Source organism: Balaenoptera ricei, chromosome 8, assembly GCF_028023285.1.
Source record: "Balaenoptera ricei isolate mBalRic1 chromosome 8, mBalRic1.hap2, whole genome shotgun sequence".
Lineage (NCBI taxonomy): Eukaryota > Metazoa > Chordata > Mammalia > Artiodactyla > Balaenopteridae > Balaenoptera > Balaenoptera ricei.
The window spans coordinates 113,908,035-114,034,397 of NC_082646.1; the positions used below are offsets into that span (position 1 = coordinate 113,908,035).

Consider the following 126,363-nt stretch of genomic DNA (forward strand, 5'->3'; position numbering starts at 1 on the left):
CATGGACGCCAACCAGGAGCACATGGGGCAGAGGCCGTGGGCCTGTGAGTGGTGGGGGCATCAGGGAAGGCCCCCCTGAGAAGCTGGCCTTTGAGCAGATGCCAGGGTCTGGGGGAGAGCCAGGCAGGGCGCTGAGGATGGGACACAGCCAGTGCAATGGCCCTAGGCCAGAGTCGCCACCTGTCGTAAGAACTGTACGAGGTTGAGGTCTGGAGGAGTGGGGGGATCCCAGCCCTCCCTGAAGACTCGTGTCAGGAGCCTGGAGGGCTGGGAGCAGAGGAGGGATAGGACTCAGGTTTTAAAGGATCCCTCTGGTGCTGTGTTGGGAACAGACTTAGGGGCAAGGGTGGAAGCTGGAAGCCGTGAGGGGCCACTGCTCTCCCTGGGGGCAGGGACAGGGACCAGAGGCTGGTCATGATGGGGTGGGTGCACGGTGGGGAGAGGATGTGTTCTAGGCAACCACTGACTGCCCGTGCGCCCTGGCCAGGCATGACAGTAACGACTTGCACAACTTATCTTGCAACAGGAAGTCCTGGTAAGGAACGCGGAACTAAAAAGCTACCACCAACCGGAAGACCTCGGGAAAGGTCAAAAGGAGAGAGGAGACTCCAGTCCCCATGTCCTACCACCCTCTCAGAATCCTGCACTCTGGAATCCGTCTTGGCTGAGCATTGGGCACGCCACCAGGAAAGACCCTGAGTCAGAGTGATTGGCCAGAGACAACCCGGAAACTAACCCCATCACCATAAAACCCGAGACTGCGAGCCACGTGGCAGAGCACTCCTCCTGGGCTCCCTCACCCCGTTCCCCCCGCTGCTCTCCACCTGGGCGCCCCTTCCCAATAAAGTCTCTTGCTTTGTTGGCACGTGTGTCTCCCCGGACAATCCATTTCCTAGTGTTAGACAAGAGCCCACTCTCAGGCCCTGGAAGGGGTCCCCCTCCCTGCAACACCAGGACAGCCAGCTGCTGAAGTCCCGCAGGCTGTCGGGGAGGGAGGGCATCAGGTGGGGGCAGGGGTCTCTGGTTTGGGGAGGTCTTGGTGCTGAATGCGAAGCAGCAGGGGGGTTAGTGGTCTGGAGCTCAGGGTGGGGGTTGGGCTGCAGAAACATGTTTGAGGGGCACTGGGTGGGGCATCCGAAGCCAGGAGGCTGGAGGGACCACCCAGGGGTGGGAGGGGGTAGATGGAGAAGGACAGGGTCCAGGGCAAGGTCAGGCCTGGACCTGGGAGGAGCTTCTGGAGAACTGGATGCCCTGGGGTGGGGGAGGGGCACTCCAGAGCCTGGGGTGTGGCCTCCAGTTGGGACCTTAGTGCTGACCTTGCCCAGGGCAGCTGCAGTGGAGGGTGGGAGGGAGAAGGAGGGATGGGGTGGACCCTCGAGGCTTTTGGGGGTCTGCTGTGAAGGGAGCAGGGCTAGTGAGGGCTGGAATCCAGGTCACGCATGCAAGCATGGCCTTTGTCACCAGACAGGACGTCAGGGGTGGTGGGAAGGGCAGCAACCTGGGCAGAGACGGGCAGTGGGCAGACGGCTGTGGCACAGGGGGTGGGGGGTGGCTCTGCAGACCACTCTGCATCCTCAGGGATGTTGCAGGAAGCAAGTCCACCAGCCAAGATGGTCGGGGCACTGGTGGAGGGGGGACGGGGTGTGGGCCGGCGAGATGGGGCAGACCTGGATGTGGCTGGTGGGTGCAGCCTCCCGTTCCTCCTCCGGCTCTGCCGGGCAGGTGTGGGCGGGCCGGAAGGTGGATTTAACCTCTGGGGTTCAGTGGGGGAAAGGGAGCTGCTCAGGGAGAGGAGGGCGGTGTGGACACAGCGGGTGAGGCGAGAAGGGCAGGTCCTGGGGGAGGGGTCGGGTGGGGGGTTGAGTCAGGTGAGCAAGGGCGGGTGTGGAAGGTGAGTCAGTCAGGCGAAGGCAGTAGTAATAACGAAGGAAAGGAACCAGAGCTCAGTTGTCTACGCTGCCTAAGAAATTGTCCTGGAGCAGAGTGGCTTAAAACAGCAAACATTTCTTTTTTCTCGGTTTCTACGGGCCAAGAATACAGGAGCACCGTGATTTCTTAAATATGACACCGAAAGCACAGGCAATTAAAAAAAAAAAAAAAAAAGGTAAGTGGAACTGATCTCAGGTGGCCTCGGCCTGCAGAGGCTTGAAGTGGGATCTCGGTGAGAGTGTGGAGTCCGAACCACTAGACCACGAGGGCCAATGGCCAGTGAAAAGGCCCTGGCTTGTCTGCTTGGTAGAAATGAATTTCCACAAAGAGACAGAAAGTACAGAAAAGTGTGTATTAGGAGGAAAAAGAGTGCGTGTGGATAGACACACGGGCGGGCTGAGAGTGAGAGTCGTGCCCGCGTGGTGGTTTGAATCACTTATATGGGGCATTTCTTCCGGGTTTCCTCTGGTCAGTCATCTCGCTTTGCCTGGCTCTGAGTCCGTATTTGGTTTATCTCAGGCTCCTCCCCGGTGTGCGCATCTCTTAGCCAAGATGGATTCTAGCTCAGAGGCATGTGGGTAGGTTGACACCACCTATTATGGGGTGGCGCCCCCTCCCTTTTTGGTCCCTGAGGAGCCTTTCTGCACGGGTGGAGTCAGGAAGGTCTCCTTGACCTCGAGAATGAGGAATATGTGGTCTTTATCTCTTATCTCTGCCCTGTGTGTTCCGCCTCAGCTCCTCTAAGACAGGACAGGACTCAGCTCCTCTCTGCTCCAGCCCTTCTCTTTATCTTGGAGTATCTGTCCACAGGGGACAGACTCCAGCTGCGCAGCCGGGGGCCCATCTATCTCCTGCCTCAGAACTACATCAAAATTTAACACTTCAGGACTTCCCTGGTGGCGCAGTGGTTAAGAATCTGCCTGCCAATGCAGGGGACACGGGTTCGAGCCCTGGTCCAGGAAGATCCCACATGCCGCAGAGCAACTAAGCCTGTGCGCCACAACTACTGAAGCCTTTGCGCCTAGAGCCCGTGCTCCGCGACAAGAGAAGCCACCGCAATGAGAAGCCCGTGCACAGCAACGTACAACGAAGAGTACGTACAACGAAGAGTACGTACAACGAAGCCCATACAATGAAGAGTAGCCCGCGCTCGCTGCAACTAGAGAAAGCCCGTGCACAGCAACGAAGACCCAACACAGCCAAAAATAAATAAATTAATTAATTAATTTAAAAAAATTTAACACTTCGCATCAAAGGACACAATCAACCAGGTGAAAAGGCAACCCATACGAAGTGAGAGAATGGCATGGACATATATACACTACCATATGTAAAATAGATAGCCAGTGGGAAGCAGCCACATAGCACAGGGAGATCAGCTGGGTGCTTTGTGTCCACCTAGAGGGGTGGGATAGGGAGGGTGGGAGGGAGACGCAAGAGGGAGGAGATATGGGGATGTATGTATATGTATAGCTGATTCACTTTGTTATACAGCAGAAACTAACACATCATTGTAAAGCAATTATACTCCAATAAAGATGTTAAAAAAAAAAAAAAGAAAAGGCAACCCATGAGTATAGGAGAAAAAAATGTCAAATCACTATATCTGATGAGGGATTGATATCCAGAATGTATTGAGAACTCCTAAAACTCAACAACAAAAACCAAATAACCCGATTCAAACATGGGCAAAGGACTTGACTAGACATTTCTCCAGAGACACACAGGTGGCCAATAAACACATGAAAAGATGTCTGATGTCACCAATCACCAGGGAAATGCAAACTACAACCACAGAGAGATATTACCTACACCCATGAGGACGGCTATTCTCAGAATAACAGAAAACAACAAGTGCTTGCGAGGATGTGGAGAAATTGGAACCCTCCTGCACTGTTGGTGGGAAGGTAAACTGGTTCAACCACTATGGAGAACAGTATGGAGGTTCCTTAAAAAACAAAAGATAGAGCTACCACGCGATCTGGCAATCCCACTTCTGGGAGTATCCTGTCGACCAAAAATCAGCGCAGGAAGCTGCAAATTAGAAAAGAGAGTTTATGTGGGTCTTAAGGGTTGCAGTTCAGGAGATACAGACTCGGGTAAAACTGAAAGGGTGTTCTGGGGAAGAGGGAGAGTCAGGGCCTTATAAAAACAAAAGCCACCAGGTTGTAAAGTTGTCTGCTGAGAATTGTGATTGACTCTGACGTGAGTCAGGAAATATTTGTCCTTAAGGAATCACGAGTTATCTTAGGGTGAGGGTCCAATACATATTGTGAGTTTCTGGCAGATGCTCTAGATGCCTGCATTAGGCCAGTGAGTGGTCAAACGGTCAGATTCCATCCAGGCTGAGATGTGCATAAGCCTCACTACCTCAATGGCTCCCCGGCTCAATTTTCAAGTGTGCTTTTAGCAAACCCCACCCCATTTTTATTTTCCTTCCACAATCCCCAAAAGACTTGAAAGCAGAGCCTCGAGCTATGTCTTCACCCATGTTCACCCATCATTCACAACAGCTAAAAATTGGAATCAACCCAAGTGTCTGATGACGGATGAATGGATAAAAGACACATGGTACAACCGTATATGATATTGTGATTTACAATCAATACATACTTTGTGCCCCTATTTCCTGGCAGACAGCTCCCAGACCCTCTGAATTTCCTAAGAGAAATGGGAGCATCTTTTGTTACAATATTTGGTCTTTTGGCCTCAATCCCTGAAATCCCTTCAGAGCCATGAAGTGAAATGGGTGTCTTATTATTTTTTTTATTTTTATTTTTTTTTGGGTGTCTTATTATTCATAACAAGTCTCTTTCCACCACTACTGGGTTTATGGTAATGAGGTGACTATTGGAAATCCCCTAAGGATGGGGATATGGTTGCCAGGGAAACCAACCACGATTAGAGGGTTGGAGCCTCCATGAAAACCCAAAAGATGGGGGTTCAGAGAGCTTCCAGGTTGGGGCCTTCCACATGCCAGGCCCCAAATTCCACAGGGACAGAAGCTCCTCTGTTGGGAGCCCTTCCAAACCTCGCCCTATATACATATCTCTTCACCTGGCTGTTCATTCATATCCTTTAATATCCCTTATAATAAACCCGCGATCTAGTAAGTAAACTGGTTTCCTGAATTCTGTGAGCCGCTCTAGCAAGTGAATCCAACCAGAGGAGGGGGTCGTGGGAACCTCCGATCTGTAGTCAGTTCGTGAGAAGCACAGGTGACCTTGGATTGGTGGCTGAAGTGGGGCCTCTCTTTCTCGTCTCTGAGCACCTCTCCTGTGGGTTCTGCGGCTTCTGTCTCTCCCGCCCCCCACGCCCCTGGGGGTGTTCTCTGGGGACATCCCAGCACGGCCTGGTGGTACCCTGGGCCTCAGCCCCCATCCACTCTGCCCATCTGAGAGGTGAAAGTGGTTTCTGTGCCTTTTCTGACGGCCGAGTTCAAGTCTCTGCTCAGGGGTGGTCGCAGAGGACACCCTCCCCAGCTTTGCCCAGCTCCTGGCTCTGTCCTTGGTTGTCAGTCTCCCAGTAGATTCCATATCAATGATTCTTATGCTTTTGGGCCTCAGGACACTTTTATTATTTATTTTAAAATTTATTTATTTATAAAATATTTATTCATTTATTTATTTATTTTAGTTGCACTGGGTCTTAGCTGTGGCACACGGGATCTTCTTTGCGACATGCATGTGGAATCTAGTTCCCCAACCAGGGATCGAACCAGGGCCCCCTGCATTGGGAGTGTGGAGTCTTATCCACTGGACCACCAAGGAAGTCCCCTCAGGACACTTTTAAACACTTAAAAATTACTAAGGCCCCCAAAGGAACTTTTACTTATGTGTGTTATCCATCCATATTTACTGTATTAGAAAATAAAACTATGAAAATTTAAAGACCTGCATTTATTCTTCCTTTTAAAATACTGATGACAGACTTGTAGAAACCATCTATACCATGCTTTACCTCAGCTGATCCTCTAAACTCACTTCCAACCCTTTAAGTGCTCACCAATCCTGAACGAATTAGGTCTTGAATTTGCCTAATTCTAAACCAGACCCCAAACCCCACACACACCTTACCCTTGCCCCCCAGATCCTGCTAAGACTCTCAAGGTAGCTAAGCCGCGTAGCTTTATCCATCTGTCCCTTGGTAGCATTTCGGGGAGCCAGCATTCAACACATAAAGCATAGATTTCTATGAGAAATAGTTTTTTAAAAATTCAGTAAGAAGAGTGGCATGAATACACGTTTCTGCGAATCTCCCTGACATCAGGCTTCTCAGCGGCAGCTGGACGTCGTCACCACGTCTGCCTTCAGTCAGTTAGGAAATGTCGTCTTGGTCGAAGCATCCGGAGAAAATCCGGCCTCGCCCAGACTTGCAGCTGGAAAGGCAGGAGCACGTGAACAGCCTTTTGGGATCCTCACGGACTTTCTCCTCTGCTCCGACACCAAACCCCGGCACGTGGCGTCTCTCGGGGCGGCTGCAGTCTGGACCGGGCCCACCCCGTGCACGGCTCACTGGGGCCCCGGGGACCCTCGGTCCATCTCGCCCCGTGGACGGGTCTCTGGCCGCCGTGATGCTGTAACATCGCGCATCGGTCGTTTGGAAAACACTGGTTCAGAGTCTCCCATTCCGTGTCCACGTGGAACTCACACCTACATCACAAGCTTGGAGAAAGGCCTTCAGGTCGGGAAGCTGTCTTGCTGATGCTGGCAGGTTCCAAAATTCTCATTCCCACTAGAGAGCTCGAGTTTACCGTGGCAACAAAGACTGTCCGCTGTTTTTCTCATTTTGGAGAAAACGTCTACCAAGAACCCCGGTGTGAACAACCACGGCCCGTCGGTCAGTGGTTCTCACCCCTCGCCCGTCACCCGAGCCCAGCGCAGCGGGACGGTCGCGCCACCCGACTCCTCATGCGCCAGGGCCCAGACTGAAGTCAGTTAAATTAGGAACGTTTGCTGAAAGCGCTTCTTTCCCTGGGAGAGTGTGTGGCGAAGACGGGGCGCCCTGCCCGGTGGCGACGCCGGGATCCTTGCTGAGGAGCCAACAGCTTTACACACTGGGGCTTTTGCACCGTCTGTGCCACGGGAGCCCAGTGAAAAAGGCAGCTCACCTTGCGTTAGTTTCCGAGTCTGCGGTAACAAAGTATCATAACCTGCACGGCTTAAACACCAGGAATTCACTGTCTCCCAGTCCTGGAGGCTGGAAGTCCAAAGTCAGGTGTCGGCAGGGTTAGCTCGTCTAAGGCTGTGAGGGAGCATCTGGTCCAGGCCCCTCCCCCAGCCTTGGTGGCTTGCTGCAATCTTAGATGCTCCTCATCTTGTAGAAGCAGAAGCCTGATCTCTGCTTCCATCTTCATTTTAGGGTTAGACATCTGTGTGTGTGTGTCTATGTCCAAATGTCCCTTATTTATAAGGATACTAGTCATGTTGGGTCAGGACCCACCCTAATCACCCTATCCTACATGAATTTGGGGGGATACAATTCAACCTGTAATGTACTGCTGTCTTGTTATGCAGCTTGTTTAGTGTTCAGGGCCCCCCAGGGACCTGTGGACCCCACCTGGAATGCCGCACCGTGCGGTTTAACTATTGAACAGGTCGAGAGCTCCTCAGATCTAATTCTGCCTCTCGCGTTAGCCTGATACTTCAGGATGTCAATCACTGTGGGGCCGGGTGGTTAGTAGGGACCCTTTTCGTGCTTTCGGTACCGTCCTCACCTGCAAGCCGACCCTGCCGAGCACCACCTTCCACAGGTGACAGGTGTACCCCTCACCTCTATTCTGTTCCCAGCAGCATGATGTAGGTGTGAAGACGTCTCACACCCTATGCTATTTTGTGCAGTAACCTTTTGGTGAATCAAATATTTTGAAAACGTTAAAAAGAAAGGAAAAAGAAGCAGCTCCACCCAAAATGTCACGGGAAGCCGCTCTTGCCTCCTGGCCGGGCCTGCGTACGGGAGGAGAGGAGGGGATTCAGAGCCATGCCACGCTGGTGGGAGGAGGGCCACAAAGACGAGCTTGTCCCCAAGACAGAGACGGCCTTGTTGGGGGGAACATTTGCTGGCGGCACAGCTGGGTGCGGAGCGGGTGCTGGGCGGGCAGCTCCCCGGTGTGACGTTCCCCGCTCCACCCATGGTCAGACCCCCCGCAGCCTCCACTGGGGCTGGTGCCATCCAACCCTCCCTCTTCCCTGCTTGACCAGGGCAGAGTGGGAGGTGGGGACGTGAGTGGTTAGGGACACGTATCAGGCCAAACTGCATGTGAACCCAGGCCCTGACCCACTCTGGGGCTCCAGGCGGGGGACCTGGCCCCTCTGTGCCTTGTTCTTTTTTTTTTTTTTTTGAAATTTCTTCTTTTTTGTAAATTTATTTTTTTTTTTTAATTTTTGGCTGCATTGGGTCCTCGGTGCCTTCACTTGTTGCGGAGCATGGGTTCAAGGCACGTGGGCTTCAGTAGTTGCAGCTTGCGGGCTCTAGAGCACAGGCTCAGTGGTTGTGGTGCACGGGCTTAGCTGCTCCGTGGCATGTGGGATCTTCCCAGACCAGGGCTCGAACCCGCGTCCCCTGCATTGGCAGGCGGATTCTTAACCACTGTGATACCAGGGAAGCCCTGTGCCTTGTTCTTGTCTGCGCCTACTTCCCAGGTACTGAGATCACTGGGTCACCAGGGAAGGTGGTGCTCGGTCACCCCCTGACCTGGGGGCCCTGGAGAGTGATGCCCTCAGGGTGGAAAGCAGAGTGACTCCTCATGCCTACCCAGACAGCTGTGTGACTTGGGCCCCTCACATCTGCCTGTTCTTGGGAGGGTGGGGAAGCCCCTCCTGGGAGCCCAGAGGCCTGAGCAGAGAGGCGGGGCCGGGGCATCTCAGAGCAGCTCCTGGGTAGTGAAGTCTGGCCTGGGGCCCCGGGGGAGAGGGTTCTGAGCGAGGGGCTCAGCCAAGCAGAGCGCGGGGCAGGGTGTGGGGAGGCTGTCCGGTCCGGGTTCCCCACTGCTGGCTGTTCTGGACCAGCAGGGTCTGTGGGTTTCTGGAGTTAGGCTGATGCCCTCAGCTCTCCCTTTTCATCTTGGGCTCCTTGTCTGTGGGGTCCTGCCCAGGCCTGGGAGGACAGAGCCTCCTCTCGTGGCCTGGGGTCGGGGGGAGAACCTTCCTTTCCCAGGGAGAGGGGCCCGTGGTGGTCAAGTCTCGGTGTGGCTCAGAAGTCACCAGACACCCCCAGTTGCCCTTGACTGGGCTCTGCTGGACAGACTCGGCCCAGCGTGGCCTGTCCCAGCTGGGAGTCGGGGCTTCCGAGGCCTGGCCCAGAGAGGGACAGTCGGCCCACCATCTCCCACCGTGAAAGGCACAACCTGCCTCTGGGTCCAAGCTTCCTGTGGTTGCCCATCAGGTAGAGACCCCCGGAACCAAGCCCTCTGGACACCGTGATCCAGGGTGGGTCCACCAGCTGCTTTGGGGATATGCAGGTCAGACGCCCCTGACCTGGCCAGGTGCTAGGGCACCCCAGCCGTCACACACCACAATAGGCAGCGCCGCCAGCAGCGAGCACCAGAGGCCTCCAAGGGTGGGGCCCAAGTTCGCTCGTGGCCAGGTGGCTGGGAGCCTGCGTGGCGCGGAGAGCTGCCCACTGTGCGCTCAGGGACCCCTCCGCTCCTGCACGGACCCCGTCCCAGCTGGCCATCTGCCCGGCCCTGCAGGCCCACGCCCTCTTCTGGGGCATCTCCCTCAGCTTGGGCTCAGCTCTCTAAATCTAGTTTCCGTCTCTCTCCTGTGACTCATGCCCCCTCCCTCCCTGGAGGTTTGGCAGCCCTGCTCCCCACCGCTCCCACTCGGGCCTTCCGGACGGACATCAGGCCTGGGAGAGCCCCAGGCACAGAGTGGGCAGGGCCCCCCTCTCAGGCCGCAGCTCCCAGGAGCGTCCTCTGGGCCCTCTCACAAGGGTGTGGAGGGGAGGGTGTCCTGGGCCCCCCACTTGGGTCAGGGCTGAGCAGCCTCACCGGGAACCCCCCCAGCCCGGCCTGGCCGCAGCCTGTCTGTGCTCAGGAGCTCTTCCAAAGGCACAATCCCGGGGGGCTCCAGGACCCACAGTGACCCCACCCCACCTCCAGGAGACAGACACAGGGCTGCTGGGAGACTTAAGTGGTTTAATGATATGGATTCTGAGCCTCGGTCACCTTTCCTCGCTGGGGTGCGACCCGCAGAGTCCAGGGCTCCAAGACTCACCCCCCAGCACACAGCACGCCAGGCAAGGCTGGCCTGAGACTTGCTCAGAGAAGGTTCCCTTCTGGCTCTGCGGTGGGGGAGTGGGCAGGGCTGGGGTGGGGGTGAGGGGTGCCCAAGGCCAGAACTCAGGTGAGTGGTGTTCAGTCCATCCTTGATCCTCCAGGTGGTGAAGGGAGAACGGCATGCGCCCCACCCCAGTGGGGCCCGGAGTCCCCCAGCCCACCCTGGGGGTGCCGTGTGCTGGGTGGGCGCTGAGGGCAATCTCTGGGGGCAAAGGGCAGCAGCCCAACCAGCTCAGAGCCAAGGGCAGCTGGGTGGCTGAGGTCTGCTGCCCTGGTGGCCCGCAGCCGGCCACCTGGAGGTATGGGGACGCAGTGGCTGCAGGGGGCCGTGGGGACAGGGGCAGGGCCTGAGTCACCTGCGCCGGGAGGAACCCCTGTGTGGACGGAGGCGGCCAGAGGAAAGGTCCCTGCCCCCTCCCAGGGTGTGTGCGTGGGTTCTGAGGCCTCAGGGAGAGCTGTGGGGAAGGGCAGGGCTGGGTCTGGGACCGGCACAGCTCTGGCCTCAGCGGGCGGGCGGACGAGGGGCTGGCACCACCTGGTGGCAAGTTTGGCTACGGTGGGCGTCGGGGAAGGTGGGGAGTGTGGGCCGGGGCACCGCTGAGCCGGAGGACAGGCCCCACGTGCCACGAGGCGGGCGAGCTGGTCTCCACCCGGCACGACTCTCCGTCCGAGTCCACGGTCCGAAATACGTACACGTACAAAAATAATACTCCAGCCGCGGGGGCGGGCCCTGCCGCGGGCCGTGGGCCCCGCCGCGGGCCTAGCTGTCTTCCTCCGCCCGCCTCTGGTTCTTGGAATGGAACTTGCTCATGAGCTCTTCCAGCTCCGACCCACCTTGCTGCTTCTGGGGGAGCCGGGGGACCCGCAGGTCAGTGTCCCGCCAGCCCCCCTTCCCGGGGCGCGCGGGGAGCGGAGGGCGGGGCGGCTCACCTCCAGGACGGCCTTCTGCACGGTGAGCTGGCTGTACACGCGGGCGCCCTCCTCCCCGCACACCTTCCGCAGCTCGTCCTTGTTGAGCGAGAAGAGCTGGGGCCCGGTCAGGATGCCCAGGTTCTCCACGATCCTGGGGGCGGGGGGCAGGGGGCGGGGCGGGGGCGTGAGGGCGGGGCCCCGGCCGTGGGCGTGGCGGCCGCCGCGCCCGCCCCCTGCCCGCCCTGTGCGCCCTTCGCTCACCGGGCGCTGAAGGCCTTGGCTTCCAGCCAGGCGCGGACCTCGCTGGGGCCGGACTCGTAGGTGAGCGGCAGGTGCACGGGCTGGCTGCGCTCCACGCGGAAGTTTCGCGTCGGCTGTGCCTTGATGTGGCTGATCTTCTTGATGAGCTCGTCGTTGACCTCGTCCATGTGCTGCATCAGCTCTGCGGGGCGCCAGGCGGCTCAGGCCTGCCCGCGCGTACCCGCGTACCCGGGGCTCCCCTCCCCACCGCCTCCCCCGCTGGCTCTGGGCCCCCCGCCCGTAGGGTCTGGCGGCCCCATCCCTCACCGCCTTTGTTCCCGGCAAAGCCTGGGGGCAGCTTGTGGGTTGGGCTGGCAGGACCCCAGTATTTCACCCCCTGCAAGGTGAACAAGAGGGGGGGGGTGGGGGCGCCATTAGGTCAACTTATCACCCCTCCCGGCACCCCTCCCCGCCCCTCCTCCCCCACCTCCCAGGACCTGCCCAGCCCCCCACCTTCCCAGACTCGGCCCGGAGCCAGGGAGCCCCCGCACCAGCCCCTATAGCCGAGGGGTCCAGGCTCTGGGCCCGGTCTTTCTCTGCCGCCCCCCCCACCAACCCCCGGCCACCCGGCCTGACCCTGCAGCAGGACGGAGCAGACCTCCGCCTCACCTGCTCCAGGAGGGCGTCCTCCGGCCGGGTCTCGGCCAGGATGTTGCCGGGCACGTAGCCTGCCTGGCCGCTGCGATTTCGAAGCTTCCACCACTGGTGGTCGTCTTCCAGCACCTGTGGGCGCCGCATCTCCGCCATCACCCCTGACTCACAGCGCCCGCCCCCCCCACCCCGCCATAGGCACCAGTGCTGGGTGCTGGGACCACCGGTGTGAGCCCCTCTTTACTGATGGGCCAGAGAGAGTTCCGGAGTCCCCCCCTGAGCCTGCTCCCCCCTCCCCATTCTACACACCTCCTCCAGGTGCCCCTGGCCCACCTGGCCTCCCACCCATCCATAGGGGCCACCGCCCCCCCCCCCCGTCCCTCCCAGCAGCACCCTAAGCCTCTAGCCTGGTTGCGGATATAGATCACCACCCCCCCCTCCAGCTGCTCCACTTTCTGTCCCCCAGTGGGTGGCCTGGATTCAGGACGGGCACAAAACTCAGAAAGTGCCTTGAGGGGGCTCCCGGGGTGGGCATGAATGACAAGCCCCTGCTGGACTGGGGGGTCCCCCACTCGGCACAGGGAGGGCCCACCCCACCCTTCAGCCTGAGCCCAGCCCAGCCCAGGGGCCCTTGGGCTCCCTCCGAGATCCCCAAGACAGGGAGGCCCCTCAGCCAGGCTGTGCTGGGGCGGGTGCCAGGCTGCGGACCCAGAGTGGAGCCCTGGGGTCAGGCGGACCCCTCCTCTGGACCGCCAGCCACTCCCCGGCCCCCACTCACCTCCAGGACCTCGTCCTTGAGCACTGACAGCTCGTTCGCGTTGCGGGCTGTGAAGTCGTAGAGGACCTTGACGTACTTGGCCATGGCCGGTGCGGGTTCGTAGCCCCTGTGTGGAATGGGAGGGGCTGAGGCTCAGGGCTGGGCTGGGGTCTCTTCCTGGGCCTGGGGGAGCGCTGGGGGCAGCAGCTTCCCAGGTGAACGGCTGCGTCCTGTTCTGCGGCACAGCGGCTGCGGCTGTCAGCTGGGATGGAAACTGTGACAGCCCCGTTGCGTCTGGGGCCCCCTGCGTGGGGGGGCAGCGGAGGCGGATGGGATGCAAGGGTCTGTGGGCACAGCAAGGCCTGCCCTGCCCTAGCCCCTAGCCCTGGAGGCCTAGGGGTCTCCAGGCCCAGCCCCCCAGGGGATCTAGAGCCAGGCGTGTACCCGAGAAACGACAGGCCATCCCTGGAAAGTGGCTGACCATGGGGGAGGGCCGGATGCTTTCAGAGCCGTAGTCCCTCCGGCACTGCAGACACGACGACGCAGGGCCGCCCGTGAGCTGCAGGGTCCCAGGGTGTCCCAGCCCTTGCACGGAGCAGGCCTGTGCCTGCCACCCGTGCTGGGCCATCCCTTCTGGTCAGTCTGGCCCCTGATCACGAGGGCACCCCTCCTACAGGTGCAGGGCTCGGGGCCCTGCGGAAGTGGGGGCTCTGGGGCTGGGGCAGCCCCTGGGGCCCCGGTGGGGGGCTGTTTCAGGATTGGCCAGGGTGGACCGGTCAGGGGCTGGAGGTAAAAGGATGAAAATGTTTCTTGAAGGTGGCCCTAGGCCAGGGACCAGGGCATCAGGCTGGTGGGGCAAAGGGAGGGGCACACTTATTCAAAACATGGATTCCAGCCCCCTCCCCTCCTGAGACTGAATCCTGGGGTCTGGTGGGTAATGAGCTCCCCAGGCAGGTCCTGGGCCAGGACTGAGAACAGAAAGTAGGAGGGGAGGGGAGGAAGGACGGGGACTCCCCCAGGCCCTGGGGCTGTAAGACATGGTCTGTGGAAATGTGTGCGGCCAGAGGGAGAGAGGCCGTTCCCACCCAGACCATCAGTCTCCTCCTCCGGCTCTGAGGCTGGGCCTAAATCAGCCCCAACAGGGCAACTGGGATCGTCGAGACCATTTAAGTTCAGTGGTTTAGTAAATTTCTCACCATGATTCTAAAGCATAAACGTGGAGAAACAAAAAGAGATGACGTATTAGGTACGTCATCTAAGCACTTCATGGGTGCTTTCGACATTTTCCCCTCAACTGTACACCACAAAGTTGAAAGGAAACCCGGCTCTAGTGTGGAAAGCGTTATTTTGGCCGTCGCTGAAAACGGCATTTGCTGCCACCTGGTGGCAGTGTACCCACAGCGGAGCCTCCGGGACTCGAGGGGTGGGCGTCACACTCGGTCACTTTGAACAGAGCTTACCTGGGAGCATGTGGGGAGCTGACGTCTCCCTGGGGTGTGGGCTCAGATGTGAGGCCATGCTTTGGGGAGTTTCTGAAGGACGTGCGGCTCACTGGAGTTGGCTGTGGGGAAGCGGACACCGGGGCTTGGTGTGAAGCAGGGGCTGGGCCAGGAGGGCAGGGCGGTGAGGGCAGTGGGCGGAGGTGGAGTGCAGGCGGGGCTGCGGGCGCTCTGACCTCATCACCGGGGGCTGGTGCCAGCCCCTCCACCTCCCAGGGGGCCTCCTGCAGCACGTCCAGGGGTGGCTCCCAGCCGCTCTGGAACTTGGGCACGTAGGGGGGCACCTGCGGCTCCCGAGGCCACTCGGAGCTGGGGTGGGAGGTCCTGGGGTGAGCTGTGTCCACCGACCAGAGCTGGCCCCACCCAGGACCCCCAGCCCGCCCGCCAAGGGACCCATCCTGGTGTGCGCCCCGTGCCACCGCCCTACCGGGGTCGTGTCCAGGTCTCCCCCAGGGACTCCCACAGCGCCATCTCCTTGGGGACCAGGTGGCCGCGCAGGAAGCCCACAGTGTCTCGGGAGAGCAGGGGGCTGGAGACGGAGCGAGCAATGTCTGGGCCACCACAGGTGCTGACGATCTGGGGCACAGCGGGGCGTCAGAGGCCCCCCTCCCACCCTGCGCCTGCCCGCAACACCACTGGCCTGCCCACTGCGCCCACCACTCAGAGTGCAGACGCCGGCCCCAGCCCGCTGCCCAAGGTGGGCACTTGCTTCCCACCAAGTCAGGGGCAAGCCCCCCAGGCCCCCGCTCCCCCACCCCAGCCCCTGCCTCCCCCCAGCCCCAGGCACCAGATCCAGAGGCCCGAAGAGGAAGTGCACCAGCTCGGCTGCGCTAGGGTTCTGGATGTGCTTCTGCAGCTTGGCCTGTGGGCAGGGAGCAGGCCGACCTGTGGGGTGGCACCAGGGACAAGGTACCCCCCCCCCCCCCCAATATCAGCTCGGAGGGATGGGGTGGGCCGCTGTACTCACGAGCAGGTTGATGGCCAGCTTGGTCTTCCGGAAACAGTCAACAAACTCGGCCTCGGAGGGGGGCCGTGCTCGCAGCGTGAGGACACCCTCTGGACAGGGGGTTGGCGAGTAAGCCTGGCCGGCCCGTCGCTGCCCTGGTGGGTCTGGCCTCAGTCTGATGTCGCCCACCCGCTGAGACCGGACCTGGCTCCGCTCAGTGGCCACTGCGCTCCCCACCTCCACTCCTGTGTCCGCCCCGATGCCCCTCCCCTGCCCGGTGCCCCCCACCCCTGTCCCCGCACCTGCCGGCCCCTTCTTCCCCTTCTTCTTTCCCTTCTTGCGCTGGTTCAGCTGCTTGAAAGCCTCAGCGGCCTTCTGCAGCCGAGCCACGAACCACTCGATGTCGTCCAGGGCGCAGTTGAGGATTTGCTGGGGTCAGAGCAGGGGCAGGGGTCAGCCTCCGGCGCCCCACCCGCTGCAGGGACACCCCCACCTGCTGCCTCTTGGCCCCTGGCCTGGGGGAGGGGGTGGGTGCTGGCTGGGGGTTGGCCCCCGGCACCTGGAGTGGGTGGGAGGTCCTGCCGGCCCGAGACCCACCGTCTCCTTCGAGACCCACCGTCTCCTTCGAGACCCACCGTCTCCTTCTCGATCTTCTGAGCCAGCACGGCCCTCGGCTCCTCGTCCTGCGACTCCCAACGGCGAAAGCCTGGACGGGCGCAGAGCTGCTGCTGACTGAGCCTCCCCCCCCCGCCGCAACCCTGCTGCCGCCCCCAGCCCATCCCCCTCGGCCCACCTGGGTCTCCGAGCGGCGTGGGCAGGCCCACTCGGTTCTTGGTGGAAGGCGAGTCCCTGCCGTAGCGCTGGAAGGGGATGGGGGCCGGGCCCTGGGACGGGGGCAGGACGGACTGCCGCTGCCGGATCTTCTCCTGGTGGCCCCTGAAGTGGGACGAAGGGCGGCTGAGCCTGGCCGCAGCCCCAGTCCCGGGCCCGGCCCCTCCCCCCGCCCCTCCTACCCCCCTACTTGAGGGTCTGTGGCCGCATCTTCTTCCCCAGGCGGCAGTCGGCCAGCGCGCTCTCGATGTCCTCATGCACCAGCTCCGCCTGGGGGGACGGGGCGTCAGGCTGGCTCTTCGGGGGATCTGCGCTCCCCGCCCCGCCCCTATCCCGCCCCCCACTGCCCGCCCCTCACCTCCACCTCGTCGCAGTGGAAGAAGTGGACGTCGGGCTTGCTCTGGTCTGAGTCCTGGCACACGAGCAGCAGCACCGACGGGTAGCGTAGCTGGTTCAGCACGGTCTGGCTGTGCCGCACGGTCGGCAGTGGGAAGTTCTCCAGCTCCTCCTGGGGGACAGGCGGCTGGGACCGGGCTTGCCACGGTGCATGGCGAGAGTCCCAGACACGGATGAGGGCTCACGGCCATGGGCACGGGGAAGACCCGAGGAGCGGATGCCGGGGACACGGGCTGACCGTGAGCGTGGCCTGTGGCATTCACGCCACGGATATGGCACGGAAAAGGAACGTGGCCTGGACACGGGCATGGACACGGACCCCACGGGGCAGCGTGCACACGACGGGCCCCGCCTCGGTACAGCCGGTGGAGCAGCTCTGGCGAGGGGGACGTGCCCCTGCGTGGCGTGGCTCTCCTGTACTCTCGGCCCTCGTCCTGCTCCCTCTCCCACAGAGGCCCAGCGTGGCTGGGTCACTGCCTGTGCCTGCCTTGCAGGATGGGCGAACGCCCTCCCTCCTGCTGCCCCCATACCTGGGATTCCACGTCCAGCAGCCGCAGCGACTGGTCGTTGACCTGCAGCAGCATCTCCTGTGTCCAGATCTTCTCCTTGGAGCTCAGCTGCACCAGCTTCCGGATGGCATCTTCCACGGACACAATGGCCTCACTCTTGTCCATGATGAACGTGGCCAAGTGCTGGGTGGGCAGGCAGGGGGTCATTCTGGGTGGAGCCCTCCTGGTGCTAAGAACCAGGGCCAAGGGGCTGCGCCCTGGGGCTCTGAGGGGCTAGGGCCAACCTTGGGGGTCTGAGGGGGTCACAGCCAGCCCCGGGGGTCTGAGGGGCCATGGCCAACCTTGGGGGTCCGAGGGGGCCACGGCCGACCCTGGGGGCCTGAGGGGGCCACGGCCAACCCTCAGGGGTACAAGGGGGCCACAGACAACCCTGGAGGTCTGAGGGGGCCACAGCCAACCCTGGGGGGGTCCGAGGGGGTCACAGTCAACCCTGGGGGTCTGAGGGGGCCACAGCCAACCCTGGGGGGTCCGAGGGGGCCACAGCCAACCTTGGGAGTCTGAGGGGCCACAGCCAACCTTGGGGGTCTGAGGGGGCCACGGCCAACCCTGGGGGGCTGAGGGGGGTCACAACTAATCCTGGGGGTCTGAGGGGAACATCCCTGCCCTGGGGGTCTGAAGAGACAAAGCCCCACCTTGGGGGGGTCCTCTGCTCTCCTCGGGGGATGTCTGTGGGGGCAATGGACATGCCCTGGCAAACCCCTTGGCAGCCCTACACACACAGCCCCCAGCCCACCCACATCTGCCACTGGGCTCCGGGACCAGGCTCCCTGCCCCACCAGCAGCCCTGGTGCAGGCTCACGACAGGGCCTTGGCATGTGCCACCTCTGCCCGAGTCCGGTCTCCCCCAGCTCGCTCTTCCTTCCGGACTGTGCTCAGGCACTACCTCCCCGCCTGCCTGGCCACAGCCTCACTGTGAGCACGTCCCTGACCCGCCCTGTGTTTATCATCGTCCGACTTTATGCTGGACATGACATGTGTCTTTGTTTGCTTTCTGGCTGCTGTCTCCCCGGTGCCTGTGACAGTGCTGGGCCCCCAGCAGGCGCCCAGTGACTGTGACGGGAATGAATGAGCAGCCCGTGGGGACTCTTGGCCCGCCCCGCTGCTCTCTCTCCAAGCGTGGCTCAGGCCCCTCCTCCTTCCAGGATCCCCCACGTGTCCTCGCTGACCTTTGCTGAATTCAGTAAACAATGCTGGGACAGCTGGGTGAACACTCACAGAAACTCCAAGCAGTTAAGGCTTAACCACAGAACATGGAAGCGTGAAAGTGCTAGAAGGAAATACTAGGTAATTTCTGATAATCTCAGGAAGGCCTGCTTCACCGGGGGACTTTGCTAAGCAAGGAGGAAAATCCAGATGCTCAGAAGACAAGACCGGGACTTCCCTGGTGGTCCAGTGGTTAAAACACCGAGCTTAAACTGCAGGGGGTGTGAGTTCGATCCCTGGTTAGGGAACTAGGATTCCGCATGCCACATGGTGGGGCCACGAAAAAAAAAAAAAAGGGAATAAAAAGACAAGACCAATAAATCTGACTTAATAAAAAAAAGTTTCTGCCTGAGAAAAAAATACCACATACAAAATATTTAAAAAACCACACAGATATAATAATAGATATAATGGAGGTGATGTAGGCTAATTTTCTTGATACAGGAAAAGGCCAACATGCATTACAATGATAGTTCTTACTTTGTTAAAAGCTCTATTTTGTTTAATAATTAAGGATACCAACGATAAATGAATAAAGAATGAAAGAATATATAAACAAGTAAAAGATTAACAGCTCAATAGAAAAATTGACAAAAGGTATGAACAGAGAGTCTATAGGAAAATAAATATAAGTAACCTTTTAATATAGAAAATTATATGCAGGGGAATTCCCTGGTGGTCCAGAGGTTAGGACTCTGCGCTTTCATTGCCGAGGGCCTGGGTTCAATCCCTGGTTGGGGAACTAAAATCCCACAACTAAGATCCCACAGGCTGCACAGTGTGGCCAAAAAGTGTGTATATATATATATATATATACACACACACACGTATATCTGCAGACTCATTCAATACAAGAATTGCAAATTGAAGCTGGAGACTATGACTTTAGGAATGAGTTTTCACCTATTCTGTTGTCCGGTACTAACAAGCCCTTGTGGGTTACACTGGCTGGTTAAAGACGTGGAGAAGGAGGAGCCCTTGCTCCGCACTCGCCTGGCTGCTCTGGGGAGGAGTTGATGACACTGGACCAGCCCACATGCTTCCCTCTTACAATCCCAAGGCAACCTGCACACGTGTAGAATGTGGCACGGGTACAAGGCTGCCCCCTGCACAACTCTTGGAGGCCAACCTACATGTCCGTGGGCAGGTTAGAAAGACACTGGGCAGGGGAATTCCCCGGTGGTCCAGTGGTTAAGAATCTGCCTTCCTATTCAGGGGACACAGGTTCGATCCCTGGTCAGGGAACTAAGATCCCACATGCTGAGAGCCCGAGCACCGCAACTAAGACCCGACGCAGCCAAATAAATAAATGAATAAAACGCTAAAAAATAAAAGAGAGCAGGCAGGGGACTTCCCTGGTGATTCAGTGGATAAGACTCGGCGCTCCCAATGCAGGGGACCCAGATTCGATCACTGTTTGGGGCACTAGATCCCACATGCATGCTGCAACTAAGAGTTAGCATGCTGCAACCATGAGCCTGCATGCTGCAATTAAAAAGATCCCGCATGCCGCAACGAAGACCTGGCGCAGCCAAAATAAGTAAGTAAATAAATAGATAAATATTAAAAAAAAAAAAAAAAGGGACTTCCCTGGTGGTCCAGTGGTTGAGAATCCGCCTTCCAATGCAGGGGACGTGGGTTCCATCCCTGGTGGGGGAACTAAGATCCCACATGCCGCAGGCAACTAAGCCCACGTGCTCTAGAGTCTGCACGCCACATCAAGAGAGAAGCCCGTATGCAGCAACTAAGATCCAACGCAGCCATAAATAAATAAATAAATAAATAAATAAATAAATAAATAAATAAATATTTTTAAAAAGAAAAGAAAGAGAGTGGGCAGAAACATGCAGTGACTATCAGGCAGCTGGTCTGTCTGCATGAGGCGCATTGTCAGCAAAATACTGCACAGCCAAACCATCCCAGCCATGCCGTCCATGCATTCCAAATGACTGAAAACATACAGAGTGTATTCTCTGACCAGAATGGGATTAAATTAGAAATCAATAACAGAATGATAACTACAAAATCCTATTAATTGGAAATTAAGCAACACACTTCTAAATAAATCATGGGTCCATATTTGTAGAAATTAAACAGCACACTTTTAAACAACAAATGAGTGAAAGAGGACATCACAAGGGAAATAAGAAAATACCTAGAGACAAATGAAAATAGAAACACAACATATCAAAACTTATGGGATGCAGCAAAAGCAGCACTAAGGGGAAATTTGTACCTATAAATGCTTACATGGTTAAATGCTTAAAAAGAAGAAAAATCTAAACAACCCATGGGTCAAAGAAGTCACAAGGAAATTTAGAAAATATTCTGAGTTGCAGCAACATGGGTGGACCTAGAGATGATCATACTAAGTGAAGTAAGTCAGACAGAGAAAGACAAATATCATATGATATCACTCATATGTGGAATCTAATTTTAAAAAATGATACAAATGAACTTACTTACAAAACAGAAACAGACTCACAGATTTCGAAAAAAAACTTAACGGTTACCAAAGGGGAAAGGTGGGGAAGGGATAAATTAGGAGCTTGGGATTAACGTACACACACTACTATATATAAAATAGATAACCAACAAGGACCCACTGTGTAGCATAGGGAATTACGTTCAATATCTTGTAATAACCTATAATGGAAAAGACTGAAAAAGAAGGAATACATGTATATGTATAATTGAATCACTTTGCTGTACATCTGAAACTAACACAACATTATAAATCAACTATACTCCAATAAAATAAAATTTTAAAAAAGAAAATATTCTGAGCTGAACAATAATAAAAGCAAGCACATCAAAACTTGTGGAAGATAGCTAAAGCAGTCCTTTGAGGAGCTTTATAGCTTTAAATGAATGTCAGAAAAGAAGAAAGACTTAATATCAATGGTCTGGGCATTCCTCTTAAGAAACTAGAAAATGACAATCAAATGAAACCCAGAGTAAGTGGAAAGAAGGAAAATAAGAGCAGAAACCAATGAACTAGTAAAATACACAAACAACAGAGAAAAATCAACAAAGCCCAAGGTTGGTTCTGAAAAGACCAATGAAATTGATAAACCCTTAGCAAGACTGATCAAGAAAAAAATAGAGAAAACACAAATGATCAATAACCAGAAGGAACGAGGGGACATCACTACAGATCATACAGGCATAAAAGTGAATTCATAATAAAAGAAAACTTCCCACAAAGGAAACCCTATATTCAGGGCCTCACAGGTGAATCCTAACAAATACTTAAGAGGGAAATCACAACAATCTTCCATAAACTCTTTCTGAAGACTAGAGGAGTAGGAACATTTCTCCACTCATTTTATAAGGCCAACATAACTCTGATACCCAAACCTGCCAAGGGCATTGCAGGAAAAGAAAATTATAGACCAATGTTCTAATAAATATTAATGCAAAAAAATCCTTAACAAAATAGTAGTAAATTAGTCTTGTCAATACATACAAAGGATAATAAACCATTAGTAAATGAAGTTTATCCTAGAAATGCAAGGTTGGTTCAACATTTAAAAAAATCAGCATGATTCATTACATTAACAATAGTAAATACATTTCAATTGAGAAAGCATTTGATAAAATTCGACAACTTTCATGATAAAAGCTCTCAGCAAATAAAGAATGGAAAGGAACTTCCCCATTCTAGTAAAGGGTATCTACAAAAACATACAGCTTATAAAATGGGGAATTCTGAATACTTTCTTCTAAGATTGGACACAGGCAAGGATGTTCACTATCCTTACTTTTATTGAGCACTGTCCTGGTAGTTCTAGCCAGGGCAATAAAGCAAGAAAAACAAAGTGGCTAAAATTAAGAAATTAAGTACTGTATTTTCAGACAAAATGATTGCGTACATAAAAAAATCCAATGAATCTATAAGCAATTCCTGAAACAAGTAAATGAATTCAGCAAGGTCTCAGAATACTCAATCACTATACAAAAATTCAACTGTATAAAACAAATGCTGGGACATCCCTGGCGGTGCAGTGGTTAAGAATCCACTTGCCAATGCAGGGGACACGAGTTCGAGCCCTGGTCTGGGAAGATCCCACATGCCACGGAGCAACTAAGCCCATGCGCCACAACTACTGAGCTAGTGCGCCACAACTATTGAAGCCCACACACCTAGAGCCCGTGCTCCACAACAAGAGAAGCCACCGCAATGAGAAGCCCGCGTACCTCAATGAAGACCCAACACAGCCAAATAAATAAATAAATAAACCCACAAGGCTTTGGTGCCCCCCCTCCCATTGCCACGACCTCTCACCCTCCCTCTTGGCCTCAGCTTCCTCATCTGGGAGGGGTCAGCAAACCTGCCCACATCCCCAGCCTTGCTGGCTGCTGGGCAGGCAGGAGACGTGGCCCCAGCCTGGGTCCTTCCACAGGCTAGCTTGGACCAAAGTCTAGGAGAAGAGCTGGGAGGCCCCGCTGGCACAGGTGGCTCCTCACCAAGGAGGGCAAAGTCCCTCCCACAGAGAGGTGGCAGAGCTGCCCTTGGATGCTGAGCCTGCAGCAGTCATGAGCTGACCACACAAGACGGCCCCTGCCTGCCCAGGTTGGCAGGGAGGGCTGATCACCAACACAGCCCAATGCAAGAGCCCTAGAGACTCCCATTGCACCCACTGTATAGATGAGAAAACTGAGGCTCAGAAAGCAGTGACTCACCTGGCTTCTGTGGGCATGGAGGGCTCTAAGGGGAGGGACGTTCTTACCTTCCTGGTCCAGGCCCCCCACCTTCCTCGTCTAGGGCTCCCCACTTCCTGGTCCAGGGCTCCTCACTTTCCTGGTCCAGGCCCCTCACCTTCCTGGTCCAGGGCCTTCACCTTCCTGGTCCAGGGCTCCCCACCTTCCTGGTCCAGGCCCCCCACCTTCCTGATCCTGGGTCCCCCTCCCTCCTCCCACTTCAGCCATTCCCAGCCCTGCTGTCCTGCAGGTTTGGACGATGACCAGGAACCAGGAACTTGGCCGGCTGCCAGGAGCAGGAAGGTCATTTTAAAAACATATTTCCTGAGTTCTAAGTGTGAATTAAAAGTGACCTAAAAGCAAAGGCCTCCGGAGCTGGCGGCTCGTCTAGAGTGCAGTTACCCATCTCGACTGTCCAGGCTTAGTGGGATTAGCCATCGAGGACGTCCCTGCAGGAGCTCAGAAAAGGGCGTCTGCTCCAGCTCCTCCCTCCTAATCTAGCTCCCTGTTGTGAGGCCAGGATGACAGCTTCCCTCCCACTGGGGCTTCCGGGGGCACCCAGAGCTGTCCTCGCCTTCCTGTGTTGCCCCTGGCATCCCTCTCCCCGACGTAGCTCCAGGGTTCCTGTGCCCCTCAGACCGGGAGCTCCCCAGGACCGGAGGGAGGCTCCCCACCGGCGGTGAGCCCAGAACAGGCCGCCTGCTGTGGGACCACTTCTCCCCGGGCCTCAGTTTCCCCACAGGCCCAGGGACCCCGGAGCACAGAGGACAGGAGTGCCCTGTGGGGTGAGGGGCTCACCTGGACGTGGTACTGGGAGGTCTCGTGCATGATGACATTGGAGTTGGAGTACTTCTTCCTCTGAGCTGAATAAGGAGACACAGTCACTCACCCCTGAGGGCGGGACCCCAGGCGGGGCCGCAGGGAGGGCAGAGTGCAGGCGAGGAGGGCTGCTCTGTGGACCCCTTGTGGCCGCCAGGAAGGACACAAGGGCACGGAATGGAGGGACGGCCCCTCCTGGCAGAACACGGAGCTCCCTCGGTCCCCAGGAGGGACGCCCAGCTCAGAGTGGTGATGGCACAACTGTGTCCGGGGTCTGTCCTGGAGCGGACGCAGGAGGCTCGGCCTCCTTTCATGGAGGCCCCCCTGCCCACCTTCCTGGGGAGGGGTCTGGACCAGGGCTTCCCCCAACTCTAAGAGCTGCCAGCTACCATCTCCCTGCCTCTTCTTGCCCCTCCCTGGGGTTCCTTGCATTCCAGAGGCGGCACTGCATGGCTGGGGGAGGGTCAGAGCTGGGGGAGGTGGGGGCCGGCCAGGGCCCGCCCTCCCAGAGCAGACACCTGGCACTCAGTCCAGCAGGAGCCCCCGCCCCTGGAGGATCGGGTGGCGGAGAAGAGCACAGAGAATCAATATTGATGCTCCCTGAATTATTAGTAAGGCCTCTCCCCTTACTGGCTCACTGTGGGGAGGGCTATTCAGTGGCCAGAGTTTGGGGGAGGGACCTGAGCACCTGCTGGTTGATTAGGGTCCAGGGGCCTTCTCTGGGTGCCCAGGGCTGACCCGCGTCTCCCTGGGTGGGGGCCTGGCACAGCCCTGGGGAAGGGAGTAGGCGAAACCCTCCCAGCCGAGCTGGTCCCCTAGGCCTCTTGTCCTCAAACCTCACTCACCAAACAGGTCCTTGGCACTCATCTTGGCCACACCGTCAGACTGGCCCAGGCTGCCACTGCAGGGGAGGGGCTGGTGAGGGTGGGGCCCATGCCACACCCCTCCCTGGGGACTACGGGTGGGTAGCGGGTGGTGGGGGCCTAGTGGGTGGGGGTGGGGGCTCACTTGGCAGCACCCGGGCAACAGCTCACAGACCCTGATTGGCTCATGGCGTCCTCGACGGTGGCTGGCGGTGAGAGGGCAGACCTCCGAGTGGCCTGGGTCCAGGGCTTAGTGCCTGGCCCACACCTAAGTGCACAGAGGAGCCAAGCTGACACCTTATCGTGACCTGGCCGGGGCCTTGCTACCCCAGCACAGGGCCTGGGTCTCCTCCCCATCCCTCCCTGGATGCAGGGCCTGGGGCCCCGATGGCCTGGCCAGATTCCCCAGGGTGCCTGGGCAGGCAGTCCTCAGGGAGCAGAGCCCTGCCTTCTGGACACACCAGGACCACCCCTGCTCCACATCCCACTTGGTGTTCACTGCAGCCCCATCTCCCCCTGGACCCTCGGTCCTCTACAGGGACCCCCAGGACGTGCCAGCAGAGGGGTCCCACCCCCAGAGGCTGTCTGGAGTGGGGCTGCGAGGAAGATGTCCTGGGGGCTCTGAAGGGGGGGTCGGGGGAAGAGGCACCTTCCAAGCAGAGGGAACAGCATGTTTAAAGGCCCTGAGGCAGGTGGGAGCCAGACAAGGGAGAAAGGCAGCAGAAGATGAGGCTGGAGCCCAGGGTGAAGGGTAGGGGGCCTGGGGACCCAGAGCCCACGGAGCCCACCATCTGAGGGGTGAGCAGAGCCTGGTACCCCTGGGCCAGGCTGACATGTCCTGTGGGATTCTGTGCTCCGTGGGGACCTCTGGGTCCACACTGTGCCGCATCAGATGTCACCAGTGATGCCATCCATCTGTGGCTTCAGTGTTTAGGGGGCTGCAGGGTTGGGTCGCAAGCCAGGGGTGCTGGTATCCAGGGCAGGTAGTACCTGGTACCTGGTAGCTTGTACAAGTACCTGGTAGCTTGAGCAGGTACTACCTACAGGGAAGGCTCCCAGGAGGTGTGAGGGACCCGGGGGCTTCAGGCTACCCCCTCCCACATGCCACCGAGGGTCCGGGCTTGGCCAGATTCCTCCGTCCATCTGTCCGTGGAGAATGTCGGGAATGCTCATGACCTCAGTGGGTGAGCCCGAGTGTTTGCTTAATGGGATTCCTGGCGGGCTGAGCCGAGGGTGCTGGGCACGTGCATCCAGATACACACACACACCTGGGCGAGACCCAGGCCTGTGAGCACACAGACATTCGGCCTCCCCTAGGGGGCGGGGTGGGGGGCCTCAGGGCCAGCCAGGGAGGTGGGTCCAGGCATCGGGGTTGGGGAGCAGCTGGGGGAGGGGCCGCTTACAGGCCGGCTCCAGCGGGGAGTAAGGGGGCTTCTTCAGCTGACTGGGGTGGGGATGGCACTAGCCCTGAGGGCCCCAGGGCCCAGGCTGCACTTTGGTTTCACTGTGGCCATTTTCCGGGTGCAAAGGAAGGCCGGGTATGGTGCCTGGTCAGGCAGGGGGAGGGGGAGGAGGCCCAGCAGGGCAGGGAGGGCAGAGGGACCAGCTCCAAGTTCAAATTCCAGCTCGCAGCTGAACGACCTTGGGGAGGAGTCAGCTTAAGGCCCAGGGAGCCAGGTGGGGCCCTGGGATGGGGGAGACCCTGGGGCTCTGGCTGTGCCCAGGTCTGGGCCCTGCGGGTTGGGGGAGGGAAAAGCCTGGGAAGCTGTAGGTGGGGAGCAGGGCGCCGAGCTTGCACTTGGGAGACAGAGGCAGGCAGAGAGCTGGGCGGCGCTGGACCCCTGACTGCACTGGGCAGGGCCAGGAGAGGCCCCGCCACAGGCCGTGGGGGAGGTGCAGAAGCGGGAGGAGAGGCGGCGCCAGCTGGGCTTGGCCTCCCAGCGCAGCTGGGGCTGACCACATCTGGGTGGGGCACAGATGGTCGGTGGCGCACTTCAGAAGCACCGGGAGCCCTGCTTACCCGCCTCCCCTGCCACCGGGACACCTGAGGCACGGGGGCTGCCCCAGGCCAGCCCAGCCCAGCCCAGGTTGGAGGCACACAGGCCCCGGCAGCTCGGCCCCCAGCCTCCTCCCTGAAACTCCCACACCCCAACCTTAACCGAGAGCCTGACCCCGGCCTAATGCGTCCCTGGCCCTGCGTTCCCGCCTGCCTCGGACACACAGGAAGCCGGCTAGCACGCCAAAGGAGCCCCCAGTCCGCCCCGGCAACACTGGTGCAGATCCTTGGAGGGGCAAGGGCTGAGGCTCCTCAACACCGCTTCACTGGAGGAGGGGGTTCGCCCCACCGAGCCCCAGGGCTGGGAGGCGGCCGGCTGACTCAGAAGCCACTGGCTTACAAACATCGCCAGCGCACGGCGCCGCCCCAGGACCGGACGGGGCAGGCCAGGCCGCAGGAACCCGGCTGCGGCCACCAGCCCAGGGAAAGCCCGCGGGCCCGGCGCGGCCCCTCGCGCCCGATGCCCCATGCGCCCCGGCCCGGCCTGCAGACCCAGGCCAGAGCCCCGCGTCGCGCTGCCACCTGGGGAAACTGAGGCCCGGGCAGCCCGCCCTCCGTGCGCTCGGCTCCCCTGTGGCTCCAGGGCCAAAGCGGGTGCGGGCTCCAGGCGGGGCACTCACCTGCTCCTGTCGCGGCCCCGCGCCTGGCCGCCCACTGGTCCCTTAGTACGCGCGTCCGTCCGCCCGTCTGTCGGAGCCTGGCTCCTGAGGAGAGAGGAACGCGCGGAGGAGCCGGGGCGGGGCCCTGGGAGGAACCTGAGCGGCAGGTTAGAGTCACCGTGTGCGGGCGGGCACTGGGCAGGGGCGGGGGTGGGACGCGGATGCCCCGCCCACCCCGCCCCCGCTCAGGACCCCGCCCCCACCGCGGCTCCCCGCGGACGGTCCCCACAGCCACCCGGCTCCCTCTGCGCAAACCCCACCCCTAAAGCGGGGGCGCTGGTGGACGGGTGGGCGGGGCCGGGAGCCCATCCCTCGCTGGGGTGCTCAGGGCGGCAGCGCGCCCCGACTCTGCTCTGAGATATTCCCGGGGCAAGCCCAGCTGCCTGCACCCCAGAGGGGTGGCGTGGAGCCCTGGGGAGGTCAGACCTGCCCCTGCCAGGTGCCCCCAGCCTCAGGTGCCCCAGGACCCGGGGCCGAGTCCCATCCTCTTCCACTGGGGCCCCTCTGGTCTGGAGGGAGCGCTCGGGCCAGGCTTTAGTCTGAGTGAGTCTCAAAGGTAGGACCATGGGCCAGAGGCTCTGCAGTCCTGCTCCCTGAGCTTGCCAGGTCCGGGGCGGGGGTACCTCCTCCACGATCTAGGAGCTCCTAAAGTCTCTTTCTTTGTGTCGCCCAGCCCAGTGTGGGCACCCCCTGAGGAGTGGGGTTATCCCATGGCCGGGGAGGGGGGGTGTCGGGACGCCTGTGGCCTACGCTGTCCTTGAGTGCCAGGGCAGCGTTGGTGTGAGGGCGCTCCAGGCAGTGACCCCCGCCTTAGGCCGGGCCCCAAGCTCTGCCCGCGGTTCTGTCTTTCCTTCTCCTGAACTGACCCCCAGGATGGCCGTGCCCACCAAGCTGGGTGAAGAGGTCAGGCCGGGTGGTGGTGGGCACCCCCAGGCACCCCAAGGCTCCCGCTGTTGTCCTGGGGTGGGGGGAGCAGGAGAGGTGTGCCAGGACGCAGGGTCCCAGGTCCGTGGTCCTAGAAGGGCACGCAGCTGGTGTTTGCCAGGAGCCCCAGCTAAGGAGACACAGTGTCCTGGAAGGCCAGCGGCATTGTCCCTCCCCACATCGCTAGGACCTTCCTGCCTGTCTGGGGTGTTACAGGTGAGCTCGCACAGGGGTGCAGGGAGTGGCCTTCGTCCTCCGGCCCCGCCCTGCCGCAGAGCCCTGGCGAGGCCTGGCTTCCTGGTTCTGTCTCCCCTCTGCTGACAACGTCAGCAGAGGGGACGGCACGCCAGCCCTTCCAGGAGGCTGAGCCTGAAAGGGCAAAACGTGGGAGGCACGCAGGGAGGGGAGCAGCCGAGGTGGGCGCTCTCTGCTTCTGAAATCAACGTGATTGGCATCAGATCGGGAGCACTGACCCCCTCAAGAATGCAGTTGGGGGCCTGGAGTGCCAGGCTGCTTGGTGGTCACCTTGAGTGTGGTATGCCCCGTGGCCAAAGCGATGCGGATGTCAAGGGCCTGGCCCAGACTCTCGGGCAGGCTGTGAACGCGGAGGACACAGGTATCTTGCTGCCTGGGTCTGCAGGGGAGGGGCTGAGGTTCCCAAAGACAGCAGGTGCACCCATCGCGGCCTCCCTGAGCCCATGTGGGCGGGAGAGGGTGGAGCCCTGTGGAGCGCACAGAGGGTAAACAGCAGGATGCCCCCACTGGCCTTCGGGGCTACAGGCGCACACTGGTCCTGAGCTAGAGAAGTTGGCTGAGCAGACAGCTCTCTGCTCCCACTGGCCCCCTAAGGGTAAGAGCCACGAGGCTGACACCACCAGTGCCCCTCGCTGAGGCCAGCCCCGTGGAGGCCCAGGCTGGGGGAGCGCAGCTCCGGGGCTGCTGTGTGGGGCCCGCAGCGGGCACGCGGCCTGCGCCCTGAGGGATGAAGGGAGAACCCTGGAGGAGACAGGTGGCTGCAGTCAGGAGCAGTTCAGAGAGGTAGAGAAGCTTCTTTATTTAAAAATACCGTGAAGAGAGAATATCCAGATGCTCAAACACAACATTACTCCAGACGTAGAAAATGTGAAATTGAGACCAAGGGAAGTCACTAGAAAACATCGGCGCAGACTCCTTCCAGGAGCACTTGCAGAGGGGCTGGGGTCCCCTACTGGGGACTCTCCAGCTCTCCTCCCCGGCTCTGCGCTGGGGCTTCCAGGTCACCTTCGCCTTTCTCCAGAATCCCCCAGGGAAAGGTGTCACGGCTGAGGGGAAATCCCCCGGCCCCGAGCTGCCTGGCCCTCGGCAGGCGCCTCCTGTGCGCGGCAGAGTGCACCGCCTGCCCGGGGCTCGGCCCGCAGAGCAGGACCCCTGGTCCCTGTGCCACCCCGAAGCTGCAGGGAGAGCAGAGACGGCCGATCCCGGCCTGAGAGGGAGATGCCACGGACACCGCGAGGGCACTGGCCCGGCTGCCTGCTTTCCGAAGGCCTCGTCCCCCTCTGCACCCCGGATGTCGGTGGCTGCTGAAGCCAGATCCCCGCCAGCCAGAGACGCCCCCGCGATTCCCCGCAGACCGGCCGGGACAGCCCCACCCCTGCTTCCGCCGCACCCAGCCCCTGCCCAGCGCCTTGTTCTGCCCTGGCTCCCGACCCCACCTCCGCCTCATAGACCCTCCACACCATCTGACCCTCTAACAAACACCGAGGCAGGTCAGCACGAAGATGTCCTTCCCGCTCAGCAGCCGTCAGCGGGGGAGGTGACGGCTGGGGCACAGTCTGGCTCTGAGGAGGGTCTCCTGCCCAGGGCTGTCCCGCGGGCCGGGCACCGCCCACCTAGCTGTCGAAGGCGGCGATGACCACCGCTTGCAGGACGGCCTCCAGGCCGTGGAGCGCCAGGAGCACGGCGCTGAGGGCCGAGTCGGCCCACAGCACCAGGGTCTGCCAGAGCAGGAAGTAGACGGACAGCAGGGCACCGCCCACCGTGAGGACCAGGCTGGCGGCCAGCGGTACCTCGGCTTCCATCAGGTTGCCCTTGGTGCCTGGAAAGCAGAACAGACGTGCTGGGTGAGCGCCGGGCTTTGGGACGCACGGGCCCGGGAGGGCCCCGGCATCTCAGCCGTGAGACCAGTGCCAGCGCTGACCACCATGTGATGCTTGAGGACTTGAGTGAAAGATCCCACTGTGACCACTGCAGGGGCCTCTTCAAAGTGTCGGAAAGCAAACGCAAAAAGGGGCATGTCTTCCTTAGTGAGGAAGAAAGCCAACCGAGGCTGTGATGTTCTACTCTGGGTCTTTGGGTCAGTTGCGTGGGTGGGAGACAGAATTTGGTTTTCTAAAGACAATTCCAACTGCATTCTGACACCTTTTCCTAATTCCACATTGACTGAGAAGATTTTGTTTAAAATTTCCAAAAATAGTTCACTTTGGGCTAAGATCATTGTGGAAAATTTCACGCATATTTACAAAAAACAAAGCAACTGCACGTTTTACAAACAAATGGGTCAGCATGGAAGACGTTGATCTCCAGCTGTCCCGGCCACGGGTGCCCAGGGTGCCCCAGGAGCATGAGGGGCTTGCGGATGCCCAGCGACTCTAGTGCCGTTTGCCACCCTCCCACGGGCACGGGCTCGTCTATGTCGTGGGTGTGCGTGTGCAGGGGCCCGGGACGTGCCGGCTGTCCTATCAGCCATTCCAGAGGCAGGAGCGTTTCTCAGACGTGTCAGCGGAACCCACAGCGTGATCCCGTTTAGAAGAGATGTGCTCGTGTCCGAGTGCCTGTGACTGGGAACGGGGAGGCATGGGCCCTGATGGTGAGCTGTGGAGGGAGCGGGGGAGCTCTCTCGGGGCTCCTATACTGTCTGAGCTTCAGGACGTGAGGGGAGTCGGCCGAGCAAGATTCTGGCTGGGGGCCTCCAGGAGCCGGACTGGGGAGGCTGGGGAGCCTTCCACCCTCCAGGCCCTGCTGCCCTGGTGGGGACCTGACAGAACTTTCCAGATCTTTCTCCTCCTGACCACTGAGGCCAACGGAAGGGGAGGAGGGAGGTGCGGGTGAGTGTTTTAGGGCCCCAGGGTTGATGACTGAGCTGGCTTCTAACCTCAGTGCTGTTTGTTACCCAGCAGCTTGTGCACGATATGCTTCCAAACAGGGAGCATTCCCACCAAGGACGTGGCCAATATTCTTCGTCTTGTGGACGAAGCTTCTGCATAAACAAATTAATACTTAATGACACTGTAAGGAAAGGCCTGCAAAACCATGGGTAAGCAGTTTCAGTCAAAAGTGTCTCTAAGAACCGTGTTACAAGATGACCAACACGTAAAGGTTCACACGTAAAGCTAGCAACAATCCCAAGTACTATGTGGTTTCCAGTCAACTCACCGAGGTATAACCGAATTGCTTCCAGAATCCCCATCAGAAAGAGCAGAGTCAGGTCGAGGACCAGGTAACTGTGAGGATAAGTGAAAACCTGACCTGGAGAAAAATGGGCGACAAAGCTGAGCTCCTGTTACAGGACACAGGGTACCCACACCTTTGAGCTGCCTTTTCGCACGAGACTTACTTTTATACACGGCCAGCAGGAGCGTAGCTAGGAAATAAAGGGCATAGTACGTCCCACTGAGATAGAGCAGCATCTGAAGAGGGAGCGACGAGAGCTGGCCAGCGGTTAAGGACTCTCAGGCCCAGCACATGGCCCTGCCCGAGGGCACCCACCTGGGGAGGGAGGACGGACGGGAGGGGCTGCTCCGCCACCTGACCAGAGGCCCTGCAAACACGTGGGTCCAGCCCAGGCACCTGCGGGTGGCCACGGAGACCCGGCCGACGGCCCCCTGCCTGGCTTCCTTTGACACCCCTCCTGGTGTCACCACACCTGGCAGGGCTCCTGTGGGCTCCGGGGTGGGGCTGGGGCTTCCCCCCAAGGGACATCCTAGCCTGGAGCAAGAGGACCGGGCACATCCTTGGTGACTGCAGGCAGGACGGCCTCGGCACCCCGGGCTTCCTCAGGTGGCATCACCCTGACCTAGGTCCCAGTTATAACAGAGAGCAAAAAGTGACCTTTTTCACTTTCTTCAAAGAAAATGTCTTTCTCTCTTTTGGGGGGCAGTTAAATACCCACTTGCAACTTTCCTGAGCTCTGAACACTTCGTATTTGTTTATGCTAAAACAAGTTTGTACGTTTTCCAAGTGAGGGGTTTTCGTGTTCCTGCCCCCCCGGGCCCGGAGGGAGTCAGGCAGCCACCCCTCGGCGTGGGGCTGAGCAGGAGGCACCAGTGCAGGAGGTTATATCAACTCTCTCCACCTGTTAGTGGATGCCCTTCCCACTCAGGTGGAATGACTACTCAAAACTTATAGGGAAGCTGGGGCTGGGGGCTGGGGGCTTAAAGCAGTAAAAAGCGGGAGCCAAGAGCCGACTTCAGGTGCCTGGGAGGCCTGGGTCTTGGGCTGGCGGAGGGCCACAGGGATGCAGCAGCGGGATACCACCGTGGAGGAAGCTCTGCCTGGAAGAGAAAGTACAGTCAGAGAGGCCCCGAGTCCTACCAGGACGCTCCAGAGGCCTGTTCTCCTGTTGCCGCGGATTTATGGCCCGCAGCTAGGTTCCTTTCCGGCACCTCTGCACCCACTGTCCCTCCAGGGAGGATCTGACCATCTGCTTTTCTGAACCTGAGGCTGGGAGTCAGGGCGTACCCACAGGCGAAGCCCAGATCCACACCTGAGGCCAGATGCCAGGAGAGAAACCAGACACACAGCTTTTCTCATCTCATATGTGCCACACATACACAGATGAAAACGTTTTTTGATTCAGGTTACAAGTCTCTATCATTGATAATAGATGTTTGCTTTCCTCTGGAATTTTATTCATGGCCCCAAATATCCCTCCCCAAATAAGAATCTCCTAAGCCAGCAATCTAGTCTCTTTCCAACCCTCTCCCGCCACACAGCAGTGACACATTCTGCCCACGTCTTCAGATGACAGTGTACAGCGACGCGCCAATAACGACTCAGAATTTGCCAGCAGCGAGTAGGACGGTGCCCTCTCCTACTCCATTTCCTCCTTAGTCCCCAGGGGGCAAGAGAGAAACTCCCAGCCTGGGTGAGCCTTTGCTTCCTCGGCAGATTCGAGGTCCTCTGGGAGTCTCACTTGGGTGGGGGTCTTACGTGGGTCAGCACAGGACACGGGTGATGGAGAGGCAGCACGTGCTGAGCACGGGGAGCCTCGGAGGGTGCCGAGCACGGATCCTCAATAAACCTCCATCGCGATATGGGAAGGGTGCTCTCTAAACCCGACCCCTTCTTTTCCAGGCCCAAGCTAAACTAGGCTGCCTCGATACCTGTCATTATTTGGGTGGATTTCACGGTAATCAGGACTTTGCTCCCTTCTGACCCTTCTCTTGACAGTTCGCTTCAGAACTTCAGATCTATTTGCCAGTTGCCCATTGTTATGCTTGAGATGATGGGGCTCAGGGAAAAAATGCTGTTGAAAAACCTTCAGCGCCACAGGATTTAAATAATTGACATGAAGGGTAGCTACAATCAGATATGCTGTTCTAACGATTTCAGACCTACAGAAAGAGGCTTATTCTGACTAAAGATAACCGTGGCTTTTTTTTTTTTTAATATAAATTTATTTATTTATTTAGGCTGTGTTGGGTCTTTCTTGCTGTGCGCGGGCTTTCTCTAGTTGCAGTGAGCGGGTGCTACTCTTCATTGCGGTGCCCGGGCTTCTCATTGTGGTGGCTTCTCTTGTTGCGGAGCACGGGCTCTAGGAGCGCAGGCTTCAGTAGTAGTGGCACGCAGGCTCCGTAGTTGTGGCTCACAGGCTCTAGAATGTAGGCTCAGTAGTTGTGGCGCATGGGCTTAGTTGCTCCACGGCACGTGGGATCTTCCCGGACCAGGGCTCGAACCCGTGTCCCCCGCATTGGCAGGCGGATTCTTAACCACTGCGCCACCAGGGAAGTCCAACCGTGGCTTTTAGAACTTCGCATTTTTTGTCAATGATTCACTGTAATAACAATGTGGCGGTCAGAAGTTAAATGTGAAAGCAAAGAGAAAGAATGTCTTTCCTTGCGTGATATACGAGGGGTGTGAAGCGGATCGCTCTGGTGTAAACGTACTTTTCCACCAAATGAAAACGCGCGAACCTCAGTACCCGTGGCCTTGCACAAAGGTCTGGCGCTTGGGAACCCCGGTGCCGGGAAAGCTCTGTCTGAAGCTCAGACCACAGTCTGCTTCTTTGTCAGCTAGCTGCCCAGCTCACCGCTCCCATCTAGTCCCAGCCTCTCCTCGCACGAGTAATTTCGGAACCTGACAGCTGAGATGTGGAAATTGGCCTTTTCCGTCCGGCCGAGTGAGCTCCCCGGGCCGCCCGCATACCTCACTTTGGTTCCACGAGCTGTGCGGCGCGGGCTCTTACAGACCCAGCGACCAGGACTTCGAATGGGCCGCCGACCGGCCGACCCCCCGCCGCCCCGCGCAGGGCGCCACCGAGACAGGACGAACCCGTGAGCCGGCAATCCCGGCGAGAATGCAAACCTTCGCTCCAGAAGCCGGTCCCACTGGGCCCGCAGGCAGGGCCCACTCCAAACCGGGGTGTCCCCTTCCTGCCGGCTCCGGACGAGCCCGTCCCGCTCGCTGCCGGCCCGCTGGCCCCGCAGGGGTTCTCATTTGGGTCGGAGGGCGCCGAGCGTCCCCTCGGGGGAGCCGTGACCGCACCGCCGTGGCTCCACCGCCCCGCGCGTCCACGGGAAGCGGCGGCGCGGACCCGGGACGGGCTCTCCGGGCCAGGGTCCTTGTGGACACATGAAGTCTACCGGTTAACGACCCCGGCGAGCTGCGCCCGCAGCTCGGCCTTCCCCGCACCAGGAGGAACCGAACCAACTGAACCCCTCTCCCGGGGCGACCTCCGAGACGTCCCTAGGCCTCCGCGACCCCACACCCAACCCCTCACCTCGCCGCGAGGCCGCCATCTTTGCGCCCCGCCCCGCGCCCCGCCCCGTGTCCCGCGCCCCGCCCCGTGCCCCGCGCCCCGCCCCGTGCCCCGCGCCCCCGCCCCGCGCCCCGCCGCGATCCCGCCCGCCGCGATCCCGGCAGCCTCTCGGCGCCGGACGCAAACGGCGTCCCTTCGGCCATTTTCGCTTCTGCTCCCGAAGGGGCTCGACGGTGCCGCGTTTCGGGACTTGATTCCGAACCGTGGCCGAGGCCCGATTAGCCCGTCCGACAGAGCTCGGGCACTTTCGGACAGGAGGAAGCAGAGAGCCGAGGCTCGCTCGTGAGGATCCCTGCTCGGGAGCGTTCGGCTCCGCTCGGCTCCTCCTCGGGCGGGCTCGGCTCCCGCGGGCGGCGGGTGCAGGCAGAGCCTGCAGCGCAAGGTTCTCTAGGCCGGGTCGCGCTGCGTCGGAGGCCGGCGGAGTCGGTCTCACAGTAGGGGACCCTGTTGTCTGGGGACCACGGCCGGCGCGGCCTTCTAGGCCCTGAGGAGGGCTAGCGCAGAGCCTCTCGGAAACCCTCGTGCGGCCTCGGACCAATTCGGACCGACTCGGCTCCGCACTTCGGACCACTTCGGCCCCCCTCGTTTCCGGACTCTAGGCCTCGGCTCGGCTCGACTCGACAGGGCCTCTTCGTGCTGGTTCGGCCCCTGTTCGGGCAGCCCCGGCTCGGCTTGGCGGCCGGCTTCGGGCGGGCTCGGCTCAGCTCGGCTCGGTTCGGGCAGCCCTCCTCGGTCGAGCTCGGCCCGGCTCGGCCCGGCTCGGGCGGCCTCCTCGGGCAGCGCGCTTCGGGCTCCGTCCCGGCCTTCGGGCGGCCCCGGCCGGCGCCTTCGGGCGGGCTCGGCGGTGTCCGGATGGAGGACTCGGACTCGGCCGCCAAGCAGCTGGGCCTGGCCGAGGCGGCGGCGGTGGCGGCCGCGGCCGCTGTGGCGGCGGCGGCCGCGGCCGCGGCGGGAGGCGAGGCGGAGGAGCCGGTGCTCAGCAGGGACGAGGACTCGGAGGAGGACGGAGACTCGGAGGCGGAGCGTGAGACGCGGCGGGTGACGGCCGTGGCGGTGATGGCCGCCGAGCCCGGGCACATGGACATGGGCGCCGAGGCCCTGCCCGGCCCCGACGAGGCCGCCGCGGCCGCCGCCTTCGCAGGCAAGTGCCGCCCGCCCGCGGTTCCCGCGCACCTGTCCGCGCCTGCCCCACACCTGCCCTGCGCGCCTGCCCCGCACACTCCCGCACGACCTGGCGGCACCTGCTCCGCGCGCACCTGCTCCTCACACTTGACCTCCACGCGCAGCTGCCCTGCGCACGCCTGGCTGACTGGCACACCCATCCTCCCCCAGCACATGCCTCGCACCTACCTCGTGTGCCGTGTGGTCCCTGCACACCTGCCCCATGGGAGCATCCTGGCCCTGCCCTGCCGCATACTTGCTCCCTGAACTCCTTTCCTTCCTTTCAGTGCCCTGCGCTACTTCCAGAACCTTCTCAGCACCTGCTCTTGCCTTGCCTGTCCTCTCCTCCTCTGTCCTGGGTGCTGGTGACACAGGGGTCAGACACGGGTCCTGTCCTGGAGGAGCCCGGGGTTGGGTGCATCTGGTCACCCAGAATCCTGAGGGCCTGTTCAGGTGTGACCTTAGCCCTGAGGAGCAAGGCATCTCACTTAGCCTGGGAGGGCCCGCAGCCCTTGGGGACAGTGGCCCTGGAAGCCAGCACCGTGCTCCTCAGTCTCCCCTCTGGCCTGTCCGCGTGGCCCCCATTTTCTTTACGGATCTTCCCTTCTGCGGGCACCACCGGGGCTGCTGGCCCACGCTTTTGTTCTTGTCGCACAGAACATTCTCATTTTCAAGGTTCATGAGCCACGCCCCAAAGTGCCCTTTAGAGGTTGTGTCTCCCCAGGGCACCGTCCCGAAAGAGGGAGAGACTTTCCTAAGCGTTGTTCCCTCCCACTTGGGCTCCCGTGTGGCCGGCAGAGCTGGGCACTGGAACCCCTGGGGAGCATCCTAAGGCTCTTCTCCCCTAGGGAGTTTCATGGGTTTCAGAACTGGACAGCGGCCTCCCCACCCAATGCTCCGGTTTTTCCGGCCCTGGAGGAGCTGGGTGGGGCCTGCAGCCCGTTCCCTCGCTGCCCCAGTGCCTGTGGTCTGTCCGGGATCCTCGCAAAAAGCAGAGAAAGAAGGTTTTGTGGACCTTAAAGGGTTCTATTTTCGTTGCTAAACTCTGGTTTAAAGTTGAGATTTTGGATGGTGAGGCTTTTCTTCAGGTTTGTGTTGTTTTTGCACGTGTTTTTCTGAATGCAGAAAGGGAATGTGATGCTATTTGTGGCAACATTGGAGACGCGTATTGACATCAGGTGTTTCTTTCCTGCAGAGTTTTATCCTTGTGTTTTTCCAGTGTGTTAAAACTTGTTGGTTGTGAATTACCGAGGTCAGGTGATTCCCGGGTTTCTGTAACTCAGCAGGACACGTTGCTGGCTTGAGGCTGCCTCCCGGGCTGCTGGCGAGCTCTTTAGACCCGAGCGTGTGTTCAGACCCCCCGGCCCCGGGCTCCCTGGGACACGGTGGAGGAGACAGATGGGGAGCAGGTGTTTTTAGAGCAGTTTAGTGAGCTCGGGCTGATGGAATGTGCAGGACTCTGGGTCAGTTTGAGCACCTCCCCCAGGTCACAGGCGCTCTAGGCTTGGGACATTCCAGAAGGCAGCGCCACCCCTGGTGGCTGGGGGAGCATCAAGGGAGGGCTGTCCAGGGCAGCCCATCAGGAGTGGGCCATGGGCAGTGGGGGGAGCACGGGGGCGGCGGGGTGCGGCGGCGCCCCCGTGTACAGACGCTGCTGGGAGGGGCCGGGCTTAGAGTTGGGGGGCGCGTGGGGTGGGCACAGGCAGGTCTGCCGCTTTTCAGGAGGAAGAGGTCCGTGGCAGGTGGAGGTGAAGGAAGGGGAGGGAGGGATAGACGTGAGCCTTCCTGCGCTGACCTGCAGGAGAGGGGCCAGGAAGATCCCCACCCGGAAGGGAGGGAACTCTAGGATTTTAGTGGCCTCTTTGGGGTATGGTTTTAACTAGAAGGGAGCGAGATGCCAGGGCAGAGCCGTGGCCGGCTCAGTGGGTGCGTGAGGGCGGGCGTGCCCTGTGGTCTTCACTGTGTGTGGCAGGGTCTGTGGGGAGGGAGAGGTGGCCTCTTGTCCTTGGAAGGACCAGGTCATTCAGACTGGTCTAGAAACGTTGGGCGGGCGTTTCGTGTACAGCGTGAGGCCTCCCACAGTAGTGCAGGTACCTGACCTGGATCCACCGTGGGCCGCCCCCCACCCCCGCCCTATCCCCAGTGGCCTCTGGCTGAGCCCTGAGTCAGGCTCCTGTGTTGCAGAGGTGACCACCGTGACAGTGGCCAACGTGGGCGCCTCGGCGGACAACGTCTTCACCACGTCGGTGGCGAACGCCGCCTCGCTCTCGGGCCACGTGCTGGTAAGCCACCATGGGAGCGCTTCCAGCCCCAAGGGGGGTGGCCCATCCCCCAGAGACCCTGAGCCTGCCCTGTGCCCACTGCCCACTGCCCGGGGAGGGGAGGGGAGGGGAGGGGAGATCGCACGGTTTCCTTTTAGCCTGGATCACACACCTGGGACGCTGTACACCTGAAAGCAAAGTGGTTGTTATTGAGATAGTGACGGACAGAAAACTCTTGCTGCTGAGCGTAAGGGCAGCAGGTTGGTGAAGGACTCAGGGGTGCAGATTTAAGAGTCTTGGTTTATCTCTTACGGCATCAGGATGCCCACAAGCTGATAGCCAGGCAGTGACTTGGTGCCTCTAGCGGGTGTCCTGCCTGACAGCAGACTCTGTCACGTTCTCGTTTTCTAGGAGGGGCTGGAGCCAGAGGGTCGGGGAGTTAGGGGCGGCCCCGAGTCAGCGGGCTCTGAGGACAAGAAGACCCAGAAACTAGTGTGATCCTTCTGGAAACTGACAAGGAGAGGGGGTCTCAAGTATCTACATGTCCCACACGCCTTCATGAGAAAAATACTTTGTGGTTCTCGAATGAACACAAAGCATTGTTCTTCCGGTCGAGAGCTGTACGAATTCGGTGATTCAGATGCAAGCAGTGTAGACGCCCTTACTGAGGCATTGACCCTGCAGGTCTGTGAGAGCAGGCCAGGTGTGTGCATGTGCACGCCGGGTGGGGGACCCGCAACCCCACGATAAACTTCTACTCACCTCCCCTGGTTTGAAGGCCACATTTTCAGATGTAAGAAAAGGTCTTTGTCTTAGTTTTATCCTCTCAGCGTGAAAGCATGAGAGTGTCCCAGGCCTTGGTGTGGACGGGGTGCGCCGGGGTCTCTAGTCCACTCCAGGGCTGTCTGAGTGAGGCCATGAGCGTGCGCCTGGGGGCAGTTGGGGTGGGCTCAGCGCCCGCAGGGATAGGAAAGGGGCATCTGGCTGGCCCAGAGGAGGCAGGCGCAGTCACGGCAGCACCCAGCCCCAGTGGAGAGGCACGTAAGCAGCGTGGCTTGGGAGGCCCCGTGTCTGGGTGGGCTCGGGCGTGAGAAGGGGTCCTGCACTGGGCCTTGGCTGTGGTTATGAACTTGGCCTGTCAGAAACCCTCCCCTGAGGCCTGCAACCTCAGAGGCTGCCCAGGCAGACGGGAGGGCATTTCCTGTTCCAGGAACACATTCATCCCTTAACTTGGACAAGCCATGTGAGCATTCGCTCAGAGCCATGCAGACCTAGTGTCACCTCTTCTTGGCCTCGGCTCTGCATCTGAGAAGCTTGAGGCATGGTGGGCCCCCCGGTGGCGGTGTCAGCTGGAACCTCTCTGTAGGACCACATCCGAGCGTGCAGGTGTGCGGCAGCCGCTGTCACTTGAGACTACTGGTGTTCTTTCCTCCAGTCGGGCAGGACAGCCCTTCAGATCGGGGACAGTCTGAACACCGAGAAGGCCACGCTGATCGTCGTGCACACGGACGGGAGCATCGTGGAGACTGCCGGGCTGAAGGCACCCGCTGCCCCTCTCACCCCCGGTACTGCCCTCCTGCTCCAGGCCTCGGGGGCAAAACGCTCCGAGAGCTGGTGGAGTTTATCTTGGGGGTGAACTTTATCTTGTGGTGAATTTCAAATTTCAAATACTATTTAGTTTAAGTATAAAAAGTGGATTTTTTCAGGCAACAGAAGAGTTTCCCAGAGTTGCAGGGGGCGATGCAGCTGAGCTGGGGGAAGAACCTGTTAGGATCAAGCGGTCTGTTGTGCCTTTCTGTTATTCGGGGTGCGTTCGGGGTCTCATGTTCATGATGCTTTCTTTGCTCAAGGCCCTCAGTCTCCTCCGACTCCTCTGGCTCCCGGCCAAGAGAAAGGTGGAACTAAGTACAACTGGGACCCATCGGTGTACGACAGTGAGCTGCCTGTGCGCTGTCGGAACATCAGTGGCACCTTGTATAAGAGCAGGCTCGGCTCAGGTGGGCTCACGCGGGGTGGGCCCAGGTGGGCTCGCGTGGGGTGGGCCCAGGTGGGCACAGGGTGGGCCCAGGTGGGCTCGCGTGGGGTGGGCCCAGGCTGCTGCTTATTTTGTTTCGAGGATCGCCTTCCTTTTGCATCCCCCACTGTAAGTTGGGGCCAAGGATGGCTGTAATGACGCATAAACTAGTTGAGCAAACGGGCAGGTTGAGGAATGGGGTGGCCCGTGTGGGGGCGGGGCTGGACCATGTTCCCTAAGGTCCTGGGTCAGCTGGGTGGCCCGTAGGCAGAAGGCTGTGCAAGTGGGAAGAGGTCACGAGCTCCATGTGGGATGTGGTGGAGTGTGCGGTGACCGTGGGCAGCAGGTCGGGGCTCAGGCATGCGGTGGGAAGCGCTGCCCGCAGATGTGGGCTCGCCGTGGGGCACCGAGGGAGCGGCTGAGAGCCGGCAGGCCCGGGACGCCGAGGGGGAGTGGGCGGGAGGGGAGGTGGGCCTGGCCCGGTGTCAGCGGGCACTGCAGGGGGGGGCTTCGTCCTTTCAGGAGGCCGGGGGCGCTGCATTAAGCAGGGGGAGAACTGGTACAGCCCTACCGAGTTTGAAGCCATGGCAGGAAGGGCCAGCAGCAAAGACTGGAAGAGAAGCATCCGCTACGCGGGGCGGCCACTGCAGTGCCTCATCCAGGTACCCAGGTGCCGCGCTTCCCCACCCTCCCTGCCCAGAGCCGCAAGCTGCAGGCCCGGCTCCTGGGGCGTCGGCCGCAGGGCTTTCCAGGGCTCACAGGCTGGAGTCAGACAGATGGGATTCGAGTCCCCCGCTCACTTGCGGTGTGACCTGGGGCAAGTTACTTCACCTTTCCGTCTGCTTCCTGATGTTCCAAATGGGATGATGAGGGTGTTTGCTCCATACCTTGTTGTGAGCAGTGGATGAGGCAACGTAACAGCTTCCGTTTGAGTGCGTGTGACTTTTGTTTATTTATTAACAGGAGATAAACGGAAGTTTAATAACACGTATACACGGGAGAGACCGAGGAAAACTGAGTAACTCTGCCCGTGACTTTTTTTTTTTTTTTAATTTATTTATCTATTTATTTTTGGCTGTGTTGGGTCTCCGTTTCTGTGCGAGGGCTTTCTCTAGTTGCGGCGAGCGGGGGCCACTCTTCATCGCGGTGCGCGGGCCTCTCACTATCGCGGCCTCTCTTGTGGAGCACAGGCTCCAGACGCGCAGGCTCAGTAGTTGTGGCTCATGGGTCTAGTTGCTCCGCGGCATGTGGGATCTTCCCAGACCAGGGCTAGAACCCGTGTCCCCTGCATTGGCAGGCAGATTCTCAACCACTGCACCACCGGGGAAGCCCTGCCTGTGACTTTTTAAAAGACACCTGACTTCTCTCTCCTTGAGTTCATCCGTGAGAGGCGAGGGCTCCTCATTGCTGTTTCCGGTTTAGCTCTAGGACGTTGATAGAGAAGTCACGCCTACACTCCCTGGCAGGGGAGAGGTAGATGCTGCCCCCAGCAGAGACGTGTACAAGAGAGAAGGTTCTGGAAATGGTGGGGTTTTAGCTTCACAGGGGGATCGGGGTGAAACTGGTTGAGATCTGGGGCTGTTGACTCACTTCAGAGCCGACTTTCTCACATGTCGCGGTACTTTTTAAACTTCAGGACGGGATCCTAAACCCTCATGCCGCCTCCTGCACCTGTGCCGCCTGCTGTGATGACATGACCCTGGTGAGTGGGCCCCTGCTCCCCTCAGCTCCTCTCAGGGCTGCTTCCAGCTTAGCTTCTCCCTCAAATTCTGGTTTTTGAACATTACTCTGATGAGTGAGGCCTCAAGTGGGCCCCGGGGCTGCTCAAAGAACGTTAAGGGAAACTTTCTTAAATAATGGAAAGCTCCTATAATGTCACCGTCTTTTTTTTTTATAAATCTATTCATTTATTTATTTTTGGCTGCGTTGGGTCTTTGTTGCTGCGCGCAGGCTTTCTCTAGTTGCGACGAGCGGGGGCTACTCTTCATTGCGGTGTGCAAGCTTCTCATGGCGGTGGCTTCTCGTGTTGCGGAGCATGGGCTCTAGGTACGCAGGCTTCAGTAGTTGTGGCTCGCAGGCTCTAGAGCGCAGGCTCAGTAGTTGTGGTGTAGGGGCTTAGTTGCTCTGCGGCATGTGGGATCTTCCCGGACCAGGGCTCGAACCCGTGTCCCCTGCATTGGCAGGCGGATTCTTTAACCACTGCACCACCAGGGAAGTCCCTATAATGTCATTGTCTTAACCGCACTTTTTTTGTGTGTGGTGACAAGTATATATGTGCTGTTTTATGTTTTTCATTTTTAACGTCACGTCGTAAAAAGTACTACAGTGAGCTGATTTATATAGAGAACTTTTAATGTCTTTTGAAGTATTTTCTTATCCTAAATTCTTAACTGTTAAAAAAAAAAGGGATATTTGCATTAGTTTTTTTTAAATTTTTTTTATTTTTTTATTTTTGGCTGCATTGGGTCTGTGTTGCTGCGTGCGGTCTTTTCTCTAGTTGCAGCGAGCAGGGGCTAGCCTTCACTGCCATGCGCGGGCTTCTCACTGCTGTGGCTTCTCTTGTTGCACAGCACAGCCTCTAGGCACGCGGGCTCAGTAGTTGTGGCGCACGGGCTTAGTTGCTCTGCAGCATGTGGGGCCTTCCCAGACCAGGGCTCGAACCCGTGTCCCCTGCATTGGCAGGTGGATTCTTAACCACTGCGCCACCAGGGAAGCCCTGCATTAGTTTTAATGTATGTTGCTGTATAGCTTTCAAAGTGTGATACTAATTTGTTATGTGTGAAGTACCAGTTTTGTTTCAATGTTCCTGTTGTTGAATATTATTTTTAAATGTCTTAAAATTAACTAAGAAGCTGCATGATGAGATTTCTTTTTTTAATTTTGATTACTCACCTGGTTAATTAGCAGCAGCTATGGAAGAAAACTTAATTGGAGAGATGTTGTTGAGTGGGAAAACCAAATATTCTAAAATTGTCTAGTTCGTGTGTAGATCACACATGAGTCTAGTAGAATGACCAGTACGATATTTGTGTGAGAATAAAATACTTTTAAAGTTTGCTTGGGAAGACTGGTAGGTGACGTCCTTGGAGAGCTTTCAGGGGTAAGAGGAGCAGAGTTGGGGGTCAGCCCCATCGGGAAGCATGGAGTACCTGGTAGGGTTGTTTAGGGTCACTCCAAACGCCGAAATCCTCAGGTGTCACCTGACGGCACATGTATGGAACGTGTGCACTGAAGCTAGAAACTGCCAGCAAGAGAACTCCGAGAAGATGTGGACCCGCGGGCTGGAGGCCTTGATGCAGTGCAGATGTCCTTCTCCCCACACTGGTCTGTGGGTTGAACACGGGTCTCTTCAGAGCCCCGGCAGGATCTTGTAGACATCAACAAGTTGATTCTAAGATTTGTATCGAAAGGCAGAGGAAAAGGGGTAGCAACACGGTTTTGAGGACGAAGACTGCAACGGGAGGAATCAAGCACTTGACTTTCAGACTTGCTGTATTGTTTCGGCGGTCAAGACCGTGTTTGGCGGGGGGGACCCATCGATCTAGGAGCAGACCCACCGTCCACACACGGACCTGCAGGTGTGGGGACAGTCAGACACTCACAGGCGTAGAAGTGACCCTTGACCTAAACACCCCACTTTGTATACACACGAATTCAAGATGGATCATACAACCAAATGTGTCCAAAACTAAACTACAATTTGTAGAAGAAAATCTTTGTGATCTAGGGTTAGACCAGGGATTTCTTAGACATGGAACCAAAGGCACAATCCATGAAATGAAAACTCATAGGTCAGACTTCATCAAATTGAAACATTGTGGCTTCTGCTTCAGGAGTGGTGCTGTGCGGGGCTCCAGGGACCCACTCCCCCCACCCCCCCGTAAGTCGATAAGTAACCCTAACTGGTGAAAATGATAAAAAGCAACCACTTAAGGTCTCTGGAGATGGTCCTGGGGGCACACAACAAAAAAAGAAACATTTATCCAGGAAAATCTCGTGCGTCTGGCGTTCGAGTCAGGCCCTGCTCCCTCCCTGCACCCCTCCAGCTCAGCCTAGGGAGGCTCCATCGTCCTGGCCCCGCTTGCCCCTAGGGTGGAGGTCCACGCAGCCGCCGAGGCCAGCCGAGAAGACCAAGCAGCTCGGCGAGCAGGGCTGATGGCCTGAGTGCCGTTTCTGCCCTGCTCCAGGGCAGCCCGTGGGGAGCAGGCCGGCAGTGCAGGAGGGCAGCCCGCTAAACCTCGCACCGGGCCAGTGACCACAGGAGCCTCCTCAAAGGTTTGTCCTAAAAGCCACCCAGTCCAGGAGCCTCATGTGACTGGATCTGACAGTGGAGCAGTTTGCAAAGGGTACAGCAGTCGGCTGAGTCCAACAGCCGGTGCGGTGGCTTGGTCACTGCCGCCTGGAGGCCAGCAGGGCCACACTGGGGTGAGAGAGACTTTGTCCAGGACTGCGGCCAGGAAGCCCTGGAGGGAGGAGGAGTCACCCGCACAGGCACTCAGTGCAGCACCTAAAATGTCCAGTTTCAACAGAAATCCTGAGACATGTAAAGGGCCAGGGATGTGTGAGCCACGCAGAAGAAAAGCAGCAGGCGGCAGGCACTGCCCATCATGGGGGCAGCAGACGAGGCTTCCAAGCAGCCTCTGTGTCTTCGGGGCTGAAGGAAACACGTCCAAGGGTTGTCAGCACGGGTCTCAGTCTGCGGGGCTGGGCAGGAGGCCAGGGCACTTCAGGAGCAGGCGTTGACTTTCTCACAGTTGTGGAGGCAGGCGGCCCAGGTCAAGGTGCTGGTTGGTTCCTGGCGGGGCTCCTCCTGGCTTGTAGGCTCTCGCTTACACAGTTGCTCCTACAAGGGCACTAATCCCCGCGGGTCAGGGCCCTGCCCTCAAGACCCCCGCTGCCTCCTTACTCCAGATACGGCCACCCTGAGGGGCAGGGCCTCACAGGAGGTCCTGAGGACACAGTTCAGCCTAGAAGGTGACGGCAGCGTCTCATCGCGTGGAGGGAATCAGTAAAGGGGGGGCCACCGGGAGAGCCCGGGGGAGATTCTGGGGTTGGCGCGTAGGACGGAAGCTCGCTCGCGGGACCACAGCAGCTTTGAACGGGCAGCAGGAAGGGCCCGCGAGCCCGCGGGGGTCTTGGGCGTGAGCTGGGAGGCTCCCCGGACCTTCACGTTTTCCTGCTGTTTCTGCTCCTTCCAGGTTCTCTCCTCCCGCGTGTCGGGGGCTCGGGGTCTGCGGGGCGCCCCCTGCTCCCCACGGGCCCTCTCCCTTCTCCTTCCTTGGTCCCCACTTGCTTTCTGTCTTCCGGGAATTCCTAAAAATTTGGTGTTGATACCCCTCTCCTGTTTGAGGCGCTCTTACCCACACGTTCTCTCCGAAAGTCCCTTGTCTGTTACTTTAAGCCGTTTGGGGCCTAAAGGGAGCTAAGGGAGCTTCGCGCGGTTCCGTCTAATGGCCGCAGTCTGGGCACGTCTCCAGGCAGGTCGCCTCGGAGAACAGTCCCGGGTGGCCGGGTGGCATTTCCACGCATCTCACTTTGCCTCCCACTCCCCCCTTCGCCACAGAGCGGGCCCGTCAGGCTCTTCGTCCCCTACAAGAGGCGCAAGAAGGAGAGCGAGCTGCCCGCCACGCCCGTCAAGAAGGACGCCCCCAAGAACATCACCCTGCTTCCCGCCGCAGCCGCCACCACCTGTGAGTCACGGTGAAGCAGCTGTCGTCGCGCGCCACGCCCTTAGCGTGTCCCGCTCACGCGTGCGGCCGAGGGGTCTGGGTCAGAAGCAGGCGCGGCTCCCGCTCACGGGGGCTCCCTGGCCTCTGCGGCCCCGGCCTGTCCTCGGCACAGGCTTCACCTCGCGACTGGAGGCCTGGGTCTCAGTCCGCGCAGCCCCCGGGCCCTCCCGGCCTCCCGCCCCGGGGCAGGCGCGGCGGGGGCACGTGTAGGGGGGGACGGGGGGGCGCCCGCTTCTGAGACCGCAAGGCGTGTGGGGCGGCTGGTGGCGGAGGGCTGTGGTGGCGGGAGAGGCCTGGGGGGGCGCCCAGTCGCCAGGGGCTCTCGGCAGCCCGACGACTCCTGCAGGTGAGGCGCCCCGTGTCCTTGGTGCTGGTCGGCAGGAGGAGACGGAGCCCCCAGGATGCTGGGGACACCGCTGCGTTTTCTCTTCAGCTTTGACGAAAATCGTTTTCTTAATTCAAACTACGAAGTCCTTCTTACGTTATTTTAAATTTTATTTCTTGCTTTCTGACGAGACAGTACATCCAGGTGCTCAGGACACACAGCAGGAGTTGCGTCTGGTGGGGGTGGGCGTCTCTGGTCCCCCCCAGGCACCGCGCCTGCAGAGGTGGCTGGTGGGCCGGCGGATGCTGCTTTGGCCCCCGCGCACCCCGCCCCGGCCCCGGGGTTTTCCTGCGTTGTGCCCGGTGGGTGCAGCACGCAGTGACAGCTCTCCTGCTTTTCCAGTCACCGTGACCCCCTCAGGACAGATCACTACCTCTGGCGCGCTGACCTTCGACCGGGCGTCCACCGTGGAGGCCACCGCGGTCATCTCGGAGAGTCCGGCCCAGGGCGACGTCTTCGCGGGAGCCACAGGCGAGTTGTCGCAGCGCCTGGCGACGCGGCCCCAGCGGGGTCACGGGCAGGAGCTGTGGGGACCCCCGCGGGCAGGGGCGGCGGGACCAGGACCTGAAAGGCTGAGGCTGCTCACGGAGCCTAGACGGGTGCCGGGGGGCAGGAACGCCCCACGTGCACGCGTAATGCTCTGGTAGCCGCCTCAGGAAAGTGAAAGGGAACGGTGGAAACTGGCTTTTGTGCTGCGTTTTGTTTCACCCAGAACGTCCCAGATACTTTCCCTCTGACAGCTCACGTCCTCCACTTCCGCGGTTCAGGAGCTGCCCTGCGGGACGTGCAGCACAGCTGGGTCTCACGCCACCGTGTCCCTCTCCCCTGACAGTACAAGAGGCAGGCGTGCAGCCCCCATGCAGGGTCGGCCACCCGGAGCCCCACTACCCAGGGTATCAGGACAGCTGTCAGATCGCACCGTTCCCGGAGGCCGCGTTGCCAACGTCTCATCCCAAAATAGGTCAGTGTGGAAGACTTCTCCGCGAGTGGCCGTCCTGCGCAGATTCACCCTTCCGAAAGGCTTCCTGGGTGAAGTGGGGTGTGGGGCTTCGGGCCTGTGTGTGTAAAGCAGGTTCCACTGGAAGCTGCCGCCCGTTTCTGTGTGGGGTGAGGCTGTTCACGTGGCGACCTGTGACCGGCAGAGCCTGAGCTGCGGCCAGGCTCTGACCAGGACGCTCGTCCGGGCGGCCCCAGGTGAGAGGGTGTGTGCACGTCTGCGACTCGCCCCGCCTGAAGCTTAACGGGGACATCGCCCCGCGTGTGCATCTTGAGCGATTTGTCACTGACGGCACGTTTTGGACACATTTCTATGTCAGGACGCTTCTTTACGGGGAGAATCGGTATCCCAGCTGGTGGACCTTTGTGTTTTTTACAGTTTCCGCCAGAGACAAGACAGCAAGATAGAAACTTGTCCCCGAGTTCTAGAAAACGCCCCTTCTCCTTCTCCTTTGCTTGTCTCACGCTGTCTCCTCTTGCTGTGACACCCCTCCCACCCTTAAAGCTCGCCTCCGTTCTGCCTTTTCCCCACACCTTGCCTCAGACCCTGGCTCAGGCCCGGTGAGCCTCCTGGCCGGGCTGCGGCCCTCCTGACTGCAGGGTCTGGGCGGGGCCTGGATGGGGAGTGTCCGCCCCCTGTGGTCGGCTGTGCCCTGAGCAGGACTGCGAGGCCTGGCCTACCCGTCCCCCGTCTGCTTACTTGTTTGTTTGCTTGTTTCAGCGTGGACGCATGGCTTCCTGTTTCATTCAGGGCGTTGCAACCTGTTACTGGGATGATTTGTATTGGGATGGTCCCTGATTTGGCTGGCGGGGGCCCCGAGAGCGGCTGCTGCGTCCTCTGTCCACCCTGTCACGCTGCCCGTTTCCTTATGTCCGGCTCCAGGGCCCTGCCCTTGCGGGGGTGGGGGGCAGGGTTCACAGCAAGGTCTGGCCATGGCCGAGGGGGGCAGGCATCGCTTGTCCGGCTCCTGAGCGCTGACCGTGTGTCTCCTGCAGCCCGTGTCCAGTGGCCTCTCGCTGGGGGCTGGAAACGGGCCTTGGTGGGGCTTTTACACCAAGGACTTGGCCGACGCTACAGTCAGGGGTTCTTCTCTGGGAGGATGTTAGACGTTCAGCAGCACAGCCTGGGTGTCTCTGCGCCCCAGGCCCCCAGGGACAGGGGTGGGGAGCCCTCGCGCATCCGTGTGTGCGAGTCTCCATTTCCCGTCCAGAACAGCGTCCCTTTGAGGTTCCCTCCCGCCTCCATGACTTTCTTCTCCAGCTGAGGGGACCCTGTCTCCTGCATCCCTCATCAGCCCCCCCGGGGACCACAGACATCCCCAAAGGCTTTCTGTGTGAGCAGAAACGAAACCAGGAGGTTTTAGTTCTTCCGTCTGCTTTACTTTCTGTGGGATGTAACAGCCCCCGCCCCCACACTGGCTCTGCACAAGCTCCGTGGTCACCTCACCTGCAGCTGTTGTGTCGTCCATGGACGGGCGGCTTGAAGGGGGGGCCGTGGGTGTGATCTGTTCGCCACCCTACTTTCCCACATTCGATGGGCGTGCGGAGGCACCTCGAAGCCAGGAGGTGGGTTAAGTTCTTGTTGTGTTTTGCTTTCCACACGCTAGTGTTGACATCCTTGCCTGCCCTGGCGGTGCCGCCCTCCACCCCCACGAAAACCGTGTCTCCCGCTGTGGTCAGTGGGCTGGAGATGTCGGAACAGCGGAGCTGGCTGTACCTGGAGGAGATGGTCAATTCCTTGCTCAGCACCGCGCAGCAGCTGAAGACGTTGTTTGAACAGGCCAAGCAGGCCAGCTCCTACCGAGAAGCCGCCGCGGCCCAGGCCAGAGTCCAGGCGGATGCAGAGCGGAAAGAGGTACCATTTGCGCAGCGGGTCTGTGGCTGCCACCTGCAGAGCCCGCCCACCTTCCTGGGCAGGGGGACCCGGAGGCCCACATACAAGTGAAGCTTCTCTGATAGACAGGTGGCCACCGTTACCTGTCGGGCGTTTTTGTCCCTCACACACACCAGCCGTTGTTGAGTGCCCGCCTGTTGTAGATGTCACTCACCCTGTCAGGCCGTCCTCCTCCCGGGGAAATGGGTCTCGTGTGTTATCAAATCTGGAGGAGCGTCCTCTGCTGTGTCTTTGGGGCAGAGGTCGGAGCAGGTGTGTGTCTTGCAGTCACCAGCCCCTCCAGGCACCCAGCTCTGTGCCCGCATCTTGGCCCCACGGGGACTGGCTTCTCAGCCCCAGAGGCACCGTCACGGGTATTTCGCTGCCGACGAGATCCCCGTGGTTCAGGAAGCCTTGCGCCCAGAGCGCTTCCTGCAGCACAGGGTCCCTCAGCCCTGTGGCGCCTTTTGGGATGCAGTTTTCCAGGTGACGCGGGGCAGGTGCCCAAGCCGAGAGGAGGTGTGTCCTCACTGCCCAGGGCTCATGTGGGGCCGGAGGAGGGCGGGCGGGGCTGCTCAGTGCCCACAGCCCTCTTGGGGGCGGCTGGAGGCTGGAGAACATACAGTGACGCGTCTTCAGTGTCACTCTGGTTTGTAGGTGAGTCGAATTGGTTTATTTCCACCAAATCTATATAAGAAAAAGAATTTCAGTTAGTACTACTTTTTATAGGTAAGGGGAAAGAAGAGCTTTTCAGGTGCAATTTTCCTTTTTTTTCTTTTTTCTTTTTTGGCCGCGCCACCCGGCTTGCTGGATCTTAAGTAGGGGGGCTTTCATCGCCAAGAGGCAGTGGATTGAGAGTGTACGTGCGTCTTTTATGGAGCTTCCTTTACTCTGCTGTGCCCCAGCCAGCCGCTCAGCATGGTCGCGTCTTCCTTCAGTTCACTGACCATCTTCATCATCGCTTCTTTAATACCTTGGCCCATCCTGACCTTCGGGTCAGCTCAGGATCTGCTTTTGTTCGCTCCTTTCCTCTTGACTGTGGAAGCTCTGTTCCTTCCTTCACATTCCAGTCATTTTGATTGTTTTTTGGACCTTTTGGGTTATTCATGGCAGAAGCTCTGAATTCTGTTGGATTCTCTCTCTTCCCCTGAAAAGTGCTGGACTTGGTTCTCAGAAGCAGCTGAGCTCCTGGCTGGTCTCCTGAACTTTGTTGTGTGAGGGGGGGTCTGTCTCGGTTACCTCCGCCCGTCACGTCTCTAGTCCTGGTCTGGGTGGGGGTGGGGGGGGTGGGGGTGGGCACTGCTGCCCCCTCACGTGCGGGAATGCAGGCCCTTCTTGGGGGAGGGGGGACACCAAGGTCCCTGCTCAGCGCCGCCTTCTGGGCTGCTCTTTCTGTTGGCTCAGCCCCGTGCTGGCTGCCTGGGGACGGCAAGTGCCTGTGGCCATCTGTGGCCGCACACCTGGTGGGCAGGGGAGGCCCTGAGGGAAAAGCTGCCCCACCTGCCGGGGGCCTTCCCCCTCCCCCTCCCCCTCCCCCTCCCCCTCCCCCCTCCCCCTCGGGATTGGGTCCACCCCACCCCATTCCTGCCCCACCTGCGAGGACCTCCCCAACCCCAGGGTTGGATCCACCCCCCCCATTCCTGCCCCACTTGCCTGGGCCTTTCTCCCCGCCCCTCCCCGGGGTTCAGTACCCACCCACCCCCATTCCTGCTTGCTTTAGTTGCTTTCAAGCCTTCAGGTCATTGTGTCTTGTGCCCCCTGGTGACTGTCTGGGAGGGTCAGCCCTACAGGCTGCTCTGGTCACCAGAATGGCAACTGTTCCTTCATTCTTTTTGGTTTTGGAGGCTGCACATGCGGAGCAAAAGCGGTCTCTTGCTGCTTGGCAACCAATTTTTTAAAAATTTAATTTCTGCATATTTCATGTTTGTAAACATTTTACTAGTCCTGTTTTTAAAATACTTAATCGTATCTGGTTTTTGCAGTTATAACCAACGTCTTAATCACAAAATGCACTCATATGTTCACATGTTTCTGATCACATACTTTAGAAAAATCCCCAATATGCATAACGAAAGGGCATTTTTTTCTTCGTTGAAATATGGTTCACATACTGTGGAATTCACACCTTTAAGGTGCACAATCCAGTAGTTTGTTCACAAACTTGTACAGCCATCACCACCATCTGATCCCAGATCATTTCCCCTCCCAAAGAAGGCCCAGACCCGTTAGCCATCACTCCCTGCCACCCCCAGGCCCCAGCTGCACCAACCTGTTTTCTGTCTCTGTGGCTTTGCCGGTTCTGGATGTTTCTTGGAAACGGAATCACACAACATGTGGCCTTTTGTGTCGGCTTCTCTCGCCGAGCAGAGTGTCGTCAAGGCCCATCGGCGCTGTCGCCTGGGCCAGAGCGTCCTTCCTTTTTATGGCTTAACATTAGTCGTCACACCACGTGTTTCTTCACTCGACCATTGGTGGACATTTGGATTGTTTCTACTTTTTGGCTGTTGTGAACAATGCCCTGAACATTTTTGCACAGCTGTTTGTGTGGACGTGTGTTGTCACTTCTCTTGGGTGTGTACCTGGGAGCAGAGCCGCTGGGTCCCACGGTGGCTCAGGGTTCACTTTCTGAGGAGCCGCCAGACTGTTTGCCAGGGCGGCTGCCTGTCCTGCATCCACCACCGTGTGTGCCGTGTGCCGTGCCCACGGCCTCACCACCACCTGTCCCTGCTGAGCACGGCTGGGGGCGACCCTCACTTCCCCGGGGGGGTTGGCGAGGATGCCCCCTTGCCGAGACTGTGGGAGTGGGGAGACCACTGTGTCCCCCCGGTCAGGCCGGCTGGACGGCGGGCGGGCGGGCGGCTTGGGCCTGGCGTGGCGCCGACAGCACAGAAAGCTGAAACTCATCCCAGCAGGGAAGTGCAACGGGGAAACGGTTTAACTTTCAGTTTTACGTTTTTCATTAATTTTTGTGGACCTTTCTTTCGCCGAATAAAATTACAAGTAAATTAGACACATCTCTTCCCCTCTATGAAAATTCTCCAAAGACGGGTGGCATGAAAAAGACGGAGCGAGGCGTTTCCACCTGGTCGGTCCCGAGGTTACTTTCAGGGCACCGTGTTGAGTCAGCTGCGTGGGTTTTGTTTTTCACGTAGGAAAAGCCCACAGTCACGGCCAGGCTCACCCCACATTTAAGGGTCCAGAAGCTGAATTCCTGTTGTGCAGAACTTCCCCCTCGACCCACCGTGGGACACGTGCTGACGTGCGTGTCCGTCGGGTCAGCCAGGAGCGTCTGCCGCAGCTGGATCGCTGAGGTCCCCACCATGAAAGGTTGGGCTTTGCATTTCATTTGTAATTTTGTGAATTTTTAAGGAACAAATACAACGTGAAATCCTTTTATCCTTAAAATCCTGTTTGGCGGAAGGATGCTCAGCCTTTAGTCAGGGGCTTGAGCCCACTTCCCCCGCCAAGGCATCCAACACGTTCCCGCATCCTGAGCTTTGAAAATGGCTGGAGCTCTTACAGGTGTGCTTGTCCTCTCTCCGGAGCTATAGGTGTGACGTGTCCTCCAGTAGTTTTCCTGTAAGCTGATCGATCACATGGCGGGGGGAAGCTGGGCATCCGTCCTTTCCGGGTACCACCGGTGGGTGGACGCCAGTGTCCTTGCGTGTGTGCTGGTGTCGCGAGGCTCCTCGGGTGACCTGGTTAAGTTGCGTGCAGACGTGGGGTGGCCACCTTGTGCACCCGCTGTGTTCACCCTTCGTAACGGGCAGTGTGTCTGATCCCTGTGGCCCGTGATGACCACAGTGCCTGGACGCTGGGTTCTTGGGAACCGGACTCCTCAGAGAGCCTGTTCCCCAGGATCCTCCGGGGGCTTCAGAGGGCTCGGGGGGGCTGAGAGGCCCTGACTTGAGTCACGTGTGAGTGAGGGGACGCAAAACCTGTCCCTGAAGCAGGTGATGGCAGCGAGAAGCGGCCGGCGGGGCCTGGGGGACGATGAGCCAGGAGGCCAGGTGGGGAGCACCGGTGGCTGTTGTGGAGAGGCTGCTGGACACCCTGACATCGCCAGGGTGAGACGGAGCCCCCCAGCTGGATGGTCGGGGGAGGGCCGCCCCGGAGAACTCTTCTGGAGGATCCTGTCCACAGCGTCCTCCTTAGAGCGCTGGGGCTTGGTGGGGAAGACCGGACGAGCGAGGCCTCGGGACCCCGAGGAGGAGGCTGGACCCTCCCTCCCCAGCTCCCTGTGAGGGCGCAGGTGCTCGCGGCCCAGGGAGGGAAGCAGGGCTGCCTGCTTGGACGTTTTATGTGGAATTTCTTGAAAAATCAAGTTTTAGCCCTGCTGAACTATTAAGGAGATTTTGCCAGTTTTAACCATGGGGCATTTGTGTTGTGTGTATATAGTTAGCTCAGCAAAGATTAAACAGGGCGGAAGACCAGATGCCCTTCCCGTCAAGGGCGCCGTGTCCAGCACAAGCCAGCCACGTGGCTACAGGGCGCTGGGCCGCCTGCCACGGCCCCTGGCTGGGGGACCGCGCGCACTCTGGGCCCCATCCCTGTGCTCTGGCCTGAGTTCATGTCTCCCGGCTCCTTCTCAGGCCTTAGATGATCTTCCCAACTTCCTTTTCAAGAGGGAATTGTGGCCCGAAGAGTAGCAGCGGTGGGCGGTCTGGGCGGCGCCTCTGGCTGCACCGCAGACACTGTTCTCAGCGCCGGAAGAGAGCCGGTGCCCACGGGTTGGTCCAGTGACACCTCTTCCAGGCTGCAGACATGCCTCCTGGCCTTGCCGGGGCGGGGGGCGGGGCGAGGTCTCTGGTTTCTCTCTTCTCATAAGCCCCCCGCCCCCCTCACAGACTCATCTCCCTCCAGGGCCCCAGGGCCCAAGGCCCAGCATGCGCATTTGGGGCAGATCGGAGGTTTCCATCTGTGAAGTGATTTCCCCTTTTCCTCCCTTAGTCACCCTGGGTGGGGGTCCCCCTCCTGGACAGGGGTGATCTAGGAATATTTCCAGAATTCTTCTCCGCGGGGGATCTGTCTCTTGTACGTTTGTTTGTACCTTTGTTTGTATCAAGATGGGCTCATGGCACTTGTGTTACTTGTTTTGCTCATTTGGTTTGGCTTTGGCGGCTGGAGCTCTCAGTCGGCTCCCGCGTCCCTGACCTGCCCCTCAGAGCACCTCCCTCCTCTCTGGTGCTAGAAGACACTCCAGGCCCATCTTGGGGGTTCCCCGCCCCAGCCCTGGAATCGGCCGTTTCTCCAGGGAGCCTGGTTCCTTTATTGGAGAACGAGTGCTCTTAGGAACCAAGACCTGGGCGCTCTCGGCTGGCAGCAGGGAAGCAGTGGGTCCTGACCGGTGTGTGCAGACACAGCCCGAGGGCTGTGCCCGTCCGTCTCTGTCTGTACAGTAGCTGGCGTGTCTGACCCGGATCTCCTGCTCCCAGTTATCTTGGGTTAAGAAGTTATTCCCGAGGGGATGTGTTGGGAGCCTGGGGTCGGAAGTACTTGCCACACAAGAGCGGCTCCCGCCCCACGAGGTCTAGTCACGACCCAGGCTTTTGGTGCAGTTAAGAGGTATTTACTGAGTGGTTGCTGTCTTCCGAGACCTGTGCTGGCGCCGGAGCACCGACGTGGCAGGTCCAGGTGAGCGGCGCTCGCGCTTCCCTGAGGGCTTCCGAGCTGAGAGGCAGGAGGGTCCGTGGGGCCCCCGAGCCTCACGGGCAGCCGCACCTCTGCTCCCACTAACTGTGAGACCTTTGCTCTCCCTGGAGGAATTGCTAGGTGTGGTTACAGACTTCGTTTTTTTTCTGTAAGTATCTTGTTCTTTAAAGTAGAGACAGGGGACAGGCTAACTTAGTAGTCCCTCAGGGTCCCCGTAACGCGCGTGTTTCCGGAAGCGAGTGAGGCGGGTGGCGGGGCTTCAGGGTGGAGCGTGTCAGTCGGCGCCGGGCCGAGAAGGGAGCTGCAGTCCAGAACCGCAACCAAGAAGCGGTTCGCTGCTTTGCATGTACTCTCGGGAGTGGCGGTGGGGGGCGGCCAGCGGTGTTGTAAACGGGCGTCTGGCGTGGCTCATGGACGTGCAGGGCACACGCACCAGCGCTGGTGGTGCCACTGGAGTCCCCCTCCCGGGCTGCTTAGGAGGAGCAGCTCCTTCACGTGCTGTGGGGAAGGCGCACAGAAGGCCCATCTTACGGAGCCGCGTGGCCGGGCCGGGGGCGCCGGGGCTGTGGGTGAGGGTCCGGCTGGGGGGCTGCAGGGCCTGACCGCTCAGGAGACGACCCTGACAGCTGAGAATCCAGGCCTTCCTCAGTCTGCTTTCCTACACGTACTTGGTGGCAATGAAATCCCCTGGTATTTGGAGCAAGGTTGGCGCATCGGTGTGATCCGGAGCCCTGCTTCCCGCTCAGCAGGCGCCCACCCCGCGTCTGGGCAGCGGGGGGCGGGGGCGCGGGTCCGTCTGTCCCCGCGACTGAAGCCTGTGTCCTCTTGCAGCAGTTCTGTGTCAACTGCGGCCGGGAGGCCCTGAGCGAGTGCACCGGCTGCCACAAGGTCAACTACTGCTCTACCTTCTGCCAGCGCAAGGTAGGCGCCCCCCGCATCGCCTCTGCGCCGTCCCTGGGCTCCGGCAGAGCCCCGAGGCAGCCACGCAGGCCGTGGCCACGGCCATGGAGGCCGCTGCTCCCCCACGGCCTTGACCTTGTCGCGGTCAGTGCTCCCCAGCCCTGGACGCCTCGTCATAGATCCGGAGAGTCAGCGCGACTGTCCATGTAGGCCTCTGATTCTGAGGAGATTAGAGAGCGTTCTGGAGTGGCAGTTGCTAGTTCAGGTTTTTATCACTCTTCTCACCCTTACTCAGAGTGAGGGGCCGAGCCGTTGACTGGGGCCTGTGGGGTTATCCTCTCCTCTTAGAAACTTTCCATGATTAAAAAAGGTAACTTGCCGGGTGGACAAATAGTAAAAAACCCCATCCCTGGTGCCTGTGACTTGGAGCTGCATCTGCGGACACAGCCTCTGCCGCGCAGGGGACCCTGTGCCTGGCGGCTTCCCAAAGCGCCCCGTCCTCAGATGTCCTCGGGTGGGAGGTGGGCAGGAATGACGCCCAAGACCAGGGGGTGTGGGACATGATACCTTCCTCCCCTGCGTCTCAGGACTTCCCGGGGGGCTGCAGGGCTCAGCACAGCACGGAAAGCGTGTCCAAGGGCTCCCAGCTATGCTCCCGAGCCCTGGCCCGTTCCCGGGGCGGGAGACTTGGGAAGGAGACCCGCAGGTCTGCTTTCCCTGGTGTCACCTATGGCTCGTGTGCTGAGGAGAGGGCCCGCATGCCTGCTGCGCTCGGGGACGCTGGGAGGAGCCCAGGCAGCCAGGAGGAGCCGGCGGGGTGGACGGGCTCCTGCCGGCTCGTGATCCGAGAGGGCGGCTCATCGGTGACTCTTCCCTGACTTTGAACCATCAGAGAAAGATTCGTGGGTTTATTTCTTGATGGAGTCGTTTTAGCCAGATAACATTTTGTCTAAATGCAAGCTGCAGTCTTGGAACCTCTCTTGGTGGATTGGGCAGTTATATTTCAGGTATAACCTTGTTGACAGAGACTCCATTTCTTCTGTTGATTGTGTTAGGTTTGTGCTCCTGTGACACGCTGCCCTGATAAAGGCATAGGCTTTGGTTTTATTGGTTGGCCACAAAGTTCCTTCGGTTTTGAAGTAAAAAGAAAAGACACATTTTTCATTTTTCCCAACAACTTTATTGAACAACGTATTCACCGTTTTGTTCCACTACCTTCTGCCATTTTTCAGCCAACTTCATAATTCCATCTTCCTAAAATGTTTATCTTTTTGAGCAAAGAACTGTTCCAGGTGCCTTTTACAGTCTTCCAGGGAATTGAAATTTTTTCCATTAAGAGAATTTTGTAAAGACCGAAATCAATGAAATCCGAAGGGGCGCGATGTGTGGTGAATACGGCGGATGAATCAGAACTTCCCAGCCAAGCTGTAACAGTGTTTGCCTGGTCATCAAAGAAACACGCTGTCTTGCGTTATGCTGATGGAAGATTATGCGTTTCCTGTTGACTCATTCCGGACGCTTTTTGTCGAGTGCTGCTTTCAGTTGGTCTAATTGGGAGCAGTGCTTGTTGGAATTAATCGTTTGGTTTTCTGGAAGGAGCTCATAATAGAGAACTCCCTTCCACTCCCACCCGATACACAACATCACCTTCTTTGGATGGAAGACCTGCCTTTAGTGTGGTTGGTGGTGGCTCATTTCGCTTGCCCCACGATCTCTTCCGTTCCACATTATCGTACAGTATCCACTTTTCATTGCCCGTCACAATTTGTTTTAAAAATGGAACGTTACCATTACGTTTAAGTAGAGAATCGCATGCGGAAATACAGTCAAGAAGGTTTTTCTCGCTTAACTTATGTGGAACCCAGACATCAAAGCGATGAACAGAACCAAGCTGATGCAAATGATTTTCAAGGCTTGATTTGGATATTTTGAGTATGGCGGCTACCTCCCGCGTGGTATAACATTGATTGTTCTCAATTATTGTTTCGATTTGATGGCTCTCAACTTCAACTGGTCTACCTGACCGCGGAGCATCGTCCAGCGAGAAATCTCCAGCACGAAACTTCGCAAACCACTTTTGACACGTTTGATCAGTTACAGCACCTTCTCCATACACTGCACAAGTCTTTTTTTTGGGGGTTTCAGCTGCGTTTTTACCTTTCTTGAAATAGGAAAGCATAATATGCGGAAAATGTTGCTTTTTTTTCTTCAGTATTAAAATGGCTACACAAAAATTCACCAATTTTGATAACCTTTTTTTAAATGCATGCTGATATGACAGCTGTCACAATACAGTCTAACAAAATTGTTTTGAATGAAGTTAAAGACAGTTAAGCTCTACTAGAGCCATCTTATGGAAAAAAACAAACTCTTTATGGCCAACCCAATATTTACAAAAATCAATGTACAGTGAAGTTCAAAAACCGTAGTTTTCACGTGGGATCCATCATGAACACTCGGTAGGACCTGAAAAAACCTAAGCCATAGGCTCCTTGTAGTAAATGGTGGTGCCGACATTGCAGCTTCTGGGCCTGCCCACTGTGCTCCCCAGAATTCTGTGTGCTCCCCAAAGACCTGGAAAGGTAGTTAATGTTACTCACCTTCTTACAAGTTGGACAAGGGCCATGAATTGTTTTGGCTTTTACGTGCAGACTTTATGTTCTTTCCAAATCCCATGTGAGGTGTGTGTGTGTATGTGTTACATCTTCATCGAGGTAGAATTTACATACCATAAAATCCACTAATTTTAAGGGTACGATTCAGTGGGTTTTAGTAAGTTTGCATTTGTGCATACATGACAGTTCGGTTTTAGAACTTTCCATCGCCCCCAAAAGCCCCCTCGGGCCCGCACCCCAGCCACTGGCAACCACGAATCTCTTTCTCTGTAGATTTGCCTCTTCTGGACATTTCACGTAGCAGGAGTCGTATAACACGCGGTCTCCCGCCTCTGGCTTCCTCTGACCAGCGTGTTTCCGAGGTTCGTCCGCGTGGAGGCTGAGTTGCATCCGCGGTGTGGCTGGACCTCGCCTTGCCCTCCAGTCCTCAGCCCGCGGACATCGGAGTGGTTCCCGCCACGTGACTGTCGTGAACACTCACGAGCCAGCTCCAGGGTGGAGGCAGCTTTTTGTTCGTCTTGGCTACATGCGTACATGGATTTGCTGAGTCATATGGTAAACTTGTGTTTAACGTTAGTAAGAAACTTCCCAGCTTTTCCGAGGTGACTGCACCCCCTCCAGCGGCGGGTCCACCCACGTCCACAGCGCTTGCTCTTGCTTTCCGGTCGTAGCCCTGCTACCGGGTGTGAAGCGACATCAGTGCGTTTAGTCTGCATCTCCCTGATGTCTAAAGATGTCGAGCATCGTTGTGTGTGCTTATTGGGCGTTGTATATCTTTTGGGGGGAAATGTCTATTCAGATCTTTTGCCCGTTTTTAAATGGGATCGTTTCTCTTCTTACCGAGTGTGGAGATGTCTGTGTATATTCTGGATACAAGTCCTTTATCAGATATGTGATTTCCAAGTATTTTCCCCCAGTCTGTGACTTGTCTCTTTATTTCTTAATAGTGTCATTTGAAGGGCAAAAGTTTTTTTAGTTTTGATGAAGTCCAGTTTACTTTTTAAAAATGTTTATTATCTATTATTTTTTATTTTTGGCCGTGCCATAAGGCTTATGGGATCTTAGTTCCCAACCGGGGATCGAACCCGGGCCCCCTGCAGTGGAAGCGTGGAGTCCTAACCACTGGGGACGTCCCAAGAAGTCCAGTTTATTAAAAAAACATTTTTAATGGAGATCACGCTCTTGGTGTCATATCTCAGAACTTTTGCCTGACTCAAGGTTAGGAAAATCTCCTATTTTCTTCTAAAACATTTATAATTTTAGCTCTTTTTTTTTTTTCTTCGGCCGCATAGCGTAGCTTGCAGGATCTCAGTTCACCAACCAGGGATTGAACCTCGGCCATGGCAATGAAAGTGCCGGGTCCTAACCGCTGGACCACCAGGGAACTCCCTTTAAGCTCTTATTTTTAGATTTATGACCCATCTTGAGTTAATTTTTATGTATGGTGTGAAACACTGTGGACTTGAGCCCAGCACACATGAAGTTTTACATACTGTATAGACTTACAGAGTCAGGTAATCTAGTCAGGTAATTTACAAATTAAAAATTTATTTTTTTGAGTCTAAAAATAGCAGGTGCTGGAGAGGGTGTGGAGAAAAGGGAACCCTCTTACACTGTTGGTGGGAATGTAAATTGGTGCAGCCACTATGGAGAGCAGTATGGAGGTTCCTTACTAAACTAAAAATAGAGTTGCCATTTGATCCAGCAATCCCACTCCTGGGCATTTATCCAGAGAAAACTAATTCGAAAAGATACATGCACCCCAGTGTTCATAGCAGCTCTGTTTACAATTGGCAAGACATGGAAGCAACCTAAATGTCCATCAACAGATGAATGGATAAAGAAGATGTGGTACATACATACAATGGAATACTACTCGGCCATAAAAAAGAATGAAATAATGCCATTTGCAGCAACATGGATGGACCTAGAGATTAGCATTCTGAGTGAAGTAAGTCAGAAAGAGAAAGACAAATACCATATATCACTTATATGTAGAATCTAAAAATATGACACAAATGAAATTATTTACAAAACAGAAACAGACTCACAGACATAGAGAACAGACTTGTGGTTGCCAAGAGGGAGCAGGGTAGGGGAGGGATGGATTGGGATTAGCAGATGCAAACTATTATACACAGGATGATAAACAACAAGCCCCTAATGTATAGCATGGGGAACTATATTCAATATCCTGTGATAAACCATGGTGGAAAATGATGTGAAAAAGAAAAAATATATGTATATAACTGAATTACTTTGCTGTACAGCAGAAATTAACACAACACTGTAAATCAACTAAACTTCAATAAAAAATAAATTTAAAAAATTTATTCTTTTGATATACAGGCAGACCTCGTTTTATTGCACTTCTCAGATGTTGCGTTTTTACAGATTAAAGGTGTGCGGCAATCCTGCCTTGTCAGGTGACGGTTAGCATTTTTAGGAATAGAGTGTCTTTGAATTAGGTTCGTACAGTCACACACTTAATAGACTACAGTGTAGTGTAAACGTGATCTGTATAAGCCCCGGGAAACCTGAAATCTTGTGTGACTCGCTTTATTGCTACATTCGCTTTATTCTGGAACTGAACCCGCAATGTCTCCGAGATATGCCTGTAATGATTTGAAATTTTACTTTTTTATTATAAAAATGAGGCAACACTTGTAGAAAATTCGGAAGACATAGGACAGCATGAAGATAGGCAGCTGGAACCCTGCCCTCTGGGGGTCACCGCTGGTCTCTGTTCTTCCGAGTGTGTGTGATGTTCATTCAAGTCTTGTCGTGGCTCACCAAACCCTAACCTCTCCGTGCGTCTTGGGGTCCGTGTCTCCACTAACCACGCCCCGTTGGGCCCCCAGAGCGAGCCCTGCTCCAGGCCAAGTTCGGCTCCATTTCCCGCCTGTGAACGGGCGACGGCAGCTCCCGCCCAGACGGGGGGCGCTGGGGGGGCGGGTGGACGTCCTGCCCGACCTCCCTGGGGGCCACGGCCTCCCAGCCCCTCTGTGGACACGTGGCTGGCTCTCGCTCGGTGTTTTCACTTCTGCGATGATAAGTAACACGGTGGGCAGCAACATCAGAGACAAGTATTCCTCTGCAGGTGTGAGTGTCTTTGTTTAGGTCCCAGGGAGGCAGCAGCAGGATCAGAGCGTGGACGTGGCTCAAGGGTCATCCCGGGTATTTGCCTTTGGAGTGGCTCCCTAAACAGCAGGGTGGGCGAGGCTGGGAGCCCCCTGCCCCGGAGGGCTGGCCGCTCAGCGCGTGCGGACCCACTCGCGGGCACGGCCTCTCACTCGGAACCGTAACACGGCGTCTGTCCTTCCTTTCAGGACTGGAAGGACCACCAGCACGTGTGTGGCCGGTCGGCGGCCGTCACCGCGCAGGGGGACGACGTCCACGTCGCCGAGGCTGTGATCGAGAAGGTCACCGTGTGAGCGCCCGTGGGGCCTCTATGGCCAGGAAGGACCCTCGAGGACGGGGGCGCTGAGGACGAGGAGGAACTTGCTGGCCAAGTTATGAGTGGACGTCGCGTGAGCGGCGCCCTTGGCGGTGCGCTCCTGCCGCCAAGCCCCGAAGCGGGGCGGGGGGCGCAGGCCTCTCCGGGGCGGCCGGTGGACGCGGCCTGGGCCCTCGATGCCTGCTCACGGTGCTTTTTTTATCCCTTGGATCATGAGCGTCCGGTCTTCCCTACGGGTGTGTCGTGTTCTGTAACACGCGTGTACATACATGTGTCTGTCAGTAAAGTTGGCGCCCCTGCCCCACGCGGACTGGTGACTCCAAGCTCCGACCGCCCCGAGGCCCGGGGGCCTGGTCGTGCAGTTCGGAAGCCGAGACCAGACGGGGCCCAGCCCGGCGGGACGGGAGGCCGGCACCTGCTGCCCAGGAGCTGGGGCGCCAGAGCTGCCAGCCGGGAAGGCCGAGCCGCCGTCCAGTCTCGGGGACGGCTTGGCGTCCGGACGTGCCACCTTCCCTTTGCACAGAGCGCGCCCGGGACCCCTGGGGACCCGCCCAGGGTGGCTCCTGCCTGCGCCCGGCTATGCTAGCCCAGCTCCCACGGGCTGGGGGCCTCGTCCCTGCCCTTCCCGGCGCCCTGCCCAGCCTGTCTCCAAGCCTGGGTTCCAGGAAAGCCTGCGCTGCCCCATCTTCTGTGCACTGAGAGGTGGACTTTGACCCCGACGCTCGCCTCACTGTTCCGTCTCGTTCACACCTCCGGCCCCGCACCTCCCGGCTCCTGCTTCTAGAAGGTTCTTCATAGCACACGGAGACTTGCCTTTTGGGCCACGGGCTCCCCGGTGAGCCGAGGGGGTGGCACCCACGCCCATCCCCCTGCGCCCAGCCTGGCTCCAGGTGGGGGAGGACCTGCCCCCAGAAGCCCCTCTGCCTCCGTTCCATCGGCCTCTGCGGACTAAGCGGGTTTATTTGGGTTTTATTTGTTTTGTCGTCCCGCCTCTCCACCACCTTGGGGAAGTCCAGGCCCGGCCCCTGGGGTTTGCACAGCATGAAGGTGGTGGGAAGTGAGGACCGGGGGTGGGGGCCACGTCGGCCTCAGCAGAAGGGGCTGCACCCCCAGAAGGACCCCCCCAAACCTGAAAAGGCTAAAATGGCGACTCAGGTGGGCAGCGCCCACGGGGAAAGGCTTCCAGGTCCCTCCCTGGCGTCCAGCTCCAGGCAGCGGCCTCCCTGTGAGCAGATTCGGCGGCCTCGGGACCAGGCCCTGCAGGGAAGCCATCCTGGGTGAGGGTTTCCTGGGATCGGGGGTGGCTTCTCCTCCCCTTCTCCTTAAAGTAGGAAGCCTGGGGACCGCACGTGTTGGGGGCAGTTTTCCAAAGTGTATCGTTTCTAAGCCTTTGAAGCTATCTCTGCATCACCCTGGACATCAGGAGGCTTCTGGAAATTGCCATCCAGGCGCCAAGGGTGCGTTGACACCCTCAGTTCTGTGTCAGCACTTGCGATGGCATCTTCTGCCAGACGCAGCCACAGGGGCCAGGTCAAGGCTTCTGACAGTGTGCAGTGCGGCAGCCGTCCGGGTGCCGCTGGTCCTCTGAGCTGAGGCTGCGGTGACGCTTGGCATCAGTGGGCCTGGGACCCTCGAGGCACCTGCTGAGCCCCCGGGTCAGCCAGGCTCTGTCTATCTGCCCCTGTTCCCCCAGTGCCCACCTTGTCCCTGTGCCCACCTTGTCCTTCACCCGCCCACCTTGTCCCTGTGCCCACCTTGTCACTCCCCTGTGTCCACCTGTCCCCCTGTGCCCGCCTTGTCCCCCTCTTGGGGGACACAGGAGTCTGCCCACAGGGCCAGCGGGGACGGCGCAGGACACCATCAGATCCCAGCCCATCTGCAGCCCCACCTCCGAGAGAGGTGCACTTACTGGCCTGGCCTGTCAGGGGCACGGTCACCCCATCCCTAGTATAGGAGATGAGAAGGGTACATGGGTGGGGACGTGGCCTTGCTCCACACAGACCGCTGGGTTGGGTGGGCATGGCGGCTGGCGCCCACGGCTGGCAGGCAGGGGTGCTGCTAGTTGAGACCCTCTTGGCAGTGGCAGACACCAGCTCTGACCACCTGGAGTGACCACGGAAGGCCCAGCAGGCGCATGTCGGGGCACATCAGAGATGGGTGGCAGGGCACAGGCGTGGGGTGTGGACCTGAGGGACGAGCCAGGTGGCAGGGCCAGCGGCCACACTCGGGGGCCCTTTGCTCCGACCCTGCCCCTGCCCCTGCCGTCAGCCTGATGGTCCCTTCAAGTCTGAGGTTCCCAGGAGGGACCACCAGCCCAGCTCTGAAGCAAGTGTCTTGCCCGGGTGAGGCTGTGCCATCTGGGGCTCCTCCCGGGAGGAGACACAGGGTATCCGCTGCAGCCATCCTCATGCTTCACAGGCAAGAAGGTGCTGGAAGCTGAAGCAGCCAACAGACCTGGGGTCCGGCCCTGGGCCCCCTCCCCCACTCCCATTTTGTGTTGGTCCCTGTGTGGTGCAGGGACACAGCACCCCATACTGGCCCTCAGTCCATCAATACTCGGTTCCTCGAGGGCAAGTCTCTCCCAGGATGATAGGGGCAGGCTGGTCCTGGGGGGTGGTCAGGGGAGGCTTCTCAGAGGAGGCGGCAGCTGAGACTGAGCAGGAAATGGTGCTCACCCAGAGAGGGGAACAGGGCGGCCCCTCTCTCCACGGAATATTTTAGCACGCTGAGGTTGGGCCTGATGCCGTGGCCCTCACAGCCCGTAGTTTCTCATGTCCAGAGGCGAACTTGGCACCCGGCAGTGGCCGGCTTGGTCACAGTTCCTGACAGGAGCGCTCAGCCTCAGTACTGGGAACAGCGGGTGCCCATGGCGGGGGACTGGGAGGGTCCAGGTGAAGTCCAAGTGGGGCCGTCTCGGGTGGGGGGGGGGCACGCTGTGGGCGGGAGAGGGGCAGCCCCTCCCTGCTCTGCCCACTTGCTCCCAGCCAAGTGGGCAGAGGATGGCTGAGCGCCTTGTGGGCCTGCGCTGGCCTTCCCTGCAGGGAGGCTGCCCCCGTGAGCCCACCCAGCACCCAGGTCCCCTGTTCCTCCAGGCTTTGGGCATCTATCGGCAGGTCAGGAGCTGGCAGGGAGCTGTGCTCTGACCTTGAGGCAGCTGCCAAAGCAGTGGCAGGGCAGCTCAGCTGCATTTTGCAGGGACAGTGGGTGGGGCCACCAGGACGAGGGGAGGAGGCTGCTGGCCTGGGAACAGCTGTCGGGTCGCGGTGGGTTGCAGCTGGCCGGGTGTGTGGGGGAGGGAACCTGTTAGGGGAGGGTGTGAGTCGGGGCAGTCTTCGCAGGCAACGGCTGCCCCTGTTCCCAAGGCTTCTGGGGCGGGGCGGAGCTGAAAACACCTCCCTGCAGCCTCCCCGCCCACCCCAGGGGCAGAGCCAGGACCTGGCTTGGTGGGGTCTCTTCTCTGGGCTTCCTCCGAAGGAAGGAAGGGGTTAACTGGCCGGATGAGGGTCAGTGGAGGCCTGGGCTCCTCCTTGCCCCCTCCCCCGCCTCCAAGAGCCTTCCCAGCAGGTGTTGGGGATCTGTTTAATTACTCCTACAAACCCCCAGGCGAGGCGGGGTGCTGACGAGGGGCTGCGGTGCCAGCGGTCTGCTCAGCAGCAGAGGCGCAGAGCCTTGCGGAAGACGGTCCGGAACTCGGCGTTGAAGATGGTGTAGATGACGGGGTTGAGGGCGCTGTTGACGTAGCCCAGCCAGGTGACCGCGCTCACCAGCCGCGGGGGCACGGCGTACGTGGGACACAGCGCTCGGGAGATGTGCACGACAAAGAAGGGCGTCCAGCACAGCAGAAAGGCCCCTGGGGGCAGGGTTGGGGCTGCCGTGAGCGGCTCCCTGCCACGCCCCCCGCCCCGGGCGCCGCCTCACACCCCGGGCGCTGCAGTCTTCCCCTCCGCCCACGTCCCCCGGCCGGTACCCACCGACCACCACAGGCAGGACTCTCATAGCTTTGCGCTCCCGGCCCGTGATCTTGGCGCGTCTCCTCCTGCGGGCCCGCAGCGGGGGTTCGGCCGGCATGGCATCCGAGGGCACGATGGCATCCGAGGCTGGGGTGGCGTCGGGGGGCACGGCGGCATCGGGGGCCGGGATGCCGTCGTGGGGCGGGGTCGCGTCGGGGGCCGGGATGCAGTCTGGGGCCGGGATGGCGTCCGGGGGCACGGCGACATCGGGGGCCGGGATGCCGTCGGGGGGCGGGGTGGCGTCGGGGGCCGGGATGCAGTCTGGGGCCGGGATGGCGTCCGGGCGCACGGCGGCATCGGGGGCCGGGCTGCCGTCCGGGGGCGGCGGGCCGGGGCCGCTGGGGCGGCGGGGCGCACGGCCGTGCAGCTTGGCGCGGCGGGCTGCCTCCCAGCGCCGAAGGCCCCGGAACGTGGCCCAGTAGAGCAGCAGCATGAGCGGGCAGGGCAGGAAGAAGGAGCACACGGACGAGTAGACCACATAGTCGCGGTCCTCCAGGCGGCACACGGAGGGATCGCGGCTGCGCGCGTCGTTGAGGCCGCACAACACGGGCGCCGCCACCGCTGCCGACAGCAGCCACGTGGCGCCGATGAGCAGCAGCTGCCTGCCGCCGCGGCTCTGGCGGTTGTAGCGCAGCGGCACGGCCACCGCCACGAACCTGCGGGGAGCGTGGTGAGGGCGGCGGGGCCGGGGCGGCCCTACAGGGGACGGGGCGGCGGGGGCGGCCTACCTGTCCACGCTGATGGCGCACAAGTTGAAGATGGAGGCCGTGCACAGCATGACGTCCATGGCCATGAGCGTGTCGCAGAGGCCCGGGCTCAGCAGCCACACGCCGCCCTGGACCTGGGCGCAGGGAGGGGCCCCGTAGCAACAACAGACACAGGACGCTACCCTCCCCCAGCCGCCTGCCCAAGCTGTCTTTCTGACCCCCCAGTGGTCCCGGAGCGGAGGGGGCTGAACACGAGAGGGGAGGGGAGGGGAGAGGAGGGGAGGGGAGTGAGCCGGAGGCAGCTGGGCAGTCCTGCCCGCCCGTCAAGCTGGGCGCCAAGAGGCGCCCCCCCTTCCTTTCTCTTAGAGCTGAGAAAGGCCTGGGGGGGGGGGATCCTGGGGGGCATAGTCACCTGAGGACTGTGGTCTCTGATGCTGTGGGGCTCAGGGTACCGTGGGGCCCCTCCCTGCGCAGGGGGGGACCCTGCGGCCCTAGAGTGTGAGCCCAGCACCCCTATCCACGCCCCCGCCCCCGCAGACAGCTAAGAGTTGGTGTCTGCGGAAACTCACTCTCTGGGCCTCTAGACGGGTCATTTCACTCCTGTCCCCTTACCCGTAAGAGAGGGTGAGGATGGCACCCACAGCATTGTTACAAAGTCAAGTCCCCGGCACCGTGCCCGGCGGTCCCACCAAGGGCAAAGGAGCAGACAGCCGTCCCCCTCTAAATCCCCTCCTGCTGATTTGGGGCGATTAGGAGCTTAAGAGCTGTCATTGTGACGTCTCAGGGGGAGCGGCAGGTCATGTCTGTCCTTGTCCTGCTAGCCTCTGCCCCAGCCCTGCCCGGACTCACTGTGTCCACCTTAGAAAAACCAAGCCTCCCCTCCCCCATAGCCCAGGACGCTGTGTCCCCAACTCAGCCCTAAGCAGCTTTTCTCTGCCCAAACCGCAGAGTGGACATGGCTGGCACCAAGGGGGACCGACCCAAGGGCCAGACCTGCTCTGGGGCCGGAGGCTGCTGGACCCAGGTTCTGGCAGGGGCTCTGGACCCCACACCTGCACCTTCCCTTGGTTCCACTGTCAGGCCCGGGTGTCCCCTCGCTCCAGCTGTGCCCGCTGCCCTGCGGCTCCTGGCAGCTGAGCGTCCCTCCTGCTGGGAGCCCAGTCGGTGCGTGAGTGAGGGTCTCCTGCCCTGGAGCGCGCTGGTGCGTGCGCACCTGTGGCCCTGCCTGGCTATGGTGTAGCCTCGTGCAGTGGCGTGTGTGTCCCTGTGCCCCAGGGGGAGCCGGCATGGGGGTAAGCCGGAATCTGCCTGTCCGTCCAGCAGGCTCCCCTGGGGGAGTGGAACCCGGCTGAGGGGGCTGAGTGGGGGGCTGGACTGCCAAAGTCGCCTGTTTCTGGGGTCTCTGCTTGAAGGACAGAGGCATCTCTTGGGTAACAGACACCAAGACAGAAAGGGAGAAGAGGAGAGAGGGGCAGAAGAGGGAGGGCGGACAGACAGCAAAGCGGGCAGCTGGACAGCGAGATGGGGGAGGGGAGTGAGGCTCGGCGGTGCTGGCGGCTCCGGTCGTCCTGGGACCAGGCGCGGCGCCCAGCTCGAGGCTCCTGAGAGGCCAAGCGGCAGGGTCACGCTGGGTCCTCGGTGTGGCTCGGCACAGGGAACAGGGAGCAGGTGAGGGTGCGCGTGCGGTCGCGACGCGGGCTCACCTCGGAGTAGACGAAGAGAGGCAGCACGAGCAGGGCGAGCAGGAGGTCGGCGGCCGCCAGGCTCACGATGAAGTAGTTGGTGGGCGTCTGCAGGGCGCGCTCGGCCGCCACGCTCACGCACACGAGCGAGTTCCCTGCGAGCACCGCGCCGATGAGCAGCACGCCCCCCGCCAGCGCCGCCGCCGCCCCGGGGCCCCCCGCGCCGCCGCCCGTGCCGGGCCCGCGCCCAGCCAGCAGCCCGTCCGCGTCCGCGGCGCTGCGGTTCCCCATGGCGCACGGCCCCGCGCGCCCCGGCGGGCGCTCAGCACCGCGGACAGTGCCCAGGTCGGGAGCCGGAGCCCCGCCCCTCCGGCCCGCCCAGACTGGTCTTAGTCCCGCCCTGTCCGCCCGGCTCGATGGACCCCGGGGCGCTCTCAGTTGCATCCAGTCTTTGCCCATCTTGGACTTCTGCGCTCCGAGAGACGGGCAGGTGGACAAATGCAACGGCCCAAAGCGACCCGAATGAAGCGATGTGATTGGCACGGGCGGGCCCAGCATCGCTCTGCGCCTGGAAGGGTTGGGGGGCGACGCGCTGGTCTGAGCCCCGAGAAACCGACGGGAGTGCAAGGTCGGCCCGACCATCCCTCGAGACTCGCTGTCGCCCATGCCAGCGCCATCCCGCCCGGCCCCAGAGAGCCCCCGCGTCCCTACATGGACCCAAGCTGGGCGTCGCCTCCCCAGGGACCCTGCTGGAGGCCCTCGAGGCGGAGGTGGAGCCACTTCTCACTCCATCCGGTTCAAGCGTCTGGGGAGGACAACCTTTTCAGGCCACCAAGCGCAGCTTCCCCCCTTGCGGCCCCCTGATGATCGGCGGTGCCAGCTCCATGCTCACCCTTGCACCCTCTACACCCCACCCGACCCAGCCTCTTGGGCCCCTTTGCGTCCCCCCGCAATGACTGCAGACCCCAACCAGGGGCCGTGCACTCCCCCCACCCAAAGCAGCCTCTCCACCAGTCTGGACCACACTCAGTCACTCTCCTCTACCCACATCCACTGCCTGATGCTTCACCTTCCCCCCAGCGGCTGAGTGGTCAGCCTCAATTCCGGCTCCATCACCTCCGAGCCTGTGACCCTGAGCAAGCTGTGCACCCCTCTGAGCCTGGAAAATGAGCTTACCCCACAGAGCCTGAAAGGCCGTAACAGGAGGAAAGGCCATGATAAGCCCACAGGGGGCTTAGCAGTTGCCAGAGTTCTGCGTGCTCTTCAGACAGGTTTTACCTGAGTCGCTTCCTTCTTCACAGAGAAAAGCCCCAAATGAGAAGCCTCTCAACCTGCACCCTCCACTCCTACAAACTCACTAGACCCCGGGCCTCCCTGGAGCACTGGGGGTGGTTCTCCCTCCCTCCCTGCCAAGGATGAGCCTGGGGCCCCATGTGCCCATCACCCTCCACCTGCCAACATAGGACTGTAGGAGCTTGAGGGGCTCTGGGTACCGGGTCCCAGACCCATGCAGGAAAGACTGCATCGTATCCATGGGACACAGAGTTGGCAGAGATGGCTGTGCATGACAGGGAGGCCGGCCCAGACTGTCTCTCTCAGATTATGAAAGTGAACAGAAAGAACGTGCAAGGAAAATGTACAGTGAGAATTTTCATTATGGACTTACTGTGACCCGCAGCCTGGTCACTAACGGAGCCAAGAAGTGGGCTATGTAGCTGCATCACTCGGTGGGACCATCTAATGCACATCCTGGCCCCTCGTTTGCATCTGTGACTCCCTCCACCATGGGAGGGCCAGAAAACTCAGGATGCACCCGAAGCGCAGAGGTGCTGCCAGGAATCAAGGATCCTGATTTCAAAGACATCAGGAGACACAGGGGCCAGCTTGATGGACTGGCAGTGTGTGTATTAAAGAGAAAACAAGGACTCTGAAGAGACAGATGTCATGATATACTCATAAGGGGCAAAATCACTTGAGGTCTGATAAAGGAAAGGTGTGTGCAGGACGTGGTGTAGATGGGCATCCAGGTCTGAGTTGCATTCAACACCTCCATCCCTTTCATGTGGATCAGTAAAGGGACAGGCAGGCTTCCTTCCCTTCTGAAGCCTTGAGCAAGAGAACTCACAATACTAGTGACTAGGGCAGGAAGTTTCTTTTCTCACAAGACAAAAATCTAAGGCAGGGTTGGCTCTGTGATCTTGGGTTGGGTGCCAAGTTGTGAGTCCAGCCTAGCCTCCTATCTGCTTTGGGTCTCTCCTGGTCCTCAGACATCTGCCACCATTAAGAGTGAAAAGGTAGTCCAGACTGGGAAAGGATATAATATAGTTGCAATATAGATCTCTGATAAAGGATGCAGATCCAGAATATATAAAGAGCTCTGTCAAATCAACAAGAAAAGAAAGACAATCCCATTTTAACAAAGGTAAAAGTCTTGTACCCACATTACAAAAGAGGGTATCCTAATGGTCAATAAGCAAATAAGCACATGAGAAAGTGCTTAACATCCTTAGCTATCGGGGACATGACAATAAAAATCACAACGAGGGAGTTCCCTGGCGGTCCAGTGGGTGAGACTCCACATTTCCACTGCAGGCGGCACGGGTTTGATCTCTGGTCAGGGAACTAAGATCCCACATGTCGTGCGGCACAGGCACCCCCCCCCAAAAAAAATCACAAAGACATGTCATTGCACACTAAAATGGGAGGAAAATGTCAGATATGTAATTTGAAAATATTTCCTCCCAGATTGTAGCTTGTCTCTTCATTCTCCTAACAGTGTATTTGAGTTAATTTTTTTTTATGTGTAAGGTATGAGCTGAGGTGATTGATTGATTGATTGATTTTTCTTGCCTATGGATGTCCAGTTATCCCAGTACCACTTGTTGAAAATACTGTTTTCTCTCCACAGAATTGCCTTTGAACTTTTGTCCAAAAGCACTTGATCATATTTGTGTGGGGCTATTTCTTGACTCTCTATTCAGTTCCATTATCCAAATGTCTTTCCTTTCAACAATAGTACAGTCTTGATTATTGTGGCTTTATAGTAGGTCATAATATCAGGTAGTGTGCGTCCTCTAAATTTGTTCTTTCACAAAATTGTTTTGACTATTCTAGTTCCTTTGTATGTATGAATTTTAGAATCAGCTTGTCTATATCTACAAAAAAGTCCTGCTGGGAATTTGACTGGGGGAAATTGACATCTTAACAATATTGAGTCTTCCAATTCATGAATATAGTATATCTCTCCATTTATTTAGATATTCTTTGATTCCTTTTATCAGTATTTTGTACTTTTCAGCATACAGATCCTGCACATATTTTATAAGATTTGTACCTAAGTATTTTATGTTTTCTGGTACGATTGTAAATGGTACTTAAAAAATGTTTGGTTTCCAGCTGTTCATTGCCAATGAGCAGAAACAGAGTTTTGTATATTGACCTTGTATCTTTTGATGTTGCTAAACTCACTATTAGTTCAAGGATTTTTTTTTTCCCTTTGGTTTTCTTCAGGATTTCTACATAGATAATGATCTTGTTCATGAGTAGAGACAATTGTATTTCTTCTTTTCTTATCTGGATGACTTTTCTTTCTTTTTCTTTCTTTCTTTCTTCTTCTTTCTTTCTTTCACTGTAGTTGATTTACAATACTGTGTTATTTTCAGGTTTACAGCAAAGTGGTATATATATAATCATAGATTTAAATGTAAAACCTAAAACTATAAAAAATTTGGAAGGAAAGATGGGAGAAAATCTTTGTGACCAGGGATTAGGCAAGGAGTTTTAGACATGACACCAAAAGCATGGATCTACAAATGAAAAAAATAGATAAACTGGACTTCACTAAAATTAAAAACTTTCAGTCATGGGATGGAAGAAAATATCACCAAATTGCATTTCTAGCAAATGACTTGTATACAAAATACATAAAGAACTCTCAAAACTCAACAGTAATGATACTACGGGAAAGAAAACTGCAGATAAGTATCCCTTATAAATATACATATAAAACTCTTCGACAAAATATGATTAAGCCAAATCCAGCAGCACTTTTTAAAGGCTTATACACTATGACCAAATGGGGATTTATCCCAGGAATGCAAGGGTGATTCAACAGACAAAACTCAATCAATGTAATACATCACATTAATAGAATGGAGGAATAAATTTAATCATCTCAATTGATGCAGAAAAATGCATTTGATGAAATCCAACACACTTTCTTGATAAAAAGATTCAATAAACTAGGAATAGAAAGAAATTTCCTCAACACGATCAAGGCCATATATGAAACACACAAAACATCATACTCAGTGATGAGAGACTGAAACCTTTCCCTTGAGATCAGGAAAAAGACAAGGATACCCACCTTTGTTGCTTCTATTCAACATGTCCTGGAAGTTCTAGCCAGAGCAACTGGGCAAGAAAAAGAAATAAAAGGCACCCAAAATTGGAGAGAAAAAAGTAAAACTATTTCTATTTGCAGATAGCATGATGTCATGTATAGAAAATACTGAAGAAAAAAAAAAACCTGTTAGAGCTAACAAACAAATTCAACAAAGTTTCAGGATATAAGACTGACATATAAATATCAGTTATATTTCTATATATTAGCAATGAACAATCCAAAAATGAAATTAAGAAAGTAATTCATTTGAAATAGCATCAAAAAGAATAAAATACTTAGTAAAAAATTTAACCAAGAAGGTGAAAGACTTGTACACTGAAAACCAGAAAACATTGCTGGAAGAGATTAAAGAAGGCATAAATAAGTCAATCTAATGTTCATGGATTGGAAGATTTAATACTGTTAAGATGTCTTTTCTCACCAAATGATCCCCAGATTCAATACGCTCCCAATTGAAACTCCAGTGACTTTTTTTTTAAGAAATGGAAAATCCAACCCTAAAATGCATATGGAATTGCAAGGAAACCCAAATAACCAAAACATTCTTGAAAAGGAAAAAACAAAGTTGGCACAGTTGCTGATTCCAAAACTTGCTACAAAACTACAGGAATCAAAACAATATGGTACTGGTGTTAAGGACAGACATAAAGATCAATGGAATAGAATTGAGGGTTCAGATATAAACCCATACATCTGTGATCAATTGATTTTCTTTTTTAAAAATATTTATTTATTTATTTTTGGCTGTGTCAGGTCTTAGTTGCGGCACGCAGGATCTTTTGTTATGGCGCACAGGCTTCTCTCTAGTTGTGGCGTGTTGGTGTGATCAACTGATTTTTAACAGGGGTGTCAAGACTATTTAATGGGGAAAGAAGAGTTTCTTCAATACATGGCATTGGAACAACTGGACATCCACATGCAAAACAATGAAGTTCAATCCTTACCTCACATCATATACAAAAATTAACTCAAAATGAATCAAAGTCTAAAATATTTGATCTAAAACTATAAAATTGGGAATTCCCTGGCGGTCCAGTGGTTAGGACTCTGTGCTCTCACTGCCGGGAGCCTGGGCTCGATCCTGGTTGGGAACATAAGATCCCACAAGCTGCATGGTATGGTGGAAAAAAAAGAGTCTTACAAGAAAAATAATAAAAATTAAAATAAACCTATAAAACTCTTAGAAGAAAATATAGGGGCAAATCTTCATGACTTTGGATTTGCAATGGTTTCCAAAGAAGGTACACAAATGACCAAGAAGCACGTGAAAGATGCCCTACGTCACTCGTCATTGGGGAATCACGATTCAGAAGCACAATTTCATAGAATTCTAAAATTGATCTAACAATCTGATGAAGTTTTCATTAGTCTCCTAACAGTATCTTTTTGTAAACCTTGACAAGTAGCTCCTAGAATTTACATGGAAATGCAGAGGGTCAAAAATAGCTAAAACACTCTTGAAGAAAAACAAGGTGAACAGATTTGATCTGTCAGCTATGAAGACTTATAAAAGTACTGTAACTAAGATAGTGAAGTAATTGAGGCATTGTAGCTAAGACAGTACGAAGGATGACAATCAGGCTGATGGCATATAACAGGAAGCGTGGACTTAGACCTAAGTGCACATAGATGGTTGGTTCACAATTACAGTGACATTGAAGAGCAGTGGAGACATATGGTCTTTCAGTAACTAATGCTGGACAACTGGACAGCCGCATAGAAAAAACGAAACTCAGTCACTACCTAACACCATGTGCAACATAAATTCCAGATCTATATCTGGAACATAAAATAACGATGCTTTGGGAGGTAATATATGGGGTTATCTCCCATATATTATGTTGTTATCTTAATTAAGCAGGAGACAAGAAATAGGAAAACACTGTAAGTTTCACCATATTAATATTAAGAATGTTGTCTCCCTGTGTTCACCAGCCCTAAACTATTTACAACCTTTTCTCAATCCTGGCCAGTTTCCTGCTTTGAAGGACCCTTCTTAGAGCAATTGCGCCCTTATCCCAAAGCCTGATAACGACACCCCTTGAGCCATTCTCAGACCATGCTCTTTCTGGGTTGGGTTTGTTAACTCAGGTTCGTTTGATCAACGGGCTCCCTTGGCGATCTCAATTGACAGTCCTTAACTTTTTGAGATATATGCTGAAATCCTTACAGGTAAAATGATACAAGTTCTGAAATCTCCTCCAAAATTAATTTGAAAAAAATAGAGAAAATCAACAGGGATAGATAAGATTTATCATAAATTGTTGAAGCTGAGTAATGGTACATGGGCATTTGTCTACTTTTGTATGTTTTTAATTCTCTATAATAAGAAAAGTTATTTTTCTTTTTCCGGTCCTTAAGAGGGGATGTTCATTAAGGCCACAGAAAGGCTGCACTCTATTACCGTGGGTCCCAGGCTGACATTGTGAAAGCACCCAGCCAAACATAACATAAGTCACACTGGAGTGTGCAGTTCTGTGGAAGGCGGGGAAGAGCAGAGTGGTCGTAGATTTGAGAGAAATTAATTATTTTCAGTACCCTCCTATGACACTCCTAATGTAGAACTAAGAGTAGATACAATTAACTTAAACTTGACATTTAAATCTTGGTTAAAACAAACAAACAAAAAGAGTAGAGAATATTTTCTGTGCTTTAGTATTCAGAGAATAAAACTGTGTCACAGTGAGAGAAATTCTTCTGCTTCGAAAATGCTCCCTCCTATGTCCTACCGTGAAAAAATAAAGCTGCATATTCTTCCTCAGAACGCTGAATCCTGAAATTGGCCATTATTAGGATCCCACACACAGAGTGATGTCCGATTAGAGGCTTCAAATAGCTATTCACATACGTTGACTGTTTTCTGTGCGTTTGTAACGAGGACCCAGCCAGGGTTGACATCCTGGAAATCCCTGGGGCTCTCCCTGAAATCTGTGGGTTGAACGTGGCGTTTTGTCATGTAGCTTGTGTTGTGTGTTTCAAAGTAGGGTCCAAACGAGGCAAGGTGTGAGCGGACCCGTCCATTCCTGCTCCAGTTCCCATCAGGGTCCGGTCCTCGTTACCTGTCGCATTTCAGCAGGAAACGCTGAGGCAGCCACTCGTGGGTGTGGAGGACACAGGCCAGGACTGTCTCTGGAGAGATTCTGAGCAGCAGAGACAACTGGCGACAGCCATTCAGACGTGATGGAGGCAGCTAGTTACAAAATCCTCTGTGCCGTGCACATGCAGGGCACAGCCCGCCTCTCCTTGCCTCGGCTCCACCCGGGTCTGTCCTTCTATGCTAGTGACTGCTGGAGACCTCGAGCAGGTGTGACTGAAGTCACTCAGGGCAGTGGATGTGACCACAAAGGGCAGCAGGAGGGAGTTCTTTGGGGTGATGGACTTGCTCTGTATCCTGATTATGGTGGTGGTTACATGGATCCGTACATGTGTTGAAATTCAATTTTTACAGTATGTTAATTTTTTAGAAGTCAATTTTACTGCATGCAAAAAATTTTTTTAATAGGAAGATCTTTCCTATGAAGATCTGCCTGGTCACTTAAGTGTTTGAGGTGCTAAGACATCTGACTGGTTAAACGACTACTCAGAATTTTGAGTGTTCTCATGAATGTCATTAATCGGTCAATGTTGTTAAAGTTTAGGGGTTTTGGGGCTTCCCTGGTGGCGCAGTGGTTGAGAATCCGCCTGCCAATGCAGGCGACACGGGTTCGAGCCCTGGTCTGGGAAGATACCACATGCCGCGGAGCAACTGGGCCCGTGAGCCACAACTACTGAGCCTGCGTGTCTGGAGCCTGTGCTCCGCAACAAGAGAGGGCGCGATAGTGAGAGGCCCGTGCGCCGCGATGAAGAGTGGCCCCCGCTTGCCGCAACTAGAGAAAGCCCTCGCACAGAAACGAAGACCCAACACATCCAAAAATAAATAAATAAATAAAAATTAAAAAAAAAAAAAAAAAGTTTAGGGGTTTTAATTTGCCAAATTTGTGCAAGAAGAGGCCACAGCAGCTGTTGCAAATACATGTACAGAAAACAACGATATACCACTACACACGCCCTGGTGTGAATGCAAAACGGTGCAGCCACTTTGGAAGACAGTCTGCTGCTTTCCTATAAAGCAAACCATAATCTTACCATGGGATCCAGCAATCATGGTCCTTGGTGTTTACCCAAAGGAGCTGAAAACTTATGTCCACACAGAAACCTGCACACAGATGCTTACAACAGCTTTATTCATAATTGTCAAAACTTGGAAGCAGCAAAGATGTCCTTTAATAGGTGAGTGGATAAATAAACTGTGGTCCATCGGACAATGAAATATTATTCAGCACTAAAAAGGAATGAGCTATCAGGCCATGACAAGGCACGGAGGAACCTTAAATGCATATAACTAAGTGAAAGGAGCCAATAGGAAAAGGCCACAGACTGTATGCTTCCAACCCTATGACATTCTGGAAAAGGCAAAACTATGGAGACAGTGAAAAGATCAGGGGCTGATGATGGAGGGGTGAACAGCTGGCGAGCAGGGGATTTTTAGGGCAGGGCCCTGGGTGGTACTGTCTACAACAGCAGACTCGTGTCATCGTACATTTGTCAAAACCCACAGAATGTACAACGCCAAGGTGAACCGTACTGTAAATCATGGGTTTAGTTAATAATAATGTACAATACTGGTTCACCAATTGTAACGAATGTCCCAAACTAATGCCCGGCGCTGGGGAGGCTGGGCACGTGCGTGTGTGAGCTCCTGTACTTTCAGCTCCATTCTTCCGTAACCCTAAAACTGCTCTAAAGAAAGTCTACTAATTATCTTTAAAATGCATATAAAGTTTAACACAAGAACTACTGGTTTATAAGAAGTCCCCTTACTCGATTTGTAATTTATGTGTAAGGATTTCATGGGTGCTGGCTGTAAAAGGCCGGAAGCAGGCTCAGGTCTCCCGCCTCCAAAAATGCACCCAAAGGCCAAGGCGCCCCAGGCCCGGGTCTTGCGCGGCATCAGCCCCCTCCCCACCCCCACCCCCCGCCCCACCTGCCCGCCGCTCCCCCGACCCCCGCGCCCGGCGACTGGGAAAGGTCACTGCACGGGCCGACCCCCCGCAGGTCCCGCCCGCCGCCCCAGCGGGGGTCCCCTTGTCCCCGGTCGCCCAACCCCAGCGGGCCCGCCGAGGGGCGCCACCGCGGCGGTGGGGGCGGGCGGCCGGCCGGGGCGACAGCTGGGGGGGCGGCCCTGACCTTCCCGCGCGATCGATGGGGCGCGGCTCGGGCGGCGCAGAGCCGGGGCGGCGCTGACCCCCGCCCGCCCCGCTCGCGCTCCCGCTCCCGGGCGCCGCTATAAAGGGGCCGCGGCCCGACGGCCGCTCAGCCCCCGCCCGGCGCCCACCATGGCCACGCGGGCCCTGCTGCTGCTGCTGCTGCTGCTGCTGCTGCCGCCGCCGCCGCCGCTCCGGGGCTGCGCCGCGCGCCCCGCGCCCCCCAGGTGAGCCCGCGGCCCCGGGGCCCGCGCCCGCCCGCCCCCACCCCGCCCCGGCCCTGACCCCCCACGGCCCCCTCCGCGTCCCCTCCGCAGGGCCCCGCGACACTCGGACGGGACTTTCACCAGCGAGCTCAGCCGCCTGCGGGAGAGCGCGCGGCTGCAGCGGCTGCTGCAGGGCCTGGTGGGGAAGCGCAGGTGAGGGGCGGCGGGACGGGGGGGACCTGCCGGGGGGGCTCCCCAACTCCAGACTAACTCAGACTTGGGGTGGGGAGCAGCGAGCAGGACACAGAGAACAGCACAGCCTGGACCAACTCTGCGGAGGGCCACCTCTGCCTGCTGTGGTCGGACGCGCCCACCCTGCAGGCCTGGTGAGCACCAGCCCCAGCCCCCCAGCCCCCATCCCCTGCCCCATAGCCTCCCTCCCTGGGTGGGGCACCCTAGGTCCCGGGCACAACTGGACACAGCAATGGCCCAGGGGTCTGGGAGGGTGAAACCGTCAGCGCTGGTGACCAGAGAAGGCCCAGTTTTGCCAGGTGGGCAGCGGTCTCCAGCACCAAGCCCCCAACCCCTAACCTGGCTCTCTCTGCAGGATGCCCCTGAGGCCCCCCGGGGATCAGGCCTGGTCCCCCCAGGTGCCTCTTGGACTGAGGGCTGGGGTCATGCTGTCGGAGCCGGCCATCCCTGCTGCTGAGGGGATGCAGATGAGGCCCTGAGGAAGAAGCAACCTCCCACGGGGAGCCTGGACGGGGAGGGGGTGGGAGGAGGGGGGGTTGCAGGTGGCACCAATAAAGGAGGAATTCAGACCCTGGCCCTGTGAGCCTGCTCTGTGCGCCGTCTGGGTACCATCGAGGAAGCCGCTGCAGGGCAGGGCTGCCAGAGGGAAGGGGAGACCCGTCCTCGGGATTCTAGGACCGTGGCCACGCCCAGCTGCCCTTTCAACCTGGGAAGCCAGCGGGGAGCCTCATCGTTGCGCTTCCTTATCTCCTGCGCCATCCACTGAGCTCCCTGGAAGCCGCCCAGCGCCTCTGGCATCCACACAGCAAACATTCAGGGGCTCTGGGGGGGCTCAGATGTCTCCCAGCTCCTGCCCCGGGGGGCAGCGGTGAGGGGGCAAGGAGGCTCGGCCAAGCAGGAAGAGGCGACAGGCAGGACCCAGGAGGCCACTCCCCAGTGAAAGGACCTGAGCATGAGTCTTGGCTCCCGGTCCAGGCATGCAGTCTGGATGGGTGGCTTGACCTCCCGGGGCCTGTGAAGCAGGGCCGGTGATGACACCCTAAGTGCCAGGCTGCAGGAGGCCTTGTAGGACCACGGGCTCAGGGTTGCTCCGCGAAGGCGTTTCAGGCGCCCACGGCCTGGGGCCTGGAGGTGCGAAGGGCTCCGCCCGACCCGGCACAGCAGCCCCTCCCCCACCCAGTGTCCTCTCCCAGTTGGGGGCCTGTGCCATGGGCCCCTCACCAGGATGCCCCTCTGTCGGGACCCAGGGTCCCCTCCCACCAGCTGCCAGCTGCCCCGAAGCACTGCCATCCTTGTCACTGTGACCCCGCCCAGCCCCCTGGAAGAAGCCAGCTTGTTTCTGGGACAGGCAGGGGAGTCCCTAGGACACATATAGCCTTTCCCTTCCAGACCTAGAGGGTTAACTCGGGGAGAGGAGGTGGGCCCGGAGGGGAACACCTGTGGCCTGAACCTCCCGGACCGCCTTAGGAGCTGCGTCCACGAGGGTTCTGGCAGAGGGGCCCAGCAGAGGGGCATCCCGGGTTGGGGGGCAAGTACAGCAAACACAGAAGCCCACCCCAAGTCCCAGCCCCGGCCCGCCCAGGCCCCCGGTGCCCGCCCACCAGCTCTGGGTTCCTCTGTCTTAGGGTCTGTGGGTTGAGCCCATCAGCCCCTGCATGTGGCCCGGTTCCGGCCGGATAACCACCTGGTCTGCCCCTCCTGGCAGTTGGCGAGGCCTGGCCGGCGGCCGGCGGGAGCCCCCTTGGTGGAGGCCAGTCCTGTGGTTCGTCAGCGGCAGTGGTTGTAAAGGATCATAAAGTGGGGCGGCGCCTGGCAGGGGCGAAGGTCGCCCAGGCAGAGACTGCGCCAGCAACACAGCCGCTCAGAGGGTCCCAGACGCCAGCCGGGCTCGGACCCTCCCCCGGGGCCGCCTGCTTGCTGAGATGGGGACTTGGGCCCTGCTGCTCCCTCTGCTTGTGGCCGCGGCCCAGGCCCAGGGTACTGGGGGCAGTGGGAGGGGGGCCGGGCGGCAGGTGGCGGGCTGGCCGGCACCGACTCTTCCTCTCCAACTTCCAGTCTGCTCTGTGAACAAGACCTTCTTCGAAGTCAAGGAGAACACGAGTCCCGGGCTGCACCTCCTCGACATCTACGTCCCTGAGGGCCAGCAGGTGACCCTCGGACCCTCGTCCACCCGTTTCGCATTTCGGATCCAGGGGACTCAGCTGTTTCTCAATGTGACCCCGGACTACGAGGTGTGGATGGCGGGCCCAGGGCTGGCTGTGCCCATGGAGTCAGCGGGGGTGGCCGACCCTCCATGGGACCCAGGCGGCCACCCACACTCCTCCCCAGAGAAGGGCTCTCTGGGGATCTTTGGGTCTCAGTTTGCCCAGGGGGCCTCTCGGGCCCCCAGGCTTGGCTGAGGGCTGGCCCTGAGGGGGTGGGGCCCTCGGGGGACGAAGCTGCCTGGGCCCCGACGCGCTCTGGACTCAGCACGGATGACAGGGACCCTGGGCCAGCACCTGCTGCTCTCGCCCTCCGTCTCCTCACCTGTGGAATGGGGCGGGGGCTGGGCCAGCTGGCCAGGTGATTCCCACACCTGCCCGCACCCTCGCACACCTGCCTGCCCCCCACAGGAGAACTCAAGGCTGCAAGCAGTCCTGGAGTGCAAGAGGGATGACACTGTGGTGAGTCGGCCCCCCAGACCCCCTCCCGGCATCCCCACGTCCCCACCCTCCCCGTGATGTCAGAGGGCTCCGGCTTGGACCTCTGTGCCCTGCTCTGCCTGGCCCACGGTCACTCCCTGGTGACCTCACCCAGTGGTGTGTTTCAAGTGTCACCTCTGTGCCCGCAACGCCCACACTTCCTCCAGCCCAGACTGTGCCTTGAGCCGCAGACTCACAAAGCCGGCCCCGGAAGGACATCACACCCCACAGACACCCCCACCCCGAGATCCAAGGCCCCCCCAGAGGCACCTCGCCCTGCCAGCTCAGTCCTCACCTCCCCCTCCCCACACCGGTCCTCCAGCAAATCTGCCGGCTGACTGGGCCTCAGACACCAGCATCTTCCGGCTGGCCCATCTGTTCCCCTCTTGGCCCCGCCCACCCCAGTCCACTCTCCGAATGGCAGGAGAACGATCCTATCCGGTAAAGCAAGCAGCGGTCCCTGCCCTCCCAAATAAAGCGAATAAAGGCCCAGCGGCACGCCGCGCCCCCCAGCCCCCCACCCCGGCTGCTCCCTGTCACCTCCGCCCGCCTCCCTAGCCCCTCGCACCAGCCAGCTCTGTGGTCTCCCTGAGCCCCGTGGGTGCCCCCCGCCCGACGTCACAGCACACCACCCACAAATATCTCAGGATGAGCCTCTAGCAGACAAGGCCGCTTCTCCTTAGCGCGGTAGTGTTGTCACGTCCGGAAAAGGCAGGGCCTCCTCAGCAGCGCAGCACCCGACGCCCCACCCCCGCCCCCGAGCAGTCTTCCGCAGTTTCCGGCCAGCAAGGTCCGCCCGACGCAGCCGGTTGATGTTTTTCTCACGTCTCTTTCAACGTATGGGTGTCCTGATCTTCCGTGAGACTTATGCTTGTAGAAATTCGATTGTTTTGCCATTTTCCTCATTTGGGGTTTTGCTGGTCACGCCCCCAGTGCCTGCGTTAATTTTCTCCAGGGCATTCGCACCTTCTGTGCTTTTAAAAAATTACTTTCTGTTCCTTGTCTGTAACGCCTGAGCCCCAGGCAGAGAGCTGTCTTGGGAACTGCACCCCAGTGCCTAGACTGAGCTCACGCCGCTGGGCCGGGGACCCTCCTCCCTCCCCCAGGTGACCCAGCTGAGGGTGTTCGTCTCAGTGCTGGATGCCAACGACAACCCGCCCAGGTTCCCCTTTGAAGTCAAGGCCCAAAGGGTGCCAGAGGTGAGTGGAAGGGAGCAGCGGTGCATGCCATCCGGGGCACCTGGCGCCCGGGATGGGGGCCAGAGGGCAGAGGGCTAGTGGCCGGGGGTCTCACCCTGGGGGTCACGGGCGTGGCCAGACCGACCCCCCTCCGTCCCCCAGGACACTAAAGTGAAGGCCGTCGTCATCCCCGAGACAGAGCTGAAGGCCCAGGACCGCGACAGAAATGACATCCTGTTCTACACCCTCCAGGAAGTGACCCCGGTCAGTGCCCCCAGCCCTTCCCTTTGGGCATCCCCACCTCTGCGCGTCCTCCCGGGGTCCCAGGCTGAGTCCCCCACCTCCCCAGGGTGCCAGCGGCTTCTTCTCTTTGGTGGGTGCGAACCGCCCAGAGCTGCGGCTGGACCGGTCACTGGACTTCGACAGGTGGCCGAACATGACCTTCCACCTGCTGGTCCGGGTGAGCAGGCCACTCCCGCCCTCGTCCCGGGCGCCCACGGCCCCACCCGAGCCGCTCCAGCCCCAGGCCCCCCGGGCCTGACGGCAGGGCTGCGCTGTTGCAGGACACGCGAGAGGAGAACGTGGAGCCCAGCCACACGGCCACGGCCACCTTGGTCCTGGAGGTGCAGCCCGCCGACCTGCGGCCCCCCTGGTTCCTGCCCTGCACGTACTCTGACGGTTTTGTCTGCATCCACGCCCAGTACCACAGAACTGTGCCCACAGGCCACACACTGGTACAGGGGGCGCGGAGGAACAGGGCAGCGTGAGCATGGGCCTGGCTGCCACGGGGCCAGAGTCGGTTGTGATTTTCAAGCAAATGTGAACGATGTTTCGTAAACCAATCTTGCCCCACCCCATGGTGGCAAGTGGGACACAGGGCCTCTGAAATTCAAATGAGGAAACAGGGTCCAGCTGTCCTCAGGGCAGAGCCAGCCAGGCCCCTGGGACCCAGTGAGGGACCCCAGGGACCGAGCTGGGTCCCTGACTGCCCCCTGGGGCTACTCCAGATCTCCTTGAGGGGAGCAGGAGGGGCTGAGTGGAGGCCACGGCTCCAGTTCCACGGCGTACCCTCCCCTCCCTGTTCCCGCAGTCAGGACCCCTCATCCTGCATCCTGGGCCCATCTACGCCGTGGACGGGGACCGGGGCATCAATCAACCCATCGTGTACAGCATCATCAGGGGTGAGTGGGCACCAGCCCCCAACTTCTCTCTCCATGCAACACCCTGCCCCCGTCCCCACATGGGCAGAACCAGCTGGGACCCTGGGACCTCAGGCCTCCAGAGGGGGCTGCAGCCAAACCCTCCCGCCGTCTTCCCAGGAAACGAGGATGGCTCGTTCTCCATTGATGCCAACACAGGCAACCTCACCGTGACCAAGAGCATTCCCAGCCCCAAGACGTTCTTTCTGCTGGTCAAGGTGGGTGCCCGCACAGGGCCAGGTCTCCACAGGCCCTTCCTGGGCCCCTGGCTACAGGGCTCACCCTTCAAGGACCTGCTGGTCACTGCTGCCTCTCCAACCCCCAGGCCGAGCAGGCGGATCACGCCAGATACTCGGTGACCCAGGTCACGGTGGAGGCCCGGGCCGCCGGTGGGAGCCCGCCCCGCTTCCCCCAGAGCCTGTACCGCGGCACTGTGGCGCTCGGCTCTGGGGTGGGCGTGGCCATCAGGGATGCAGCTGCCCCTTCCCAGCCTCTGAGGATCCGGGCCCAGGATCCTGAGTTCCCAGTAGGCACCGCCTGGTCCCTGGGTCTGCCCGGCCTCCTGCCGTGGGGGGGTTGGAGCGGTCTGGGGAGCAGCCTGGGCTCAGGACTCACTGGGGCCACGTCCAGGACCTCAACTCGGCCATCACGTATCGGATCACCAACAACTCTGACTTCAGAATGGACGGGGAGGCCGTGCTCACTGGTGCTTCACTGGTGCACGCCGGGGTCTTCTATGCAGAGGTGAGAGGCGGGCGGTATCTCCGAGGGCCAGGGGTCAAGCTGGAGCCCAGGAGGGACAAGCCCCCTTCCTGCCCAGGTTGAGGCCAACAACACGGTGACCTCAGGCACAGCGACCGCGGTCGTGGAGGTTCAAGTCTCAGAACAGGAACCCACCCCCACAGGTGAGCCTCCCAGGGACCCCGGGTCGGCTCGGGGAGGGCTTCTTGCTAGGGGGAGTGGCGAGCCTGAGCCCTGGCCCTGGCTCCAGGCCCCCCCACGTCCTCAGAGACCGCAGGAACAACCAGAGCCTCGAGCGGCACCACGTCGGAAGCCCCCCGGCCCCCTGAGCCCTCTCAGGGGTCCTCCACGACCAGCTCTGGGGGGAACAGCGGCCCACACCCCTCCTCAGGCACAACTCGGAGGCCGCAGGCCTCCTCGAAGCCTGGGGGGCTCCCCAGTGTGGGAACCAGCCCCTCCCCCCCATCAGCCTCACCCAGCGGGGGCTCAGCACAGACCTCGAAGCCAGGAACCTCTCTGCCAAAGTCCCCTGGGCCCAGCAGCACCCTCCGGCCCACAGGTAGCACCACCATTTACCCTAGTTACCCTCATGCTCTCTAACTCAGGACTCTGGGCGGTCGCTGTGGGGTAGGGTCCACCCCAGGTCGGCCCAGCACGACCATGGGGACCACGAAACCCCAAGGGGGGTCTGTTCTGGTCTGGCGAAGAGACAGGTCCCGGGGGGCCCCAGGAGGTAAGCTAGGGAAGGTGTGTGGAGGGTGGGGCAGAGGCCAGACTTAGGATCCAGCGACTCCCCCCCCCCCCCAATTCCCAGGGCCATTCAGCCCACAGGCCCCGTGCTACCCTCAGCTCCCTGCCTGGCATGTTGGCCCCCTGCCTTCCACCTGGAACTGGCGGGCACTGACCCCCTCCCCGCTCCCAGCAGCCCGGCCTATCGGGGCTCCCTGGCGGGGGTCAGTGGTGCCCACTCCTGCAAACCTCACCTCCGGTGGCCAGGCCTAGCTTGCTCTTAGGGTGTCCCGAGCTTGCCCCGGGCTGGCCTGGGCGCGCTTGGGGTGGGACAGTGAGTGGGCAGTGGTGTTGCCAGCAGGGACGCCCGGGACCGGAGGAGGCAGCACGACAGTGGACGGCAGGCCAAGTGGAGGCCCCGCTGAGGACCGGCGCTTCTCGGTGGTGGAGATGGGGGCGCTGGGCGGGGCGCTGGGCGCGCTGCTGCTTCTGGCGCTGATCGCCCTCACGGTGCTCGTCCACAAGCACTATGGCCACCGACTCAAGTGCTGCTGCGGCAAAGCGCTGGTGAGGCCTTGGGGTGGGGGAACGGACGGGAGAGGGAGCGCTGGAGAAGCGGAACAGGAGAGAGGGCGGGCAGCAGCAGAGGGACAGCGGGGCTGGTGGAGAAGCGGCAGGGTGGAGAGAGAGGCCGCGCGGAGGCCACGAGTCCCTCCGGGAGATGGAGGGCAGAGGGGAGGAGAGACGGGGCGTGCACACCGTAGTCCCAAGATGGGGAGGAGGGCAGAGAGAGGCAGAGCAGCTAGCCGCCTGTCTCTGGGGGAACAGGGGTGGTCTGAGCCCAGGCCTGGTCTGGTTGACTGCTGGTTCCCGCCCGCCCCCCAGGAGCCCCAGCCCCAAGGCTTTGACAACCAGGCCTTCCTCAACAACCCCGACGAGGCCAACTGGGTGCCAGCTCCTAGCCCCTCATCCAGTCCCGCCCCGCCGGCTCCCCCAGAGCCTGCACCCCCAGAACCCAAGCCCCCCAGCCCGGAGACCCTCCGCCGAGTCCCCGAGTCCCCTGCGGTGGCCCTGGATGGGGACGGCCCGGCAGCTGTGAGGTCCATCCTGACCAAGGAGCGGCGGCCTGAGGGTGGCTACAAGGCGGTGTGGTTCGGCGAGGACATCGGGGCCGAGGCCGACGTGGTGGTCCTCAACACGCCTGCCTCGGAAGTGGACGGTGCTGGCAACGAGGGCAGCGAGGGCAGCGGCGACGAGGGCGCAGAGGTGGGCCTGCGCGGGGGCGCCCAGCACGCGCCTGGCTCCGACTCCATCTACCTCTAGCGTGGCCGCCCCTCCTCTCCCGGCGAGTCGGGATCACCAGAGTCGGCTTGGTCGCTCTCCCCCAACTCCATTGCGCAGAATAAAGTGACATTTTCGGATCTGCGGGGACGCGTGGGGTCTGCCCCAAGGGGCTGCCAGTGGGGGTGGTCAGGACGTGGTCCATTCGCTCCCACCCTGCACTGAGTCCTCCTCAGAGGGACCGCCAGGGGTGCCGTGGGGGCGGAGAGGGGTGGGCGGGGTCGTTCCCTGCCCAGAGCGCTGGGTGCTGTTTCCCGTAAACCACCTGCTGCGCCCGCGGGGCTTCCCAGGCTCGGTGCCAGCTGGTGGCCAGGAAGTTCCTCTCCTTGTCTAACCACGGCCGACCCAACACAGAGATTCTTCCCCTGGGGGAGGCTGAGAAGCCACCCTCAAGGACACTCACTGGGGAGAACATGGGCCCGGGGACCTTCCAGGGGGTCACACTCCCGCGTCTGTGGGCTACAGTGCGGGCAGTAAACACGCTGGGGCGCCTTCGGAGGCAGGTGGTCCAGGTGGCTGGGCTGTGACGGGCGGTGCGGGGTGGAGGGGGGAGGTTTGGCCCATTGCGACAGTGGCCTGCAGGCCCTGGGCCCCGGGCAGCAGGTGGGGCCAGTGGGTGCACAGGACAGAGGCTGTGGACGCGACCCAGAGCCACGGAGTTGGGGACCGAGCCCCCTCCACTGGCTTCCTCAGGGGCGGCCCTCAGTCAGGACTTCAGCCCCGACCACCGCCACTGTCCCTTATGCATCACTGGCGTTTTTTCCTCACGAAAAGGCATTTCCGATTCCTTTCCAAATATTTTAATCTCGACAGTGTTTGAGTATTTTTGCCTGGACAACTGTCACTGGTAAGAATCCGAAGAGCACAGCTGCATCTCCTGCCACGCACCCCCCTCACCCGCTCGTCTGCTCAGGGACCTGCCAGGTTTTGTTTCTGACCCTGGGGTCCCCAGCTTATCCCACTGCTTCTCCCACCACGTTGGTTGCTGGCGCCCCAGCCCCCCGCAGCGCTGGGCGAGGGAGGGGAGCGGCTGGACCCCGCAGGGGCTGTGCCCTGCAGCAGCCAGGACCCCAGTGCCGCCCCCGCCCCCGGGAGCACGTGACTTCCCCGGCCCCGGCCCCGCCTCCGCCTCCGGCCCCGGCCACCATAAAAGCGCTTGCTCCGCAGCCCCAGCGGTGGCAAAATTTCCCGCCCCGGCGGTGCCAGTACCAGATACTCGGGACTCTCGACCCACGCGGAGCGAGAAAGGCAGCGACGGCCGCGTCGGACCCCAGGTTCGCTCCGCGGAGCAGTGACCAGGAGGGGGCGGGCAGCGCGGGTGACGGCGTGGGGCACGGGTCCGGAACTGGGGGACCTGGAGTTGGGGGTTGCGGTGACGCGCGGGGCGGAGCAGGTTAGGTTTCGTTTCCCCGCAGCGCGCGGTTTCGTTTTCCTACGGCCGTTCCCGTCGCGCCCCCGCAGGGCCCAGCCTGGACGCCGGCTCGACACCTGTGGCCCCTCGTGTGCCCGAGGCCCCGCCGCATCTGTAGCCACACCCATCGCCTCCTTGGCTAGGACTCACCTGGGCACCGCTGTGGCCAGAAGCCCTCAGCTTCCATCTGTGACCCCAACACTTGGGACCCCAACACCGGGACTACCTGCGGAGATTCAGGCGGAACCCTCCTCTCACCTACGCCATCCCCTGACTGCCCCCGCGACCCCAGCCCTCGCTGCGGAGGGAGCGCCGCTCTCTCCACGCCCAGCCCTTGCGGAGGGAGCAATGGCCGTGGCTCCCGACGGGTGAGCCCGCCGCCCTGCCCGCTGCCGACCCCACGCCCCCGGCGGCCCGCGCGCGCCCTGACGCCCGGCTGCTCCGCCCGCAGGGGGACCCCGCGCGTGCTCTTCGGAGACTGGCTTCTGGGCGAGGTCAGCAGCGGCCGCTACGAGGGACTACGGTGGCTGGACGCGGCCCGAACGCGCTTCCGCGTGCCCTGGAAGCACTTCGCGCGGAAGGACCTGGGAGAGGCCGACTCGCGCATCTTCAAGGTGGGGCCCCAGCCCCGCCCGGGGCGGGGGAGGGACGGTCCAGGCCCAAGCCCGAGTGTCCGGGTCGCGTAATCCACTCATTCTCTCTCCCCAGGCCTGGGCCGTGGCCCGCGGCAGGTGGCCTCTCCGCAGCAGCGGAGGTGCCCGGCCGACCGCCGAGAGTGCGTTCCGAGCTTCCTGGAAAACCAACTTCCGGTGCGCGCTGCGCTGTACGCGGCGCTTCGTGATGTTGCAAGACAACTCGGGGGACCCTACCGACCCTCATAAGGTGTACATGGTCACCCCCGAGCCGGCGTGCGGAGGTGAGGAGGCCGCGGCAGGGCTGCCGGCAGGGAGACTTTGCTCTGTCCCGGGAGCAGCCGCTGGGTCGGATTTTCGGTTTTAGAAAACTGGCATGGGAGAGGCTGGTGCCAGATTGCTGGGGGATGGCGGGGCCGGGGTGAGGGCGTGTGGCGCGGCTAAGGGGGACTGGGGATCGCTGGGAGGAAGCTCATGGGCCTGTTGGGACCAGTGAAGGGGAAGTGCGGTTCAGCTTTGAGGAGCTGCCCAGGGATTCACACCTAGGTGTCCCACTCCAGAGTCTCAGGTCCAGTGTTCCCCCAACCCTAATTCTCCCTCAGAAAGCCCAGGCATTAGCCAGGGGGAGGATGAGGTCCTTGAAGATACCCCACCTACAAAGGTAAGGTCACTCTGCCCTCCTGGATCCCACCTTGGGGCTGCCCCCTTACTGGGGCTGGGGAGCTGCTTATTTATGCTGGGACTGTCCTCTCCTGCAGGATGGGCTTCTGGGGCCATACCTGGCAGCAGATGCTGGCGAGAGGCTGGGGCATGGGCTGGCCGGACTGAGCCCTGAGCCCTGTGCCCCAAGCCCAGCTGGAGATGCTGGGGACCTATTGCTCCAGGCTCTGCAGCAGAGCTGCCTGGAGGAGCATCTGCTGAAAGCTGCGTGTGGGGTGGAGACGATAGCCCCCGAGGCTCCTGGTGAGGGGCTGTTGGAGGGGGATGCTCTGCCCTGCAGGGTTCTGTGTGCCAAGGGGAGGGACAGGCAGGACAGCAGAGTCCCTGGAGAGGGCCCGGGGGAGGGGGGTGCCCAGCAGCGATGGTGCTGGCCAGAGGTGGGCCACCATCCCTGTTGGGTACAGCTGAGCCTCCTCAGGTCCAGAGCTCCCTGCTTGGGAGTTGTGCCTGCCACAGTGAATGTGGTGCCACAGCCCCAGGCCCAGGTAACAGGAGCTAGGGGACATGTGGAAGGAAAAGGGAGGAGCTGGCGGCTCCAGTGCCAGCTCAGGCCTGCCTTCCTCTCCAGACACAGGCCCACCCCCAGCCTCGTGGCAGCCCCGAGAGGCGGAGCCCTGCACCACAGCCTCCCCCAGTGCCTGCACCCTGATGGCAGGGCATCTGCACGTGGCTGGTCCTACCTGCTCACATCTCGGTCTGCACACACTGCCCAGCTTGGGGGCCCTGGACTTGACCATCACGTACAAGGGCCGAACAGTGCTGCAGGAGGTGGTGGGGCGCCCGAGCTGTGTGCTCCTGTATGGCCCCCCCGGTGTAGGTGGTGGGGCTTTAGAGCCCCAGCGAGTAGCCTTTCCTAGCCCCGCCGAGCTGCCCGACCAGAAGCAGCTGCACTACACAGAGAAGCTGCTGCAGCACGTGGCCCCCGGCCTGCAGCTGGAACTCCGGGGTCTCAGGCTGTGGGCCCGGCGCCTGGGCAAGTGCAAGGTCTATTGGGAGGTGGGAGGGCCCCTGGGCTCGGCCAGCCCCTCCACCCCCGCCCGCCTGTTGCCCCGGAACTGCGACACCCCCATCTTTGACTTCGGCACCTTCTTCCAAGGTCAGTGATGCACCTGCCCTGGGGCTGAGGGCCTCCCCCCACCCCCCCCTCACCAAAGCCCTGTTTTGCAGAACTGGGGGAGTTTCAGGCCTGCCGGCGCCGGGGCTCCCCTCACTACACCATCTACCTGAGCTTTGGGCAGGACCTGTCAGTGGGGAGGCCCAAGGAGAAGAGCCTGGTCCTGGTGAAGGTGAGGTGGAGGGTCCCTGGGGTGGGTGGGTGGGAGGGAGGCAGGCTGCACACAGCCCTCCCCCCGCCTGACCGCACCCTCCCCGCAGCTGGAGCCATGGCTGTGCCGGGCATACCTGGAGGGCGTGCAGCGCGAAGGCGCGTCCTCTCTGGACAGCGGCAGCCTCAGCCTCTGCCTGTCCAGCTGCAACAGCCTCTATGATGAGCTGGAGCACTTCCTGGAGCACTTCCTGATGGAGGTGGAGCAGCCCGGCTAGGCTGGTCCCCCAACCCCTCCCGATCTAATAAAAAGGTCCCAAGAACCAGTGCTGGTGTCCTGACCAGGGGCAGGCTTGGGAGGGGCACTGTGGGTGCGAGCCTCACCCCACTTCACGGGAAGCCCGTGACCTGTGGGCCCAGGAAGGGAGCCCCCTGCCCCCCACCACGTAGGCCTCCTGTGCACACCCGCTCTCCTGACTTCACAGTGAAGAAACTCAGGCCACGCTTTAGAGCCAACAAACTCTGCTCCGAGAGCACAAGGGCCCCTCAGGACACATGTTCCCCCCTGGCCCCAGAGGGGGTAGCACCTGGGGCCCCTCCGCCGTGAACGGGGCTCCATCTGTGCTGCGCCCAAGGCCTGTCCCTGGCCTTCGAGGCCTGCCAACACTGCTCTGCCTGGGACGTGGTGGACCTAAGTGTAAACCCGAGCAATTACTTACAAAACACAAGGAGCAGACAAGGGAATCCTGGGACCAGATGGCTGCCTGTGGGAGAAGCACCACCCGCCTCACCGTTTCTCATCACCAAAGGCTTCGCCTTTCAAGTACTGAGCCAATCAAGACATTTCTAAAGATAATCCATTTTTGATAAATTAGAACACAATGGGAACAGTGTGTCTCTATAATATACATATAAAAAAGTCCAGTTTTAAACTGTGAGCAAGACAGGTGCACAGACCACGTGCGATCACAGGAACCCTGAAAACGGGAGGGCGGGTGTGCCCGGAGTTCTCTGCTCCGGCTGCTCCAGCCAGAAGGGCCCCGGGCGGGCCTCAGCCCTCGGCACCCTGGGCAGGCGGCTCCTCACCGGCCTCGGCCCGCCGGTGTCTGCGCATGTGCCTGTACTTGTCCACGTAGGCCTTCACCAGGTTGCCCACCTTCACGGGGTTGATCTCCCCACTCTTGCTGTGGCAGATCTGGGGGAGGGGGGCACAGTTACCCGGATGTCCCTTCACACCCACATGGACAGAGATGGTGCGGATGGGGCCCTGGGGACCACACTGTGAGGGACGGCAGGCAGCCTGACGTGCGCCTGCCTGCTCTGCCCACCTCAAGGGCTGCTGAGGGTCCCACTGAGATCAGCTGGCATGTCCATCTCTCAGGGTCTCACTTCCTACCTGTGAGCTAGGTTAAACATCTTGTGTCATTTAGCCTCTTTAACTAAAATCACGACACAGTCGTAAGCCCCTCACAAACACCAGCATTTACACCCCCCAAGCATCAATGAGGCGTGGCTACAACTGGCCTGAAGCTGCGGCCAGGATGTGGCCGAGCGACCCCGGGGCCGGAGCCCCTCTCTCTGGGCTCACAGACCCCACGCCCACCTTCTGCACAGCCTTGCGCAGAATGTCCTTGTACTCGTCCTTTGTCACCTCCCTCTTCTGGTAGAAGGGCTTGATGGCCAGCTTCACCTCCTCCACGGCCCGCTCCTGCACGTGCAGCTTCTTCATGTACTAGGGGGGAGGACACTTGTGAGACCACTGGCCCCTGGCTTCCCACCCACCCGCGTGCACCAGTCCCTGGAGGAAGGAGGGGCGGGACTCACCTCCTCGTTCTTGGCCTTCTCCGAGGCTGGCCTGGGAGCAGCTGTCCTCTCCTCGGAGCTGTTGGCAGCGGCAGTGGTCACGGTGGCAGCGTGACCCGCCGGCTCTGAGGCTGCAGTCAGGACGGTGGGCACCGGGGCTGGGCTCTGGGCCGCCCCGCAGCCCATCAGGGGCAGGCTCCCCTGCAAGAGGGACTGGACGGCGGGCTGGCTGACAGGTGCGTACGGCGGGGCGCTCGGAGGCAGAGCCGGGGCGGGGGGCAGGTTCGGGCTCCGTACCTGGGCGAGAGCACAGCCCGCTCAGCCTCCGCAGAGCTCGGTGCCCCAGTGCCCCTGGCAACGCGCTCCCAACCCCCACTCCCGAACCACTAAAAGCCCCAGCAGAAAGGGGCTGGTGCACGAGGCCCTCAGCCCCGACCCGGCCCAGCTCGCAGTGGCCTGAGCCCAAGGCCACATCCCTCCAGCCCAGGCGCCCACCTGAGAAGGGTCAGCATCAGGAAAGCCAAGCTCTGGAAGCACATAACCAGGGGGAGGGGGCTCAGAGAAAGGAGCCTGCTGGAACGCAGCCACGGGGCCCGCGTCCTCGGTTTCCCAGGGCTTCTGCAGCCTGTGAAGCGGCGTCCCTGAGGGCCAACACAGGGGGGTGGGTGCTCTGTGGCCACGCCAGAAGGCTGTTTCCTGGCTGGAAAATTCCAGAAAAGCATCCCAGCAGCAAGGACCACAGGTCAGGCCGTAGCCATCTCCCTGCATGACCAAGGAGGCCCGTGAGCCATCCAGGGAGAAGACTCCGTGGTGGTCGCTCTGAGCCATCCTTGTACCCTGCCCCGTTGCCCCACCCCGCCCAAGCGCCTACTCACGCAGGCCTCTGTCCTCAGCCGGGGCACCGCTCTCCACCTCCTGGAGGTCCCAGGTGACTCTCTTCACCAGCGCCTTAGCCCGCAGCAGGGGGTTCTGAGAGGGGCCCTCCTCCTTCCCCGCTGGCCCCCCACCCATGGCTTGGCCTCCCAGAGTGCAGGAAGCTGTGGCTGCCTCGGCCGCATCCTGCTGGAGCAAGTGCTTCTCTTGAGGGCACTCCATCCTGGGCAGGGGCTGCGCCACATCTTCACCGTGGATCCGAGACACCTCCCTGCGGATCACGGCCACGGCCAGGCCAGCGTCGTGCTGCTGGCCAGCCAGGGGCCCAGTGGGCCTGGGCAGGAGGCCTCGCTCTGGGGAGGAGTCCGTGCTCTCCGGGGAAGGCGGGGAGCTCATGTCATCAAGCTGCATGAAGATGGCTTCACTTGAAAAGTCCTCAAAGAGGTGCCCTGCCTCCACGGAGTCACCGTAATCCAGATCCTCGGGGGGGTACTCGGCTGGCACCTCCAGGACTGGGGGGACCTCTGCGGGTGGCTTGTTGGCCTCGGGCCCCTCCAGCAAGGCATCTGTTCCTGCCAAGGCCAGGGGCCTGGTCGGGGGCTCCCTGTCCAGCCTGGGCTCCCCCTGGGGAAGGGGTGCCGGAGAAGCGTCTTTCGGGGCCAACTTCCTCTCCGGGGAGTGGGGGCGGGGCCGTGGGCGCTTCTCGCGGGACCGAGGCCGCCGGTGCTCCCGGGGCCTGTGCTCGGGGCTGGGTGACCTGGACCTACGCCGCCTCCTCTCCCGGGAGCCTCGCCTGTCTCGGAGCCGCGCGGCACTCTCCCTGTCGGGCCGCTCCCTCCTCTCCCGGGGGTGCCTGGGCCTCCGGGCTCTCTCCAGGCTGCTGGGGGGCGAGCACTCCCTCCCCCGAGACCGGGACCCCGATCTCCGCCTCTTCTTCCTCCTGCCCTCGCGATGCTCGTGGGAGGAGCTGCCGGGGCTGCCGGAGCGGGAGCGGGACCTCCGCCGACCTCGGCCCCAGGAGCCCCTCCTCCTCTCCCTGCTCTTGTCCTTGGCCTTCCTCCGCTTGGTGCGCTCGCGGCTGCTGGAGCGGTCGCTGGAAGACCTCCGATCCCGGGCCTTGGGCTGGTGCCTCTTGGCCTGGCCCTCACCTGCTGGTGGCGACACGGACCGCGAGCTCCTGTCCCCCGAGCGGGACGAGCGGGACCCTGAGCGGGCCCTCCGGTGCTCCCTGGTGGCGGCCCTCGGCCTCTGGGCTTTCTTCCCGCCGCGGGAGCTGGACCTGGAGCGGGAACGGGTGGGGGACCGCAGCTCCACGACCCTGTGGGTGGTCGCCGGCAGGGCATCCGGACTGGGTGGGGCGTCCGGCTCCACCGCAGTCACACAAGTCACCGTCCGCCCCTCTGAGCCGAAGAAGGAGCTGCGGGGTGGTGGGTCCTCGTCCCCCCAGGGCTCCGGCGGGGACGGCCTCTGTGCCTGTGCTGCGGGCTCCTCCTCGCCCTGGAGCTCGGGCAGGCTGCAGGGCCCCTGGGGGGGCTCGGGCTCCTTCCCCACGCCGGTCTGCACTGTGTAGGAGGTGACGCAGCGCACGGGCGGCAGCGCGGGGGCCTTGGGGCTGTCGACGGAGATGGTGCGCGTGATCTCAGAGGGCAGGAGGCCGGAGCCTGGGTGCTCGGGGCTGCTGCTGGCCGAGCTGGAGTCAGAGCCCGTGGGGTTGAAGGGGTCGTAGATCTCGCTCTTGAGCTGCTTCGTCTTCCTGACGGAGAGGAGGGGCGCCGGGCTCTCTCTCCTCTGCGCCTTGCTGTCCACGGGCCGGAACGTGTTACAGAAGCCGGGGCTGAGGACTCGGCCGGAATGGGCTGTGTTCCCCGGAATGTTGATCCTGAAGCTCTCGAAGGTGGCGCCGACACCCTTTCCCCGGGAGGGGCCCAGCGGGGCAGGGGGCTGGGGACCGCCCCCCGAGCGCGTGCTGGCCTCCTGAGCACCCCTGCTGCTGGGCTCACCCTCCGCCCTGGTGCCGCAGCCAGGCTGCCCGGGGCCCCCCCTGCCCGTCAGCCGGCTGATGCAGGAGCTGGGAATCTCGACTCTCTGCCCGCCGGCGGGGACCTCGCCCACCCGCCTGTCGTCTCTCCTGATCTTTGGTATCCTGGGGAGCTCGGAGATGTCCGTCCTCCTGGGAGCTGGTCTTGGGGCCTGTCCCAGCACCGTGCTCTCGGGAGGTGAAACAGAGCTACCATTCAAGGTCTTCAATGCTGCAGACCTAAGAGGCGGAGGGTGCTTGCTGTCGCCATTAAATCGGGGGCCGTCACTTTGTTTTAAGCTGGGTCTGCTCACGCTGGACAAGGTCTGAGCCTGGCCTGAGTGAGGGGTCACCAAGGAGTCCAGTCTCACAGCTGCCCCCAACGTGAGCGCAGGGACATGGGCGGGGGTGGGTGGGGCCGGGGGTGTGCCCGGGGCGGCCCTGCCTGGACAGCTGGACCCCAAGCTCTCTGGCCCGCTTCCTGGCTGAGTCCCTCTGGGCTGCAGGCAGGGGCCAGACCCGGCGCCTTCTGCCCCTCTGGCCGGACCAACTGAGTTTCGCTGAAGAGAAACTGGCGCTAAAAGACAAAAAGCAAACAGCCATCAGTCCCCACCCCCGTCCTTAAAAAGCTCCACCTTTCTCAGAACGCCCTCCCAACGGTGCATGGTTTCCACTCCCGCTCGCTCTGCGCTGGGCGCAGGGAGGGGCCGGAGGCTTGCTCTGCTGCTGCCCACCAGCCCCTTCTGCTGCACACGCTATCTTCACGCTATTTGTGGATCAGAAGGGGCCTGAGCCCGTGATGGACACATGAAAACAGGGTAGCACCCCAGTCTACCACTGACCGCGCCCACGCAGCCTACCCTGCCCTCCACGGCCAGACCCCCCCAGGCCCGAATCCCGCTGGGGCCCAGGTCCGTGGAGAGGGCTCCACGCTGGTTCCCAGGGCTGTGAGAACAGACGGCGGCTGCTGACAGCAAGGAGGGCCTGTGGGCTGCCTGGAAACTCCCCCAACAGATGTGTTATCAGAAAGCGATGGGACAGGTATCTTCAGTCCCTCAGCACCCTCACCCGTCACTCGGAAGCAAACCCTAGAGCCGCTGGGTCACACCACACGTGTCCCTGGAGGAACGCGTGTCCTAATCTCCAGGCGCGCAGAGGTGGGGATGGCGGGCCGTGCGCAGAGGCTCCTCACCTGCCCTCTTGGCGCTGAGGGAGCCGTCGCGGTGGATGACGATGTCGGCGCCGTTCATCATCAAGAAGCTCTGGCCCGACAGGATGCTCCCCAGCAGGTCAGGGCCGGGGTCCGCGTCCACTTCCGGCTGGGGCGCCATGGCGGGAGCGCTCCTCCTGCAGGGCAGACCCGGGGCAGGCCCAGCCGTCACGGCCCTCCCGCCCAGGCGCCTCCACACCCAGGCAGCAGGCAGGGGCCCCGAGGGGAGGGGTGAGACCCACCCGGCAGCTCCGACTAAAGGAAGATGGGGTGGGGGGGTGGAGTCGTCTGAGGCTTTGGCCCCGGCTCCACTCACTGACAGGCAGGAGCTCGTGAGCAACGCCGACTGGTTGAGTTGGTTAAGTCTTTCTTTTGGAGGGTCACACAGGGAAAAAGCTTGGCTCCCTGCCCGGCCCCTCCCTGTTGTGGGCTCCGCAGCAGCGCGAGGCACAGGGAGGCAGCCTCTGGGGCTATCACCCCGTCCCCGCGCCCTTGGCTTGGGACTGGCCGCAGCACTTCCTCACCCAAGAGCCAGAGGACAGGCCACAGGAGAGGCTGTGGGTGCCGTGTGGCAGAGCGCCAGCCCAACACGGAGCCCGCGGCCCTTGCACGCCTGGGGCCCCACCCCGCACCACCGCCCCACCGCCCTGTCCCCCAGGACACACCTGGACAGCCCCACGGAGACGGGCCTGGCCACGGGCTGGTGCGACCGCAGGGCTGACCGGGACAGAATCCTCCTCTTGGCGCTCAGAGGGGAAGCAGGGCTCGCAGATGCCTCTTCACTGCTGGAGGAGGACACAGGCCAAAGGGCACGGGTGAGCCTGCACATCGAGGCCCAGGGAGCCACCCCCACCTCTCAGCAGCGTGTGGCACAGGCGGGCTAAGCACTGCCCCCACGGCAGCCCTCGTGACTCAACACGAGGAACCCAGGCCCCAGGCAGCGGTTTTCTGTCGGCAGCTGCCCGAGTCTCTGAGCGGGGACGGGGTGGGGGGCAGGCGTGCGAGTTAGATCTTTCTCCAAATTAGGGGACGAGTAGGTACAGAATTGTGAGAACAACTCGGAAGCAGGAATTTCACAAATGCGAATTCTGAGGGTGAGCCAGGCCTCCACCAGGGGCGACATGCCCATGGGCCTAGGAAAAGAGTGAGCCCCCCCAACTCCCCCTTCTGCAGTCACCTGTCGAAGGGGTCCAGCTCATAGGGGTCTCCAAACAGGGAGAGAGAAGCTGCCCCGATGTCTGCACGCATCAGCCCCAGAGAGGGGTCTGCAGGCTTGTACACCGAGGGGATGCAGGCTCCACGGGCTGGCCTGCGGAGGCCCAGCGTCCGTGCGATGCGGGAACGAGCTGTGGCTTCATTCTGAACCCAGGGGACACAGGGAGAAACACTGATCCACAGGGCTGAAATCTACAGCCTCCATTCCAACCAACTATGAATCCGCAGCACCAAACAGTGGGCCGAGTGGCCACAACCCTGCAGCCTGAGGGTCACGTGTACTCATCACACGTGAGGACCCCGCCTGGGCCTCACCCCCACCCGGCTCACACCGGGTGCCGGCACCCCAGGGAGCAAGCGCCTTGACGGGTTGTAGCCCAGCCCCCTGCGCCCCCCGCGGTCCCAGGAGCCGCTCTGCGGGACCCAGAACACATCTTGTCTCAGCCCTATCTTCAATCCGTGCTGCAGAAACGTGCATATTTATCGGTGAACCTCTAAGTAATTAGAAGAAAAGGGTCCTTCTATGACTCCCACTATCTACCTACACACAGGATTGAAGCTCACCCAGTGTTACCCCCCCATCCGACGCTACCTTTATCTTCTTCCCTTTTCTCTTCTTCACGCGACCCTGGCGTTTCCTGGACCTCGTCCCCGAGCTCCTGCTCTTCACAGACGATCTGGACTGGGTTTTCTTTCTTCCCGACACTTTCTTCCGTCTTCCTACAAAGAACACATTGATAGCGCGCACTTCACTGTGCGCCCCACCCCACGTGTCCCCCCCAAGACCCAGCGGATGACAACTGTCCATCCCGGCCTGGGGCCTTCCTCTTTTTATTTTTTTTGTTATAGGGTTTTACGTACTTCGCCACAGAGGAGGGGAGGGGGAAGGCAGCGCAAAGCAAGGACAGAGCGAGTCTGAGCCTACTTTGATCTGTAGACCTGATTATGAGAACCAGCAGATTATTTTACACAATTATGAAACAAAATTAAATTAGAAAACACAAACCCTAATAATCAAAAGTAAAAGGAAATACTGGCTCCCAGCTCTGTATCCACTTGGTGGTCTCACCCTGGAGAAGCACTCTCCCAGAGGCCTGGAAACAGACGACCTCACGGTACGTGTCCAGTAAAACGCATCCTGAGGATTACATTGCAAACCCAGCAGCGTTCCGTCCCCCTCAGCCACCCTGGGGCGCTACAGGCTGACTGGGGACGAGCCATGGCAGCCACAGGGCGCCCCTGAACTCTCAGGAACCCCAGCACAGAAACAGCAGGTTCCAAGAAGACGTGTGCTGTTAAAGCACTTCCGCTACACTTGAATCTGTGACCTCGCGATGAAGCTAAAAGCCCTACCTGATCTCCACTGAAGGATGCTACAAGCAGCTCGGGGGTTCTGAGAACTGCTCAACAAAGGAAACAGACGGAGGCGCCAGCGAGCCTGTGCTGTCCACGGAAACTGCACTCCTGGAAGCAGCCCGTCAGGAGGAAGCCTCTCCTTCACCTCCTCCGTGACTTCATGGATCTGAGACCTGAGCCCCGGGGCTGCCTGACTGTGAACAGAGAGCCTGGCGGAGCTGCCCGCTGCGAGGACCCCCAACCCCACCCCAAGCAACCCTGCAAACACCCAACCAACCCAACGAAACGCCCACCTGCACCTGAGCCAGCCTTGGGGCTCCAGCTGCCCGGCCGGAGCAGGTGAGACCTGCCCACGAGGGATGCGCCGGGACAGGAGACCCTGCATCACCCCCAGTCAAGAGGACACAGAGACACTTCACAGGCAGCCACTAGCGCAACACAGATCTCCTTTGGCTCGAGATTCAAGTAAACTATTTTTTTTTAATTCCATCACAATTTGTGACACAATTAGAACTTTCAACACCGGCCAGCTATCTCACCGTGCTGCGGAATTATTGTTCATGTCCTTGGGTGTAACAACGGCCTCGTGGTTAAATCAAAAGAAAGACTCCCTCTTCCAGAAACATACTGTGAGACACTTACAGGTAAAATGAGGATCTGCTTCAAAACAACAGAGGAGGAGGGGGTGGAAAGAGACGAAGCAGCCCCAGCCAGCAGTTGCCAGGCCACGGCAAGACGGTCACGGGGTGCTGTTCCTGTCTCCCTGCACTTCCACAGTGTGACTACATCTGTAAAAAGTACGAAACACTGGGCTTCTCTGGTGGTGCAGTGGTTAAGAATCCGCCTGCCAATGCAGGGGACCCGGGTTCGAGCCCTGGTCTGGGAAGATCCCACATGCCGTGGAGCAACTAAGCCTGTGCGCCACAACTACTGAGCCTGCGCTCTAGAGCCCGCAAGCCACAACCACTGAAGCCCACACGCCACAACTACTGAAGCCCACGCGCCTAGAGCCCGTGCTCCGCAACAAGAGAAGCCACCGCAATGAGAAGCCCGCGCACCGCAACAAGGAGTAGCCTCCGCTCGCCGCAACTAGAGAAAGCCCGTTCACAGCAACGAAGACCCAACGCAGCCAACAAATTAATTAAATAATTTTTTTTAAAAAGTGTGAAATATTCACAGCAAAGATGTAACAGCCAAACGTGGGGGCCACTCGGGACAAAGGGAGAAGTGAGCCTGTCTCTCCAGGAGCTGCAGCACCTCCGGCTCTTATCCTGGGACGGGTCTGTGAAATGCAAGGGAGCAACCGCTGGGACTGAGAAGTGAGACCCTGGACACGAGAGGAGATTCAGACAGAAAATACGAGAAGCAAAACCTCTCTCATCCTGAACTTCAAGGCAGTGATCAGCGTGACCTCGGGGTACAGCTCCTGGCTCCATCCACTACACGGGGATGCGAACCGGGACCGCCCACCGGCAGCCCTCGGGTGTCTTCTCTGTGCTCAGCTCTCCGGGAGCACACGTGCGCTCGGCACCCGGTGGGGCCACGCAGGGCAGCGGAACCTGACACACACACACGCCCGCTGGGGGTGGGGAGGACGAGTGTGGGCAAGAACACGGCGCAGCTACAACGCGCACGTTGCTGACGGGAGCGCAGGGGTGCGTCACCTCCAACACACGTTCACTGGTTTGAGCCAACTAGTCTACTGCTCTCTACCGACCCAGAGCAGCGGAAACACCTGCCTGCAGGCAAGATACTCACAGCAGCTTTATTACAGAACCAACCCGAATGCCCGGCACAGGCAGGTGGACAAGCTGGGATGGCCCATGCCGTGGCGTGTGCCTCACCAATGAAGAGAAATTAACCCCAGACACCCACTACACAGGCCCCGAAATCACTCTGCTGAGCGACAAACCAGAGTACACACTCAAGACCTCACGAGTGAGAACCGAGGATGGCACGGCTAGCGCCAACGACAGGACGGCAGGTGCCTGGAGGGGCTGCCTGGGGAATGGGGGCACCGGCTGGAAGCCTCGTCGGTCTCACCGGGAACCATATGCCCAGGGATGTGCTCATCACAGAAAACGTATGTCTCAATAATGTTGATTTTTAAAAGACCACAGATTGCAACCCACTGAATGAAACAGGAAACCACATCTACTGGTTTAAATGAATAGTCAAGGAGAAAAAGGAAAGCTCTTCTTTGGAGAATTCCAACCCATGAATATAAATGGAGCACAGACCCAGAAATCGCCGAGGATGTTAAACTGGGGTGAAAGCTTCTCCCCAGGTAGGGATGTCGACTACCAAAGAAAAATGGAACTTACTGGGACAAAATTACCGAGACTAACACAGAAAAGGACTAGAAAACGTGAACAGTGTCAAAACCAGCGAAGACACTGAATTAAGCATTTTAGCTGTTCCCACCCAGAAAAGCCAGACACGGGGCTTCACCTGTGTGTTGCCCAATTTAGAGAAAACATCGCGAATCTTCCACAAGGTCCTTGGGGACTCTTCCCGATCAACTTCGGGGAGGCTGTGTCACCCCGAGATGCACATGCAGGGCGCTGCTGCATAAACAGCACCCCGGGGGGTTCCGAGGGAAGGACCAGACCCAGACCCCTGGGCCTGCAGGGTCTTCTGCGCGATGGTCTGCGGAAACCAGGCTACAAGGATGGCAGAGACCACAGGAAGCCAGAGCCCGAGCCAGGCCTACCTGCTTTCCTCCTCCGACGGGCAGGGGCTCGCGGCCCGGGGCGCTGGTACACAGCTGTGCTCAGCCCAGCGGCCACGGCTTCGATGGTCTCGTCCAGCAGAGGAGACATGAGGTACCTCGGGACGTGCTGCACAGCACGGGACGGCGCTGGTCAGGGGGGCCGGAGCCGCCTCAGACCCCTCGAGGGAGCCCCGAGGAGCCCCCTGAGCCCCCGGGAGGCTGGACGCCTCAGCTTGGCAGCAGCAGACATCAGGCAGGCTGCTGGGGGCTCCCCAAGGGCCCAGTGGGAAGTGGGGTCTGGGAAGGCCTCCCGAAGAGCAGGCCGGGCAAGGATGCAGAACAAGGAGGGCTCGCGGGCCTCAGAGTGGAAGGCGGAGGTGCCAGGAGGGACTGTGGGCATCTGTGGTGGGGTCCCGGGACCACGTTCCCCACGAAGTCCTCTCAGCCCCCCTCAGTTCAGTACTATGGCCTTGGCAGGTGACAGCTGCAAGGCAGGGGACCCCCGACAGCTTCCACGATGCACCCATGAGCCGGGCCACTGACCACTGGCCGGACCCGACTGCCCGTCACCCCCCAGGGCCAGCTCTCCACTGCTGCCGCCGCCTCAGGCCCACTTGGCTTTGTTCCCTGCACGCGGCCAGGATGCGAGGCCACCAGCACCCACCTGTATCCTCCTGGCTGTGGAGATCCGGTTCCGGTTCACGGTCGCTCGGACCCTCTCGCTCTGCCGTGTCCTGGCAATGGCCCGGGTCCTCCCCGCGTGTGGCCGAAGCCGGCTGGTGGTGGGCACTACATCGGCCAAGAGCAGGGAGACCTCCTCCTCGCTCACGGGACCCGCGTCTTGGAAGAAAACACCCTGGGCTGACGTGCACTCCGCTGAGCCCTGGCCCTGGTAGGAGGGCTCCGGGAAACGGGGCACAGGGGGTGTCTCCCTGGAGCTTGGGCCCCTAGACCCCCATCAGCCAACCCCCCGTCTCCAGCCCGTGTCCCCCCAAGGAGTGCAACCAAAAGCCACCCCTGCTGGAGAGCCAGAGGCGATCTCCCCGGGACGAGGGGCCAGCCCCACAGGAAGGGTCTGGGCCACTTGGGGGGTGGGGGCAGCGCGTTACCAGCAGCAGGGACGGCCCCGGGGGCAGCACATTCCGGACAGAACCACTCGTCCACCGGCACCTCCTGGAGAGGGGGGTCCAAACACTCCATGTGGTACCTAGGAAATGAGACGGTGTCCCCAGCCTCACTGTCCCAACCAAGCGAGCCCTATGACAGGCCTCCTGACAACACACCCTGCTGTGGATCTCGTGGCCCCCAGTCCACATGTAGAAGCCCTAACCCCGCAATGCGACAGCACCTGGAGACGGCCTGTGGGGGTGACGAAGGTTAAGTGAGGTCATGAGGGTGGGGTCCTGACCAGGGACACAGCGCCCCCTCCCTGACACCGAGGGCACCGTGGGCTCTGCCAGGACTGACTTGGATGCCCCCACCCGAGGCCGCGGGGGAGGCCGCCTGCTCAGAAGCCTGCACGCTTGGAGCTGCAGACACCTGTCTTCTCACTCTCCCACCGGCATTCTGGGTGGACGGACCCCCACCGCAGGTCTGGGCACCTCTACCCTCCAAGGGGACCCTGACGGCTGCCAAACTCTCCCCAGGGGACGTACCACCGGGAAGGACAGAGCTAAGAGAGCGGCAGCTGGGCCCTGATGGCGGCGGGGTGGGGGACGTACCACCCCTGGGAGGCCAGTCTCTGAGGAACTAACACCGTGCACGGCAGCGCCGCCCAACAGCATCTGCTTTTCAGTTGCTTCTAACTAGTCCTCAAGGGAAGCAGTTGGGGAGGAGCCACCGCTGGCATGGGCCGCCGGTGCCGGAACCCTCCAAACTCCATCCCAATGTCCCAGATGGCGCCGAGCCAGGTGGAAACCAGCGCCGAGCCCACACTGAACACCCGACCCCAGGCTGGACTCGGCTTCGAAGCCACGTGCCGCTCACAGCCCTGCCCTGCGTGAGGGTCCAAGACAGACCCACAGGGCGAAGCTTGCCCCGACCCCCTGGCTGGACCTCACCCGAGCACCCCAGGGACGGACGGCGGGAGGCCGCTCCTCCTGGGACGCGGCAGGCTGGCACCAAGGACCGGGGAGTGCCCAGAACCCCAACTAGGTTTCAGCCTGAGAAGATCCTCCAGGATATGGTCTCAGGAACAACATCCAAGAACTGAGTGGTAGCTTCTAACAGAGTGTCCCCAGGATCGAGCGTGGTTCAACCCTGTTCTTGCCACCAAGCCCCAGGGCCTGGGAGCGGAGGCTGGCGGGGGTGACAGGCACCCACTAGTCCCTCCACGGAGGAGATGGATGAGGGCTAAAACCCGGGAGAGCCCCATGGTCGCCCAGCAGGACCGGCCTGCAGCGCTCACTTGCGCACAAGGATGGCCTCCTCCCACCGGGAGAGCCACAGCCATGCGGCAGAGAGGTCCTCCCTCGAGAATACATACCGCTACATGAAACACAAATGGGGGAACTCCCTGGCGGTCCAGTGGTTAGGACTTGGCGATTTCACTGCCAAGGTCCGGGTTCAATCCCTGGTCGGGGAACTAAGATCCCAAAAGCCACGGAGCACGGCCAAAAAAAAAAAAAAAACAAGCCAAAACCCCCCACAAATAATCTGTACCTTGCTTCATATAACAGTGAAAGAATCTGGCATATTCATGTATCTATAGACAGGCTTGTGATTTACTCATTTAAAAATGAGTAACAGGGCTTCCCTGGTGGCGCAGCGGTTAAGAATCCGCCTGCCAATGCTGGGGACATGGGTTCGAGCCCTGGTCCGGGAAGATCCCACATGCTGCGGAGCAACTAAGCCCGTGTGCCACAACTACTGAGCTCGCATGCCACAACTACTGAAGCCTGCGTGCCTAGAGCCCCTGCTCCGCAACAAGAGAAGCCACCACAATGAGAAGCCCGCACACTGCAATGAAGAGTAGCCCCCGCTCGCCGCAACTAGAGAAAACCCATGCGCAGCAACGAAGACCCAACACAGCCAAAAATAAAAACAAATAAATTTATATTAAAAAAAATTACAGTTGCATCTCCCATTATTAAAGAAAAATGAGTAACAGAGTGATCTTAGACTTGGAGACTTGTGACTTTAGTTGAAAGACTTAACTGTAAGAAAATTTAGCTAATGGCAAATATTAGCAGTGAGGATATTCAGAAGCATACGAATCACTATATTTTTTATCAGTTTTAATGTTTTAGATCTATCACAATTTTTATGTACTTGCTTTATCTGTTAAATTCAAGCACATAAAAAAAATAAGTCTATAAATATACTTTACAACAAAAAATATTTTTGATGAAGTTGCAAAAATCCCCAAGAGTCACTGTTAAAACTACTAAAATTGAAACAATTTTTTTTTTTGGCCACACCACGCGCGCGGCATGTGGGATCTTAGATCCCTGACTAGGGATTGAACCTGACCCCCTGGCATTGGAAATGCGGAGTCTTAACCACTGGACCACCAGAGAACTCCCTGAAACAGAACGTGATATAAAGAATTAACATAATCAAGGATTGTAGGCTCAGACAAGGCAATCCCGAGAAAGAACTGAGCTGGAGCTATCACCCTCCCTGACTTCAGACTATGCTACAAAGCTACCGTAATCGAAACAGTACAATACTGGCTCAAAAACAAACACACAGAACAATGAAACAGAAAAGAGAGCCCAGAAATAAACCTACACTTACATGCTCAATTAATCTACAACAAAGGAGGCAAGAATATACAATTGAAGAAAGACAGTCTCTCCAATAAACGGTGCTGGGAAAGCTGGACAGCTTCATGTAAAAGAATGAAATTAGGACACTTTCTCACACTATATACAAAAATAAACTCAAAATGGATTAAAGACCTAAACGTAAGACTGGAAACTATAAAACTCCTAAAAGAAAACACTAACAGAACACTCTTTGACATAAATCACAGCAATATTTTTGGGGATCTGTCTCTCAAAACAAAGGAAATAAAAAATAAACAAATGGGACCTAATTAAGCTTTAAATCTTAACTTTTGCACAGCAAAGGAAACACTGACAAAATGAAAAGACGACTTCCTGAATGGAAGAAAATATTTGCAAATGACATGACCAACAAGGGATTAATATCCAAAATATATAAACAGCTCATACAACTAAAAATATTCAAAAAAAAGTCATTAAAACATGGGCAGAAGACAGCAGACATTTTTCCAAAGAAGACATACAGATGGCCAAAAGGCACATGAAAAGATGTTCAACATTGCTAATCATCAGAGAAATGCAAATCAAAACCACAATGAGACAACACGTCACACCTATCTGAATGGCTTTCATCAAAAAGACCACAAATAACAAATGTTGGCGAGGACGTGGAGAAAATGGAGCTCTCTTGCACTGTTGGTGGGACTGTAAATTGGTGCAGCTGCCATGGAGAGCAGTATGGAGGTTCCTCAAGAAACTAAAAATAGAACTACCATATGATCCAGCACTTCCACTCCTGGGTACTTAAGAAAATGAAAACACTAATTCAAAAAGATACATGCACTCTAATGTTCACAGCAGCATTATTCACAAAAGCCAAGATATGGAAGTAACCCAAGTGCCCATGAACAGACAAATGGATAAAGAAGATGTGGTGTACACACACACACACCCTCAGCCATAAAAAAGACTGCAATTCTGCCATTTGCAAAAACATGAATGAACCTGGAGAGTGTTACGCTTAGTGAAATAAATCAAAAGAGAAAAACAAATACTCTATGTTCTCACTTATATGTGTAACGTAGAAATGAAACAAACCACCGTATATAACAAAACAGAAGCAGACTCACAGATATAGAGAACAAAGTAGTGGTTAACAGTCAGGAGAGGGGAGTCGGGGAGCAAGACAGGGGTATGGGATTAAGAGATACAAGCTACTCTGTATATAATACGGTACAAGGATACACTGCACAGCACAGAGAAGTAGAGCCAATATTTTATAATAACTTTAAATAGAGCACAACCAATAAAAATTTTGAATCACTGTGTTGTATACCTGAAACTAATATAACTCTATAAACCAATTATACCTCAATTTAAAAAAAAAAATGCATGCTATGTTCCACTCAATTTTGTTATGAACCTAAAATTGCTCTAAACAATAAAATCTATTTTAAAAAAAAAAGAACTGTAGGCGCCATTTAAAAACTTAAGGGGGGAACTCCCTGGCAGTCCAGTGGTTAGGACTCAGTGCTTTCACTGCTGAGGGCCTGGGTTCAAACCCTGGTCAGGGAACTAAGATCCCACAAGCCACGCAGCAAGGCAAAAAGGAAAAAAAAAAAAAAAGGGATAAAAGCTTAAGGGAAAATCGAGGCTTTGTGAGTGAGAGCTCCGACCGCCTCAGCCAGGGCTCCCCAGCGTCCTCAAGGCCACCGGAAGGCACACAGGCTCGTCTGGCACAGGGAACCCAGGCCAAGAAGGCAAGGCTGGCGACGAGGGCCAGGCCAGGCCAGGCCGAGGGGTGTGGCGGCCAGTACCAGGCCTGTCCTTCCCACCACGTGTGGGCTCTCAGGCAGCATCCAGCTGTCCCAGGCCCTTCCTTCTCACGCCCCGAGCAGCCACCATCACTGGGGAAAAGGGTGCAGTCTGCATGCGAGCAGCGTTCTGAATGCTGCCACCCCCGCGGCCCCGTGTCCCCACTCGGTCACGGAGTGTGACAGCAAGAGCCGTGAGCTGGACACACGGGTCTGCAGGACACCCAAGGCTCCGCTTCTGCCCTCCAGCCCCAGACCGACAACAGGCTAGAGGGGACCCGCTCAGACACGGCCAACTTCCGGGACTCCAAAGGGGCAAGGAGCACCAAGGTCAAGCAACTGCGTCACCGAACACGGATGCAGGCTGAGGCCGGCGAGAAAGGAGGGAGGAACGCATTCTCAGCTGCGTGAGCCCCGAGGACGGGGCTCGGAGGAAGGTGGGAGATGCTGCCAGGCCCGGGGAGGGTGACCTGCTGTCTCAGTGCAGGGAGGTGGCAGGCAGTGGGCCCCGGTGGGCAGCCCAGGCAGTGTCTGCACTGGGACAAGCGCAGGCCCCACAGGTGCCCGTCCTCCAGGGCTTGTGCTGCTCCAGGACAAGGAAAGGGCCTGACGAGAAGCAGGGGACCCAACGGTGTTGAGGAATGACAACGAAAGGGGCTCCACGGACACAGGGGTGGCTGGCAGCCGGGCTGTCCTGCCGTGTGAGGCTGCCCCGGCCCCTGGCCTCGCACAAAGTGTGGGTCCCGCTCGTGTCCGCCCCCGGCCCAGCCAGCCCACACCCCCATTTCTTGCCTCTCCCCCTCGTCCTGAGGTATTAGGTACATCTCTGCAAGCGGCCTCAGGATATCGTCTGGAAACAGGTGGAGAGTATAAACAGCGATGGGGGGGGGGGACGACGAAGCACGCGGAGCCCAGGACGCAGGGGTTCAGAGGACCCTCGGGGGGCAGGCGGCTCTGAGCACAAGCACGGCTGGGCAGGCCCCTCCAGCAGGTCAACAGGACCAGCTCTGAGCCGAGCTCAGGGCGCCCGACGGGAGGGGCTCACCCAGCGTCGCAGCCGTCGCAGAGCAGCAGACGGTCCTCGCGGTCGCTCCTGCCGCACACCCCACAGAAGGTCGGGTCTTCATCCTCGTCCTCCCCAAGCCTGGCGCTCTCCACTGGGATCTGGGGACAGGACAGCGTGCTCAGCACATGGCAAGCGGGACCCAAATCCCAGAGCCGTTTATATCACGGTTTGCAATGGACCCAAAGCAGATTCGCACGGGCTCCATGGGCCCAGAGGTTCTGAATTAACACACACCAGTGACTTTTATGTTTTCTAACCCTCTCAGGGTAGTTAGCCCTGAGAAAAAAAATGATTCAACAGAAAAAGTCTGACCCACGGAAGGGCCCCAGAGCGGAGTGACAGGCAAGACAGCCAAACATGAGGGCTACGCTGCACGGACCACGCGGGTGGAGAACAGGGAAGCGCCGGGCTCTCGTCCCTCGAGAACTGTCCCAGGACCAAGCAAAGACACAGAAACGTGACTGCCAAAGAATGAGACTCAAACATGTGCTGCCCCATGACGATCACAGCTATTCCTCATCGCTGCCGCCAGCCCGAGCCACCTCCACAGGCTGCCTCGGTCTCCTGCCCACGAGTCCCACCGAGAAACAGCCTCTGCAGCTCACTTCCCCACGGGTGACACGCCTGAGCCACACTCTCTGCCTTTGTTCCTGCACCAGCCAGGGACTCGGGACCCTCCCACGGCCTCCTGGACTCTGTACTGGGTCTGAGCCGCTCTCGGATCTCCTCCAACTGGACCTGCTGGCGTGTAAGTGGGCCCTCTGCCCGCCTCCTCTTCCCACACAGGAGGCACTCGGGGCCAAGGACTCAAGAGGCAGGCACTCAAGGAAACAGAGCTTGCCTGCGGGGAAACTGCCAGCGCTCCCAGAGACCTCCGGGCAGAAGAGCAAAGCGCCCGGGGCAGGCCACAGAAGGCTCCACCAGCAGGACGGGACGGGAGCTGCCGACCCCAGCAAAGACTCCAGGAGAAGTCCGCTCACCCAGAGCCGGAGTCCTCGCACATCCCCGGCTCCGCACATAAAAAGGCACATCTGCGGCTATAAGACTCGCTGAGAAGATGTCAGGCAAGTCTCTACAAGTCTTTCTTTTTCTTCTTTTTGGCCGAGCCGTGCGGCTTGCAGGAACTTCCCCGACCAGGGACTGAACCCAGGCCATGGCAGTGGAAGCGAGGAAGCCTAACCACTAGGCCACCAGGGAACTCCCTCAACGAGTCTTTCTAATGCTGCTCCCCCACAGAAGACGACATAGGGAGGCCTCCCAGTCCCCAAACAGCAGGTGGGCAAAAGCACGCTTTTAAGAGCAAGGAAAACACCTTGCCCCCAGCCCTCATGCTCCTGCCGTGCGCCTTCCCAGGTCTGGTCCGAGAGAGCTGCCCCCCCCCCCAGGTCCGGGCTCCACACCCCGACCTTGCCTGCCTGCTGTGGCTGCCGTGGCTCAAGAGGAGAGAAGCTCGGAGGTGCAGAAAAGCTGTGTGGGAGTGGAGAGGAGGAAGTCTGGGAAACCGCTCCCATGCAGAGCCCAGGCTGGCCGGGCACACAGCACCACCTCCAGCACCGGGTTTCACGTTCATGGCCGCAAACGGCCTTTTAGTCGATTTCTAAAACACGCGTAACCAATACTTCAGGAAAGCAACTTGCCTTTTGAAGGCATGTTTTCCCATGAGATGGGGACCAATGTAATACACAAAAGGGGGCGCCTACACTCACCTTCTTCAAGATTTTACCGCCAAATTGAGCTCGAATACAAACACATTTAAATATAGTTCGATCAACTGGACAGGAATTGGCATTCTGTAAGAAAGAAAAATCATACTGCAACCTTATAGAATCACTTTCACTATTAATACCATCTGAAAATAATTTCATTTAGAAATCAAGACATCCTCTTACATTAAAAATCTAATTTACAGAATGTCTGTGTAGGCTAGGCCCTGTGCTAGGCGGCTGGGGATACAGCGGTGAAGAAAAGAGACAGAAATCAAATCCCTGCCGTGTGGAGTGGCTCTCTTGGAGGGCCAGTCAGTGCTAAGACAAGAGGAGGGCAAAGGGTGGGCGGGACAGCTGGGTTTACTGGCCAGCAAGCAGGGGGCAGAGGAGAAGAGGCTGGGTGCTTGAGGCGATGCCGTTACTGTCACCCTCGCTGGGTAAGGGCAGGCGCGGTGCGGCGAGACCTGCCGCCTTCCCGGGGTCCGAGTTGGTGAGGGTGGGAATAGAAAAGAAGCAGGCAGGGCCACTGGTCCTCGAGGACGGTGAAGGGCACGGGGCTGTGGGCCACGCATCCTTGGACTCATTACTTCTTTGAGGTTTTCACAAAGTTCAGAAAGTAGGGAGGGGGCAGTGCTTCTAAAGCTCACCCTGCAACACTGCACCATCTGGTGAACCCCATGTGCTTTTACCGCTGGTCACATGACTCAGGCTTTCCTGGGTCTATGAGGTGACCTCTCAGCACGTGAGCACCGGCCAACTCGGCCTGCGCAGGCTGTCCCTGGGCCACTCAGGATTTATGGTCCCCGAGAGGCAGTGGCCCATAAGCAACCCTCCCGATCCAGCGCCCCACGAGCACATCACCCCACAGTGAGCTTCACCAGGCACCCCGAGGGCCTAGAGCTCGAACGAAGCAGAGGTCAAGCTCGGACGCCACCCGGGGCTCCAACTCCTGCTGTAGAGCAGAGACCCAGACCCTTGAGAGGCCGGCCACGGGCTGGGTCACACACACAGAGAGGCCAGCCCGAAGGGAGGAAGTGCCCGAAGAGAAGCCACGCACCTTGGACCACTCCACGATGCAATCGAGGCAGAAGTAGTGGGCACAGTTCTCGGGTGTCCCCACAGCCTGGTCCCTGAAAGCATTAAGACAGATCGGGCAGCTCTCCGAATCATCGTCAGAGTTAAATGCACCGCTGGCTTCCAGTGCCCCCCGAGTAGCCGCTGCTGCCGCTAACGTGTCCACATCGTCGCCGTCTTCTTCGGAATCCTCGGAACCTTGACAAAGAGGCAATGTTACAAGTCCACAAACCCGGAGTACAGGAGGCATGCAGACCGCAGCCACACTCGGGTGAGCAGGGACCTGAATCCCACACACGAGGGACAGACCCGCTCCTGCAGCCCCAACCAGGACAGATGTCACCGGGCATTTTAACCCGAAGCTGCTTCCAAGCTCGGGGACACCAGCCCCACCCCCCCAACTTGGAGCCGAATCAGAACCTTCATGAGGCAGGCAGCCTCCAGGGGCCAGCCCGCCTCTCGGCTCAGCGCAGCGGCCTCCAGAGGGCGCCATGTACCGTCAACACCCTTCTCAAAACAGTGTCAGTGAGCCACGGCCCTCAGGGAAGGCCTCTCCTACAGGTCTTTCATTTTTCTCGCTTCGGGGATTAGAGAGCATAAATTCCTAACCCAGCAAGCTGGCCACAACAGTCCTGATCAATTTCTGAAAGCTTCTGAGGCTGGGGTTAGGCCAGCAGAAAAGGAAGGAGACACTTTCAGTTCACCAAGGCAGAATCAACATGTGCATTAGTTTTCTCTCCCCGCTGAACTCCACTGAAATAATGCACTACTTCACAAGGACAGGAGAAACAGTAGGGGTGTGGCAGGCAGGGTTCTTACACGCCCCCGAGACCCTGCTGTCGCAGGGCAAAGGGAAACTAGAACAAAACCAAATAAGCTCTTTAAAAGCACTTTTCTCTGGCTGGTTGTAGAACGTTGCGGCCTGTGCACTGAGGGGTGGCTCCCAGGAGCTGAGTGATGAGGGCCTCCCCTGGCAGCCGGCCAGAGACAGGACCGGAGCCCCATGCCCGCAGGGATCTGAAATCTGCCGACAAGCCGTGACCTTGGGGAGCACCATGAGCCTCAGATGGGGATGGCAGCCCTGTGACCCCTTGATGTCAGTCGGGTGAGACCCAAGCAGAGGACCGGCCACCGGTGTCTGGACCACAGACCCATGGAACCACTGAGACACTGAGCACGTGGTCTCAGCTGCTGTGTTCGTGACAATCTGTTACAAACCAAGAGAAAACTAACAAAACTGGTGTCCACCAAATTTTGGAGCATGACTTTGCTCAGCTTCCTGCCTGGCTAAGGGCAAGGGGGCAGCAGCAGGTGGAGGCCGGAGGGTCTGGTTCTTCCTCTGGAATTCCACAAGGCTCAGGAACTGAAGGGAAGGCAGAGACCGGGCCGTCTGAGGGCCACCTGACCCCTCTGCCATGTCCCACTCACGGAGGACGCCTTTCAAGTGTCTGAGGGGCAGCGACCACCAACGGAGAGGCTGCTAAAGACACAGGCAGGTGCCAAGACCCTGGGCCACCCGCCTCCCCACCCCGTCTCAGGGGCTGCCGGACCAGGCCCCAACCAGATGAAGGACCAGGCCAAGGGAGGTGCAGACATGGGTGCCAGCCTGGCGTGGCAGCTGGCGGCACGGCACGCCCGGGAACCCAGCACAGGTGAGGGCACAGCTCACACGAGGAGGGCAGGGCCACACTGGAAAGAGCTGGGAGTGAACAGAGATGAGGCCGAGCAGGGAGGGGCTGCGAGCTGAGCAGACCAGGACGCGTGTGCACCGCCTGGAGAGCGGGCTGAGGCAGCGGGTCAGAGTCCCAAGTCCTCATGTTTCATCCTAAGACTTGAACAGATAACACGTATATAAAGTTGAAAACTGAGCAAACAGCGACACAAGCAAGTGACTTTCAGGAAATCAACACTAGCGCAGGAAAAGCAAAAAGATGAGTAGAAAGAGCTGCCGAGGGAAGGGGGACGTGGCAGATACCAGGGCTGTAAGGATGCAGATAAACTCCCTTTGAAGACACTACCTTTGAGACCTCTTAAGTTCTCACCAGCCACAGAGATACGCTCCTTGCCCGTGAGTTTCACAGACCAGCATGGAAAACTAGGGGTGTCCGGTGGAGTTTTACTGCCCATCAGCTATGGCCGTGGCCTCCAGGTGCCTGCCCACCGCCAGGCACCTCCTCACCACCCGTGGGCCTGCTGGGCACTGGCCTCTGCGCCAGCTGTCCCTGCACAGCACTCCCCGCCAGCCCATGTCCCCCATTTTCCAGCTAACCCTCCTGCCCTTCAGATCACAGCTTAGATGTGTCTTTCTGGAAGCTTCTCCTCACCAGCCTGGGCCCACAGGGGCCGAGGCCTCCCCATTCCCATGACGTCCCCGTAAACACACTCTTGGCATCTATCACCTGACCTAACTGTTCCTTTACACCGTTGTCTCTGCTGCTAGGCAGTTAGCTCGGGCAGAGAGACCCGGCTGGGCTCCCGCCCGCCCTCCAGCCTGCAGCTCCCATCCTCTGGCCTCCAGTAGAGCCTCAAACCTCTGCTCGAGGGATGAAGTGACAAAGATCTGATGTCCTCTGCCTCCAGCCCGGTCAAGGCCACATGCCTGTGCCCAAGCCCCAAGCCCATCCGCAGAAACAAGCGAAGAGCCACAACGTGACCTGCAAACTCAGCACAGAACTTCACGTGCCTGCACAGAAGTCAAATAACTCTGGAAGAATATGTCACCAACACACGCGCGGTAGCAAACTCACATTGATGTGCTGTGTCAATGCTCTTCCTTCACAAGCACTGTCCCACACATGAGGGGTTACCTTTCTGGAACATTCTAACGTTCATAAACACAGGAGTCCAAGGACTGTAATGAAAAGACTAGGCAGATGCTTCAGGACCACACAAGTCCTGAGTGGACGGCTGTTGTCAGAAGGAAAGCAGCCGTAAGCCAAGCTTCCAAAGCCCAGTGCCATGTGGGGAGGGGGCTGAGCGTGCCTCCCTCTGAGGGACTGGGACAGGGCAGTCCAGCCTGGGGACCCCGCAGGACACGTACCAGCCAGGGTGCCCGGGAAGGCCAGGGAAGGAGGTGCCGCGAGGTCCTCAGGCGGCACTATCTCCCCTTAAAGCAAAGCTCCCTGCGCAGGAGTTCAGAAGCACAAACATCAAGCAATGTAAACAGCCTGGGAATTTCTTAATAAAGTCATTCCGCGCATCTACCAGTTCTCTCACGGGTTCCATCAAGAGCGAAGAGAAAGAGCCACAGGAGGCACCGCCATCCTGCCCAGGTGGTCCCTGGGGTCAGGTGGCTCCCTGGTCAGGTGGTCCTAGGTCCCGGCAAACCTCAGCTCATGCTACCCCTGCCCTGCAGCAGGGGCTGGGGGACCGCTCTGCCCGCAGGTCCAGTCCGGCTGCGCTCTTCCTGGCAACGCCCTTCGCACTGCTCCCTGTTCTCAGGCATTTTAACCTCCTGCCGCCACCAGGGAAGAGACCTATCCACTGTGCCATCAGCCCAACTACATCAAAGCGAGCCAGCTTCCCAGCTGAAGACGAGACCCGCTGCAGGGGACTGCCAGACAAGGCCGCCGTGCTAGGGAGTTTCACCCCCAGGGTTCACAGCCCCAGGTGGCCAGCACGGTTAAGACAGCAACTTCAACAAGGCCATTTTATAACAGCAATCCCTGTCACGAGGGAGGGGACACAAGGGCCGCTCGAACATCAGCGTCCTCACCAGATCCGTCTTCCAGGTCCCCCTCCTCGTCCTCGCCGTCACTGTGCTCACCGCACGTGTCGTCCTCAGAGCCCCCGCTGTGGGCATCGCTGCTTTCTTCTACATGGACAGGTAAACAGAGACCCGGGGGGCAGCGTCACAGCCGAGGCAGGTTGGAAGATGCACAGAGGTGTTCAGAGGACACCTGCCCCCAGGGCGCCCAGCGCTGCCCCCAGGGATGGGGGGGGTGGGGCCGCATGGGGACGTGGGGAGGGAAAAGCAGCATCTTTTGCTCGATTTACATCTGTATTGATTGCACTAAAAATAAACACCAAACAACGTGCCGCTTGTGCACTTGAAGAGCAAGGCATGAACGCTTGCTCCCCAGCTCCGTGTGGAGAGGCGGGAGGGCGGCTCACCAGTATCGCTGGTCAGGGCGGCAGGACGGAGTCTCGGGCGGCCATTGGGCCCTGGGCTTCGGTCCACAAGCTCATCCAGGCTGTCGTCATCCATTGCTGCACATTGGAGTTCAGCTCTGAAAGAAACCAGGGTCAAGTAATTCCCCTGTGTCCCAAGCTTTACGTAAAGCTCCCTGCCGAGAGAGCGACAGTCACTCTCTACACGTCACGTCCTGGTGACACGTGTCCACCCGTAGCACAGGAGATATGATACGCTCAAAACTGTGCATACACACAAAAAAGACTGGCTCCTATCTACAGAGCCACGTTCAAAGTCAGATCCCGATTCATAACGAACCTAATTGAGCCTCAGACTGGCCACCTTCTTGTTCAGTCAGGCACCTACCACACCTCAACACTCCCCAGGTACCCCGAGGGCAGGCTTGAAAGAAATGGCTTATCACAAGCTGAGGCAAAGCAGCGCTTTCAGTGGGGGATGGTCACCAGAAGGCCCCGGTGCCAAGCAGGGCCCTCTCCCTGCACTCCCCTGGCACCTCCCTCTCAGCCCCGGCTGGCCAGCCGAGGCTCCGCGCGCCTGACTATGGCTGGGAGGCCACAGGTACCCGCTGAGGTTCCTCTGACCTCGCCCTAGTGCATCCACAGGGCACCGCCAAGTCACCGGACTGCCCGGAGCAGCACGGGGCCACGAGGAGCAGAGGCCAGGTTCTGCCTCTTGGCTGCCGTGTCCACCTGCTCTTGGGCTCCTGATCTCCAAGTGGGGATGCCTGTCCTGCCTACTCTGCAAGGCCACTGCCAGGATAACACAGAAGATCTAGACCAATGACCTCACAGACATAGTGGCACACAATTACCCTCCCACACCAGGGCCTCTGACTTTGGTCTCCAAATAAGGGTTTTTTCCCATCAGTGCTACTCACTTCCCAAGTGACCCCGAGAGGAAACACCTCAATGACACACAGTGAGGAAACACCGCCCCCATCCAGGTGGCACAGTGTGCTTCCGACCACGTCCCGTCTGCATGGTCAAAGGAAAGGGGTCACAGGAGAGACCGGAAGGCAGAGGGGCAAAGCAAGAACCAGGGGCAGGGGGTAAGGCTGACAGCAGCGTGCCCAGAAGCCAGCAAAGGCTCTCATTCCTGGATCCCACATGCAGGCTTCTCTCCCGTGGGCTGTGGGCCACACACTGTGTATTGCACATGCATCACAGAAACAAGGAGAGGGGCCGTCACTACCACCATCGTACAGATGCTCCCAAAGAATGATCCCCTGATGGGGCTGAGGCCAGGTTCAGACCCCGGAATGCCTCACTTCCCACACGAAGCCCAATTCTGGGACGATGTTTTCTAAAATAGTGAGGGCATGTTAATGTCATGAAACTGCCAACTGCCATATGATGCTTCTACCTGGAAGTAGTCAACTGAAATTTTTAACCCCCGGAAGCCACCACCTTTCTTCTACCTAACGTCGTAAGGTTAAGAAAATCAGCAACAGTCCTACTCAACTTAAGGGTCTGCACCCCACTTCTTGGTGAGTCAGCAACACAGCAGGGACCTTCCCTGTGCTGTACCCACGTCGTGACCACGTCTTCTGCTGGAGACGCACAGACCATCCGACGAGATGGTGCCGCTGTCCGTCCAAAGGGATGACACCTTTCCCCTGAGCATCATGGCTGCAGCCCATTGCAGGTAAGAAGACCTATTATCCTCTGGCTATAGCTGTCATTCTGGGACACCTGCTCTCATACTTACCCTGCCCCTACTGTGTGCAGCACGGGTCCTGCCCTGGAGAAGCACAGCCTATGAGAGAGGTAAATACTCACACCCAGGAACCTACCAGGGAAAAAAATCAGAAAATGTAACCCCCCAAGGAGACAACAGAGCACAGCCAGGGACAGTTCACACGCAAAAGGTCAAAAGCACAAACAAATAACCCCTGGCCTCTCCCTTGGTGACTGAGACCTAGGCCTGCCTGCCAGGGGCAGTGGCAGGGCCTGGCTCAGAGAGCTGTAAGAGGTCAGTGCGGCCTCGATGGGGTCTGGCTTGCCTGAGACACCAACTTCGGAATCAGGATGACTGACTCCCCGTGTCCCTGCACCTGTGGGGATCAGTCCCGAGAGCCCCGGGCTTCTCCGTCACAGCTGTGAGGAGCACCTCCAGGCCTCCCGACAGCCCTCCCTTCCTTTATCATCACACGCAGTAACTTCTGGCAGCACCCAGGGAGAAGAGCCGGCTAGCCTCTGAAGGTGCTTTCCAGAGCAAGCGCTGTGCGACCACAAAGGAAGAGACCACCGTTAGCAACCCCCGGCCCCCCCTTCCTCTGTAAGGAACCCTGCACTCAGAACACTGGGCGAATGGGACCCTGGCTTAGCACCTACTGGCCCCACCGGCAGCCCCAGCTCAGACACGCCTGCCCAGACCCACCATCTCCACCTCTGCTCATATGTCCCAGACCAACGGCCAGGAAGCCTTTTCTGCAGGCAAGCCCACAGCCTCCCGGCCGCTGGCCACCTTCGGCAGCACCGGCAGCGCTCTGTGGAGCTCCTGCTCAGCCTTCAGATTTAAGGGAACTAGGGGAAACACTAAAACCACAAAGAGTATTTCCCTCTTTTCAAATTCAGGGACTCAAAGCACCTGCGATCCCAACCATCACTAAGGAACCAAAAGACCTCCCGGTGTGGTCACCGGCAGCTGTGCCAGGACCAGAACCTGACTGCCCATCACCAGGCCCTGAGCAAGCCTGCCCGGTCCAACGTCTCACACGGGGCCAACTCTCAATTTTCATTCATCGCATGCCACAGAGGCTACAAGACCTCGAAACTGTAAACTGCAACGGAAGTCAAAAAGCTAGGGCCCAGCAAGGTCTTGGCAGGGTTGAGACAGACACCAAGAGTCCATGCTGGGAGGCTGCTAAGAGAACCAAAGTCAGGATGGCCCTGTCACGGCCTTGCCACCAGCCTGGTGCAAAAAAAGGAACCAGCTGTTGTCATTCTGACTCAACATTCTTCTCCTAAGAAAAAATACCGAGTGGTCCAGGGAGTGGGAAGGTGTGCTAAGTCGCAAGTCAAACCTCACTTCAGCCTCAGGTTCTGTCCAAGTGACCACTGGCCAAAATGTGGCTCACAGGCTGACTACCATCTTGCTGCTGCAAAAGCAAGATAAGTATATAAACGCAAAAGTTGACAAGAATGTAAAACAATCCTTGTTATTCCAAAAAAAAAAAAAAAGCATGGGCCACGAATCAGGGCTAGGGTTAGTTAACACAGGGCCCTGGCTCTGCACTCAGGAGCTGTGTGACGTTGGCAAGTTACTTAACCTCTCTGGGCTCCAATCTATGTAAGTAAAACAGGAAGGCCAATACCTAGTCCCGAGAGACTGCTGTGAAGACTACGTGGGTTAAAGAACGGGAAACCATCCCGTCAACCAAACGGGCCTGTCTAAACACAGGCGAAACCAATGAAAGCAAAGACGACCAGGAGCTGGAAACGAGTTAGCAAAAGGTCACACTTCGCTCTAAGAAGGCGCCCCCCCGGAAACCCGCCTGCAAGCCCGGGGCCTCCCAGCCTCTGCGCGACGCCTCCTGCGCCCGCAGGCGGTCACCGCCGCCCGCCAGCCCGCGGCCAGTGCGGCGCAGGCCTCGCACCGCTGGGCAGGCCGCAGACAAAGCGCGAGGCGCCCGGGTCGGCCCTCCGGCCGGGGCGCAACAGACACCAGGGAAGCTGCGGCCCAGCACGTACCCGGAACCTCGCGCCCCGCCGGCCGCTACCGGGCGCTCGCCGCCACTGCCGCAGCCGCCGCCCGAACGAGAACCACGACTAGGCCCCAACGCCGCCCCCGCCGCCGCCTCCGCCGCCGCCGCCACCACCGCCACAGCCACCACCGCCGCCGCGCGCTCCTCGACCCGGAACTGCATGAAGCCGGCTTCCGGGGTCCTCCCACCCCGCCCGTTGGCGGGAACCACTGGGACCAGGGAGGGGAAGAAAGGCCTGAGGTGGAAGAGAGAGCCGCTCCCTGAGCTTGGGGATCTCGAGGCTTTGGAAACACTGTTTAATGCGTTATCACCGTCCAAAGAGACAAGCTGCTTGGAAGAACTTGAGGTGTCTAAGTTCCCGCCTTTGGGCTGTTCTGGGACTGCCCCCCCCCCGTCGAGGAGCTGGTACAGCCCGACCCTCCGCCCGTCGCCCAGGGCGAATGGGAGCGGAAGCCTGGCAACCTAGGGTCCCGCCCCCAGCCAGGGTTCCGCCCCGTGCTATGGCCCCGCCCCCAGCCCGGGTCCCGCTCGACGCGGCGCCCCCGCCCCGCCCTCGCACCACCCCTCTCCCATCCCTCAGACCCCTAGCGCTAACTGCGGAGAGTCGGGCCGGCACGGCCTGGTGGCGCTCCAGGGACGAGCAGCTTTGTGCCGTCCGTTCACTCCCACCAAACACTGATGGACCCTCTGCGCGGGCTCCGCCAGGCGCTGGGCACAGCGAAGACGAAATGATTCCCCAGTCCCGTGTCCCATCTTGTCCAGACACAGTAAACAATGAACGCTGCGAATCACTGCGCCGCGTGGTGCGTGAGAAGCTGATTCGTGCTCTGATAAAAAGAGCAGAGTCCGGGGCTCCGGAGGCAGGAGGACTGGCCAGTGGTAGTTAGCGGGTGAGGATGGCCCCGGCCGAGACGTGATGGCGGAGGGAGCAGCCGTGGGGAGAGCTCGGAGAAGCTGCCGGGACAACAGAAGGGAGGCCCGCGAAGTGGGCCCGGGCGGGGAGCGGCACGGGAGGGTCCTGAGCAGGGTGACAGGCGCTGGCTGATAGGAACCCCCGGGCGGCAGCGGGTGAACAGACTGGAGCAGCGGGGGCGGGCCCGGGGGACCAGTGGGGAGGCCTCTTTGGCCAACCCCCCTTCAGGGACCACCGTGGTGCCGGCTGGGGTGGGGCAGCGCAGGTGCGGGAAGCGATCCGATCCTGGTAGACTCTGAAGACAGAACCGAGGGGTGGGGGTTGTTGAGGAGTTGGATGTGAGATGCCAGGTAAAAGGGGAAACCAGGAAGGGTTCCTGGAAGCCAGGGGAAGAAGGCGCATCCAGGAGGACACCTGTGTGGAGCGAGGTGGGAGTCACCGGTGACCCGGAGGATAGCAGCTCTGGGGGGCGGGGCAGCTGGAGGCGGTTTAAGGAGAAGGCGAGCAGAGTGATGGCCGGCGAGCGCCAAACGGGAAACAAAAGTGGAGGCAGCTGGGAAGGAGCCCACCGAGAAAAGGTTGTTTTGTTTTTTCTGTTTACGAGGGGAGAAATAACCCGCGTGCTTACAGGCTCCAGAAAGGACTTTGCAGAAAGGAAGAATGGATGGTGCCAGAGAGGTGAGGGACTCTGGAGGGAATCTTCTCTGTGGGCGCGTGTGTGTGTGTGTGTGTGTGTGTGTGGCGCTGGCACAGCATAGTACCTCTTGGGTGTCACCCAGGCCAGGTACCCAAACCCAGACACTTTGGCTCTCAGCGTAAGTATGGATCTTGTGACCTCGGAAGAGTTTCTCAATCCCTCTGTGCCTCGTTGGCTATAAAATAGTGATGTTGAGGGCTGGATGGGTGGGGTCCAGTATGGTAAACACCCTGCACCAGACACCTCCCCCTCCCTCTCAGCTTGGTCTCAGCAAGCGTCGGCCCTTCTGCACACACATGCCTACCTGACAAAGACCACTAGATATGAGGACACCGCCCAGCAGAGGATCCCAAATCTGGGTGGGTGGGAGCACGCCACTAAAGCTCCTGGGAAGGAGTTGGACAAGCAGCTTGGAGCCCCCTTGGAGCGGGATCAGCCCCTCCCACCCTCATCTGCAGCTACTCTTGGGGCCTGCTGGAAGATTGTCATAATAAACACATGCAGGGCTTCCCTGGTGGCGCAGTGGTTAAGAATCCACCTGCCAATGCAGGGGACATGGGTTCGAGCCTTGGTCCGGGAAGATCCCACATGCCGCGGAGCAACTCAGCCCATGCACCACAACTACTGAGCCCGCGTGCCACAACTACTGAAGCCTGCGCGCCTAGAGGCCATGCTCCGCAACAAGAGAAGCCACCGCAATGAGAAGCCCACACACCGCAACGAAGAGTAACCCCCACTCGCCACAACTAGAGAAAGCCCGCGCGCAGCAACAAAGACCCAATGCAGCCAAAAACAAATAAATAAAAAAAAAGAGAGAGAGAGGAAAAAAAAAAAACCTGTACCCTGCAGCCCTCACTGGGTCCTGGTGCATGCTGGCACACCCTGCTCCTGCCCCTCGCAGGCCCAGGCAGGCCCAGACACAGGATGCATGCTCCTCTCCTCGTGTGCACAGGAGGGTGGAGCTGGACAGGGAGCTCCCTTGGTTCTGTCCAGCCCAGGTCGGCCCTGTCCCCTGCCATCAGTCCTGCACAAACACACAGGGCCAGTGCCGGGGAAAGGAGACAGGCAGGGCTGTGATCCCTGACTTAGGAAGTCAGGTGTACCAGTGTCGTAGGGCAGCCATACAAAATGACCACAGACTGGGGGGCTTAAAACCACAAATTTCTTCTCTCACGGTCCAGGAGGCCAGAAGTCCAAAATCTAGGTTGACAGCTGTGCTTTCTCTGAAATCTGTAGAGGGAATCCTTTGTTTCTGCTTCTGGTTTTTGGTGCTTCAGTCTTCCATGGCTTAATGGCAGCATTACCCCAATCTCTGCCTCAGTCTTCGTATGGCCTTCCTCCCTGCGTGTCTGTACCTTTCTCAAAAGCACACTTGTCATTGGATTTAGGACCCCCTCAGATAATCCAGGATGACCTCATCAAGCTGCAAAGACCCTTTTTCCAAGTAAGGTAACATTCACAGGGTCTAGGCATTTGGATATAACATATCTTTTTGAGGGGCCACCATTCAGTACACTTCAGAGGGTGATAAAGGGTGCATTTGGAACCAGCAGGACTGAGGGGGCACTGCTGGAGGTTGTTCCAGCAGGGCAAGGCAGGAACTGGGAGTCACCCTGACCTCTGGCCTGTCCCTGTCCCCGAATCCCAGACTTCTCCCCTCCAAACCTCTGTCTGCCCGCCCCCAATCACGCCCAGTCCTGAAGGTGCAGGCCCTGCCCACAGGGGGCCACACCCAACACCCTGCACTTGAACTTCTATACTCAGGCTTCACGCTCCTGAGGTCCCAGGCAGGGTCAGATGCCTCCCTGGAGGCCCACACTTACACACCTGGGCAACAGTTTTGAAGGAAGACATGAAATGACCAAGATGGTGGGAAGGGTGCAGGAGGGGCCCACACTGGTTTTGTGGCAACTGGTGGGCTCCAGCCCAGGCTTATGTGGGCTCCGGGGAGGACAAGGAGTGGGGTAGTGCGTTGGGGGGCAGGAGGGCTGCAGGAGAGCAGCCGGGGTGGCTGATGCTGAGGAGGTACTGTCCCTGGGCCAAGTCGGGGCCAGAGGGGCCCTCTGTAGCTGCCTGGAGCGGGGAGAATGGAGTCCTCCAGGGAGGGCCAGGCTCTGAGGCAGGTGCCAGAGACTCTGGTTGACTTGAGGGAGGTGGGCAAACGGGGGAGTTCTTGCTTACTTTGGAGGGGACACAAAGGTCTTAAGAGGGCCTTAACCCTAACCCTAACTCTCCAGACTGGATGGTGGAGAACAGAAGGGGCTCGGGCACCTCTCTGCCTGATTAGGGGTTCGGATGACCCATGATTCTGCCTCAGGGAGGCTGCGAGGGGAGTGTGAAGAGAAGGGGCCAGGGCCACGACTACCCTGGCTGCCACCTTGGGGCTATACCAGGAGTGGATGACTCCAGATCTGAAACGCTCCGTTCCCTTGGTTTCTACATTTTCAATTTCCGGACAGGACGGGGCAGAGGACGGGGGCAAGCTGCCGAGGGCCCTGCGCCCCGTGCCGTGGCCCCTACGGACAGGAGTGACCAGGAGTCCCCAGGGCCGGCCCGCGGGCGTCGCGGGTCAAACCAGGCAGAAGCGGAGCCCCCTCAACGCCAGCCAGACCGCCCCGGAGTGCGTGCAGGAGGCGCGGGCAGTAGGTGGTCGCGAGGGCACGGGCCGGCTTACGTGTGCCGGAGCCCGGCGTTCCCGGGGAGGGGCGCGGCTTGCGCGGGCAGTGGGTGCTGAAGCGCCCGGGCTGTTCCACCGCCCGGGCCGGCGCGGGTAGCGCCTCGGGTCGTACCACCCGCCCCGGCCGGCGGGGGAGCCGCCCCGGGCGCCAGGCGGCGACGCGGCGCCCGCAGGCCCCGCCCGGCAGGTGGCGGCCCCGCCCAGAGGCCGACGTGCGGAGAGGAACGCGCCGGCCGCGCCCGCGAGGGGCCGCGCGACGGTGGGCGTGGCGTCCCGTCCCCGGCTCGCACACAGTGGCTGCGGCGCGGCAGGGCGGGCCCGGCTCGGCCGACCATTGGCTGCGGGACCTGTTCATTTGCATACGGGCCGGCCGCGGAGCGCGGAGCCGGCGGGGGCGCGAGGGGGCCGCGGCCGCCGCCGAAGTTGGGCAGAGAGCCGGCGACGGCCCCGTGCCGGGGTCGCAGGTGACGCGCGAGGGGTCCCAGGCCGGCGGGCGGGAGCTCGGACCGGGCAAGGGCAGCGGGATCGGACAGCCAAGTTGGAGGGGAGGGAAGGGTCAGGGGCGCGGGACGACCCCTCCGCCCGCACGGCGGTCCCTCCAGACGCAGGGCAGCCACTGCCCACCGCACACTGCGCTGCTCCGGACCCACTGTGCGTGTGACAGCGGCTGATCTGTCTCTGGGCTGCGCGACCGCCCCGTCCTCTCTGTGACCCTGCGGGGCAGGGGACGGCCACATCGGGTCAGAGGGCGCGCGCCAAGGCGGGTGGTGGGCAAAGGCGCCCCATGGACTGGGTGTGCTTTTCTGCGCCCAGCAGTGGGCTGAGGGAAAACGGGGGACATTCAGGGAACTTCGCTGTCCTCCGCACGAGGGGGCTCAGGTTGGACCAGATGCCCTCTTGGAAGGAACTCTCTTTCCCTTGTGTGTCTCAGGGTGTCAGGATGTGCAGGGTTCTTGGGACCGCCTTCCCGATGTCGCCAAGCTTAAGGCAGTCCTGGGCAGGCACGGATGCCGGGGTTCGACCCTTGGACGTCGGGACAAGGACCTCCAGAACCAGCCTCTTGAGGGCTACCTCTGGGGACTTCCTTGAGGACAGTGGTGACAGATTTGACTTTTCTGTGCACTCTGCCACTTCAGCGAGACCGCTAAGGGAGTCGGGGCTCTGAAGACCCTTTTGTGGTGCCCCCGACACACCCTCCCAGGGGCGGGGGCTCCTGGAGGCCCGCCTTTGCTGTTAGGGATTCTCGAGTTCACCGTGAAAATCCTGTGGTTGTGGAGCCGGTCCAGAGCAGCCTCTGGGCCTGCAGATGCCAGGAGGCCAGCAGCAGGCTCTGTCCCCTCTCCCAGGTGGTGGGGGCTGATGGCTGGAGCAGCCTGGTGGGGAGGTAGGCTTAGATGGGGCCTTGTGTGGACTCAGACTCCCCTTTGGAGGGACCCTGTCCTAACTGATGGTCGATGTGGTGTGCTGAGTGTCACACCCAGCAGGCTTGGCAGGGCCAGGTGCTCAGGTGGCAGGGAGGCTGTTGGTGGCTTTGGGGTTGAGAACCAGCAGAGCTGATTTGCTGCCACTGGGCAATGACTTACTGTGGGCAGCCGTCTGTGAACCCTGGTGTTCTCAGCCAGCCCTGGAGGGCCCTGCTGTGCGGGGCGGGGGGCAAGCAGGAACTCTGAGGCCGGTCGGGGCACCAGTGCCTTCCCCCCAGCACAGTCTGGCCCTGCAGAGCGACAGCGAGGGTGGCTGCCCGGTACTCCGAGCAGGCAGGGTCCTGCGCTGCCACCCTCTGGTCTGATGGGAGCTGGGCCTTTCCTCACCTCAGCACATCTCACGTCATTGTCTTCAAAGCACAGTTTAAAACTCAAAAGTAAACTTTTCAGCAACTCAAGGATTTGCTTAGTGATCTGAAGCACTTCTGGCAACTTTCGGGGGGCGTGGAATTTTGTTCACCTGGAACAGCCTCAGAGGAAGGTTCTGCCTGAGGACCCTCTCTGAGCTGAAGAAGAGGGCTGTCAGCGTCCTCAGAGCCAGCCTCAGGCCAGGGGCGGGTCCCTGCCAGTGACTTCAGAAGGAACGGGTGTTCCCTGAAAACAGACACAGGAGACCAGGGGGCATAAGTCCGCCCAGTTCTGTGTCTGCCGCCCTTTGGGGAGTGGGGAAGCCCACGACACTGGGAAGGGCATGGGCTGGTCCTCCCCTTTCCCCTGTGTGTGTAGGGTGGTCCCTGGATGGCACCTGGCCTTGCCCCCTGCGGGCCTACGTGCTCAGCTTGGGAGATGACGCCGTGCTAGGGCTCAGGGCTGGTGCCCAGAGGTCCATCCAACCCTCTGGAGCACAGGTGGGGGCTACAGGTGAAGGGAGCAGGCCCCTCGGACACTCCCCAGTCCTCCCACCCAGGGCGAGGCCTGACTAGCCCGTGCACTCCGGGCTGCACCCTGTGTGGCCTGTGCTTGGCCCTATCTGGAGTCACAGGTCAGGCAGGAGTGTGGACAGGTGAGGGGATGGGGTGGGGGCTCCACAGAGGAAGCCGGGGCCAGATCCCTTTCGCCACCAGCCTGTGCAGCCACTCCCATCCCTGCTGCAGCTCAGGCAGGAAGTACCGGCTCCTGGTTACTCCCATAAGCCGTGCGCTTGGTGGTTTCCTTGCTCCTTGCACTCAGGACTTCACGTCCCCTACTGTCGGCCCCAAAGGAAGTGGGGCATGCCAGGCCCGGCTCAGGGGCCACCCCAGAAGAAGGCTGAGTCCATCCCAAAGTTGCCCGCCCCCAAACTAAGCACGAAGACCCCTGTGATCTAGGCTGTCCCGTCCCCTGTTCCTCAATACGCATGGCTGCACCCAAGCCTCAGAGCCCCCCAGGTTCTGACCGGCAGAGCTCTCCCATCCCAGCCACAGCTCTCGGAGCTGGGAGCCTGTGGCCCACCCCAGGACAAGGGCTGTGATTTGGACCTCGCC

The 126,363-nt window shown here is 59.0% G+C and overlaps 8 protein-coding genes across 37 annotated transcripts; 4 read left to right on the forward strand and 4 right to left on the reverse strand.

The window, feature by feature from the left end:
• Positions 1-10,046: 10,046 nt before the first annotated feature.
• EPS8L2 (EPS8 like 2) lies at positions 10,047-27,458 on the reverse strand. 3 transcript variants are annotated; one of them, XM_059932401.1, is made up of 21 exons: positions 27,274-27,458; positions 24,773-24,865; positions 24,580-24,635; positions 23,714-23,778; positions 16,970-17,131; positions 16,402-16,551; positions 16,234-16,313; positions 16,006-16,148; positions 15,848-15,918; positions 15,515-15,641; positions 15,234-15,322; positions 15,054-15,128; positions 14,694-14,842; positions 14,443-14,575; positions 14,228-14,328; positions 12,789-12,894; positions 12,029-12,142; positions 11,687-11,756; positions 11,381-11,561; positions 11,138-11,270; positions 10,047-11,051 (listed from the first exon to the last, which is right to left on the reverse strand). In XM_059932401.1, the coding sequence occupies exons 2-21, from the start codon at positions 24,784-24,786 to the stop codon at positions 10,968-10,970; spliced, it is 2,103 nt and encodes a 700-aa protein (XP_059788384.1). In that variant the 5' UTR covers positions 24,787-24,865; positions 27,274-27,458; the 3' UTR covers positions 10,047-10,967. The 3 variants fall into 3 exon arrangements, with proteins under 3 accessions (XP_059788384.1, XP_059788382.1, XP_059788385.1); XM_059932399.1 differs by having other exon boundaries at positions 24,743-24,865; XM_059932402.1 differs by lacking the exon at positions 24,580-24,635 and having other exon boundaries at positions 24,743-24,865.
• A 1,811-nt stretch (positions 27,459-29,269) lies between these two features.
• TMEM80 (transmembrane protein 80) lies at positions 29,270-35,247 on the reverse strand. Of its 2 annotated transcripts, none has more exons than XM_059932410.1 (5): positions 35,213-35,247; positions 32,746-32,765; positions 31,829-31,922; positions 31,648-31,740; positions 29,270-30,310 (listed from the first exon to the last, which is right to left on the reverse strand). In XM_059932410.1, the coding sequence occupies exons 1-5, from the start codon at positions 35,229-35,231 to the stop codon at positions 30,105-30,107; spliced, it is 432 nt and encodes a 143-aa protein (XP_059788393.1). In that variant the 5' UTR covers positions 35,232-35,247; the 3' UTR covers positions 29,270-30,104. The 2 variants fall into 2 exon arrangements, with proteins under 2 accessions (XP_059788393.1, XP_059788394.1); XM_059932411.1 differs by lacking the exon at positions 35,213-35,247 and adding an exon at positions 34,798-35,069.
• A 149-nt stretch (positions 35,248-35,396) lies between these two features.
• Positions 35,397-62,598, forward strand: DEAF1 (DEAF1 transcription factor). Of its 8 annotated transcripts, XR_009504751.1 has the most exons (14): positions 35,397-36,392; positions 38,597-38,694; positions 40,109-40,238; positions 40,524-40,670; positions 41,210-41,349; positions 42,324-42,389; positions 46,251-46,377; positions 47,144-47,272; positions 47,634-47,762; positions 49,405-49,652; positions 52,823-52,997; positions 56,154-56,243; positions 59,111-59,392; positions 62,167-62,255. XR_009504751.1 is itself a non-coding variant. In XM_059932404.1 (13 exons), exons 1-13 carry the CDS (start codon positions 36,104-36,106, stop codon positions 57,304-57,306), a joined length of 1,797 nt encoding a protein of 598 aa, XP_059788387.1. In that variant the 5' UTR covers positions 35,397-36,103; the 3' UTR covers positions 57,307-57,400. The 8 variants fall into 8 exon arrangements, 6 of the variants coding, with proteins under 6 accessions (XP_059788387.1, XP_059788386.1, XP_059788388.1 ...); XM_059932404.1 differs by lacking the exons at positions 59,111-59,392; positions 62,167-62,255 and adding an exon at positions 57,278-57,400; XM_059932403.1 differs by lacking the exon at positions 59,111-59,392 and having other exon boundaries at positions 35,398-36,392; positions 62,167-62,598.
• A 3,343-nt stretch (positions 62,599-65,941) lies between these two features.
• DRD4 (dopamine receptor D4) lies at positions 65,942-69,017 on the reverse strand. Its single transcript, XM_059929878.1, has 4 exons — positions 68,715-69,017; positions 67,033-67,145; positions 66,266-66,960; positions 65,942-66,144 (listed from the first exon to the last, which is right to left on the reverse strand). Exons 1-4 carry the CDS (start codon positions 68,982-68,984, stop codon positions 65,942-65,944), a joined length of 1,281 nt encoding a protein of 426 aa, XP_059785861.1. The 5' UTR covers positions 68,985-69,017.
• A 9,456-nt stretch (positions 69,018-78,473) lies between these two features.
• On the forward strand, positions 78,474-79,338 carry SCT (secretin). Its single transcript, XM_059929880.1, has 4 exons — positions 78,474-78,568; positions 78,659-78,760; positions 78,841-78,933; positions 79,155-79,338. The coding sequence occupies exons 1-4, from the start codon at positions 78,474-78,476 to the stop codon at positions 79,276-79,278; spliced, it is 414 nt and encodes a 137-aa protein (XP_059785863.1). The 3' UTR covers positions 79,279-79,338.
• A 1,255-nt stretch (positions 79,339-80,593) lies between these two features.
• CDHR5 (cadherin related family member 5) lies at positions 80,594-86,748 on the forward strand. 6 transcript variants are annotated; one of them, XM_059932423.1, is made up of 15 exons: positions 80,594-80,776; positions 80,855-81,030; positions 81,412-81,462; positions 82,587-82,679; positions 82,821-82,922; positions 83,008-83,118; positions 83,222-83,392; positions 83,749-83,839; positions 83,978-84,075; positions 84,183-84,383; positions 84,488-84,601; positions 84,678-84,762; positions 84,849-85,157; positions 85,686-85,894; positions 86,213-86,748. In XM_059932423.1, exons 1-15 carry the CDS (start codon positions 80,722-80,724, stop codon positions 86,648-86,650), a joined length of 2,304 nt encoding a protein of 767 aa, XP_059788406.1. In that variant the 5' UTR covers positions 80,594-80,721; the 3' UTR covers positions 86,651-86,748. The 6 variants fall into 6 exon arrangements, with proteins under 6 accessions (XP_059788406.1, XP_059788408.1, XP_059788409.1 ...); XM_059932425.1 differs by having other exon boundaries at positions 85,689-85,894; XM_059932426.1 differs by having other exon boundaries at positions 84,867-85,157.
• Positions 86,749-87,234: 486 nt separating this feature from the next.
• Positions 87,235-91,021, forward strand: IRF7 (interferon regulatory factor 7). Of its 5 annotated transcripts, none has more exons than XM_059932430.1 (10): positions 87,235-87,515; positions 87,836-87,942; positions 88,084-88,447; positions 88,531-88,693; positions 88,788-88,995; positions 89,272-89,372; positions 89,470-89,674; positions 90,000-90,527; positions 90,599-90,717; positions 90,806-91,021. In XM_059932430.1, the coding sequence occupies exons 3-10, from the start codon at positions 88,428-88,430 to the stop codon at positions 90,971-90,973; spliced, it is 1,512 nt and encodes a 503-aa protein (XP_059788413.1). In that variant the 5' UTR covers positions 87,235-87,515; positions 87,836-87,942; positions 88,084-88,427; the 3' UTR covers positions 90,974-91,021. The 5 variants fall into 5 exon arrangements, with proteins under 5 accessions (XP_059788413.1, XP_059788415.1, XP_059788414.1 ...); XM_059932433.1 differs by having other exon boundaries at positions 87,491-87,592; positions 88,130-88,447; XM_059932432.1 differs by having other exon boundaries at positions 87,489-87,942; positions 88,223-88,447.
• A 513-nt stretch (positions 91,022-91,534) lies between these two features.
• PHRF1 (PHD and ring finger domains 1) lies at positions 91,535-119,221 on the reverse strand. 11 transcript variants are annotated; one of them, XM_059932413.1, is made up of 20 exons: positions 119,116-119,221; positions 117,131-117,211; positions 115,384-115,499; positions 114,986-115,084; positions 111,254-111,468; positions 110,197-110,280; positions 108,470-108,588; positions 108,217-108,274; positions 102,992-103,055; positions 102,547-102,722; positions 101,883-102,009; positions 98,406-98,533; positions 97,776-97,957; positions 97,264-97,380; positions 96,581-96,735; positions 93,374-95,965; positions 92,994-93,139; positions 92,520-92,795; positions 92,299-92,427; positions 91,535-91,890 (listed from the first exon to the last, which is right to left on the reverse strand). In XM_059932413.1, exons 3-20 carry the CDS (start codon positions 115,475-115,477, stop codon positions 91,747-91,749), a joined length of 4,905 nt encoding a protein of 1,634 aa, XP_059788396.1. In that variant the 5' UTR covers positions 115,478-115,499; positions 117,131-117,211; positions 119,116-119,221; the 3' UTR covers positions 91,535-91,746. The 11 variants fall into 11 exon arrangements, with proteins under 11 accessions (XP_059788396.1, XP_059788395.1, XP_059788402.1 ...); XM_059932412.1 differs by having other exon boundaries at positions 97,264-97,383; XM_059932419.1 differs by having other exon boundaries at positions 97,264-97,383; positions 117,131-117,178; positions 119,116-119,214.
• Between the last annotated feature and the right edge of the window lie 7,142 nt (positions 119,222-126,363).

Bases quoted from the DNA above. Each gene is read 5' to 3' on its own strand.
- EPS8L2 (XM_059932399.1), bottom strand. From the start codon at position 24,786: ATGAGCCAATCAGGGTCTGTGAGCTGTTGCCCGGGTGCTGCCAA. The intron at 15,919-16,005 runs GTGGGCCGAGGG...GCGCCCGTCCAG, and splicing joins CACGCCGCTCGGAGACCCAG to GCTTTCGCCGTTGGGAGTCG. The intron at 15,323-15,514 runs GTGCGGGGACAG...CCCCCTGTCCAG, and splicing joins GGGGAAGAAGGGGCCGGCAG to AGGGTGTCCTCACGCTGCGA.
- TMEM80 (XM_059932410.1), bottom strand. The intron at 31,741-31,828 runs GTAAGTCTCGTG...ATTTTTCTCCAG, and splicing joins CCTGCTGGCCGTGTATAAAA to GTCAGGTTTTCACTTATCCT. The intron at 30,311-31,647 runs GTGAGTTGACTG...TCTGCTTTCCAG, and splicing joins AGCAATTCGGTTATACCTCG to GCACCAAGGGCAACCTGATG.
- DEAF1 (XM_059932403.1), top strand. From the start codon at position 36,104: ATGGAGGACTCGGACTCGGCCGCCAAGCAGCTGGGCCTGGCCGAGGCG. The intron at 40,671-41,209 runs GTGGGCTCACGC...TCGTCCTTTCAG, and splicing joins TAAGAGCAGGCTCGGCTCAG to GAGGCCGGGGGCGCTGCATT. The intron at 49,653-52,822 runs GTACCATTTGCG...TTTTTCACGTAG, and splicing joins CGGATGCAGAGCGGAAAGAG to GAAAAGCCCACAGTCACGGC.
- DRD4 (XM_059929878.1), bottom strand. From the start codon at position 68,984: ATGGGGAACCGCAGCGCCGCGGACGCGGACGGGCTGCTGGCTGGGCGC. The intron at 67,146-68,714 runs GTGAGCCCGCGT...CCCTGCGCCCAG, and splicing joins CTCTCTTCGTCTACTCCGAG to GTCCAGGGCGGCGTGTGGCT. The intron at 66,145-66,265 runs GTGGGTACCGGC...CCCTGCCCCCAG, and splicing joins AGTCCTGCCTGTGGTGGTCG to GGGCCTTTCTGCTGTGCTGG.
- SCT (XM_059929880.1), top strand. From the start codon at position 78,474: ATGGCCACGCGGGCCCTGCTGCTGCTGCTGCTGCTGCTGCTGCTGCCG. The intron at 78,761-78,840 runs GTGAGGGGCGGC...GGTGGGGAGCAG, and splicing joins GGCCTGGTGGGGAAGCGCAG to CGAGCAGGACACAGAGAACA. The intron at 78,934-79,154 runs GTGAGCACCAGC...CTCTCTCTGCAG, and splicing joins GCGCCCACCCTGCAGGCCTG to GATGCCCCTGAGGCCCCCCG.
- CDHR5 (XM_059932423.1), top strand. From the start codon at position 80,722: ATGGGGACTTGGGCCCTGCTGCTCCCTCTGCTTGTGGCCGCGGCCCAG. The intron at 83,393-83,748 runs GTACAGGGGGCG...CTGTTCCCGCAG, and splicing joins TGCCCACAGGCCACACACTG to TCAGGACCCCTCATCCTGCA. The intron at 84,076-84,182 runs GTGGGTGCCCGC...TCCAACCCCCAG, and splicing joins CGTTCTTTCTGCTGGTCAAG to GCCGAGCAGGCGGATCACGC.
- IRF7 (XM_059932430.1), top strand. From the start codon at position 88,428: ATGGCCGTGGCTCCCGACGG. The intron at 88,694-88,787 runs GTGGGGCCCCAG...CTCTCTCCCCAG, and splicing joins CCGACTCGCGCATCTTCAAG to GCCTGGGCCGTGGCCCGCGG. The intron at 88,996-89,271 runs GTGAGGAGGCCG...GTCCCACTCCAG, and splicing joins CCCCGAGCCGGCGTGCGGAG to AGTCTCAGGTCCAGTGTTCC.
- PHRF1 (XM_059932412.1), bottom strand. From the start codon at position 115,477: ATGGATGACGACAGCCTGGATGAGCTTGTGGACCGAAGCCCAGGGCCC. The intron at 97,958-98,405 runs GTAGCGTCGGAT...CCCTGGGTTCAG, and splicing joins GAAAAGGGAAGAAGATAAAG to AATGAAGCCACAGCTCGTTC. The intron at 97,384-97,775 runs GTGACTGCAGAA...GTCCTCCTCCAG, and splicing joins GAGCTGGACCCCTTCGACAG to CAGTGAAGAGGCATCTGCGA.